This window comes from Dendrobates tinctorius, unplaced genomic scaffold (genome assembly GCF_039654945.1).
Source record: "Dendrobates tinctorius isolate UK_male_01 unplaced genomic scaffold, ASM3965494v1 ptg000180l, whole genome shotgun sequence".
Classification (NCBI taxonomy): domain Eukaryota; kingdom Metazoa; phylum Chordata; class Amphibia; order Anura; family Dendrobatidae; genus Dendrobates; species Dendrobates tinctorius.
In genome coordinates, this window is record NW_027361847.1 from 111189 (window position 1) to 255367 (window position 144179).

The 144179-nt window shown below is 47.6% G+C and overlaps 2 protein-coding genes across 2 annotated transcripts; both read left to right on the forward strand.

Annotated features, from left to right (window-relative positions):
* Positions 1-10451: 10451 nt before the first annotated feature.
* Positions 10452-118797, forward strand: LOC141054910 (uncharacterized). Its single transcript, XM_073551812.1, is given in 9 exon segments — positions 10452-10578; positions 11185-11332; positions 11651-11830; positions 13783-13906; positions 24522-24619; positions 24742-24859; positions 28595-30011; positions 47502-47516; positions 117386-118797. Coding segments are annotated over 8 exon segments (3303 nt in total). The 5' UTR covers positions 10452-10578; positions 11185-11254; the 3' UTR covers positions 118659-118797.
* On the forward strand, positions 79824-117263 carry LOC141054905 (gastrula zinc finger protein XlCGF53.1-like). The gene is made up of 8 exons (XM_073551804.1): positions 79824-79957; positions 81040-81187; positions 81506-81685; positions 82806-82929; positions 86581-86678; positions 97444-97541; positions 97663-97777; positions 117130-117263. The coding sequence occupies exons 2-7, from the start codon at positions 81110-81112 to the stop codon at positions 97688-97690; spliced, it is 606 nt and encodes a 201-aa protein (XP_073407905.1). The 5' UTR covers positions 79824-79957; positions 81040-81109; the 3' UTR covers positions 97691-97777; positions 117130-117263.
* Positions 118798-144179: the final 25382 nt, after the last annotated feature.

The following is a 144179-nucleotide window of genomic DNA, read 5'->3' on the forward strand; positions in this document are numbered from 1 at the left end:
CAAGATCTTCTCACCAGCGGAGAAAAATTACTCCATCGGCGACAGGGAGCTGCTAGCCATGAAATTGGCTTTTTCCGAGTGGAGACATCTCCTGGAGGGAGCCCGGTTTCCCTTTCAGGTATTTACGGATCATAAAAACCTGGTCTACCTTCAGACGGCCCAACGTCTGATCTCCCGTCAGGCCAGGTGGTCGCTCTTCTTCTCCCGCTTCCGCTTCACCCTGCACTACCTCTCCGGAGAGAACGTCCGTGCAGATGCTCTTTCACGCTCGGTGGTTTCAGCGGAGGAAGGAGAAGCCGAGCCTCGGTTAATTCTCCCTCCGGAGAGTTTTACGACCGTGGCTCCTATCGCTCTTGAGTCGGTACCGCCAGGCAAGACCTTGGTGCCCCCTCGGCTACGGCCGGAGGTTCTTGCCTGGGCACATTCCTCCAGGCTAGGTGGCCATTTTGGTAATAAACGGACCACCGAACTCCTGGCAAGGTCATATTGGTGGCCACATATGGCTCGAGACGTCAAGGCATACGTGCAAGCATGCGTCTCGTGTGCCCGGAACAGGCCCTCTAGACAGAGGCCGGCGGGGCTCGTTTCCCCTGCCAGTAGCGGATAGACCCTGGGAGATGGTTGGCATGGACTTTATAGTTGGCCTGCCCAAGTCCGGTGGCAGTACGGTCATCTGGGTGGTTACCGACCATTTTTCCAAAATGGTACATCTGGTGCCACTCGCGCGCCTGCCTTCCGCTCGAGGTCTGGCCGTCCTGTTCATCAAGCATGTATTCCGTTTACATGGCATGCCGGATAAAATCGTAAGTGACCGAGGTCCCCAGTTCGCGTCTCGATTTTGGAGGGAGCTCTGCAGCTTACTCAGCATCGAGCTAAATCTGTCTTCCGCCTACCATCCCGAGACGAATGGCCTAGTCGAAAGGGCCAACCAGACCTTGGTCACCTATCTACGGCATTTTGTCTCTGCCAGGTAGGATGACTGGGCATCCTTGTTACCTTGGGCTGAATTTGCCCTAAACAATGCGGTGGCCGATTCTACTGGTCAGACGCCTTTTCTCCTAAATTATGGTCAACGCCCACGCGTCCCTGTCCCAATGCCGGTCTCCTCCACTGACTCCAGGGTGGCAGACTGGGCAGTGGAGGCCCGGGACATTTGGGATCGCACTCAGGATGCTATCCGGGCATCTAAAGAAAGGATGAGGGCGTCCGCCGACACGCATCGGCGGCCCGCGCCAAGCTTCTCCCCTGGCGACATGGTATGGCTCTCCACCCGAAACATTAAACTGCGGGTCGAGTCTCCCAAGTTCGCACCGCGATACATTGGACCATTCAAGGTCCTCGAGCGACTTAGCTCGGTGGTCTACCGCCTGGCTCTTCCCCCACATTTGGCCATTTCGGACGTGTTCCATGTGTCCCTCCTCAAACCCGTTCACATGGTCCGGTTTTCTGAGTCATCTGCCGGGTCATCAGACTTGTCGTCTGATGAGTTTGAGGTTAACGCCATCGTGGGGCGCAGGTTTGTCCGTGGCAAAAAATTTTATTTGGTGGACTGGAAGGGTCATGGGCCCAAGGCTCGGACCTGGGAGCCGGTGGAAAACATTCATGCACCGCTCCTGATCGCGGCCTTTGAGCGCAGCGAGGCTCAGAGGGGGGGGGCCTAGGGGGGGGGTAATGTTAGGCGTCGGGTTCCTGGCACTGCACAGCGGGAATCCAGAGCCAGACATCCTGCGGTCTCCCATTCTCCTCCAACCGCTCAGACTCCTGCTCAGCAATCTCGGCGAGCCAGGCATTTCCTTCAGACTCGTTCTGTGAGCCTGGAAGTTGCTGCCACCTCTGGTGCAGCAATGGTAGCGCAGCCTGCTTTGCAGGGAACGGCTCCAGAGACTAAGTCCTCGTGCCGTGCTACTGGGCATGCCCGCAACTTGTCCTCTCAGTGGAGAGCAGGGGTCACATGTGCAGGTCCTATGTCGGATCTGATTGGTCCTTCCCAAGGTACTGGAAGGTCCCGGAAGCGCATGGCTATAAAAAGCCTGCATGGCGGCTCGGCCATGCGCTAGTGTAGCATAATATTCTGTGTGTGTATGGTGATGGATGTATGGACTGGTGACTGACTCATTAAGATCCCCTCCCTTGGTTAATACGAATGGTGACAGTGAGTTGGATAGTTAGTCCCAGTTTGTGGCAAGCTACACGCCACGTGCTCCACGCCTACACTAGCGTCCGTTGGCGCCCGTGTCTCGGCGCCGACGCCTGCGGCTTTACCTGCCGCTGCGCTGCACTAACCGCAGCTGCGACGCTACACGCAGGCCTCTGTGACACTAACAGGGCCCGCCTCTTTGTATTATTTTTCCCTCGCGACTCTGTGCCAGAACAGAGCCGCTCTTAGCGTTCGGGTGATGTTAACCCGAGCGCAGTACCGCACTTATTAGGTGCATCTGCCATTGTTCAGCAGCGGTCTTGTCACCTACCGCACGGTGGACCCCGGGCGGCGAACGCGCCTTCTATTACTTTATATTTGGTGCGTTCCGCCGTCCATAACACCCACATTGTCAAAATTATGAGGAATGACGACTACTGGTTGGTCAGCATCCTCGATGCACGCTATAAAGGCAAATTACAGAACAACATGCCACAGGAGAACCTACAGCTAATATTGGCTAACAAACAAGCAACTCTGGTAAATCGTTTGTTTGAGGCTTTCCCAGCACACAGCAGTGGTGCTGGTTCTACCACGAGCCATACTGGGCAACATGGAAGAGGTGTTCGTGGTGCACACAGCCGAAGTGGCGTTGGAGACGGGTTTCATGACCATGTTGTGGACTGATTCCTCAAGTACTGCTCACACGACTGGTAATACTGAATTAATTGCAACAGACAGGAGACAGCAGTTGTCAACCAACTATGGTTCAAAATTACCTCTCCTCCCATATCGATGTTCTCCCTTACAGTTCATTCCCTTTTGACTACTGGGCCTGTAAACTGGACACCTGGCCTGAATTGGCACAATATGCCTTACAGGAACTCGCTTGCCCTGCTGGTAGTGTGTTATCTGAAAGAGTCTTCAGTGCAGCTGGATCAATCCTGACAGAAAGAAGGACCCGGCTGTCGACCCAAAATGTAGGTGATCTAACCTTCATTAAAATGAACCATGCATGGGTTTCAAAGGATTTTGTACCACCTTCCCCTGATGACACATAGGTTGCCAGCAAAATGGCTCGCTTTGTCATCCTCTTCCTCCGACTTCTCCAATTCCTCCATTTGCAGCAGCTGAATGTCCAGCCTACACCTCAACATATGCCAGGTTTTCCACCTCCCTAACTGGGCTGTACCCCCCCCACAACTTTAGCCAAATAACCCCCAGTTTTCAATGCGTTACTATTATTATACAGTAAATTAAGGTTGACAAGCTTAATAATAATTGATGTCGTTGCCATTGAAATGGGCACTGTAGGTGTGTTCACTGTCCTCCACTCACTGCCGACTTTTATTCCCCATTGACTTGCATTGGGGTCGGGTTTCGGTCGGAACTCTGACTTTTTCCGATAGTCGGCCAATTTCGTTCGACTCGACTTTTGGTAAAGTCAAGTGGTCCGAAACCCGACTCGACACTCCTGGAGGCAAAGTCGCTCATCTCTACTCTTTATAGTTAACTCCTGTCCCAATATTAGCCTAGCTTAGTCAGTCATACTCCTGGGTCAGTTACTAGCTTGTAGATGTTCACGCACAATGTATGTCATGTATAATATGTATTTCTGCTGTACCCTCTACTGATTGTATGTATTATGATTGTTTACAGTTTCACCGTGCCAATATACTATCAGAGTTCAATAAAAGCACAGACTCAACCACAGTCTCGTTATTGGACCCCGGTATAGCGGTTTAGCTGTCTGTATAGCTACAATGAGTCTGCCTCATTTAGTGAGGACAGAACAGTGACAGTGAGGGTTTTTGTTGTTTCCATGGTGAGAAAAGGAACAAGAAAGCACAGAATGACAGATTTGCAAAAATACTCTGCAGTAAAAAATATGACAATAATCAGCAAGTGCTGGATAACAAATACAGGGTATTTAGTCAATACGTTTTTTGCAAAAAATGTATACCAAGCTGCTCCACCTCGTCACGGTAACCCTAAACGGAGCAGTCCCTATCTAATATATTTAAAACCTGAACATATGAACAGTGTCTAAATGGACAGGATTCAGACAGGCGCTTCTGTTGTGAGTTCATTCTCTGGTCCACCAGATGTGAGTTCTCCTTCCAGACTCCCTCTGGTGGTAACAGGAGGTAGTGAGGCTGATTTAATCAGTAGAGATCTACCACCTGATAATGAGGATGACGATTGGACCTCAGGAATCTTGGACTGGATTTAAGACATCTGACGCCCTAGTCTAGTGCTGGTGATTGCTTCTGGCTTCTCTGGTCTTGGTTTTCAGCTCTGTTCCAGCCTTCTCAAGATAAGTGCTTTTGCTAATGTTCACACTGGATTTTGTTGGTCTATTCAGTTTTTTGTGTGTTCAGCCAGCCCCGGCTGGGGCTGTGCTGAATTTCCACTCTTATTTATTTGTATTTGCCAATTTGCTTTTTAGTACCTTATTAGATTGGCCTCTTTGTGCTCTGTCTCAGAATATTTCAGAGTGCTGATAGAGTGGGAGAAGTCTAGTGACTTCAGGGTTAATGTTATCAGAAGTGTTGGACATTATTTTTGTAGGGTTTTTGGCAGATTGCAGATAGTGTCTTTCCTTTCCTATTCTTTATAGTTAGTTTGGGCCCCATCGTTTGCTCAGCCTATTTTCCTGCCTGTGTTTGTGTTTTCATCTTGTTTCACCGTCAATACATGTGTGGGGGCTGTCTATTCCTTTGGGGTCTGCTCTGGGGCAGTTAGTTTTCCCCTTTTCTTGCTTTAGGCTTATGTAGTCCTCCAGCGGTGACGAGGCGTCTAGATCATCGCAGGAACGCTCCACTGCTACTGCTAGTTGTGTGGTTAGGATCAGGGATCTGCAATCTGCATAGTTACCAACCTCTTTGGTTTTCTGGGACTTAGCTTTTTGTTGTCCTCCTCGGTGACCCATTCATAACACGCTTCCTAGTATGGGCTCATGGTCTAAGACAGCTCTTTATGTGCATGTCACACAAGAGAGGGGTGGGGTCTCACAAACCATGCTAAGCAAGGAAAAAACGGATTCAAAACACATGTGACATGCACAAATGCGAACAAGTCGGTAGGACAGTGTTCACACCACCCACTGACTAAAACACAACAAGAAAACACAGAATGACAGATTTGCAAAAATACTCTGCAGTAAAAAATATGACAATAATCAGCAAGTGCTGGATAACAAATACAGGGTATTTAGTCGATACGTTTTTTGCAAAAAAATGTATACCAAGCTGCTCCACCTCATCACGGTAACCTGTTGTGAGTTAATTCTCTGGTCCACCAGTGGTGAGTTCGCCTTCCAGACTCACTCTGGTGGTGACAGGAGGTGGTGAGGCTGATTTGGTCAGTGGAGATCTACCACCTGATGGTGATGATGACGATTGGACCTCAGGAATCTTAGATTGGATTTAAGGCTGCGACGCCCTAAGTCAGTGCTGGTGATTGCTTCAGGCTGCTCAGGTCTTGGTTTTCAGCTCTGTTCCAGCTTTCTCAAAGCTAAGTGTTTTTGCTAATGTTCACACTTGATTTTGTTGGTCTATTCAGTTTTTTGTGTGTTCAGCCAGCCCCGGCTGGGCTGTGCTGACTTTCCACTCTTGTTTATCTGTATTTGCCAATTTGCTTTTTAGTCCCTTATTAGATTGGCCTCTTTTTGCTCTGTCTCAGAATATTTCAGAGTGCTGATATAGTGGGAGAAGTCTAGTGACTTCAGGGTTAATTTTGTTATCAGAAGTGTTGGACATTATTGTGTAGGGTTTTTGGCAGATTGCAAACAGTGTCTTTCCTTTCTAGTTAGTTTGGGCCCCATCGTTTGCTCAGCCTATTTCCCTACCTGTGTTTGTGTTTTCATCTTGTTTCACCATCAATACATGTGTGGGGGCTGTCTATTCCTTTGGGGTCTGCTCTGGGGCAGTTAGTTTTCCCTTTTCTTGCTTTAGGTTTATGTAGTCCTCCTGCGGTGACGAGGCGTCTAGGAACATCATAGGAACGCTCCACTGCTACTGCTAGTTGTGTGGTTAAGATCAGGGATCTGCAAAAAGCAAATTCAGATAAATAAGAGTGGAAATTCAGCGCAGCCCCAGCCGGGGCTGGCTGACCACACAAAAAACTGAATAGACCAACAAAATCAAGTGTGAACATTAGCAGAGAAACTTAGCTTGAGATGACTGGAACAGAGCTGAAAACCAAGACCTGACAAGCCAGAGGGAATCACCAGCACCAGAGTAGGGCATCGGCTGTCTTAAATCCAGTCTGAGATTCCTGGAGTCCAATCGTCATCCTCATTATCAGGTGGCAGATCTCTAATGATTAAATCAGCCTCACTACCTCCTGTTACCACCAGAGGGAGCCTGGAAGGAGAACTCACAACTGGTGGACCGGAACATGAACTCACAACACCTCCCCCAGAGCCTCATCAGTGACAGCACCCTCCCCCCGCATCCTCATCAGTGACAGCACCCTCCCCCCACAGCCTCATCAGTGACAGCACCCTCCCCCCCACAGCCTCATCAATGACAGGACCCTCATCAATGACAGCACCCTCTCCCCCACAGCCTCATCAATGACAGCACCCTCTCCCCCACAGCCTCATCAGTGACAGCACCCTCTCCCCCACAGCCTCATCAGTGACAGCACCCTCTCCCCCACAGCCTCATCAGTGACAGCACCCTCTCCCCCACAGCCTCATCAGTGACAGCACCCTCTCCCCCACAGCCTCATCAGTGACAGCACCCTCTCCCCCACAGCCTCATCAGTGACAGCACCCTCTCCCCCACAGCCTCATCAGTGACAGCACCCTCTCCCCCACAGCCTCATCAGTGACAGCACCCTCTCCCCCACAGCCTCATCAGTGACAGCACCCTCTCCCCCACAGCCTCATCAGTGACAGCACCCTCTCCCCCACAGCCTCATCAGTGACAGCACCCTCTCCCCCACAGCCTCATCAGTGACAGCACCCTCTCCCCCACAGCCTCATCAGTGACAGCACCCTCTCCCCCACAGCCTCATCAGTGACAGCACCCTCTCCCCCACAGCCTCATCAGTGACAGCACCCTCTCCCCCACAGCCTCATCAGTGACAGCACCCTCTCCCCCACAGCCTCATCAGTGACAGCACCCTCTCCCCCACAGCCTCATCAGTGACAGCACCCTCTCCCCCACAGCCTCATCAGTGACAGCACCCTCTCCCCCACAGCCTCATCAGTGACAGCACCCTCTCCCCCACAGCCTCATCAGTGACAGCACCCTCTCCCCCACAGCCTCATCAGTGACAGCACCCACCCCCCACAGCCTCATCAATGACAGCACCCTCCCCCCACAGCCTCATCAGTGACAGCACCCTCCCCCCACAGCCTCATCAGTGACAGCACCCACCCCCCACAGCCTCATCAGTGACAGCACCCTCCCCCCACAGCCTCATCAGTGACAGCACCCTCCCCCCACAGCCTCATCAGTGACAGCACCCTCCCCCCACAGCCTCATCAGTGACAGCACCCTCCCCCCACAGCCTCATCAGTGACAGCACCCTCTCCCCCACAGCCTCATCAGTGACAGCACCCTCTCCCCCACAGCCTCATCAGTGACAGCACCCTCCCTCCACAGCCTCATCAGTGACAGCACCCTCCCTCCACAGCCTCATCAGTGACAGCACCCTCCCTCCACAGCCTCATCAGTGACAGCACCCTCCCTCCACAGCCTCATCAGTGACAGCACCCTCCCCCACAGCCTCATCAGTGACAGCACCCTCCCCCCACAGCCTCATCACTGACAGCACCCTCCCCCCACAGCCTCATCACTGACAGCACCCTCCCCCCACAGCCTCATCACTGACAGCACCCTCCCTCCACAGCCTCATCAGTGACAGCACCCCCCACACAGCCTCAGTGACAGCACCCTCTCCCCCACAGCCTCATCAGTGACAGCACCCTCCCCCCACAGCCTCATCAGTGACAGCACCCTCTCCCCCACAGCCTCATCAGTGACAGCACCCCCCACACAGCCTCATCAGTGACAGCACCCTCTCCCCCACAGCCTCATCAGTGACAGCACCCCCCACACAGCCTCATCAGTGACAGCACCCTCTCCCCCACAGCCTCATCAGTGACAGCACCCTCCCCCCACAGCCTCATCAGTGACAGCACCCTCCCCCCACAGCCTCATCACTGACAGCACCCTCCCTCCACAGCCTCATCAGTGACAGCACCCTCTCCCCCACAGCCTCATCAGTGACAGCACCCCCCACACAGCCTCATCAGTGACAGCACCCTCCCCCCACAGCCTCATCAGTGACAGCACCCCCCACACAGCCTCATCAGTGACAGCACCCTCTCCCCCACAGCCTCATCAGTGACAGCACCCTCTCCCCCACAGCCTCATCAGTGACAGCACCCTCTCCCCCACAGCCTCATCAGTGACAGCACCCTCTCCCCCACAGCCTCATCAGTGACAGCACCCTCCCCCCACAGCCTCATCAGTGACAGCACCCTCCCCCCACAGCCTCATCACTGACAGCACCCTCCCCCCACAGCCTCATCAGTGACAGCACCCTCTCCCCCACAGCCTCATCAGTGACAGCACCCTCCCCCCACAGCCTCATCAGTGACAGCACCCTCCCCCCACAGCCTCATCACTGACAGCACCCCCCACACAGCCTCATCAGTGACAGCACCCTCTCCCCCACAGCCTCATCAGTGACAGCACCCTCCCCCCACAGCCTCATCAGTGACAGCACCCTCCCCCCACAGCCTCATCACTGACAGCACCCTCCCTCCACAGCCTCATCAGTGACAGCACCCTCTCCCCCACAGCCTCATCAGTGACAGCACCCTCCCCCCACAGCCTCATCAGTGACAGCACCCCCCCCACAGCCTCATCAGTGACAGCACCCTCCCCCCACAGCCTCATCAGTGACAGCACCCTCTCCCCCACAGCCTCATCAGTGACAGCACCCTCCCCCCACAGCCTCATCAGTGACAGCACCCCCCCCACAGCCTCATCAGTGACAGCACCCTCCCTCCACAGCCTCATCAGTGACAGCACCCTCTCCCCCACAGCCTCATCAGTGACAGCACCCTCCCCCCACAGCCTCATCAGTGACAGCACCCCCCCCACAGCCTCATCAGTGACAGCACCCTCCCCCCACAGCCTCATCAGTGACAGCACCCCCCCCACAGCCTCATCAGTGACAGCACCCTCCCCCCACAGCCTCATCAGTGACAGCACCCTCCCCCCACAGCCTCATCAGTGACAGCACCCCCCCCACAGCCTCATCAGTGACAGCACCCTCCCCCCACAGCCTCATCAGTGACAGCACCCCCCCCACAGCCTCATCAGTGACAGCACCCTCCCCCACAGCCTCATCAGTGACAGCACCCCCCCCACAGCCTCATCAGTGACAGCACCCCCCCCACAGCCTCATCAGTGACAGCACCCTCCCCCCACAGCCTCATCAGTGACAGCACCCTCCCCCCACAGCCTCATCAGTGACAGCACCCCCCCCACAGCCTCATCAGTGACAGCACCCTCCCCCCACAGCCTCATCAGTGACAGCACCCCCCCCACAGCCTCATCAGTGACAGCACCCTCCCCCACAGCCTCATCAGTGACAGCACCCTCCCCCCACAGCCTCATCAGTGACAGCACCCCCCACACAGCCTCATCAGTGACAGCACCCCCCACACAGCCTCATCAGTGACAGCACCCTCCCCCACAGCCTCACGGGATTTACAGATGTGAAGAGACTCCAACTTCCTGGAAATGGCAAAATGTATTGGAAAATAGATAATGAAAACGTGAAATTCCAGAGACAGCACAGAGTCGTGTGTCAGACGCTCGTGGCCTCGCGTGTCGCTCTGCAGGTTACCACGTTCTGACTTTTTCATTCCATTTTGTGATTTCCAAGAAGCCGGAGTCTCTCCATATTGGATTTCCATTTGCTTCTGTGCCCAGAGCTCAAGGAAGCTGCGCTGCACTACACTGTACAAGGGAGGACCAGTCACCAGCAGCAACCAGTGTATGACCCACTGCCCCGTTATCAGTTCTACGCCACTGCTGAGCCCCGCCCCCTGACCACATGACGGTGACGTCACCACAGGTCCTTCACCACTTTTTTCCTCAGCCCCCCGCTGATCACATGACGGAGACGTCACACTTCTCTCCTGAGCCCCGCCCCCTGGTCACATGACGGTGACGTCACCACAGGTCCTTTGCCTCCTCTCTCCTGAGCCCCGCCCCTGGTCACATGACGGTGACGTCACCACAGGTCCTTCACCACTTTTTTCCTCAGCCCCCCCCCCCCCGCTGATCACATGACGGTGACGTCACCACAGGTCCTCCCGCGCTCAGTGCAGCCTCTCCGTCCCGGGTGTGCGCAGCTCGTGTTCTCTGGGGTCAGCCAGCAGCAGATTTCCGGTTCCCGCCATTCCGGTGAGATGACAGGAGGGTTTGTGGTGAATCTGTGAGAGGAGAGTGTGGGGGGAGATCAGAGCTGTTCCTGTGGAGGCTCCTGCTCCATGTGACTGCGGCTCCTCAGTGTTGGGGACGGGCAGCATTGTATGGGGGATGTGCAGCGTCTCCTCCTCACCTCACGGCCCCCGCTGGAGGTGGAGTTACCACGGTGACCGTCCCCCGCTGGAGGTGGAGTTACCACGGTGACCGTCCCCCGCTGGAGGTGGAGTTACCACGGTGACCGACCCCCGCTGGAGGTGTAGTTACCACGGTGACCGTCCCCCGCTGGCGGTGGAGTTACCACGGTGACCGTCCCCCGCTGGAGGTGGAGTTACCACGGTGACCGTCCCCCGCTGGAGGTGTAGTTACCACGGTGACCGTCCCCCGCTGGCGGTGTAGTTACCACGGTGACCATCCTCCGCCTACGAGGCTGATAATGAGCGGTCAGATCGGCGGAGGAGGCCGCGGTGGAGTTTTGTGGCTTTTCCTCCAGATTCTTCCTGGTAAATGTTGATATTTGGGCAGAATTTAGTGATTGTCGTTCTCTCGTCCCCTGTGATTTCCATCTTCTCCTTCATCATGAAGACGCCGGCAGGACGAGATCCCTCCAGCTGATCCAGTGCTCATCCCTCCTCCTCCTGAATGACCCCCGAGGATGGACGAGGACAGGGATGAGACCACCAGGAGATTATTCCACTGCGCCCTGGAGATCATCTCCCTGCTGAGCGGAGAGGTAACTCCTCTACATTTCTATCAGCTTTATTGTGTGATGTGACGAGTCCGACACCGGGAGGAGGAAATCCAGAATAGGAGAGAAGGATTCTCTACTGTAAGAGCAGGGATTCTGTGGAGCTCTCTGCCCGGAGGAGTTGTCATGGGGATTCCCTATAAGAGCTGTAGAGGGGCCGGGATGTCTGTCCGGAGTGTAATAATATTCCCGGTTATGGCCCCAGATTACTGGAGACGGTTATTGATCCCGGGATTTCTACTGATTGTCAGATCTGGAGTAGGGAAGGAATTCTTCTCCCTAAGTGTCTCTCTCCATCCACAGGATTACACAATAGTGAGGAAGACATCGGGGGACTGTGTGACTCCCATCATCCATCTCCAGGAGTCAGGAGGGCGGAGCCCGGGCCCCATCACAGAGCCTCCCCCGCACTCCCCGATACATGAGAGGAACAAGAAGATCCTGGAGCTCAGCAACAAGATGATCGAGCTGCTGAGCGGAGAGGTGACTGCTGGGACATTATACAGGGCAGCACTGGAGGATTCTGGGTGATGAGCGGAGAGGTGACTGCTGGGACATTATACAGGACAGCACTGGAGGATTCTGGGTGATGAGCGAGGAGGTGACTGCTGGGGCATTATACAGGAGGGCACTGGAGGATTCTGGGTGATGAGCGGAGAGGTGACTGCTGGGACATTATACAGGATGGCACTGGAGGATTCTGGGTGATGAGTGAAGAGGTGACTGCTGGGACATTATACAGGACAGCACTAGAGGATTCTGGGTGATGAGCGGAGAGGTGACGGCTGGGACATTATACAGGAAGGCACTGGAGGATTCTGGGTGATGAGCGGAGAGGTGACTGCTGGGACATTATACAGGACGGCACTGGAGGATTCTGGGTGATGAGCGGAGAGGTGACTGCTGGGACATTATACAGGAGGGCACTGGAGGATTCTGGGTGATGAAAGGAGAGGTGACTGCTGGGACATTATACAGGACGGCACTGGAGGATTCTGGGTGATGAGCGGAGAGGTGACTGCTGGGACATTATACAGGAGGGCACTGGAGGATTCTGGGTGATGAAAGGAGAGGTGACTGCTGGGACATTATACAGGAGGGCACTGGAGGATTCTGGGTGATGAGCGGAGAGGTGACTGCTGGGACATTATACAGGAGGGCACTGGAGGATTCTGGGTGATGAGTGGAGAGGTGACTGCTGGGACATTATGCAGGACGGCACTGGAGGATTCTGGGTGATGAGCGGAGAGGTGACTGCTGGGACATTATGCAGGACGGTACTGGAGGATTCTGGGTGATGAGGGGAGAGGTGACTGCTGGGACATTATACAGGACGGCACTGGAGGATTCTGGGTGATGAGTGGAGAGGTGACTGCTGGGACATTATGCAGGACGGCACTGGAGGATTCTGGGTGATGAGGGGAGAGGTGACTGCTGGGACATTATACAGTACGGTACTGGAGGATTCTGGGTGATGAGTGGAGAGGTGACTGCTGGGACATTATGCAGGACGGCACTGGAGGATTCTGGGTGATGAGCGGAGAGGTGACTGCTGGGACATTATGCAGGACGGTACTGGAGGATTCTGGGTGATGAGTGGAGAGGTGACTGCTGGGACATTATGCAGGACGGTACTGGAGGATTCTGGGTGATGAGGGGAGAGGTGACTGCTGGGACATTATACAGGACGGCACTGGAGGATTCTGGGTGATCAGCGGAGAGGTGACTGCTGGGACATTATGCAGGACGGCACTGGAGGATTCTGGGTGATGACCGGAGAGGTGACTGCTGGGACATTATACAGGAGGGCACTGGAGGATTCTGGGTGATGAGCGGAGTGGTGACAGCTGGGACATTATGCAGGACGGCACTGGAGGATTCTGGGTGATGACCGGAGAGGTGACAGCTGGGACATTATACAGGACGGCACTGGAGGATTCTGGGTGATGACCGGAGAGGTGACTGCTGGGACATTATACAGGACGGCACTGGAGGATTCTGGGTGATGAGCGGAGTGGTGACAGCTGGGACATTATGCAGGACGGCACTGGAGGATTCTGGGTGATGACCGGAGAGGTGACAGCTGGGACATTATACAGGACGGCACTGGAGGATTCTGGGTGATGACCGGAGAGGTGACTGCTGGGACATTATACAGGATGGCACTGGAGGATTCTGGGTGATGAGCGGAGTGGTGACAGCTGGGACATTATGCAGGACGGCACTGGAGGATTCTGGGTGATGACCGGAGAGGTGACAGCTGGGACATTATACAGGACGGCACTGGAGGATTCTGGGTGATGACCGGAGAGGTGACTGCTGGGACATTATACAGGATGGCACTGGAGGATTCTGGGTGATGAGCGGAGAGGTGACTGCTGGGACATTATACAGCACTGGAGGATTCTGGGTGATGACGGTGTCGTTGTTGTCAGGTTCCTATAAGGTGTCAGGACGTCGCTGTCTATCTCTCCATGGAGGAGTGGGAGTATCTAGAAGGACACCAGGATCGGTACCAGGCCGTGATGATGGAGGAGCGCCGGCCTCTTACACCACGAGGTGAGCAGCGAGGCTCCTTGTTGGCTCCGGTGGATGTGATGACGTCTCTCCGGCGTCCTCCTATAATAGATGAGTTTTCTCCAGACTTGCTCTGGTTTTCTCTACATTTTCTCCGTCTGACAACAGCTTTCATTTCCCTGATTATTTTCTTCTGATCTGTGAGTCGCGGTTTCTCCGCTGTCGTCTCGTCTTCATCAGTCTTGAGTCTTCGTTCTCTTCTTTCAGAATCTTTCTCCTTCCTTAAAGCATCGGTCACATTTTCTCTGCTGATGTCTCGTCCTTCTGTCCGTTCTCTTCTGTGAGTTCTTTCTGTCCCTAAGTCTGTTGTGGATTGTTACTCAGCAGAGTCGGGGTTAATGTACGGGTGATTTTCCCCCTAATCCGCTGTCGCTCGTCCGTCGCTTAGAATCGGTGCAGGCTCAATGTCGTCATCAGTTGTGGTTGGTGTCCGGCTCCTCCCTCTTGGCTGACACTTGTGTCACCTTCCTTGGACTCCTCCTTCATTCTCTCTTCTTCTTTGTGACAAATCACTTTCTCCGTTCTGTGCATAAAGTCCTGGATAAATATCGGCACCGGACCGTCCCTCAGACCTCGGGACACGAGTCGCTGTCCTGAAAGATGGAACGTGGTGGAGCCGATCACCCGTCAGTCTGACATGGAGGCTTTCCAGCTGTTCTCCGGCCCCGCGTCTATTCACCACTCGCTCTGCAGGCGTAGAAGCACAGAACTCTCCGTACTGGAGGGGAAGGTCAGATCACCGCGCAGGGGACTAGTGCACCCAACCACATAAAGGGAACCTGTCATGTAAAATAACATTATCCTTCAGACATGGGGTTAACCTGCAGGTTAATAATGGTTTGATCTTGCCCGTCTCCTGCACCGAGAGCCCCTCTGCCAGGAGGAAATTAACTTTACTTCCCTGGCAATGATTAGCTTCCATATCGAATAAGGAAATGGTTGCACTCAATTGCATTAAGGCATATCAAATATGAAATATATGAGGTACGAATAGCATAATGGCTTTTGTAATCTAGAAAATACATATGAGATTCTTAGCACAACATTTGGCCAAAAGATGTGAGCCCATTCACCAACGTCAAGGTGATCTCATTCAACGGGTCCCTATTCTAACTGCCTCATGTGAACTACTGGCTAATAACAAGATAAAGCCTATATTTATAGGAAGATAGAAACCAAAAAGTGATTTGATGTAATTAAAATCACAGCTTGTTGAAGGGCGGAGTGCTCAGTCATAAAGCTAACATACAAATGACAGAAAAAACTGACGCACATCTAGAACGAGTCTGAATAGGTGCATACCAAAAAACAGCTTACATATCAAATAAGGAAATGGTGATTAGCTTCCAGACATAGAAGTGCGGCCGATGCGGCTTCAGTGACCCCTCAGTATACAGTGAGCAGCAGCTGAATCTGCGCCAACACAGACTGACAGCCGACTCTAATGCTGAGCCCTAATGCTGGGTCGGCTGTCAGTCAGTGCCGGGGGCGCGGTAACTGCTGCCGCTCTCTATACACTGAGGGATGACTGTAGCTGCGCCTGCTGAAACTCTATGACTGGAAGCTGAACACTGCCGGGTGGAATAAGGTTCATTTCCTCCCGGCAGCGGGGCTCTCAGTGCTGACACTGGGCAGGTTCAAAATGCTGTTAACTTGCAGATTAACCCCGTATCTACAGGCTATTGGCATTATTATATGACAGGTTCCCTTTAAATGGCACTGTCAGGCTGTTGGCAGCAGTGAAGTGGTTAAACGTCAGCAATCTGAGCTCACTCCACAGACGCGCACCTGGCATCCTCCATGTATGAACACTAGATATCAGGAAGGGGTTAAAGAGACGTCAGAATGCACGTGACGGGGTGTTCTGGGCTCAAGGACAGCAAAATGTCAGGCAGTCCACTCTTCCTCTTCATGGGGTCTGAGCAGAACAATGTAAGTGGGATGGTGACGCAGGTGTTGGCCCTGCAGGGACATCGGGCCGCAAAATGATGGTAATAATCAGTGTAAGTCTCCAGTAAAGGGTTGTTCGTTCAGTAGAATATGTATTAGGGGGCTTTTCTGTGGAATCTGCCCAGACAATCTCTCCCTGGCTCCCCGTGTCCCTCAGTCAGCGCCCATGACCCCGGTGCCTGCTCTCTAGTGTCCTCTTATATTACACAGTGATAGGCACTAACTGCTGTGTACCGGGGGCTCCCACAACACCGTCCTCCCGAGCGCTGTCACCGTTAGCCGTACACGGGCACTTTCCTCCTTCGGATACAAAGAACTTTCCGCGCACTTTCTGCCTATTTTAGTGTTTATATCGAGGCGAGTGTTGAGATTTATCTTGATATAAAAAAGGAATAAAAATGCAGTAACTCGTCTTGTAATAGGAGGACGGCAGGTTCTCTCCTCTTAGTGTACCCAGAGGATCCTGTCCAGGAGGATGTTATGTTTGGAGGACTGGAGGAAAGGAAAAAACGCACCTTCCCTGTAAATGATAAGATAAGGGCCCTAATTGACAGGGAATGGAAAACACCAGAGATGTCGAGTGCCTTACCTTCTACATCGAAAAGGAGGTATCCATTCGATCAAAAAGACTCAGAAACCTGGGAAAAAGTTCCCAAAATTGATGGTGCCGTAGCCAAATCCTCAAAAAACGTATCTCTACCATTAGAGGACTCGTGCGTGCTGAAAGACCCGCTCGATAAAAAAGCGGATAGTTTCCTGAAACATATCTGGGAAGCATCAGCAGGTGGCTTAAAACCGGCAGTAGCTGGCACTTGTACCGCCCGTGCCCTCATGGTCTGGCTACAACAAATAGAGGACCAGATCAGGGATAAAACTCCTAGGGACGAGATACTGTCCAACCTGACACTGGTACACAGAGCAGCAGCTTTCCTGGCGGATGCCTCGGTAGATTCCGCAAGAATAACTGCTAGAGCGGCGAGCTTGTCAAATGCGGCAAGACGAGCCCTGTGGCTTAAAGGGTGTCCAGGGGATTTGCCATCGAAACATAGACTCTGTTCCATTCCGTGTGACGGACAATTCCTCTTCGGGAAAAAACTAGAGGAAATTTTGGAGCGCGCAGGGGATAGGAAGAAAAGCTTTCCCCGATTTCTGGGAGAACCCAAAAAGCAGCCTTTTCGGAGGAGACGATTTAACAGGGGTCGTCCCCCGGGGGATAGAAAAGATTGGGACTTTAAGGAAAAGAGAGGGTCAGGCAATATGTTTAAAGGGCCCTCTACTTCCTCCAAAAAATCTCCCCAATGACATCAGATCGGAGGTAGGGGGGAGACTTTCTTCCTTTCCGCTTGGGCAAATATCTCCCCCAGTACATGGGTCCTAAGTATAATCAGGGACGGTCTAAAAATAAAATTCACCCGTCCGCCCAGGCAAACCTTTATACTGACACCCTGAAGGAAAGACCAAGAACAACAACTGGCCCTTGAGACAGAAGTCTTGGGACTAGTGCAAAAACAAGTCTGTTAACCTTAACATCGGCCCGTAGAGTGAGCGACCTACAAGCTCTGTCTATTTGCCCTCCATATACGCAAGTTTTGGATGACCAAGTGGTTCTAAGACCAGACCCGGCCTACTTCCCCAAGATGGTCCAAAAGTTTCATAGGACTCAGGAGATCTCCTTGCCATCATTTTGTAGTAATCCTAGAAACCCTGGGAGCAAAAGTTCCATACTTTGGATGTTAGGAGGGCCATATTACAATATATGTCAGTAACTAGTCAGTGGAGGAAAGATCAGTCCTTGTTTGTAGCCTTTCAGGGTAGTAGAAAAAGGTACAGGGTAGCTAAGAGTACCATTGCCAGATGGATCAGGGAGGCCATTCTGCTATCCTACTCTGCAAGTGGCGCTCCGGTTCCAGAAGGCATCAAGGCTCACTCCACCAGAGCCGTGGCTACCTCCTGGGCAGAGAAGGCTGAGGTATCGATTGAGCAGATTTGTAAAGCATGCTACTTGGTCCTCACCTTCAACCTTTTTAAACACTACCAACTTGATCTGTCTTCCTCTACTAACCTTTGTTAAAAGGGTGCTACAAGCGGTGGTCCCTCCCTAAGGTGTCTTATTCTAGAAAAGTCTCATGTGTGCCGTCATGGGAGACGGGAAAACACCAAGGTTACTTACCGGTAGTCGGTTTTTCCAGAGCCCATGACGGCACCTGTATATTCCCCCCCCCTTATCACTTCTTTGGTGTGCACTATAGTTTGGGTGATTTTTTTAGTTAAATGTAATGTGATAGTTTTACCATGTGTACTAACCCGGGGGGCCTCTCATGCTCTGTAAACCAACTGATGCGAGGGAGAGGTACCGCCCTTTTATCTTCAGTAGGGTTCCTGTCCTGACTGGGGGATCCCCTCTCTCGGCTACCGGTAAGTAACCTTGGTGTTTTCTTTGTATTTTAGGTAAAAAAAAGTGTTTAATCATTTTTTTTTAATTTAGTAAGTTACAGAAAGGAAAATAGGATAATCCAAAAGTTTGGGCACTCTCAGAGATTTGTGAACTACGATAACTTTGACGAAAGTTTCAGACCTTTATTAGCCTGTTATGGTTATGGCTTCCTCACTAACATTGTTAGGAAAGGCCCAGTCATACTTTATAAAAACCTTGCCTCCTCTAACCTTGTGGCAAAAAACATCAGCAATGGCTTCTTCTAAGCAGCTGCCTAGCACTCTGAAAATGGTGGAGGCCCACAAAGCAGGACAAGGCTATAAGAAGATAGCAAAGCGTTTTCAAATTGCCCTTTCCTCGGTTAGAAATGTAATTAAGAAATATCAGTTAACATGAACAGTGGAGGTCAAGATAAGGTCTGGAAGACCAAGGAACGGCTTGTTGAAAGCTTGTAGAATTGCTAGAGAGGCAAATCAGAACCCCCTCTTGACTGCAAAAGACCTTCAGAAAGATTTAGCAGACTAGAGTTGTGGTACATTGTTCTACTGTTCAGAGACACCTGCAAAAATATGGCCTTCATGGAAGAGTCATCAGAAAACCTCTCCAGCGTCCTCACCATAAAATACAGTGTCAGAAGTATGCAAAAGAACATCTAACCAAGCCTGATGCATTTTGGAAACAAGTCCTGTGGACCGATGAGGATAAAATGGAATTCTGTGGCCACAATGACCAAAGGTATGTGTGGAGAAAAAAGGCACAGAATTCCAGGAAAAGAACATCTCGCCAACCATGAAGCATGGGGATCAATCATGCTTTGGGAATGTGCTTCAGCCAATGGTACAGGGAACATTTCACAGGTAGAAGGAAGAATGGACTCAATAAAATTTCAACAAATTCTTGATGCAAACATAACACCATCTGTAAAAAAGCTGAAGGTGAAAAGAGGAAGAGGATGGCTGCTACAAATGGATGATGGTCCTAAATACGCGTCACAATCCACAATAGATTACCTCAAAAGGAGCAAGCTGAAGGTTTTACAATGGCCCTCACAGTCCCTGATCTGAGCATCATTGAAAATCTGTGGTTAGATCTCAGTATAGCAGAGGATGGAAGACGCCCCAGGAATCTCACAGAACGGGAGGAATTCTCCAAGGAAGAATGGAGGAAAATCCCTGAAACAATAACTGAGACTCTTGTCTGGCTACAAAAACCATTTACAAGCTGTGATACTTGTAAAAGGGGGCGCTACTTGGTACTAACTATGCAGGGTGCCCAAACTTTTGCACTGGCAAATTTTCCTTTTTTTTTTTTTTTTTGCCTAAAATACTAATTTCATCTCCAACTTTCTTAACTGTTCACAATAATAGTAATTTTGTCCAGGGGTGTCCAAACTTTAACCCCTTCCCGAAATGCACCGTACTCTGCGAGAGGTGCGTTCCTGCAAACAGCAATACTAGTACAGCGCATTGATCGCACGGCCTCACGCTGAGCGCCACGGCGATCAGGTGCGGGTGTCAGCTGTATGTGACAGCTGACTCCACGCAGAAATGCCCACAATCAGGGCTAACACCAGTCACGGGCGTTTAACCCCTCTCATGCCGTGGTCACTATAGAGAAGCATCGTGCAGGGAATCGGCTCCCTGCATGCATCCCTCAGGACATGTCCTGAGGGTCTCCATGGAGACCCCGGCATCAAGATGGCTGCGGGGTCCTTCTGGGTCCGGCAGGGAAATGTCTTGCGAGCGCCTGCTGACAGCAGGACCTGAGACGCCTCCTTCACTGCCTGTCAGATCGCTGCTGATCTGTTACTAAGCACAGTGTCAGCTCAGCGATCACACATTATATAGTGATGAGTAAAGATATTTTTTTTTTTTTAAATTTCCTAAATAAAGAAAATATTTATATTTCCAATAAATACACTTATTTATGTAAATAAAAAACAATAAAAGTACACATATTTGGTATCGCCGCATCCATAACAACCCGCTCTATAATACTATCCTACTTGTTAACCCCACCAGTGAACACCGTAAAAAAAGAGGCAAAAAGCAATGCTTTATCATCATACCACCGAATAAAATGTGCAATAAAACGCGATCAAAAAGACGTATGTAAATAAAAATGGTACCACTGAAAACGTCATCTTATCCCGCAAAAAACAAGCCCGCAGTACAGCTCCATCAGCAGAAAAATAAAAAAATTATAGCTCTTATAATAAAGCTATGTAAAAATAATTATATTTTTCTATAAAATGGTTTTTGTTATGTAAAAGCGCCAGAACATAAAAAGAGATATAAATGCGGTATCGCTGTAATCCTACTGATCCTAAGAATAAAGCTGCCATACTAATTTTACCACATGCGGAACAGTATAAAAAAATAAAGCAATTAATTGCTGGTTTTTGTTCATTCTGTCTTCCGAAAATTGGAATAGAATGCAATCAAAAAATGTCATGTGCCCGAAACTGGTACCAAAAAAAAGTCAGCTCGTCCCACAAAAACACAAGCCCTCACATGACTCTGTCAGCCGAAAGATGAAAAAATTATAGCTCTCAAAATATGGTGATGCAAAAACTAGTTTTCGCAATAAATATCTTTTAGTGTGTGACAGCAGCCAAACATAAAAACCCGATATAAATCTGGTATCTCTATAATCGCACCGACCCGAAGAATAAAGTCATCTAATCACTTATACCGCACAAGGAACAAAAAATAAAGAAAACTAGTTCTTCACATGCTGTTGATTTTTTTTAAATTCTGCCTCCCTGTTTTACCACGTCAAAGTGACAGGGCGGGTACGCCCTTACTTACATAACGCTCACTAATATACAAATTAGGCACACTGAATACAGTTTTATGGTAAAACAATAATGTAACAATTTATTAAGATTACATCAGGATAATGCTAAATTAGGGAATGGCAGATACAATATTACCCTGTTTTGTTAATTCATTTCATGTGAATTATAGTACATAGAGAAATAAGCATCAATACATTACCAAGTATTGTAACATCACTTCTCCACTGGAAGGACCACAGGGTCAGCGAGAAGAAAATACTCTGGTCTTCTCATCACAGATTACCTTCTGGAATGTCCCTACCTTGCTGACACAGGGTCCCCTTTTTATACACAGCTCCCACATCCTCCTCTATCACATCTGTGCAGTATGTTTAGGCTGAATCATCAGTATCTTGCCATTGCGCAATAGGTTGTTTGTAACTGATTACAACCCAAGATGTGTTTGCCACTGGCATGTCTCTTAACAATAGCACAATGCTTGAAGGATGTTTGCTACTGATTACAACCCAAGATCTGCTTGCCATTGGCATGTCCTCTAACAATCAAGGTTGTCTGTCACTGTTCAAAGTTCAACATATGCTGCTTGTTACAAAGTTAACTCTTCATGATCATAGCATAACGCTCTAAGATGGGCAGCATGACTTCCATAATCACCTATTCTGAAGACTGGATACCTATCGTAACCCAGGCACACACTCATACTTGTCTCATTTGTATCACAATCGGTCCTTGATTATTGATGTCATGCGTGACCATTGCTACATGAGATCACCAAAACATTTTGGTCTCCCTTGTCTTCGAGCATCATACAATTATTGAACACAAGACTTCCTTGTTCAAGCAGCATAAATATTCATCTGTACAGTTGTTATTTTCCCTATTGTCTTTGTAATTTTTCCCAGCACATGTGTAAGAATACACCACACAACTCTTACTCGTATATATATTAGAATACCACACAGAATTAGTTGGAAAGCTCCTTGTAGAATTCCCATCAACCACCCCCCAATTCCTTTAACCCAATTGGCAGGGTATAGAAAAGAGAAAGTATTCAGTATCACTGTTTGACAAAGCAAATATCACAGTGGTCACTTGTGTGCAAATCAGGATAGCTTCAAACACCACAGAAAAATTAACCTTGTCTTACGGTATTAACACAGAGCAAACACTTTGTGGCTCAGTATCAAAGTTCAGCATCAATGATATTACACTGTAGTATATTGCAATATATAGTTTTGGACTCAAACAACCATCTTTCATATTTGCAATACATTCCACCCTTTGTCTAGTGACCACACTATATCAAAGCATATAAACAATATATTACTATATGTAGGCTATAAGATATCCATATTTTCATTAGCACCACACTCCCAAAGATCGCAGTAAGGCTCGGCGCACATTTATCCTGCGCTCTGCACTGAGCGCTTACACCGAGGTTTCTGTGTAAATCTCTGAAGTATGTGATTCAAATAGAACCCCCAGCGGAAGATTGCCTATAACGAGGCAGATGGAGGCACTGTGGATGCCAGAGGACCGGTGATCCGGTGGTGTCCGTCTTTTTAGGATTGTATAAAAGGCCACAGTTTTGTGCACTTCTGAAAAGGACATCGCTGAACAGCCAGACGGAGTCCAGAGTAAATCTACCTCATTATATTGAATGGATCCCTCGGGGTTTCATCTGAATCACGTCACTCAGATATTTAGATGTAAACCCCAAAGTAAGTGCTCAGCGTAAAGCACCGGATAAATGTGATCCCAAAAGTTATGTAAAATGTTCCCAATAAAAACATCAACTCAATCCACAGAAAAGGAAGTCTCTACTCAGGTCTGTCAGTTGTTAAAGGAAATATAGGGGCTTCCACCTTACTGGTAGCACAAAGGATCTGGAAAAGCTAAATGGCTTCACGCTCCCCTAAAGAAATTCTGCAAATTCCAAATCCGAATGCCCCCCTCCCTTCTGAATCCCAGTGTGCCTAAACAACATTTAGCGCCCACATGTTTGGCATTTCTGTAGTGAAGAGAACCCACCTGATTTACAGGTACGTGTCTCCAGAAGCACAGGCCGGGCATAATGTACTGGTCACTACAATGTACTGGCCACTACAACAATTTTCACTCAGAAACATCCACTGCTGCTTGTTTCTGGAAAACACCCATGGAGTCAAAATCGTCACTACATCTGTAGATAAATTCCCAAAGGGTTATAATTTCTAAAATGTGGTCACTTGAGGGGGGTTTCCACTGTTTAGGCACATCAGGGGATCACCAAACATGACATAGCAACTGCGAATTATGCCATTAAATTTTACATTCAAAAAGTGGAATGGCGCTCCTTCCCTTCTGAGCACTGCCGTGTGCCCAAAAAGAAGATTTCCCCCACATATGGGATATCTGCATGCTCAGGAGAAAATTGCACAACAAAATGCATGGTCCATTTTTTCCTGTTACCCTTGTGAAAGTAAAAAAAATTAGGTCTACATGAAAATTTTTGTGAAAGAAAAGTAAATGTTATTTTTCCACATTCCAAAAATTCCTGTGAAGAACCTGAGGGGTTAATAAACTTCTTGAATGTGGTTTTGAGTACCTTCAGGGGTGCAGTTTTTAGAATGGGGTCATTTTTGGGTATTTTCTGTCATAGGCCCCTCAAAGTCGCTTCAAATGTGATGTGGTCCCTAAAAAAAATGGTTTTGCAAATTTTGTTGAAAAATCTCTGGTCAACTTTTAACCTTATAACTACCTAACAAAAAAAATGTTTCATAAACTGTGGTGATGCAAAGTAGACATGTGGGAAATGATATTTATTAACTAGGGCAGCACGGTGGCTCAGTGGTTAGCGCTGCAGCCTTGCAGTGCTGGGGTCCTGGGTTCAAATCCCACCAAGGACAACATCTGCAAGGAGTTTGTATGTTCTCCCCGTGTTTGCGTGGGTTTCCTCCGGGCACTCCGGTTTCCTCCCACACTACAAAGACATACTGATAGGGAATTTAGATTGTGAGCCCCATTGGGGACAGTGATGAAAATGTGTGCAAACTGTAAAGCGCTGCGGAATATGTTAGCGCTATATAAAAATATTATTATTATTATTTTGTGCGATATGACTTTGATTTAAGGGCATAAAAATTTAAGTTTGAAAATTGCAAAATTTTCAACATTTTTGCCAAATCTCCGTTTTTTTAACAAATAAGTGCAAGTCATATCAAATAAATTTTACCACTATCATAAAGTACAATATGTCACAAGAAAACATTCTCAGAATCAGCGGGATCCGTTGAAGCGTTCTAGAGTTATGACCTCATAAAATGACTGTGGTCAGAATTTGTAAAAATTAGCCTGGTCAGGAAGATGAAAACAGGCTTCAGGGTGAAGGGGTTAACATGCCGCTGTATTCCATCACTGTGTGTTTCCTACAGATGAACTCGTGGAAAGAAATCCATCAGAGAGATGTCCCCGTCCTCTCTATCCCCAGGACTCTCCAGAGGAGAATCACAACATCCTGGAGGATCATCAGGTAGACGGCGCTGAGCCCTGTACCAGATCTGTATGTGGGGGGACATTTCTGAGCGAGGTCATAGGTGTCACAGATTTTGGTGGTTTCTTGTAATGTGCTGATTGTTACATCTGATATATCAGGAGGAAGATTCGACTAAGAATAAAGTGAAGGATGAGACAGAAGAAGAAGCGATGACGAGGGGGGATCAGTCGTGTGTGAGTGACGGGAAGGAGGAGATTCTGGTAGATGTTTCCACAGGTATGTTATAATATCTAGTCTGTAATAATGATTGGCGTTTGACAATGATGACCGGTGTGTGATATCGTGTGAAGTCTCCAGTGCAGTGAAGCTTTATTCACTGCTCACTACAGAAGTGTCCGGTGATGGCGCGACTGCTCCTGTACAGAGTCTGGAGGTGCACCGATGAATAACGGGGCCGCCTTCACACCTCTTTTGAATGATTTAGGAAGCACATATTTAATTTTTCTAATTATACATTTTTAATATTCCATCCTTTACTTTAATATTTTTCTTATATAAGTCCCATGCTGCCATATAAATGTCTGAGCTTGTGATTCAGACAGAACCTCTGGCAGAAGATTCACTATAATAAGGAAGATGGAGGCACTGTGGACGCACTCAGTCCAATGGTTCAGCAGTGAGCGTCTTTTTAAGCGTGCATAAAAGGGCGATCGACCACAGTTTTGTGCAGCACTGAAAAGGAGGACACCACTGAACAGAGGCCAGACAGAGTCCAGAGTAACTGCTGCCTCATTATAGGGAATGGATCCCTCGGAAATGTTACCTGAATCACGTATTTTGTAGATTTAGGTGGAAACCTTGATGTAAGTGCTCAGCATGGAGCACAGGATAAATGTGATCCAAAATGTTGTTTACCCCAAAATGCCTCCTATAAAAGCTTCTAGTCAACCCAGAGAAAAAAAGTCCCCACTAAGGTTCCTCATTTGTTAACAGAAATGTAGGAGGTGTCTACATTACTGATAGCACAAAGGCTTTGAAAAAGTGACGTGGCTAACAACAAAGAAATCCACCAAAATACGAGCTCCCAAATCCAAATACACCCTCCTCAAGAGCCCCACAGTGTTCCTAAACCGCAGCTGGGGTCCATACATTTAACATTAATGTATCGAGGAGCCCAACTTCATTTACAGGGTACGTGTCTGCAGAAGCACGAGCTGAGCATATTGTTCAGGGCACTACAATGTACTGGGCGCTACAATGTATGGGACACTGCAATGTATGGGACACTGCAATGTATGGGGCGCTACAATGTACTGGATGCTGCAATGTGCTGGATGCTACAGTGTACGGGACACTATAATGTATGGAGCACTATGTACTGGGCGCTACAATGTACTGGGCGCTACAGTGTACAGGCACTACAACATACCAGGCTCTACGATATATCCGGGCACTATAATGACATTTTTGCATGTTCACTTAACAACATCCATTGCTGCTCGTTTCTGGAAAACACACATGGAGTCAAAGTCATCACTACATCTGTAGATAAATTCTCAAGTGGTGTAATTCCCGAAATGTGATCACTTGAGGGGGGATTCTGCTCTTCTGCTACTTAGGGGCTCTGTATATGGAGTCCGCAAACTATTCTATGAAAATGTGTTCTCCAGGAGTCAAATAGCGCTTCTTCCCTCCTGAGCCTCGCCATGTAGCTGAGCAGTACTGTACAGACACATATGGGGTATTGCCACGTTCAGCAGAAATTGTGTAATAATTGATGTGGTCAACTTTACCCATTTCCTCCTGTGAAAATGTAAAATCTGGGGCTAAAATAACATTATAGTGGTAAAAATGTAATTTTTTTTCTTCACCGTTCATTGGTATAACATTTTGTGAAACACGTGGAGTCAATTTTCTCGCTGCACCTCTGGATGATTTCTTTGTGAAAATTATACATTTTCACAGTCCAATGTCTTAAAATTTTGTGAAGTACCTGTGGCTTCAAAATGCTCACCATACCTTTACATAAATTTCTTGATGGGTGTAGTTTCCAAATTTGTGTCAGTTGTGGGCGTTTCCACTGTTTAGGCACATCAGGGACTCTCCCACACAACATGGCGTCCGCTATCTATTTTTGCCGATTTTTCTCTCCAAAAGTCAAATTGCGCTCCTTCCTTTCCAATCCCTGCCATGCACCAAAAAAGTAGTTTTCCCCCACATATGGGGTATTGGCATACTCAGGGGAAAGTGCACAACAAATTATGGGGTCCATTTTCTCCTGTTATTCTTGTGAAAATGCAAAATTTGGGGCTAAATAATATTTTTGTAGGAAAAAGTAAAATTTTATTTTTTCCTTCCACGTTGCTTTAGTTTCTGTGAAGCACCTGAAGGGTTAATAAACTTCTTGAATGTGGTTGTGAGCACCTTGAGGGGTGCAGCTTTTAAAATTGAGTCACTTTTAGAGATTTTCTGTCGCATAGGCCCCTCAAAGTCACTTCAAATTTGTTGTATTCCCTAAAAAAAAATTGGTTTTGTACACTTTATTGTAAAAATGAGAAATTGCTGATAAAATTTTACGCCTTGTAACTTCTTCACAAAAAAATATGCTTTAACCCCTTAATGACCAGAGGTATTTTTGGTTTTGCATTTTCATTTTTTTGCTCCCCATCTTCCCAGAGCCATAACTTTTATTTTTTGGTCAAAATGGCCATGTGAGGGCTTGTTTTTTGCGGGACAAGTTGTACTTGTGATCAACACCGTTGCTTTTACCATATTGTCTACTGGATAACAGGAAAAAAATTCCAAAATGAAAAATAAAAAACTTGCGCCATTTTCCGATACCCGTAGCGTCTCCAATTTTCGTGATCTCGGGTTGGGTGAGGGCTTATTTTTTGCGTGCCGAGCTGATGTTTTCAAACAGCTGACATGTGCCGGAGAAGATGAGGGCTCAACGCCGGAGCCCACATCAAAGGGAGGGTGTACGACATTGGCGTACTATTACGCCCGATGCCGGAAAGGAGTTAAAAATGATGCTGATGTAAAGTAGACAAGTGGTAAATGTCATTTATTACTTATCTGGTATAAAGACACAGAAATTCAAAGTTTGCAAACTGCAAAACACTCACATTTTTTTTGTCAAATTTTTGATATTTCCATAAATAAACGCAAATGACCAAAATTTACCACTGACATGAAGTAAAATGTCACAAAAAACAGCCTTCTTAGAATCACTGGGATGTGTGGAAGCTCCAGAGTTATTACCTCTTAAAGTGACGCTGGTCAGAACTCTAAAATGAGGCTTGGCCATTAATGTACAAAGTGGCTTGGTCCTTAAGGGGTTATTGTGCCTTCAGTGCTGTTGCAGGCTTCTAAGGGTTCCTATCATGCCCTTAGGCCAGTGTTTCTCAACTCCAGTCCTCAAGACCCACCAACAGGTCAAGTTTTCATGATTTCATCATTATTACATAGGTGATGGAATTAATGCTTGAGCAGGTGATGAAATTATGACCTGTGCAATACTAAGGAAATCCTGAACACTCGCCCTGTTGGTGGGTCTGAAGTTAGGCAAACTGAGGACCTGATTTACAGTGGCTGGAGCTGGACTGCTCCTGGATGTACGGCCACTTTTGTGATTAGTCAATCTCATTTGCATACGGTACTGAAATATTAAAGCTCCATTTTCAATTGCGTGGACACTTATCTACACTAAGGGCATGATAGGAAACTTGAGAGAGTGAAATGGCACTGGTGGTACATTAGTGGGGTAATGACCGGTTTCCTTTAAGAACTGTGTATTGCTGTGTAGTCTCTGCCACCCCTGACTTGGGCCAATGTCACCAGTTTATAAGTGTTATTCATTTTACCCGTTGTCATGTTAATGTTATGGCATGTAGTTGTCTTCCTTATTACCGGTACTTACGAGGGTTTTCATTGTGAGCTCCATAAAAAAAATGAGAAATCCCGTTTGTGTTGTCGAAAAAATCACATCCAATCTATCTTTCATCCTTATAGGAAATCCTTGTGAGAATAACTGGTTATCACTAAACTGTAAAGAAGATATCGGGAAGCAGTCTAATGGAGAAAACCTCATTACCCTTCATGGACCTCCTGGACTTCACAGCACTTCACTTTCTTATACTCCTCCTAATCATGAGGAACCCTCTCCTGAGCAATCTCACATTGTTACCACAATTCCAGGTGACAAAGTGGATACAAGATTTCAGTGTGACAAGCAACTTACTACAAGCTCAGATTTGGTAGCACAAAGAAAACGCAAAGGAAAAAAGACATACTGCTGTTCAGAATGTGGGAAATGCTTTACAAATAAATCAAAATTTGTTAGACATGGGAGAATTCACACAGGAGAGAAGCCATTTTCATGTTCAGAATGTGGGAAATGCTTTACATATAAATCAAGATTTGTTAGACATGAGAGAATTCACACAGGAGAAAAACCATTTTCATGTTCAGAATGTGGGAAGGCCTTCACAGATAACTGGAGTCTTATTAAACATCAGAGAATTCATACAGGAGAGAAGCCGTATTCATGTTCAGAATGTGGGAAAAGTTTTTTATATAAATCATGTCTTGCTACACATGAGACATTTCACACTGGAGAAAAGCCATTTTCATGTTTAAAATGTGGGAAGGCATTCTCACAAAAATGCCATCTTATTAAACATCAGAAAACTCATACAAGGGAGAAGCCATATTCATGTTCAGAATGTAGGAAATGCTTTACAGATAAAGGAAATCTTATTAGACATCAGAGAATTCATACAGGAGAGAAGCCGTATTCATGTTCAGAATGTGGGAAATGCTTTATAAATAAATCACAATTTGTTAAACATGAGAGAATTCACACAGGAGAAAAACCATTTTCATGTTCGGAATGTGGGAAGGCCTTCTCACAAAAATCGAATCTTTTTACACATCAGAAAATTCATACAGGAGAGAAGCCATATTCATGTTCAAAATGTAGGATGTCTTTCACAGATAAATGTAATCTTATTAGACATCAGAGAATCCACACAGGAGAGAAGCCATATTCATGTTTGGAATGTGGGAAATCTTTCACAGATAACGGGAAACTTATTACACATCAGAGAATTCACACAAGAGAGAAGCTGTATTCATGTTCACTATGTGGGAAGTCGTTCGCAGTTAAAAGGAATCTAATTATACATCAGAGAATTCACACAGGAGAGAAGCCATATTCCTGTTCAGAATGTGGGAAATGCTTTACACAGAGAGGGAGTCTTATTATACACCAGAGAATTCACACAGGAGAGAAGCCATATTCCTGTTCAGAATGTGGGAAATGCTTTACAGAGAAAGGGAGTCTTATTATACACCAGAGAATTCACACAGGAGAGAAGCCGTATTCATGTTAAATCTGTGAGAAATGCTTCACAAAAAATCAAGTCTTGTGAGCCACGAGAGAAGTCACACAGAGAAGCAGGCTAATAGAATATAACATGTATTCTTTATATCTTTCCAAAGAATAACGTCAAATATTATTGTATATTTACAAATACATGTACAATGAGCTGTCAAAAGTTATAACTGTTACAAATATAAAACCAATAAAATGATTTTAAAAAGAAAAGAAGCATGTTCAGAATGGTGGAAATCTTTGATACATAAATCATATCTTGTAAAACAGGAGAGAAGGCATGCAGGAAAGAAACTGATTATGTTCTGTGTTTTATAAATGTTAATAAACATTGCTCAGCATAAATGAGTACACCCCCTTTGTTCGGTAAGATTTTTATTAATATCTCACTAAACACAAGTACAATTTCTAAAATGTTGCCAACACTTCATGGAACTTTTATTGTAATCAAAACATATAAAATAGGTTAATATAACTTTCATTTCCAAATCTTTTAGGGTTACACAAATTAGTTGATAAAAAAAAAATGAGTACACCCCACATCAAAAGCTACTTCATCTATCATTTTGTATGTCTTCCTTGATTTTTTAATGACAGCACCAAGTCTTCTAGGCCTTGTTACATAAGTTGGTTACATAATACATCATCTATCTTCTTTCTCTTTTTCAATAACGAGCGCTCTTAGCGCCTGGATGAAAAGTGATGGCAACTTGTCTCTTCAGAATTCACCATAGGAATTCATGTCCTGACCTAATCCTCGGCCTATATACCTAGGGATTAATCACTGAGCTGTATATGTACCCATTATATTTCTATACTGTTACTTCTTATATTTGATCGTAATGTGTAAAAATAAAATGTAAGTTTTTTTTAGCATATTTGACTCTGGTTCTCCTTGTAAATCTGATTATCCAGATCTATTGCAATATATGTTTGTAAGATATTGGTGATAATGTTAGATAGAGGTGTAGTAATTATTGGATATGTTGTTTTGCTTTTTCTCGGTGCTTCATCCAGGGACTCTGATTGGGGCATAACTGCTCTTTTTTCCCCCTCTTTTTACTTCCTCCATTGGTATCGGTTTGCATGTTCTCCGCTCTGCTCCCGTCTATGTCCCGGCGTCTGAGTACTGCTCTGTGCATGTCTGGGATCCTTGGCAACGCATCCTCGCTCCCGTACATGCGCATTTGCAGCTTGATGGCTGTGGGTGGATGAGGGGAGCGCTGCGATCTGCGCTGACAGTCCGATCCCATTAGTTGGCCAATAGCCACGAGATTGGGATTGCGGCATTATAAGGTCCTGCAGGCACTTTCTATAGTCACTTCCCCTTGAGAAACCTAAGGCCTGTTTCATACATCCGTCTGTGACCATCAGTCAAAATCCGCCGTTTTGCAAAAAAAGGATCCACCATTTTGCTTGGCGGATCCGTTTTTTTCTCCATTGAGTTGCATTACCGGCGGATCTTGACGGATGGCCATCCGTTGGATCCGTTTTTTTGTGGATCCGCCAAATTTTTGGCGTCCGCCGACATGCCCGGACGGACCATGTAACTTTTTTTGTGCTGCAGGATCTGCATTTTATAGTGCGCGTGCCCGGAGGAATGAAGTCAGCCGGAAATTTAACCCTGAAATCATTTCTGGCGGCTGCAAAAATTCTCTCTCTCTTTCCTTTTTCCCGGGCTACAGTTCCTTTAAAATTCTTCCTCCATCGGATCCGTTAAAAAAAAAACGGTCCGGTGGCATCCATTCACATCAGTACAACAACGGATCCGCTTTCCGCCATTTTGGCAGATTTAAACTGACCCAAAAAACTGATGTGTGAAACAGGCCTAAGAGACAAGTGAAACACGCATTGGGGATGCTTTTTTTCCTGGGACTATCTATCAGAATGGGAAAAGGTCTGGCAATAATTGGCCGCATTTGAACATTTGGCATTATGGTGTTGTATGGAGATATAATTGCCACAGTGATATATGTGCAGTGGGGAAAAAAGTAGTCAGCCACCAATTGTGCAAGTTCTCCCACTTAAAAAGATGAGAGGCCTGTAATTGACATCATAGGTAGACCACAACTATGAGAGTCACAATGAGAAAGCAAATCCAGAAAATCACCTTGTCTGATGTGGCAAGATTTATTTTGCAAATTCTGGTGGAAAATATGTATTTGGTCATTAACAAAAGTTCATCTCAAGATTTTGTTATATACAGTTGTGGCCAAAAGTATTGACACCCCTGCAATTCTGTCAGATAATACTCAGTTTCTTCCTGAAAATGATTGCAAACACAAATTCTTTGGTCTTATTATCTTCATTTAATTTGTCTTAAATGAAAAAACACAAAAGAGGATGAAGCAAAAAGCAAAACATTGATCATTTCACACAAAACTCCAAAAATGGGCCAGACAAAAGTATTGGCACCCTCAGCTTAATACTTGGTTGCACAACCTTTAGCCAAAATAACTGCGACCAACCGCTTCCGGTAACCATCAATGAGTTTCTTACAATGCTCTGCTGGAATTTTAGACCATTCTTTGGCAAACTGCTCCAGGTCCCTGATATTTGAAGGGTGCCTTCTCCAAACTGCCATTTTTAAATCTCTCCACAGGTGTTCTATGGGATTCAGGTCTGGACTCATTGCTGGCCACCTTAGAAGTCTCCAGTGCTTTCTCTCAAACCATTTTCTAGTGCTTTTTGAAGTGTGTTTTGGGTCATTGTCCTGCTGGAAGACCCATGACCTCTGAGGGAGACCCAGCTTTCTCACACTGGGCCCTACATTATGCTGCAAAATTTGTTGGTAGTCTTCAGACTTCATAATGCCATGCACACGGTCAAGCAGTCCAGTGCCAGAGGCAGCAAAGCAACCCCAAAACATCAGGGAACCTCCGCCATGTTTGACTGTAGGGACCGTGTTCTTTTCTTTGAATGCCTTTTTTTCTCCTGTAAACTCTATGTTGATGCCTTTGCCCCAAAAGCTCTACTTTTGTCTCATCTGACCAGAGAACATTCTTCCAAAATGTTTTAGGCTTTTTCAGGTAAGTTTTGGCAAACTCCAGCCTGGCTGGGGTCTTCCTGGGTCTCCTACCATATAGTCCCTTTTCATTCAGACGCCGACGGATAGTACGGGTTGACACTGTTGTACCCTCGGACTGCAGGGCAGTTTGAACTTGTTTGGATGTTAGACGAGGTTCTTTATCCAACATCCGCACAATCTTGCATTGATATCTCTTGTCAATTTTTCTTTTCCGTCCACATCTAGGGAGGTTAGCCACAGTGCCATGGGCTTTAAACTTCTTGATGACACTGTGCATGGTAGACACAGGAACATTCAGGTCTTTGGAGATGGACTTGTAGCCTTGAGATTGCTCATGCTTCCTCACAATTTGGTTTCTCAAGTCCTCAGACAGTTCTTCAGTCTTCCTTCTTTTCTCCATGCTCAATGTGGTACACACAAGGACACAGGACAGAGGTTGAGTCAACTTTAATCCATGTCAACTGGCTGCAAGTGTGATTTAGTTATTGCCAACACCTGTTAGGTGTTACAGGTGCTGTTAATTACACAAATTAGAGAAGCATCACATGATTTTTTGAACAGTGCCAATACTTTTGTCCACCCTCTTTATGTTTGGTGTGGAATTATATCCAATTTGGCTTTAGGACAATTCTTTTCGTTTTTTCATTTAAGACAATGAAGATAATAATACCAAAGAATTTGTGTTTGCAATCATTTTCAGGAAGAAACTGAGTATTATCTGACAGAATTGCAGGGGTGTCAATACTTTTGGCCACAACTGTATCCTTTGTTGGCAATGACAGAGGTCAAACATTTTTTGTTAGTCTTCACAAGGTTGGCCCATTCCTCCAGATCTCCTCTAGAGCACTGATGTTTTGGGCCTGTCGCTGGGCAGCACGGACGTTCAAATCTCTCCAAAGTTTTTCTATGGGGTTGAGATCTGGAGACTGGCAAGGCCACTCCAGGACTTTCATATGCTTCTTATGAAGCCACTTCTTCGTTGCCCTGGTGGTCTGCTTGGGATCATTATCATGCTACAAGACCCATCCACATTTAATTATTATTATTATTTACATAGCGCCATTAATTCCATGGTGCTGTACATGAGAAGGGGGGTTACATATAAAGTTATAGACATCGTTAACAGTAAACAAATTTACAATGACAGACCGGTACAGAGGTGAGAGGACCCTGTCCTTGCGGACTTGCATTCTACGGGATAGTGTGGAAGAGACAAAAAGTCGGGTGTTATGAACTGGTCACCCAGGAGGATGGCAGGAATAGGGTAGGCCACCAGGAAACCAGAAAGGTTGGTAACTGAGCGGATGGCAGACCCCTAATCCAAATGACACAACTAGCAGTAGCCGTGGAGCGTATCTACGATGCACTAGATGCCTCGGCACAGCCGGAGAACTAACTAAGCCTAAAGCAAGAAAGGTGAACTCTAAACTGCCCCGGAGTAGAACCCCAAAGGAATAGACAGCCCCCAAACATATATTGTCGGTGAGACAAGATGAGGCACAAACGCAGGCAGAAAATAGACTGAGCAAATGATGGGGCCCAAAATGTGTAGACAGGATAGGACAGGAAAGACACTGTCTGCAATCACGCAAAAACCCTAAAAAATCCAACACGTCTGATGTACAAAAAACACTGAGGTCTCACGACCTCTCCCCCACTGTATCAGCATTCTGGTGTGAACTGGTAGCAAAACAAAAGAGATAAATATAACGGGACTGAACAAACTGACACAAGCTGTAACATATGGAGTGGGGTCCAGCGCTGCCCCAGCAGGGAACACGCTGAACCCTCAAAACAAAGCAGAAAGCAGAAAAAGGCAAAACCCAGATCAGATGCAAAGGATTAGCAAAAGAATCGTTTAACTGAAAAATGCAGGATCAGGCAGAAGACAGCAGGCCTCAAAATGCAGAGAGAACAACAAATCACCAGCAGCCATTGAGGGAAGCCTGCTCACCTATATGCTCCCAATCAGTAACCCCTGACCTCCAATCATCATCGTCAGGTGGCAGACTTTCATCAACCCGGCCAGCTCCACTACCCACAGTAACCATCAGAGGGAGCCTCGACTCAGAAGTCAGATTAAGAGAATTCACAACAGTAACCCCCCTGAGGAGGGGTCACCGAAACCTCATCCACGCCACCAGGCCGATCAGGATGGGCCCGGTGAAAAGCACAAGCCAATCTCTTGGCATGAATGTCAGAAGCAGAGACCCAAGAATTTTCCTCCTGGCCATAACCTTTCCACTTGACCAAGTACTGAAGTCTCCATCTAGCCAGACGAGAATCCAATATCTTCTCTACCTCATACTCCAAATTACCCTTAACCAGTACAGGGTCAGGGGGTGCCGACATGGGAACTACTGGCTCCACAAACCTTTTCAACAAAGATTTATAAAAACGTTATGAATCTTAAACATAACTGCAAGAGCCTAACGGAAAGAAATGGAGTTAAGGATTTCCAAAATCTTATAAGGTCCAATGAAACTTGGCTTGAATTTTGGAGACACAACCTTCATAGGAATATTTTTTGAGGACAACCAAACCATATCACCCACTTTAAACCGGGGACCAATGGTCCTATGCCGGTTGGAAAACCGTTGGGCCTTGTTCTGAGAGTGGGACAACTTATCCACTTTTTGGTCCCAAATCTGTTGCATTCACTTTACCACACAATCCACAAAGTGGTAGAACTAGCCCTATTTAGTGCGAATTCGGCCAAGGGTAAAAATGAGACCCAGTCATCTTGATCAGCAGATATGAAACATCTCAAATAGGATTCCAAAGTCTGGTTTGTTCTCTGTCTGCCCATTGGTCTGAGGATGAAACGCAGAGGAGAAAGATGACTGAATTCCCAGTTTGGAACAAAAAGCTCTCCAAAATCTGGAAGCAAACTGGACTCCTCTGTCCAACACAATTTTCTCAGGAACCACCTGTTGTAAAAACAAGGGCACCAACTCGGAAGAAGATGGCAGTTTTGGGAGTGGTACAAGATGGACCATCTTAGAAAATCTATCACAGATCACCCAGATAACAGTCATTCTCTGAGAGACAGTGAGATCAGAAATAAAATCCATTGAGATATGAGTCCATGGCCACCTGGGCACCGGCAGGGGCATCAACAAACCACTAGAATGAGAACAGGGCTTGGACTGAGAACAAGTCCCACAGGACTGCACAAAATTCCTAACATCCCGAGATAAGGCAGGCCACCAAAAAGACCGACTCACCAAATCTCTGGTACCAAAAATACCTGGATGACCAGCTAGCACGGAGAAAAGAATTTCAGACATTACTCTTCTCCTCCACTGGTCAGGGACATACAATTTTCCCATAGGGCATCGTTCAGATTTGTCCTCCTGAAATTCCTCCAGGGCACGTCTCAAATCAGGAGAGATGGTGGAAAGAACTACACCCTCATTTAGAATGGTAGTAGGTTCAGTCACATCAAGAGAATCCGCAAAGAAACTCCTAGAAAGGGCGTCCGCCTTTAACATTCTTAGTGCCCGGAAGAAAGGAGACCACAAAATTAAAACGCGTGAAAAACATGGTCCACCTAGCCTGTCTAGGATTCAAGCGCCTGGCCATTTCAAGATAAATCAAATTCTTTTGGTCGGTGAGGACCACAACTTGATGTCTAGCTGCCTCCAACCAATGTCTCCACTCTTCAAATGCCCACTTCATGGCCAACAATTCCCAATTCCCCACTTCATAATTACGTTCAGATGGGGAAAATTTTCGAGAAAAGAAGGCACAGGGATTCATCTTAGAGGTTACCGGATCCTGCACCAATCTCAGAAGCATCTATTTCCACCTGAAATGGGAGTGAAACATCAGGTTGCCGTAGAACCGGAGCAGAAGTGAATCTCCGCTTAAGCTCCTGAAATGCCGAGACAGCCTCTGGAGACAAATTCACCACATCAGCGCCCTTTTTGGTCAAATCCGTCAGTCGTTTAACAATACCAGAAAAATTACTTATAAATTTACAGTAGAAATTAGCAAAACCTAAAAACTTCTGGCAAGCCTTCAGAGAAGTGGGCTGAACCAATCATAAATGGCCTGTACCTTGGCCGGGTCCATTTCAATAGCAGACGGGGACAAAATGAATACCAAAAACAAAATCCTCTGTACACCAAAGAGATATTTCGATCAATTAACATACAGAGTATTTCCCCTCAAAATCCGGAACACAGTCCGGACATGTTCCACATGAGAATCCCAATCACTGGAAAAGATCAAAATATCATCCAGATAAATGATCAAAAACTTATCCACAACGTCCCGGAAAATATCGTTCATAATAGATTGGAAGACAGAAGGGGCATTAGTGAGCCCAAAACGCATCACCAGGTACTCAAAATGTCCCTCCGGAGTATTAAACGCCATCTTCCATTCATCCCCGTGCTTGATGCGAATAAGATTATACGCCCCCTTGAGGTCAAGTTTGGTAAACCAACAAGCACTTTCAACTCTGGAAAATAAATCAGAAATCAGGGGTAACGGGTACTGATATTTAACAGTGATTTTGTTAAGGGAACGATAGTCAATACATGGCCTTAATGAGCCGTTTTTCTTGGCCACAAAAATAAAAACAGCACCTAAAGGTGAAGAGGATGGTCTGATATGACCCTTCTCCAACGACTCCTTGATATAAGATTGCATAGCATCATGTTAAGGTACCGATAAGTTGAAAAGCCGACCCTTGGGAAATTTACACCCGGGCATTAACTCAATTGCGCAGTCGTAACTCCTGTGAGGAGGCAAAGACGCGGACTTACTCTCACTAAATACATCAGAAAGATCAGCCAAATAGTCAGGAACATCTTGAGACTGGAGAGAGGTGGAGAAAACAGGAGTGTCACTAAGAACACATTGACAATCCCAACTCACCACAGACACAGATTTCCAAAGCAGAACAGGATTATGGGTTTGCAACCAAGGAAAACTCAGTACAATAATATCATGAAAATTGTGCAACACCAAAAATTTACAATTCTCTTGATGGTCCGGGGTGACCCGCATTATTACCTGGGTCCAAAGCTGGGGTTTATTCTCCGCCAAAGGGGTATCATCAATACCCCTCAAGAGGGAATAGGGGTCCGCAGGGGGACCATGGGGAAACCACAATGTTTGGCAAAGTCAAGATCTTTCAGATTCAAGGCTGCTCCTGAATCAACAAAGGCCTTAGCAGAAAATGTAGACAAGGAGCAGATCAAGGTAACTGCCAACAGGAACTTAGGCTATACACTGCCCACTGCAAATGAGTGAGCAAAACTTTTTTCTCGTTTAGGGCTGACAGAAATAACATGAGAGGCGTCCCCACAAAAGAAGCATAACTTATTACGCCTTCTCAACTCTTGACGTTGCGCCCTAGACAAAACCCTATCACATTGCATGGGTTCAGAAGTTTGTTCAAAAGGCAGCACCGCCTCTTGCGTACTTTTACGTTCACATAAACGTCGATCAATTTGAATGGCTAATGACATGGAGTCGTTAAGACCAGAGGGGACATGAAATCCCACCATAACATCTTTTACAGTTTCTGGCAGACCTTTCCGAAAGAGAGCTGCTAGGGCATCGTCATTCCATTTAGTTAGGACCGCCCACTTTCGGAACGTCTGTCAATATAACTCCGCAGCATCCTGACCCTGGTTCAATGCCAATATGGTTTTCTCATCTTGATCAATAGCATTAGGTTCATCATACAACAACCCCAGGACCTGAAAAAACGCATCTACATTAGCCAGAATAGGATCTCCAGGTATCAAAGAAAAAGCCCAATCCTGGGGATCGTCGCGCAGCTGTCATGATCCAAGTGGGATCTGACAGATAGATGTACAAGTAACCCTTTTTTTTCCTTGAGCTGTGTGCTCGGAGTTGGTTTTGCCCCCGGTGGCCATTAGGGTCATTGCACTGTGGTGGTTTCAGTTCTAGTTTTGCCCCCGGTGGCCGTTAGGGTCATTGCACTCTGGTTACTTTGGTTTAGTGCACGTGATTATAAAACAAATGTGATTGCTCAATAAAGGTGTGTCAATTGTGCTCACTCACGGTTGGTGATATTTCTCAGTTGCAACCAAGCCGTGGTGGAGGATGGAGCTGATGGAGAGTCCAGGGCAGCTCAGTCAGAGTCCTGGAGTGGCAGCTATGGTGTCAGCGAGGAGTGCTTGCATAGCTTGGTGGAGTGGTAGCTATGGTGTCAGTGAGGAGTTCTTGCAAAGCTTGGTGGAGTGGCAGCTATGGTGTAAAGCCACACTCAGAGGCTGGACTCGGTTGCTGAAAGCTACACTCAGATGCTGGACTCGGTTGCTGGAAAGCTACACTCAGGTGCTGGACTCTGTTGCTAGACAGCTGCACTTAGGTGCTGGACTCTGTGGCTCCAAGGAGGCACTCAGGTATTGGACCCGGTCAGAGGAAAAGGTGCCCTCAGGTGTTGCACCAGGTCGGAGGAAAAGATGCACTCAGGCGTTGGACTCTGTTGCTGGGAGCATTAGAAACAGAGCAAAGCTAAGTGGTGTTTCCCTGTTTTGTCACTTTCCTCAATGTGTGTTTAGTGCAGTGGTGGGATTAGTTTCCGCACCGTCCACTTCACTAGTAAGGGACTTGTGCAAGGCGAGTCAGGGTTTTTAGGTATATTGATCGGCGCCCGGTGCGGAACTGGCCTAGGGAACGTTAGGAGTGTAGAGACACTGACTCAGGGGAGTGCAGGAGGTCTCCACGTCCCCGTTCACTACCGCAGGGCCACCATTGTAATTGTTTCCCTGGTGTTCCCCTTTATTGTTTAAATTCGCCTTACTGGAGGTGGTGTATCCAGACATACGTGTACTACTGAAATTCGCCTGCTGGAGGTGGTGTATCCAGGGTCACGCGTGTCATATAAATTCGCCCTGCTGGAGGCGGTGTGTAACATGAGCGGGGCCCAGCGCTGCCCCCAGCAGAGAGTATGCTGAACCCTAGCAACAAAGCAGAAAGCAAAAAAAAGGCAAAACCAAATTAGATGCAAAGAATTAGCAAAAGAATCACTTGACTGAACCATGCAGATCAGGCAGGAGACAGAAGAATTCCAAATGTACAAGGAGAAAATCACCAGCAACTACCAAGGGCAGCCTGCTCAATTACATGCTCCCAGCCAGTAATCCCAGGTTCCCAATTATCGTCGGCAGGTGGGAAACCTCCATCAACCTGGTCAGCTCCATTACTCCCAGTAACCACCAGAGGGAGCAGGGGGAGCTTCGGCTCAGAAGTCTGAGCAAGGGAATTCACAACAGGTTTGCAACCAAGGAAAACCCAGTACAATAATATCATGTAAATTGTGCAGCACCAAAAATTTACAATTCTCTTGGTGGTCTGGGGCGATCCGCATTATCACCTGGGTCCAAAACTGGGGTTTATTCTCTGCCAAAGGAGTAGCATCAATACCCCTCAAAGGAATAGGGGTCCGCAGGGGCACCATGGGAAAACCACAATGTTTGGCAAAGTCAAAATCCTTCAAATTCAAAATTGCTCCTGAATCAACAAAAGCCTTAGCAGAAATTGTAGACAAGTATCAGATCAAGGTAATCGCCAAAAGAAACTTAGGCTGTACACTACCCACCACGAATGAGTGAGCAAAACGTTTTTATCATTTAGGACAGACAGAAATATTATGAGAGGCGTCCCCACAAAAGAAGCATAACTTATTACGCCTTCTAAAATCTTGACGTTGCGCCCTAGACAAAACCCTATCATATTGCATGGGTTCAGATGTTTGTTTGAAAGGCAGCACCGCCTCTCGTGCAGTTTTACGTTCACGTAAACGTCGATCAATTTGAATGGCTAATGACAGAGTCGTTAAGACAAGAGGGGACAGGAAATCCCACCATAACATCTTTTACGGTTTCTGCCAGACCTTTCCGAAAGATGCAAGGGCATCGTCATTCCATTTAGTTAGGACCGCCCACGTTCGGAATCTTTGACAATATAACTCTGCAGCATCCTGACCCTGGTTAAATGGCAATAAGCCAGCTTGATCAATAGCATTAGGTTCATCATACAACAACCCCAGGGCTTGAAAAAACGTGTCCACATTAGCCAGAATAGGATCTCCAGGTGTCAGAGAAAAAGCCCAATCCTGGGGATCGCCGCGCAGCAGGGAGATGGCAATTTTAACCTGCTGCACCAAGCTCCCCGATGAGTTAGGTTTCAAAGCAAGAAATAGTTTACAACTCCCTGCTATAGATGCTTCATTGTTGTTGTCACTATGCTTCACTATTGGTATCAATCTGACAATCAATCTGCTTCATCCTGAGGTATGTCCCCTGGCTGCAATCCCTTCAGCACCCATCTCTCCTGAACCCCAATCACTCCTGTATCTATCTGCTATCAATGATATATCTGCCCTCCTGTTTTTTTGTTTACTTCTAATTAATCCCCTCCTGTGTGTGTAACCAGTCTCCTTGCTGCTCCTCCCTCCTGATCACACCTGGGCCTGTTTGATGTGCATTTGAGCAATTATAAATTCTTAGAGATTGGTCTGCCTAGACCCTGGTCTGCCATTGCAAGGATGCCATTATAAGGATAAATATTGAAATATGCCAGAAATGAGCCAGAATTGATCAGAAGGTACGTCAAAACTCTGTTTAAAATACCACATTTCTTTCTGTCAGCTCCACACTTACTCTTACCATGCTGAAATATGGTCTAATGGTTTTGCCTCCATTACGCCTGACTCTCCTTCGCTATCCACAGACCCCAGCACCCTCTAACTAAGTAATAATCTCTCCTTCCCTCTTGCCCCCCCATCTGACCGCCTCCGCTGACCTGCTCCTCAACTTCAGATCGCTCCTAATAACACACAAAACACGTCTCCCACACTCCTCTCACCTGCTCTGCCTCTCTCTGCTTCTCCTCACTGCTGGCGACATATTTCCCAATCCTGGACCCCCACAGCTCACACCTCCCATTATTACCCCCTTCTATCACTCCCAATCCAAAAAAAGCACCCAAAATCTTTCCAACCTCAAACCCGTGCATTTGACGCCCACCACCCTGCTCCCTCTCTCTGTATCACTCTGGAATGCCCGCTCCATCTGCAATAAACTCCATGTGATTCACGACCTCTTTACCTCTCGCAATTTTTTCTTCCTTGGCCTCACTGAAACATGGCTGACACCCTCCAACACCGCCTCCCCTGCTGCGGTATGCTATGGCGGCCTCCACTTCACCCACACTCCTCGCCCTGGCAACAGACATGGTGGAGGAGTGGGCCTTCTCCTTTCTTCCAACTGCACCTTCAACCCAATCCCACCTCTACCCTCCCTTATCCTCCCCTCTTTTGAAGTCCACTCTGTCCGCATCTACTCTCCCTCTAACCTCCAAGTGGCTGTCATACACCGACCGCCAGGCCTCACCACTGCCTTTATTGACCAATTCTCCACCTGGCTCCTCCACCTTCTCTCTGCTGACATTCGCACCATCATCATGGGTGACTTCAACATCCCCATTGACACCCAACAGTCAGCAGCCGCAAAACTTCTGTCGCTCACTTCTTCCTTTGGACTTACTCAGTGGTCCTCCTCAGCCACCCACACAGACGGACACACATTAGACCTTGTCTTCACCCGCCTCTGCTCTCTTTCTAACTTCACAACCTCCCCTCTCCCTCTATCTGACCACCATCTACTCACTTTCTCATCCCTGTCCTCACCTGTCACCCATGTCCAGAAACACGCGCACCCCCGCAGAAACCTTGCACATCTAGACTCTCGAATGCTCTCTGACTATCCTACCACTGTCCTCCATATCTTCAATCCACGACACAGACACTGCCACTAATTTCTACAATGCCACTCTTGCATCAGCCATCGACTCGGTCGCTCCTGTCATGCATAACAGAGTTCGACGAATCAATAGATAACCCTGGCACAATAACACCACTAAAAAACTTCTGCAAGCATCCAGAATTGCTGAACGGCGCTGGAAGAAAACGCATTCCCAAGACGACTTCACTGCATTCAAACAAGCAACAATCGCATTCAAATCAGTTCTCACCTCTGCTAAACAGGCCTACTTTACGTCCCTTGTATCTTCCTTATTCCACAACCCCAAACAGTTGTTCAATACTTTTAACTCCCTCCTCCACCCACCAATGCCCCATCCAACTTCCCTTATCTCTGCTGAGGACTTCGCCATGCACTTCAAAAACAAGATAGACCAAACACGGCAAGTCTTTATTATTCAACCACCACAACCCTTTTGTATACCAGACCAATGCCCAAACCCCATAACCTCCTTATCCAACATCACTGAAGGGGAGCTTGCTCATCTTCTCTCCAAATCACACCTCACCACTTGTGCACTTGACCCCATCCCACCTCCTCCTGAACCTCGCCACCACTCTTATCCCATCTTTAACCCACCTCTTCAACCTATCACTAACTTCCTGTACCTTCCCTTCTGCTTTCAAACATGCTACAATCATGCCTATCCTCAAAAAGCCAACCCTCGACCCAACCGCTATGTCCAGCTATCGCCCAATATCGCTGCTCACATTCGCTTCCAAACTCCTGGGGCAGCACGTCCACGCTGAACTTTCCTCCCATCTCTCATCTAACCTGCTCTTTGACAATCTACAATCTGGTTTCCGCCCCATCACTCCACTGAGACAGACCTGACCAAAATTACTAACGACCTACTTACAGCCAAAGCAAACGGACAATACTCTATACTCCTCCTACAAGACCTGTCCTCTGCCTTCGACACAGTTGACCACTGCCTCCTACTGCAGATCCTCTCTTCCTTTGGCATCAAAGACCTTGCCCTATCCTGGATCTCCTCATACCTCTCCAACCACACATTCAGCGTCTCCCACTCCCACACTACCTCCTCATCCCACCCTCTCTCTGTTGGAGTCCCCCAAGGCTCTGTTCTAGGACCCCTACTCATCTCAATCTATATACTTGGTCTGGGGCAACTCATAAAGTCCCACGGATTCCAGTACCATCTTTATGCCGATGACACTCAGATCTACCTCTCTGGCTCAGACGTCACCTCTCTGCTGTCCAGAATCCCAGATTGTCTATCAGCCATATCCTCCTTCTTCTCCTCCCGCTTCCTCAAACTGAATGTGGACAAATCTGAACTGATCATCTTTCCCCCATTTCACAGATGCTCCTTACCTGACCTAACTCTAACAATTGACGACATCATGCTTTCCCCAGTACCGGAGGTCCGCTGCCTCGGAGAAACCCTTGACTCTGCCCTGTCCTTCAAACCGCACATCCAAGCTCTCTCCACCTCCTGCCGCCTCCAGCTTAAAAATATTTCCAGAATCCGTCCCTTCCTCAACCCTCACTCTACTAAAATACTTGTGCATGCCCTCATCATCTCCCGTCTCAACTACTGCAACATCCTTTTCTGTGGCCTCCCTGTTAACACCCTCGCACCTCTCCAGTCCATCTTTAACTCTGCTACCTGACTAATTCATCTCTCTCCTCTCTACTCCTCCGCTTCTCCCCTCTGCAAATCACTTCACTGGCTTCCATTCCCTCAGTGTATCCAATTCAAATGACTAATACTGACCTACAAGGCTATCTATAACCTGTCTCCCCCATATGTCTCTGATCTAATCTCCCGATACCTTCCCTCACGTAATCTCCGGTCCTCCCAAGACCTCCTTCTCTCCTCCACACTTATTCGCTCCTCACCCAACCACCTCCAAGACTTCTCCCGAATAGCCCCCACCCTCTGGAATTCTTTGCCCCAACACGTCCGGCTATCAACCACACTCGGATCCTTCAGACGGAACCTGAAAACCCATCTGTTCAGGAAAGCCTACAGCCTGCAATGATACCCGCTGCCCCCTCACCACTACTGGAGCTACCGCCTCACCATCACTGGAGCTGCTGCAACCCCCCAACCTACTGTCTCCTTCCCCACCATCCTGTAGAATGTAAGCCCGAAAGGGCTGGGTCCTCTCTCCCCTCTATATCAGTCTGTGATTGTTAGTTTGTTTACTGTAAGTGATATCTGTAATTTGTATGAAACCCCTTCTCTTGTACAGCACCATGGAATCAATGGCGCTATATAAATAAATATTAATAATTATTATTATTCTTAAAATTCAAAAATTTTGACCGATCCCCCGAAAACACATCAGGAGTAGGAATCTTTGGTTCTACAGCAGATGATTGAGCGTGATAGGCAAAAATTCCCAGCACTTCAGCAGCGAGCTGCTCAACATGATCGGACAATTGCTTAGTCTCCATGAAAGAAAAAATCCTACGGCCCCAGAGAAAAAGAGGAAAAAATTTATAAAAAATTCTGACACTTTTTTTTTTTTTTTTTACAATTCTTTCCTTCTTTTGAGTACCCTAGAGTTTACAGTTTAGGCTGGTGATTCTGTTATGAACTGGTCACCGAGGAGGATAGCAGGAATAGGCTAGGCCACCAGGAAACCAGAAAGGTTGGTAACTGAGTGGATTGCAGACCCGCTAATCCTAACGACACAACTAGCAGTAGCCATGGAGCATACCTACGATGCCCTAGATGCCTCGGCACAGCCACAGAGCTAACTAAGCCTAGAGCAAGAAAGGTAAAATCTAAACTGCCCCAGAGTAGAGCCCCAAAGGAATAGACAGCCCCCAAACATATATTGTCAGTGAGACAAGATGAAAACACAAACACAGGCAGAAAATAGACTGAGCAAATGATGGGGTCCAAACTGTCTAGACAGGATAGGACAGGAAAGACACTGTCTGCAATCACGCAAAAACCCTAAAAAATCCAACACGTCTGATGTACAAAAAACACTGAGGTCTCACTACTTCTCCCCCACTATATCAGCATTCTGGTGTGAACTGGTAGCAAAGCAAAAGAGACCAATATAACAGGGGACTGAACAAACTGACACAAGCTGTAACATATGGAGCGGGGTCCAGCGCTGTCCCAGCAGGGAGCACGCTGAATCCTCAAAGCAAAGCAGAAAAAGGCAAAACCAGATCAGATGCAAAGGATTAGCAAAAGAATCACTTAACTGAAAAATGCAGGATCAGGCAGAAGACAGCAGGCCTCAAAATGCAGAGAGAAAAACAAATCACCAGCAGCCATTGATGGAAGCCTGCTCACCTATATGCTCCCAATCAGTAACCCCTGACCTCCAATCATCATCATCAGGTGGCAGACTTTCATCAACCCGGCCAACTCCACTACCCACAGTAACCACCAGAGGGAGTCCCGAAGTCAGATTAAGAGAATTCACAAAAGTCGGGGGTTCAGCAGCTCTGGTGGTGATGAGGCAGCAGCTCTGGTGGTGATGAGGCGGCAGCTCGGGCAGTGGTGAGGCAGCAGAATGGTTATTGCAGGCTGTAAGCTTTCCTGAAAAGATGGGTTTTCAGGTTCCATTTGAAGGATTCGAGGGTGGTGGATAATCAGACGTGTTGAGGCATGGAATTCCAAAGGATGGGGGATATTCAGGACAAATCTTGGAGGCGGTTGTGTGAGGAACCAAAAGTGTGGAGGAGAGTAGGTCTTGGGAGGATCGAAGACTACGTGAGGGAAGATATTGGGAGATTAGTTCAGAGATATAGAGGGGACAGGTTGTGGATGGCTTTGTAGGTTAGTAGTTTGAACTGGATTCGTTGGGGAATTGAGAGCCAGTGGAGGAATTTGCAGAGGGGAAAGACAGCTGCTGTGAAGAGAAATTAATATTTACTGCGCTAGCTATACATATTCATTTCTCTTATCGCACGCACAGTTGCAGCTGCCGGCTTCCAGCAACTATAAAAAAAAGCAATCACGTGTCCTGAGTGAGTGGAGCAAGGTAAACATTCATTACCTTCATGAGTGGGAACACGTGCTCGCTTGGCCGCAGGAGCTGCTGGAAACCGGAACAGGATGCAGCAGGGGCACACAGGGAAGGTAAGTAGGATTTTTTTTTGCTTTTCTCATGGGGTACCATGCATACAATGATAGGGATGAGGAACCATGCAATACCAGGACAGGGATGAGGAGCCATGCAGACACGGACTTCAATGGGGAGCCATGCATACCAAGGCAGGGATGAGGAGCCAAGCAGACAAAGACGGGGATAAGGAGCCATGCATACAAAGATAGGCATGAGGCGACAATGCATACAAGGAAAGGGATGAGGGGACAATGCATACCTGGCTTATACTCGCGTCAATACGTTTTCCCAGTTTTTCGTGGCCAAATTAGGTGGCTCGGCTTATACGAGGGTTGACTTTTACACAAGCATATACGGTATGTTTTATAAATGATGCTGATGTAAAGTAGACATGTGGAAAATGTTATTTCTTAACTATTTTTGGTGGTATAACTATCTGGATTAAGGGAACAAAAAAGTAAAAGTTTGAAAACTGCAAATACTCAAATTTTTTGTCAAATTTTTGATATTTTTATAAATAAACGCAATTAATAATGACCAAAATTTACCACTAATATGAAGTACAATATGTCACAAAAAAACAGTCTTAGAATTGGTGTGATGTATGGAAGCTCCAGAGTTATTGCCACATAAAGTGACAGTGGTCAGAATGGTAAAATGAGGCTTGGCCATTTACTTACATAATGTGCAAAGTGGCTTAATCCTGAAGGGGTTAATGTGCCTCCAGTGCTAAGGTTTCCTATCCTGCCCTTAGGCATACTGAGGACATGATTACAGTGGCTGGAGCTGGACTGCTCCTGGATGTAGGGTCACCTTTGTGATTAGTCAATCTCATTTGTATATGGTACTGAAATATTAATATTCCATTTTTATTTGCATGGACACTTTTCTACATTAAGGACATAATAGGAAGCTTGCTATGAGAGTGAATGGCAATGGTGGTACATTAAAGGGGTAAATGACTGGTTCCTTTAAGAACTGTCTATTTGCTGTCTAATCTGTGCCACCTGTCACGACTCTGTTGTCGGTTGTCCCTGGACCAGAGACTCCTTCCCTGTCCCTAAACATAGGGGGCGTCCTAGCTCACCCTGTTCCCCGGATTACTGTGAAGACACTGGGGCCACGTACCTAGCCTTAGCTCCTGTACCCGCCCTCGGTCTGTGCCCTTCTCCCCTCTTCCCTGGGTGGGGGTAGTAGTGTACCATAATACAATAACAAGAGTAACATGGTAATACGAACAAGGGTAAAGGAAAACACCAAACAAACAAATATACTCACACAAACAGAGAAATGCACAAGGGAGTGGAGGATGGGAATACCAAAGTAATAAAAATAATAATAATAATTTTTATTTATATAGCGCAAACATATTCCGCAGCACTTTACAATTAAGCGGGGACATGTACAGACAATAAATTCAATACAAGTTAAGACAATTTAAACAGTGACATTAGGAGTGAGGTCCCTGCTCACAAGCTTACAATCTACAAGGAGATGGGGGGGGCACAGTAGGTGAGAAGCACTTGTTAATTCAGGTCTGGCAATTATAATAAATAGGGATTTTCATATAAAGCTGCATGATCCGGTCATCAGCCCGTGTGTTTAAGTGCAATAGTCAAGTATCAAGTGCAGTTATCGTGTGCATGGAGAGTGTGGAGACAGATGAATAGTAGGGTGCAGATTCAGAATAATATTTGGAGGGAGGGAACAGGGCAAAGTTAGTTTACTGAGTAGTTGATGTGGTAGGCTTGTTTGAAGAGATGGGTTTTCAAAGCGCGCTTGAATAGGTCGGGGCTAGGTATCAGTCTGATCGTCTGGGGGAGTGCATTCCAGAGAGCTGGAGCAGCACGAGAGAAGTCTTGGAGACGGAGGTGCGAGGTTCGGATTACGGGGGATGTTAGTCTTAGGTCATTTGTAGAACGGAGGGCACGTGTAGGGCGATATACAGAGATGAGAGAGGAGATATAAGGCGGTGCAGAACAGTGGAGAGCTTTGTGGGTGAGAGAGATGAGATTATACTGGACCCTGTAGCGAATAGGTAGCCAGTGTAATGACTGGCACAAGATGGAGGCATCGGTTATGCGGCTGGACAGAAATATGACCCTGGCTGCCGCATTCAAGATGGATTGGAGAGGAGAACGTTTGGTGAGAGGGAGACCGATCAGAAGGGAGTTGCAGTAGTCCAGACGAGAATGAATAAGAGCGACAGTAAGAGTCTTAGCAGTTTCAAAGGTGAGAAAAGGTCGGATTCTGGAGATGTTTTTAAGATGCAGGTGACAAGAGCGACTGAGTGATCGGATATAGGGAGTAAAGGAAAGTTGGGTGTCGAATATGACCCCTTGTGCAAATTGTCTCTTCAGAGAGGAAGAGGACTAGAACTCTAGTGCCACCTATTGGAGGTAGCAATCCTAAAAGTCAATGTTGACCCTTTAACGAGCCTTCTTACATGACTTAGGATAAAAGCCAAGACAGAATCTCCATTTGCAGACACTGTGTTTCGGGGTACTGCCCCTCGTCGGTGCAAAGTGGGAGATCTGGTTTGGCTGTCAGAGAGGCGTCTGACCGATATCCAAGTAGTATCATTTCTCCTTATGGAGAATGACATGCTAAGCATGTTGAGGTGAGGAGACTTATAGCCGCAATGCTCCTCTGGGAAATATGCTAATTATGCAAATTGTCTCTTCAGAGAGGAAGAGGACTATGACCCCAAGACAGCGGGCATGCTGCTTGGGAGTTATTATGGTTGAACCCTCCAGGTTTATTTCGATGCTAGGTAGAGTGAGGTTGGAAGAGGGGAGAAACACAAGAAGTTCAGTTTTGGAGAGATTTAGTTTCAGATAGAGGGAGGACATGATGTTAGAGACAGCCGACAGACAATCCTTGGTATTTTGAATTAGGGTAGGGGTGATGTCAGGGGAAGAAGTGTATAATTGGGTTTCATCAGCATACAGATGATACTGGAACCCAAATCTGCTGATTGTTTGTCCAATGGGGCAGTGTATAGAGAGAAGAGTAGGGGGCCAAGGACTGAGCTCTGCGGGACCCCGATAGTAAGGGGACGAGGAGAGGAAGAGGAGCCGGCAAAAAATACAGTGAAGGAGTAGTCAGAGAGGTAGGAGGAGAACCAGAAGAGGGCTGTGTCCTTGAGGCCTATAGAGCGGAGCATAGTGAGGAGGAGCTGGTGATCCACAGTGTCAAATGCAGCAGAGAGATCCAGGAGAATCAGCAGGGAGCAATGACCTTTCGATTTGGCTGTTATTAGATCATTAGAGACTTTAGTGAGGGCAGTTTCAGTGGAGTTTAAATAGCAGAAGCTAGATTGTAAGGGGTCGAGTAGAGAGTTATCCGAGAGATAGCGGATTAGACAGGAGTGGACCAAGCGTTCCAGGAGTTTAGAGATGAAGGGAAGATTAGAGACAGGTCTGTAGTTAGCAGTGCAGTTCTGGTCCAGGGAAGGCTTTTTAAGTAAAGGTATTATGATGGCATGTTTAAATGAGGAGGGAAATATACCTGAAGAAAGAGAGAGGTTAAATATTTTAGTCAGGTGAGTGGTGACCACTGGTGAGAGAGACTGCAGGAGATGTGAAGGAATGGGGTCACTGTTGCAGGTTGTAGGCCGAGCAGAAGCGAGGAGCTTGGAAACTTCTTCTTCTGAAACAGGCTCAAAGATATCTAGTGAGCTTGAGGTGCGGCAGGGAAGGGGATCCAGGCACTGAGGAGATTGGGCTGAGATTTCCTTATGGATGTCGTTGATTTTTTCTAGGAAATAAGTGGCCTGATCCTCACCACTGAGGTTGGTGATGGGGTCCTGTACTTTAGGTTTTAGGAGGGAGTTTAAGGTTTCAAAAAGTCATATTGGGTTGTTGGATAGTGAGGTGATGAGGGGGGTGAAGTAAGATTGTTTGGCCAGATGAAGGGCAGAGTTATAGGTTTTGAGCATGAACTTATAGTGAAGTCTTTTGCTAAGAGAGATTTTCTCCACTGCCGCTCTGCACACCTTGAGCAGCGCTGAAGAAAGTGTGTTTCTTCAGCGCTGCTCAAGTAGGAGAAGAAAGGGAATTATCACACACTGAAAACCTAGCAACAGTCACAGATAAATCCACCAAACGCCTTCTCCAGTAACAACCACCAACAACCTCCAACCATGCAGCATAAGCTATCTCCTCTGACAGTGAGTGTTAGCCTGGGCCCAAATTATTATTATTTTCTAATCAGGCAGGAATAGGTGAAATCAGATGCTGTGGTCTTTTGGCTCCTCCTTGTTATGGTAAACCCTTGAAACCTCCCCTGACTTGTGCCATTGTCAGCAGTTTATAAGTGTTATTCACTTTACCCATGATTGTGCTAACATGTGGGAGAAAACTACTGTATGGACACACGTCAGGACTTGGAAGGGAAGTAGTGACGTTTTGGAATGCAGACTTTGATGGAATGATCTGCGGGTGTCATGTTGCCTTTGGAGAGCCCCTGATAAGCCTAAACAGTGGAAACCCCCCACAAGTGACCCCATTTTGGAAACTAGACCCCCTAAGGAACTTATCTAGATGTGTGTTGAGCACTTTGAACCCCCCAGTGCTTCACAGAAGTTTATAACGCCCAGGCGTGAAAATAAAAAAATCATATTTTTTCCACAAACATGATCTTTTAGTCCCCAATTTTTTTATTTTCCCAAGGGTAACAGGAGAAATTGTACCCTAAAAGTTGTTTTCCAATTTGTCCTGAGTATGCTGATACCCCATATGTGGGAGAAAACTACTGTATGGGGATACGTCGGGGCTCGGAAGGGAAGTAGTGACGTTTTGGAATGCAGACTTTGATGGAATGGTCTGCGGTTGCCATGTCGCGTTTGGATAGCCTCTGATGTGCCTAAACTGTTGAAACTCCCCACAAGTGACCCCATTTTGGAAACTAGACCCCCCACGGAACTTATCTAGATGTGTGGTGAGCACTTTGAACCCCCAAGTGCTTCACAGAAGTTTATAAAGCCCGGGCGTGAAAATAAAAAAATCATATTTTTTTCCACAAAAATGATATTTTTGCCCCCAATTTTTTATTTTCCTAAAGGTAACTGTGATGACAAAAGCACCCTGTGCCACCAATACGTGACGATCCCACCACTGGCACGGGTATGTCAGCGGACGTAGGGATGCGACGCACTGCCAGCACACGGCTATCACAGGCACAGTGGGGGCTTATCTTAGTTATCCCACCACCGGCACCATGTGACAAAAATATACAAAATATACAGCAAGCTAATCTCGCTCTAACATTTTACCGCAGGGGGGTTATTTTGGATGCCCCACCACTGCTAACAACCTTCCAACAACTGCGGGGATTTATGGATATCCCTCTTTATCAGTTCCACTTTGGAACTCGCAGTTCTCCGGTGCCCACCTTACCCTCAGGTCAGTCAGGGAACTGCACCTAGGATATTTAGTCGCAGGATGGGCTGCTTGTTGTGCACGGGCAATTAGACTACTGCAGTAAGGGAATTATCAATGCGTTGGCCTCAGCAACTCATTCAGCAATATAAGACCCTTCCGTACTGCCAACTAGCCTAACCAACCACACACACCACGCTGCCACCAGCCACGATTCACTTAATCAAACAATTAATTAAGAGGGTCCGTGGCAAACCCCCAAATTAGTAGCGATTATCTAAAAAAGCACATAGTTTGGTTTCTTAGAGCATGGAGACAAACTGATAATTTTATCATTTATTCACAAAAAGGTGGGCAGTGATTACACAAATAAAAGTCATTACAAAGTTGAGACAGTAAATATGTACATTGTGAATATAAAAATAACATGGATGAAAAGACAGAAATTACACTTACAGTTGCTTATGGTTCTTTAGGCAATCCCATGTGGCAAGGGGGATGGGCAGCAGCCAGACATCCCAAGACATCGGGTGTTAGGGCTGGCGGAACGCACCAAATTATAAAATAATAGTAGGTGCGTTCGCAGCCTGGGGTCCACCGAGCAGAGGTGGTACACTGCTGCTAAGTAATGGCGGAAAGATTAAGCGGTGTGAAACCAGTCACACGTGGGTTACATCACCCAATGTGAACAGGGGCGAACTCTTTTAATGCACAGAGCCGCACAACCGCTGAACGTAGATGCCGGAGCCTGTTAAGCTCACAGAGCCCGGCCAAAAGAGCACACAGTGTATGGCCACAGAACTCTACCCCAAGGACACGGGGTTAGAGTCCTTTTAGACCCACTGAACGTGCGGCGTCACTGCCGCGAACGCCACTATAGATGCTGGCTATGGAGCACATGCACTGAGGCGTGCCGAGTCCCTGGTGAGGACTGATGCCTGACTCAACCTCTGTCCTACCTATGCCTAAGTCTGGGTGCTAGCAGGCTAGGCTGCACAACACATGCGTACCAAGGGTAGGGGTTTCTTAATGAGTCATTCACCAGAGACATTCATGCGTGCATACATCACTCACTCCACGTAGTCTGTAAATAAGGTCTTATCCTAGCTCATGGCCGAGCGGCCATGCGAACCTTTTATAGCCGCGAGCGTCCGGGACCTTCCTGACTTCTCGGATGGGCCAATCTGAACAGGAGCAGGACCTGAGCATGTGACCTTCGATCTCCAATGGGAGATCACTCCACGGGCATACTCAGTGGCCCGACATGGGGATTTAGTCCCTGGAGAATCTCGCTGCTGAGCAGCATGTATTGTCATAGCTGCGCCAGAGGTGGCAGCAGCAAGCAAACCCACGGAGCTGGTCTGGGCAGAGCGCCTGGACCGACGAGTTTGCTGAGCAACCTCCTCTGCGGCCGGAGAGGAATGGGAGACTGCTGGAAGTAAGGCTCGGGATTCTCGCTGTGCAGCGACAGAAATCCGACACCTAACATTACCCCCCCTCCTAGGGCCCCCTCCCCTCTGAGCCTCGCTGTGCTCAATCTCCGCAATGAGAAGAGGAGCATGGATGTTCTCCACTGGCTCCCAGGCCTGAGCCTCTGGACCATGACCCTTGAAAACCACCAAATAAAACTTTTTGCCCCACATCACCTTGCATCCCACGATGGCATTGACCTCAAACTCGTCCGAAGACAAGTCTGATGTCCTGGCAGATGACTCGGAGAACCGGGACAAGTGAACAGCCTTAAGGAGGAACACGTGGAATGTATCAGAGATAGCCAAGTGTGGTGGAAGGGCCAGACGGTAGACCACAGAGCTGATCTGCTCAAGGACCTTGAAGGGGCCAATGTAGCGCAGACTTTACCCGCAGCCTGATGTTTCGGACGGAGAGCCACACCAAGTCGCCAGGGGCAAAAGTCGGAGCAGGGCGCTGGTGTGCATCAGCGGAGGTCCTCATTTTCTCCTTGGAAGCCCGGATAGCATCCTGGGTGCGATCCCAAATGTCGCATGCCTCCACCGCCACCCTGGAGTCGGTGGATGACACGGGCATGGGCACAGGGATGCGCGGATGCTGACCATAATTTAGGAGGAATGGGGTCTGACCGGTGGAGTCGGCCACAGCATTGTTCAAAGCGAACTCTGCCCATGGCAGCAAGGATGCCCAGTCGTCCTGCCTGGCCGAGACAAAATGTCGAAGATATGTGATCAGGGTCTGGTTGGCTCTCTCTACCAACCCGTTCGTCTCAGGATGATAGGCAGAGGAGAGATTCAGCTCAATGCTGAGCAGGGAACAAAGCTCTCTCCAAAACCGGGACGCAAACTGAGGACCCCGGTCACTGACAATCTTGTCCGGCATGCCATGCAGGCAGAAAACGTGCTTAATGAACAACACTGCCAGGCCCCGCGCAGAAGGTTACTGGGAGAGAGGTACCAAGTGCACCATCTTAGAGAAATGGTCGGTGACAACCCAAATGACCGTGCTGCCACTGGACTTGGGTAGCCCCACCACAAAGTCCATACCGACCATCTCCCAGGGCCTGTCCGCTACCGGCAGAGGAAAAAGAAGCCCAGCAGGCCGCTGCTGAGAGGACCTATTCTGGGTGCAAGAGATGCACGCCTGAATATAATCCCTGACGTCACGGGCCATATTCGGCCACCAGTACGTCCTCGCCAAAAGCTCAGAGGTCCGTTTTGTCCCGAAATGTCCACCCACCCTGGACGAATGAGCCCAAAAGAGGACCTCCGATCGCAGATGAGCAGGGACAAATGTCTTGCCCGGAGGTACTGTCTCAAGGGCAACCGGAGCCACAGTCCTCAGGCTCTCGGATGGGACAATCAGCCGAGGCTCCTCCTCTTCTTCCGATGACACCACGGAGCGGGAGAGAGCATCGGCCCAGACGTTCTTCCCCCCGGAGAGAAAATGGAGGGTGAAGTGGAACCGGGAAAAGAACAAAGACCATCTGGCCTGGCGAGAGTTTAGCCGCTGGGCTGTTTGCAAATAGACCAAGTTTTTGTGGTCGGTGAACACCTGGAAAGGGTGGCGAGCCCCCTCCAGGAGGTGTCTCCACTCCGAGAAAGCCAACTTCATCGCTAGCAACTCCCTGTCCCCGATGGTATAATTCCTCTCCGCCGGTGTGAAGGTCTTGGAGAAAAAGAAGCATGGGTGCTTCCGACCTTGCGTGTCCTTCTGAAACAGGACCGCTCCAGCACCGACGGAAGAGGCATCCACTTCCAGAATGAAGGGCTTATCTACATCGGGGCGATGTAGAATGGGAGCACTAGCGAAATGGGACTTAATGGAGGAGAAGGCCTTGGAGACCGGTTCTGACCACAACTTGGGATTTGCACCCTTCTTGGTGAGGGCTACCAAGGGTGCTACCAAAGTCGAGAAGCGGGGGATGAATTGGCGATAATAATTTATGAACCCCATAAAGCGCTGCACCGCTTTGAGAGAATGAGGTTCCTGCCAATCCATCACCGCCTGTAGCTTGGCAGGATCCATGGCCAATCCCCGGGCGGAGATGATATAGCCCAGGAAAGGCAAGGACTCCTGCTCAAACACACACTTCTCCAACTTGGCATAGAGGGAGTTTGCCCGCAGGCGATCGAAAACTCTGCAAACATCTCTCCGGTGGGAGTCAATATCTAGAGAGTAGATGAGAATATCATCCAGATAGACTACAACCGAGGTGGTAAGCATATCCCGGAAGATATCGCTCACAAAGTCTTGGAAGACGGCCGGGGCATTACAGAGGCCGAAGGGCATCACCAGGTATTCATAGTGCCCATCCCTGGTGTTAAATGCCGTCTTCCACTCGTCCCCATCACGGATGCGAATCAGGTTTTAAGCCCCCCGCAGATCAAGTTTGGAAAACACCCTCGCTCCCCGTAGCCTATCAAACAGCTCTGATATCAGGGGCAGAGGATACTTATTCTTAACGGTGATGGCGTTTGTTACGGCTGTTGCAAGTTCGAGAGAGGACAGAAAAGGTACCCGAAAGTGGACCCTCTGGGTCACGGCTCCAGAGCCCCCGAGGGCGAGTGCCCAGGTGAAGACCGCCCCCTATACAGGGAGCGTTAGGGACAGACCCCAGGGGATAGAGCTGCGACAGCCGGAACCAAAGGGGCGACTGGGCAAAATAGACGGGTAAGGAGGCACAGAAGTATCCGTAGAGTTAGACACCGAGACACAAAGGGACCTGGCGAGGCACCGGACAGGAGAACCAGGGAAAACAAGGGCTGGAGGCTGCAATTGGAGAAGGAGCACAATGAGGTATAAGGCAAAAGAGAAGCGGACAACAGAATGATGCAGAGTGGGAAAAGATGGAGGCAGGGAATGGACAGGGGAGCTCAAGGAGTACGGGAGGCAAGGGACCCTGAGCACAGAGGGCAAAGGCAGAGGCTGCACAGACAGAAACGCAGGAGAGGGGGCCTGAGGACACAGCGAAAGCTGCGTGGAGCAGGGTCACCGTATTAGATAATCAGGCGTCTTACCTGTCCCGACGCCAGGCATATGTAGCGGTGGGCGCCGCCATGTTGGGGGCGGGGCCAGCGCATCACGCTACCCAGGAGGCAGTGGGCCGGAAGTAAGGCTGTGAGGAAGTGCCCGACACCGCGGGAGCCGGAGGCTGGGCGCCGGGACGCGCTGCAGGGCAGAAGCGCGCCGGGTGGAGCGCGCCGAGAGGTGAGGGGCCGTGACAGCGTTAAGACCCCTGTAATCAATGCAAGGACGTAGTTCCCCACTCTTCTTCTGGATGAAGAAGAATCCCGCCCCCGCTGGTGACACTGACTTCCTAATGAATCCTCTTGCCAGATTCTCCCTGATGTATTGAGACATGGCCTCTGTCTCGGGGAGAGATAGGGGATAGACTCGACCCCGGGGAGGCTCAGCACCAGGCAAGAGGTCAATAGGACAGTCATAGGGGCGATGCGGTGGAAGGGTCTCCGCTGCCTTTTTGGAGAACACATCCGCATACTGTCGATAGTGTTTGGGGAGCGAGGAGAGATCAGCGGGAACCTCGGTGGAGGCAACCTGAACGCACTCCCTCAGACATCTACCCTCACATGATTTACTCCACCCAATAATCCTCCCTGAGGACCACTCTATATGGGGGGAGTGGTACCGCAGCCAGGGGACCCCTAGAAGTATCTGGTCAATACCCTCGGGCATGACGAGGAGGGATATCATCTCCTGATGAGATGGAGCCACTGAGAGTAACAAGGGGACGGTCTGGTGGTTTATCTGTGAGGGTAGAGTGGCGCCGTTCACCACTCTGACGATGACTGGTGTAGACATCATAACCATAGGTATAGCGTGCTGTTGAGCGAAGGCTGACGACATAAAATTGCCCTCTGCCCCGGAATCCACGCAAACCTCCACCGCCAGAGTGGAAGAATCAAACTCAAGTGTCCCCTTAAAGGACAGCTTGGAGCAAAACGTCGCTGATTCTAGTGCGCCGCCTCCTACGGCCACTAGGCGCGAGCGTTCTCCCAGCTGCTGTGGGTACCGGTTGGCAAGGTGACCGGACTGCTGGCAAACATGACAGCTCACAGGAGCTTGAGCGGACCGGTGCCTGGATCCCTCACGGGAAGCCCCCTGACGCTCGGACGCCCGATCGGAAGATTCCAGAGGTTTAGTAAAACTAGGTGCCAACCTAAACCTCTGCTTACACTGGTCCCGCTCCAACCTTCGCTCGGCGAAGCGAAGATCTATACGGGTGGAGACAGTGATAAGCTCCTCCAGTGTAGCCGGAATCTCCCGGGTGGCCAGAGCGTCCTTCACATGGCCAGCCAAACCTCTCCAGAATGCCGGAATGAGGACTTTATCTGGCCACTCTAACTCTGAGGCCAGCGTCCGGAACTGGATGGCAAAGTGGCTGACCATGGACGAGCCCTGTGACAATGCCAGCAGCCGGAGCGCGGTGTCATGGGTGACTCGTGGTCCCAGGAAGACCTGCTTCAGAGTGTCCAAGAACCGCGAGGCACTCTGCACCACTTGATCACCACGCTCCCACAGCGGTGTGGCCCACTCCAAAGCCCTGCCTGACAAGAGGGAAATAATAAATCCCACTTTAGGCCGCTCAGAGGGGAATCGTTCGGCCAGCAGCTCCAGCTGTATAGAGCACTGGCTTATGAAACCCCTACAAGAAGCACTATCACCCGAGAACTTCTCGGGCAGCGGGAGGCGGGACAAAGTCGGGGCAGGGATGGCTGTGGTCACACGGGAGACAGCCTCTGTGGCTGCCTGGACAGCAACCGCAGTAACATCCGCAACTGAGGCTGAACACTCGAGAGCCGCCAACCTGCCCTGCAGCTGCCGGATGTACTGCAGCAATCGCTGTTCATCCGTCATTACTAGCCAGACCCGGGCGCTAGGATAATGTTTGGGCTGGCGGAACGCACCAAATTATAAAATAATAGTGGGTGCGTTCGCAGCCCGGGGTCCACCGTGCAGAGGTGGTACACTGCTGCTAAGTAATGGCGGAAGGATTAAGCGGTGTGAAACCAGTCACACGTGGGTTACGTCACCCAATGTGAACAGGGGCGAACTCTGTTAATGCAAAGAGCTGCATAACCGCTGAACGTAGATGCCGGAGCCTGTTAAGCTCACAGAGCCCGGCCAAAAGAGCGCACAGTGTACGGCCACAGAACTCTACCCCAAGGACACGGGGTAAGAGTCCTTCTAGGCCCACTGAACGTGCGGCGTCACTGCTGCGAACGCCGCTATGGAGCACGTGCACTGAGGCGTGCCGAGTCCCTGGTGAGGACTGATGCCTGACTCAACCTCTGTCCTACCTACGCCTAAGCCTGGGCACTAGCAGGCTAGGCTGCACAACACATGCATACCAAGGGTAGGGGTTTCTTAATGAGTCATTCACCAGAAACATTCATGCGTGCATACATCACTCACTCCACATAGTCTGTAAATACAGTCTTATCCTAGCGCATGGCCGAGCGGCCATGCAAACCTTTTATAGCCGCGAGCATCTGGGACCTTCCTGGCTTCTCGGATGGGCCAATCCGAACAGGAGCAGGACCTGAGCACGTGACCTTCGATCTCCAATGGGAGATCACTCCATGGGCATGCTCAGTGGCCCGATATGGGGACTTATTCCCTGGAGAATCTCGCCTCCTGAGCAGCATGTATTGTCACAGCTGCGCCAGAGGTGGCAGCAGCAAGCAAACCCATGGAGCTGGTCTGCGCAGAGCGCCTGCACTGACGAGTTTGCTGAGCAAGCTCCTCTGTGGCTGGAGAGGAATGGGAGACCGCTGGAAGTAAGGCTCGGGATTCTCGCTGTGCAGCGACAGAAATCCAACGCCTAACATCGGGTAGGTCTTTCTAGCATGGCAGCTTTAACTGAATGAATTTTGGGAGGGTATACCTTATTCCTTTGGGTTTGTTACCTCACGAAAGGGGCGGTTTGGTGAGATTCAACCCCCCTACTCTCTAAGTTGCAATTTATCTAAAAACTTATAATAACCATATCTTAACGAGGGAAGCTCGTATAAACACACATATGGTATCATTGGTTGTAGTTTATCGAACCCAATAAGACAACATCAAACATGCCGTAATTAAGACACTCCATATCTCAGTTTCTGGAGGGGTTAGAGCCATGAAAATTAGAGGTTAGAAAGCTGGTTTCGTGCCCTTCACAGAAATGTAATTATTATATCTCTGGCACGAGCGAAGTGCATGCTGAAGCTTCTTTTAATATTTCCTATACCTGTATTCAAGCCACATGTTTGAGAACAAAAGACATCCTTTCACTTAGCTGTGCAGGGAGGGGGAGGAAAAAGCTACGAGAGATAATATCTGGTGTCCTGTTACCAGCAGGCAGAGAGCTGTAAGTGAATAAGGAGGGGGGATGCTGCAGCTACGTAACAAGGAAATTTTCTCACCAGAGTGAAATGGGAGATTCCAGAATGTTCCAGAAACATCATACTTTACTTAACATTACAGTAACAGGAGAAATTGGACCCCAAAAGTTGTTTTGCAATTTGTCCTGAGTAGGCTGATACTCCATATGTGGGGGTAAACCACTGTTTGGGCGCATGGCAGAGCTTGGAAGGGAAGGAGCACCATTTGACTTTTCAATGTAGAATTGGCTGAAATTGAGATCAGACGCCATGTTGCGTTTGGAGAGCACCTAATGTGCGCAAATAGTGGAAACCCCCCAATTCTAACTCCAACCCTAACCCCAACACACCCCTAACCCTAATCTCAGCCCTAACCCTAATGGTAAAAAGGAAATAAATACATTTTTTGAATTTTATTATTTTTCCCTAACTAAGGGGGTGATATCGGGGGGTTTGATTTACTATTTATGGCGGTTTTTATGTTTGGCGGCTGTCGCACGCTAAAAGACACTTTTTATTGTAAAAATAGTTTTTGCATCACCACATTTTGAGAGCTATAATTTTTCCATATTTGACCCACCGAGTCATGTGAGGTCTTATTTTTTGCGGGACGAGTTGACATTTTTATTGGTACCATTTTTGGGCATGTGACATTTTTTGATCATTTTTTATTCCGATTTTTGGGAAGCAGAATGAACAAAAACCAGCATTTCAAGAATTTCTTTTGGGGGGGTGCGTTTACACCGTTCCGCGTGCGGTAAAATTGATAAAGCCGTTTTTATTCTTCGGGTCAGTACGATTACAGCGATACCTCATTTATGTATTTTTTTTATGTTTTGGCGCTTTTATGCAATGAAAACAATTCTATATAAAAAAATAATTATTTTTGCATCGCTTTATTCTGCGAGCTATAACTTTTTTTGCTGATGACGCTGTGTGGCGGCTCGTTTTTTGCGGGACAAGAAGATGTTTTCAGCGGTACCATGGTTATTTATATCCATCTTTTTGATCGCGTGTTATTGCACTTTTTGTTCGGCGTTATGATAATAAAGCATTACTTTTTGCTTTGTTTTTTTATTTTTATTTTTTAAGTGGTTCGCTAAAGGGGTTAACTAGTAGGACAGTTTTATAAGGCGGGTCGTTACAGACGTGGCGATACCTAATATGTGTACTTTTATTGTTGTATTTTTTTATTTCCAAAAATTAATTTATTAGGGAATATTTTTTTTTAAATTTATTTAGCGATTTTTTATAAATTATTATAACACTTTTTTTTTTTTTAACTTTATTACATTGTGCCAGGGGGGACATCACTGTCATGTGACAGATCGCTGGTGCTTTGCAGGCATGAGGAAGCTGGCTCCCTGCAGGCCCCCGAAGGTCCCCGCCGCCATTTTGGATCCGGGAACTTGCAGGGAAGGAGGCCCCAGAGCCCCCTCCCTGCCGATGCTTCCCTTAACCTCCAGTACACTGCGATCGTGTTTGATCGCAGTGTGCCAGGGGTTAACGTGTCAGGGGCGGTCCGTGACCGCCCCTGACACATAGTGCTGGGTGTCAGCTGTGAAAATCAGCAGCTGACACCCGGTCGCGATCAGCAGCACTCACTCTGTGAGCGCCGCTGATCGCTATGTCGCAGGGGCGTAACTACCGGGGTGGCAGCCGAAGCGGTTGCTTTGGGGCCCGGCCCGGCTCCGATCGGCGCTACCCGGTAGTGCAATTTAATTACCCCAATCACCGGTTCGCGGCCCAGCACTGGGCCGTTGCAGTGCTCTTGCCGGTCCGCGGTCACAAGGGGAGCCAGCGGCTGTGTAGCAGCTGATACTCACCCTGCATAGCGGTCCCTGTTGGCGCGGCAGCTTCATCCAGATTCCAGCGCTGAGCTGTCAAGTGTACAGCTCATTTAAGGCCATATTCATTCACCTTAATGAGCGGTAGCACGTGACAGCTCCACACAGGAAGAAGCTGAAGCGCCGCGAGATGCAGGGAGGGAAGTTCAGCGACGTGAGGGTAAGTATGATGGGGGAGGATGAGCGGAGCCATATATACAAGGGAGGGAGAGTGGGAGCGGAGCCATATATACAAGGGAGGCCGGGAGAGTGGCAGCAGAGCCATATATACATGGGAGGGAGAGTGGGAGCGGAGCCATGTATACAAGGGAGGGAGAATGGAAGCAGAGCCATATATACTGTACATGGGAGGGAGAGTGGGAGCAGAGCCATATATACAGGGGAGGGAGAGTGGGAGCGGAGCCGTATATACAAGGGAGAGAGAGTGGGAGCGGAGCCGTATATACATGGGAGGGAGAGTGGGAGCAGAGCCATATATACAAGGGAGGGAGAGTGGGATCGGAGCCATGTATACAAGGGAGGGAGAATGGAAGCAGAACCATATATACATGGGAGGGAGAGTGGGAGCAGAACCATATATACAGGGGAGGGAGAGTGGGAGCGGAGCCATGTATACAAGGGAGGGAGAATGGAAGCAGAACCATATATACATGGGAGGGAGAGTGGGAGCGGAGCCATATATACAAGGGAGGGAGAGTGGGATCGGAGCCATGTATACAAGGGAGGGAGAATGGAAGCAGAGCCATATATACAAGGGAGGGAGATTGGGAGTGGAGCCATATATACAAGGGAGGCCGGGAGAGTGGAAGCAGAGCCATATATACAAGGAAGGGAGAGTAGGAGCGGAGCCATATACAGTTGTGGCCAAAAGTATTGACACCCCTGCAATTCTGTCAGATAATACTCAGTTTCTTCCTGAAAATGATTGCAAACACAAATTCTTTGGTATTGTCTTCCTTTTACATAGTTACATAGTTATTAAGGTTGAAGGGAGACTTTAAGTCCATCTAGTTCAACCCATATCCTATCCTAACTTGCCCTAACATGTTGATCCAGAGGAAGGCAAAAAAAACCCATGTGGCAACAAGTAAGCTTCACATTGGGGAAAAAAATTCCTTCCTGACTCCACATACGGCAATCAGACTTGCTCCCTGGATCAACGCAATATTAAATGAAAAAACACAAAAAGAATTGTCCTAAAGCCAAATTGGATATAATTCCACACCAAACATAAAAAAGAGGGTGGACAAAAGTATTGGCACTGTTGGAAAAATCATGTGATGCTTCTCTAATTTGTGCAATGAACAGCACCTGTAACTTACCTGTGGCACCTAACAGGTGTTGGCAATCACTAAATCACACTTGCAGCCAGTTGACATGGATTAAAGTTGACTCAACCTCTGTCCTGTGTCCTTGTGTGTACCACATTGAGCATGGAGAAAAGAAAGAAGAGCAAAGAACTGTCTGAGGACTTGAGAAACCAAATTGTGAGGAAGCATGAGCAATCTCAAGGCTACAAGTCCATCTCCAAAGACCTGAATGTTCCTGTGTCTACCGTGCACAGTGTCATCAAGAAGTTTAAAGCCCATGGCACTGTGGCTAACCTCCCTAGATGTGGACGGAAAAGAAAAATTGACAAGAGATTTCAACGCAAGATTGTGTGGATGTTGGATAAACAACCTCGACTAACATCCAAACAAGTTCAAGCTGCCCTGCAGTCCGAGGGTACAACAGTGTCAACCCGTACTATCCGTCGGCGTCTGAATGAAAAGGGACTGTACGGTAGGAGACCCAGGAAGACCCCACTTCTTACCCCGAGACATAAAAAAGCCAGGCTGGAGTTTGCCAAAACTTACCTGAAAAAGCATAAAACATTTTGGAAGAATGTTCTCTGGTCAGATGAGACAAAAGTAGAGCTTTTTGGGCAAAGGCATCAACATAGAGTTTACAGGAGAAAAAAAGAGGCATTCAAAGAAAAGAACACGGTCCCTACAGTCAAACATGGCGGAGGTTCCCTGATGTTTTGGGGTTGCTTTGCTGCCTCTGGCACTGGACTGCTTGACCGTGTGCCTGGCATTATGAAGTCTGAAGACTACCAACAAATTTTGCAGCATAATGTAGGGCCCAGTGTGAGAAAGCTGGGTCTCCCTCAAAGGTCATGGGTCTTCCAGCAGGACAATGACCCAAAACACACTTCAAAAAGCACTAGAAAATGGTTTGAGAGAAAGCACTGGAGGCTTCTAAGGTGGCCAGCAATGAGTCCAGACCTGAATCCCATAGAACACCTGTGGAGAGATCTAAAAATGGCAGTTTGGAGAAGGCACCCTTCAAATATCAGGGACCTGGAGCAGTTTGCCAAAGAAGAATGGTCTAAAATTCCAGCAGAGCATTGTAAGAAACTCATTGATGGTTACCGGAAGCGGTTGGTCGCAGTTATTTTGGCTAAAGTTTGTGCAACCAAGTATTAGGCTGAGGGTGCCAATACTTTTGTCTGGCCCATTTTTGGAGTTTTGTGTGAAATGATCAATGTTTTGCTTTTTGCTTCATTCTCTTTTGTGTTTTATCATTTAAGACAAATGAAATGAAGATAATAATACCAAAGAATTTGTGTTTGCAATCATTTTCAGGAAGAAACTGAGTATTATCTGACAGAATTGCAGGGGTGTCAATACTTTTAGCCACAACTGTATGTACATCAAATATTAAGCCTCAATTTATAAATACGGAAAAGCCTTCAACCTTTCATAGATCTATGAGATGATCTGTGGCAATCCTTGGGTCCACTTTATCGGGTCCCTTATAATTATCCTGTATTGTATCTAATACCATTAATAAGTTTGAGTGTAGAATATTAGATATCATGCTAGCATTCATGTGATGCCACTTAAAGGAGGAGGGTGATACCCCTATGTTGCAATATCGTTGGGGAATATAGATTTCTGTACATTGTCCTTTGTCCTATTTTTAATTTCTGCCCCCAAAAAGATAATTATAATAAAACTGTGGAGGCCTTTTTCGGACAAGAGCTGGGATGATGATATAAAAAATGTGTCTTTAAAGAGATGTACAAGAATTTTTATGAAGAATAAGTGCATAATCTATATTCTGCTGATATGGCATGTCTGGGGTTAATCGCACCGGAATAATATGTGGTTTTTCCTATGGATTTCTATCATTGGCATATACACTCCCACCATGGCAGCGGACTCTGGGGCAATAGACATGATTTGGTGATAATGCTCTATGTCTATATTTGTGGCCATTGTGCCCGGATGGTATCCATAAATAACTTATTTCTATGGAATCTGATAGGGTCAGTGAGGGACAGCCGACGCGGAGCGGGGGCACCAATAAAAATCAGGGTGACAAAGCTCAGCTGGTAGCGGTAGGGACTGGAACAGGTAGGGAATCAGGCAGAACATTTCCCTCCTCCTCCTCTTTCCATACAATAATGCTGGTTCTGTGGTTCCGGGCTGTAGCCTCTCTATTAACTATTGGTGGCATGTGAGGATTGTGATCTATTTTTTGAACTATGATTGACCAAATATTTATCTTTGTTGGATTGGTCCCTTTGTCCTCATCCTGATAGTATCAGACAGGGTGAGTAGGGACAGCCACCGTGGAGCGGGAGCGCCCCCCTCCGCGGACAGGCAGGGACCAGTATAGCGCCTATTAGGGACACGTAGGCCATTGTCCCCCTGTCCTGTCTTGTTCTCCAATACGTCCATTTGTTTGGAGTCTTTTTTTGGTCAGCACCAAGTAGCTTGGTTTGTGTTTTTTTTGTGGTTTTTAATAATAAAGTATAGACATTTTAAAATTAGTTTTTGTTTATGAGCCGGTATATACAACTAATTTTCTTTGAAATCTATTTTTGATGAGTCTCCATGGTATTTACTTATTTCAGGGCACTATTGATATTGATGTGATATATGGTATATTTTTTTTTTACCTCCCCAAAAGTCTTTTTTGCCTTCGTGCACCACTTCTTCTGTTATTCTATAATGCTGTATATCTGCCCTGGTCCGACGTGAAAGAGAAGAAAAACAAGTTTTATTATACTCATCCGGGGGCGGTCCAGTCCGATGGATGTCGCAGGTCTGGGTCCTTCATCTGCCATAATAATAATAATAATCTTTATTTATATAGCGCCAACATATTCCGCAGCGCTTTACAGTCCAACAGTTTCAAAACACAAGTCATAAGTAACAACGTTAACAATACAATAATTAAAGCAAAATAAGACGAAATAAGCCGCCCCTGCTCGTGAGAGCGTACAATCTACAATGAGGTGGGGGAGATACAAAGTACAGGTGTGTATTTACAATTGTGTATCTTTTTGCAATGACGTCACCAGTCAGACGGGAAGGGGTCAATGGCGCAGACGTCACCAGTCAGACGGGAAGGGGTCAATGGCGCAGACGTCACCGATCAGACAGGAAGGGATCAATGGCGCAGACATCACCGGTCAGACGGGAAGGGGTCAATGGCGCAGACGTCACCGGACAGACGGGAGGGGGTCAATGGCACAGACGTCACCGGTCAGACGGGAAGGGGGGGTCAATGGCGCAGACGTCACCGGTCAGACGGGAAGGGGTCAATGGCGCAGACGTCACCAGTCAGATGGGAAGGGGGGGTCAATGGCGCAGACGTCACCGGTCAGACGGGAAGGGGTCAATGGCGCAGACGTCACCGGACAGACGGGAGGGGGTCAATGGCGCAGAGGTCACCGTTCAGACGGGAAGGGGGGTCAATGGCGCAGACGGGAAGGGGTCAATGGCGTAGACGTCACCCGACAGATGGGAGGGGGTCAATGGCGCAGACGTCACCGGTCAGACGGGAAGGGGTCAATGGCGTAGACGTCACCCGACAGAGGGGAGGGGATCAATGGCGCAGACGTCACCGGTCAGTCGGGAAGGGGTCAATGGCGCAGACTTCACCGGTCAGACGGGAAGGGGTCAATGGCGCAGACGTCACCGGACAGATGGGAGGGGTTCAATGGCGCAGACGTCACCGGTCAGACGGGAAGGGGTTAATGGCGTAGACATCACCCGACAGATGGGAGGGGGTCAATGGCGCAGACGTCACCGGTCAGACGGGAAGGGGTTAATGGCGCAGACGTCACCGGTCAGATGGGAAGGTTCTTTACTCTCTTCTATATTTTATGTATTTGGGTAAAATTCGTTTTTCCTGATTTATAAATCTCATATCATTATCATTATTATAATAACAGAGCGCAACCGACAGTCACTGTAACAGAGCGCAACCCACAGTCACGGTAACAGAGCGCAACCGCCAGTCACGGTAACAGAGCGCAACCGACAGTCACTGTAACAGAGCACAACCGACAGTCACTGTAACAGAGCACAACCCACAGTCACGGTAACAGAGCGCAACCCACAGTCACGGTAACAGAGCGCAACCGACAGTCACGGTAACAGAGCACAACCGACAGTCACTGTAACAGAGCACAACCGACAGTCACGGTAACAGAGCGCAACCCACAGTCACGGTAACAGAGCGCAACCGACAGTCACTGTAACAGAGCACAACCGACAGTCACTGTAACAGAGCACAACCGACAGTCACGGTAACAGAGCGCAACCCACAGTCACTGTAACAGAGCACAACCCACAGTCACTGTAACAGAGCACAACCCACAGTCACTGTAACAGAGCACAACCGACAGTCACTGTAACAGAGCACAACCCACAGTCACTGTAACAGAGCACAACCGACAGTCACTGTAACAGAGCACAACCCACAGTCACTGTAACAGAGCACAACCCACAGTCACTGTAACAGAGCGCAACCCACAGTCACGGTAACAGAGCGCAACCGACAGTCACTGTAACAGAGCACAACCGACAGTCACTGTAACAGAGCACAACCCACAGTCACTGTAACAGAGCGCAACCCACAGTCACGGTAACAGAGCGCAACCCACAGTCACTGTAACAGAGCGCAACCCACAGTCACGGTAACAGAGCGCAACCGACAGTCACTGTAACAGAGCACAACCCACAGTCACTGTAACAGAGCACAACCCACAGTCACTGTAACAGAGCACAACCCACAGTCACTGTAACAGAGCGCAACCCACAGTCACGGTAACAGAGCGCAACCGACAGTCACTGTAACAGAGCACAACCGACAGTCACTGTAACAGAGCACAACCCACAGTCACTGTAACAGAGCGCAACCCACAGTCACGGTAACAGAGCGCAACCCACAGTCACTGTAACAGAGCACAACCGACAGTCACTGTAACAGAGCACAACCGACAGTCACGGTAACAGAGCGCAACCCACAGTCACTGTAACAGAGCGCAACCCACAGTCACGGTAACAGAGCGCAACCGACAGTCACTGTAACAGAGCACAACCGACAGTCACTGTAACAGAGCACAACCCACAGTCACTGTAACAGAGCACAACCGACAGTCACTGTAACAGAGCACAACCGACAGTCACGGTAACAGAGCGCAACCCACAGTCACGGTAACAGAGCGCAACCCACAGTCACGGTAACAGAGCGCAACCCACAGTCACGGTAACAGAGCGCAACCCACAGTCACTGTAACAGAGCACAACCGACAGTCACTGTAACAGAGCACAACCGACAGTCACTGTAACAGAGCACAACCGACAGTCACGGTAACAGAGCGCAACCCACAGTCACGGTAACAGAGCGCAACCCACAGTCACGGTAACAGAGCGCAACCCACAGTCACTGTAACAGCGCAACCCACAGTCACGGTAACAGAGCGCAACCGACAGTCACTGTAACAGAGCACAACCCACAGTCACTGTAACAGAGCACAACCCACAGTCACTGTAACAGAGCACAACCGACAGTCACTGTAACAGAGCACAACCGACAGTCACTGTAACAGAGCGCAACCCACAGTCACTGTAACAGAGCGCAACCCACAGTCACGGTAACAGAGCGCAACCCACAGTCACTGTAACAGAGCACAACCGACAGTCACTGTAACAGAGCACAACCGACAGTCACGGTAACAGAGCGCAACCCACAGTCACGGTAACAGAGCGCAACCCACAGTCACCATAACAGAGCGCAACCGACAGTCATCATTATATAGAGCACAGAAGTGACATAAACTATTACAGGAATGTCCGGGGTCACCAGAGAACATTTCTGGTGTAATTTTTGCCACTTTTGTGATGTAGATTCTGGTGATTCTGTCGGCTTCGCTCCGTCACTGGCCGAGACTTGTGCACAAACAGGAAAATTTGAATTCTATCAAAACTGACCAATCAGAGCTCTGTGTAATGTTTTATATTGCGAATAGCGGTAATAAAAAAAAAAACTTTATTAATTAATACAAAAACCATGCACAAAGTGTCTGCTGCTCGCTCTCTCTAACCCTTTGTTAGGCTTCTTTCAGCCGTCAGTGTGTCAGGTACGTGTGGTGACAGTTTTTACATGTCCCGGAGACACTGACACACGTCATCCCATTCAAGTGAATGGTTCTGTGCACTGTGGTGTAGTGACCACTGTGTCCGCTAGGGGGCGCTGTGTGGGTGTCCTAGGACAGTGGTCCCCAACCTTTTTTGCACCAGGGACCGGCTTGAACCAAGACCATTCTTCCATGGCCCGGCAGGGCGGGGATGGAGGTGTGACAGGGGCGGGGCTTTGGTCATAAGGGGGCGGGGCTATGGACGCGGTTGTAGTTTAGCAGTGCATACTTATCATTTAATTATAACATTTTTAATATGACTCAACTCACCATAGGTTTTGAATGAGTGGGAGCACCTGGCTTGTTTCTCTGTTTCAGTGGGAGCACCGGGCTACTTCTACTGATGACCGTCACTGCTAATGATGACTGGAACCTACAAGGAAATGGAGCATTGAGCACTTAAGAAAAATTGTACTGGAGTACTGTACATGCTGATTATTTTCTAATCATCAGAAAATGTATGTGTGGTCCCCCCCGTCCTGTGTGGCTCCCCCTGTTGTATGCATGGCTCCCCTGTCCCATCCTGTATACATGGCTCCGCTCCCACTCTCCCTCCCTTGTATATATGGCTCCGCTCCCACTCTCCTTCCCTTGTATATATGGCTCCGCTACCACTCTCCCGGCCTCCCTTGTATATATGGCTCCGCTCCCACCCTCCCTCCCCTGTATATATGGCTCCGCTCCCACTCTCCCGGCCTCCCTTGTATATATGGCTCCGCTCCCACTCTCCCTCCCTTGTATATATGGCTCTGCTGCCACTCTCCCGGCCTCCCTTGTATATATGGATCCGCTCCCACCCTCCCGGCCTCCCCTGTATATATGGCTCCGCTCCCAGTCTCCCGGCCTCCCCTGTATATATGGCTCCGCTCCCACTCTCCCGGCCTCCCTTGTATATATGGCTCCGCTCCCACTCTCCCTCCCTTGTATATATGGCTCTGCTGCCACTCTCCCGGCCTCCCTTGTATATATGGCTCCGCTCCCACTCTCCCGGCCTCCCCTGTATATATGGCTCCGCTCCCAGTCTCCCGGCCTCCCCTGTATATATGGCTCCGCTCCCAGTCTCCCGGCCTCCCCTGTATATATGGCTCCGCTCCCAGTCTCCCGGCCTCCCCTGTATATATGGCTCCGCTCCCACTCTCCCGGCCTCCCCTGTATATATGGCTCCGCTCCCAGTCTCCCGGCCTCCCCTGTATACATGGCTCCGCTCCCACTCTCCCGGCCTACCTTGTATACATGGCTCCGCTCCCACTCTCCCTCCCTTGTATATATGGCTCCGCTCCCACTCTCCCGGCCTCCCTTGTATATATGGATCCGCTCCCACCCTCCCTCCCCTGTATATATGGCTCCGCTCCCAGTCTCCCGGCCTCCCCTGTATATATGGCTCCGCTTCCAGTTTCCCGGCCTCCCCTGTATATATGGCTCCGTTCCCAGTCTCCCGGCCTCCCCTGTATATATGGCTCCGCTCCCAGTCTCCCAGCCTCCCCTGTATATATGGCTCCGCTCCCAGCCTCCCCTGTATATATGGCTCCGCTCCCAGTCTCCCTTGTATATATGGCTCCGCTCCCAGTCTCCCGGCCTCCCTTGTATATATGGCTCCACTCCAAGTCTCCCGGCCTCCCCTGTATATATGGCTCCGCTCCCAGTCTCCCGGCGTCCACTGTATATATGGCTCCGCTCCCAGTCTCCCGGCCTCCCCTGTATATATGGTTCCGCTCCCAGTCTCCCAGCCTCCCTTGTATATATGGCTCCGCTCCTAGTCTCCCAGCCTCCCTTGTATATATGGCTCCGCTCCCACTCTCCCTCCCTTGTATATATGGCTCCACTCGGCTCCCCCATCCTCCCCCATCATACTTACCCTCACATCACTGACCTTCCTTCCCGTCGCTGAACTTCCCTCCCTGCATCTCGCGGCGCTTCAGCTCCTGTGCGGAGCGGTCACGTGCTACCGCTCATTAAGGTCCATGAATATGGACGCTGTTAAGATTGAGTCACCGTAGGAGGCAGACACAAAAGTAGCAGCTACGTCCAGAAAACCAGAGAAGTTGGCAACTATCAGACTGCAGACCCCTGAACCTAACAACACAACTAGCAGTAGCCGTGGGGGGTTCCTACGATGCCCTAGACCCCTCGATCACAGCCGGAGAGATAAATAGCCTAAAGACAGAAAAGGAAATCTAAACTGCCCCAGAGCAGACCCCAAAGTAAAAGGCAGCCCCCAACATATAATGACGGTGAAGCAAGATGAAAAAACACTCACACAGATAGAAAGATAGGCTGAGCAAACAATGGGGCCCAAGCTATCTAAACAGAACAGGAAAGGAAGGTTGCTGTCTGCAATCTGCCAAAACCCTATCAAAGACATAAGCCAACAAGCTGATATTGAAAAAGACCCTGAAGCAGCTAGGCTTCAAAAACTAAATCAGCACTCAGGTATTTTCAGAAGACAGAGCTAAAGGAATTCAGCACACCCCAGCAGGGAATGGCAGAAATCCAGAAAAACAAAGCAAAACAAAGTCAAAGCACAAATGCAAAAGGCCGAGCAGAAAACTTAGCTTTAGAAGAGCAGGAATTCAGACTGGTCTCCAAGGATCCCACAGAGAAATCACCCGCAGGGCAGAAGGGCGTCGGCAGCCTTATATCCAGTCAGTAACTCCACTCAGCCAGTCATCATCAGGCTCAGGTGTTTGATAATCAGGCTCACTACCTTTCTTTACCAGAAGAGGGAGTTCCTCGGGCCCCAGTAGTGAAGGGGAAAATGAACTCACAACAGGACGCCACGCCTATGGGAGAGGAGTGGGGTCCATATTCATGACCTTAAATGAGCGGTACACTTGACCGCTCAGTGCTGGATGAAGCCGCCGCGGGATGCAGGGTGAGTATCAGCTGCTGCACCGCCGCTGGCTCCCCTTCTGTCTGCGGACCGGCAAGGGCACTGCAACGGCCCGGTGCTGGGCCGCGGACCGGTGGTTGGGGACCCCTGTCCTAGGAGAGAGGATGAATTGCAGAATCCTGAATGACCGTTATGTATCTCAAGGTGGGTGGCCTTGAGATGGAGACTTATGTGTGTGTTGATCAGAAGTGATAATGCTGAGGTGATGTTTCAACGTGTCCAGGAGAAGTCTCCAGGTAGCTGGGGAGACGGGTGGCCCAGTTACCTACAAACCCACCCAGGGGGTGTGGTTAAGAACGCTATTGTAAAGTGTGTATGAGTGGTTGAAGGACCTGTGATGAGGTCATAGCCGTGTGACCCTATGGGCGTGGCTACGGACCATATAAGGTAGCCAGGGTAGGTCACATGGAGGGTATATAGGGACCTGGTTGGTCCGTTTTGGAAGGTCCCATCTGAGAGAGACGGGGTTGCCTTCTGACAGCAAGTGAACGATGTGTTGAATGGCAGCACGTGCCTGGTAATTCCCTGGAGGGAATGGACGTCTGCAGCGTGGTGAAGGAGACATGAGTGAACCCTGACGGGTGAGATAACTGAGGGTGAAGAGCCTGTGTATGCATAACCTGTGTGACCACAGGGATTACAGAGCTGAACTCTGTCATGGACGCTATGCTGAATCTATGAAGTTTATGTTACTGCTGTGGGTTTATGATGCCTAATAAACCGCATGGACTATGATTGTTTTATGGAAAACCCGTGCCGGATCTGGTTTTGTGGCTGCTAAGCGATTATCCCCTACTTGAATGACAGCGCTACCTTACAATTGGTGGAGAATGCTATGGGCAATGTTGTAGCCTTGTTGCTAGGAGCAACGGAAGAGGACTGCAAAATTTGGTTGCTAAGGGCAACAGTTTCCAAAAACGTATGTTGCAGTGCTGGCAACGCTGAGCCAGGAGGGCTGACGGTCTGGAAACCCGTGTGATATCCTGACTGGAGTCAGTGGAAAAGACTTATAGGACACCTCTGCGGTAGAGGGGTCCGAGAACCTGCGCGGCCAGCAGGTGACGGCCGTAAAAGCCATGTTGTACTGACCGGGGTCAGTGAGAAAGAGACTGGTGATTGCTATAGGGTGCGTCTGTGGAGAAGAAGTATCTGAGGACCTGTGTGGCCGACACAGGTAACGGACAGGTGTTCATGTTGCACTGACCGGGGTCAGTGAGAGACTGTGTACCTGGAGGGTTCAGTGAGCAAGGTCCTGGAGGGTCAGTGTTGGGAGGTTCTGGGAGAAGAAATGGATCCCTGGAGCATGTGGTATGACCTTGGACCTGGTGAGGCGTAAGTGTTGGGCAGTCTCAAGAGGAGACGGATGTCCTGAATAGCACCCGCCAAGCCCCTGGACCTGGTGAGGCCGGTGTGTTGGGAGACTCTGGGAGGAGGGTCGGCTCCCTGAATAGCACCCGGTGCACCCTGTGTGTTGGACGGTCTCAGGCGGAGACGGAACGTCCTGAATAGCACACAGACAGGACACGTGAGTTTTGTGTGGTGTGTTTTTTTTTCTTTTCTCAACTTAGCCTGCGGTGGCTCAGTGGTAGGCAAGAAGGTGACAAGCGGCTTGCTGTAACTCGGCGGGGTTACGAAGGTGACAAGCGGCTTCCTGTAACTCGGCGGGGTTACGAAGGTCACACCAGCAGCTGTGTGTGAGCAGCAGATGGAGGTGTCGGAGATCGGTGACAGCAGGAGCTGTGGTTGTGCCAGCAAGGACGTGTGGTATTGTAAAAGAGACATAAACTGTGTTGCGTGAACTGTGGTCTAAGGAGACTTGTAGAGAGGACATGGGGAAATCCCGAAAGGGGGCGGTGACCCAAACCAGGGTGGTAACCCAAAAGGAGGTGGAGTCCCAGATGGGGGCCCAAATCGGGGTGGTAGCCCAAAAGGGGGTGGAGTCCCAGAGGGGGGCGGTGACCCAAATCGGGGTGGTCCAGAAAGGGGCCGGTGTGTCAAGAGGAACAGCAATGTTCGTGTATGTTGTTTTCTGAATGTGGAATATTCTTTCCAGATAATGACGGGCCAGAGGTGTGTACCGTAATGCTGCACCGAGAAGGAGTCTTGGGTCGGCTGGACTCAAAGTGTTAGGTGGCTCTGACAGGATCTCCTCTCACTTTCTGTCTGACCGAGAGAATTGTCCATGTTCGCTGTAAACATGGGGTCACGGTGAACTATACGGTAGACAGAGTGATGTTTGAGGGGCCCATAGGTGGTGAGTGCCAAGGGGGCGGGATACCACGGGACTTAGTCTATGCCTTGGAGAGGGGCCGGGACTTTGTCATGTTTGATGACATATGGCAGGAGGTTGGAGACGTTTCTTCTGTTGGGCTAACAGATATTGAGACGTGACTATTCCTGATGTGGACAGGTCAGAGGTAGATGTGACCGGGCAAAGGGGTATGTCTGCCCAACGAACGGATCTGACATTTCGTGACAGGACTGATGGTGACCTAATTGATAAGACGGCTGAAGTATTCACACGGTTAATGGGTAACTGGAAGGATTACTCGACAGGCGGTGGTGACTCAGACTCAGGGGTGACTGTGGCTCTGAGAAAGAGAGCACAGAATAGAAGGGCTAGAAAAGGAAGTCTCTGAGCTCAGAGGTCACCTGTCAACGTGGCAAAATGTGAACAAGATGCTTAGGGAAGAGATGGAAGAACATGTCAAACGAGAGAGTCCTGAGACAACTGGCCGAGAACAGGGTCAAGGAGTTTGAGAAAGAAGTCTTGGAGCTCAAAGAAACTGTAAGAGATTTTCTGCGGGAGCAAAGAGCTGAAGAAGACAGTCACCCGGTCGGGTCAACTGTAGTGAGGGAAGTGTCTGTGGTAAAGCCAGAGCCTCCTGGCCAGGAAGAGAACAAGACCACGACCTTCAAATCTGTGATCGAGGTACCCGAAGACATGCAAGAAGCCTGTGCTGAGGAAGGTGTCCATGAGGCTTTTAAAGAGGCGTTCAAGGCGTGTAAGGTGCACTGGGCACCTGAGACTCGGCAGTTGGTGATAATATCAGCCAGGGAAGAAACAGCAAACCGGGTAGCTGTCCTGAAAGAGATGCATTTGCAATGTCTCCACGCCAAACAGCTGGTTAGGCGGAGTAATATGAAAGCTGCTCAACGCCTAGAGTTAGCAAGGGAGGCTATGGATCGGCTGGGTTTGCGGAAAGATGTGATTCCGGTACCCAAAGGTCTGATTGGGAAAATGATTGGAAGACTCGGGAAGGTAATGCAAGACCTTGTGAATATCTCCAGTGTGGTGAGGGTGAGGATCCCTCCTGATGATGAAGACCAGGTATCCAGTAAAGAGGCCATGGTGCCCATCATGGTGGCTGGCTCCGTGGAAAGCCTGAGAGACTTTCGGATGCTCTTGGAGTATCGAGTGGGGTACCGGCAAGAGATTGAGCAATTGAGGCTGGACCGTCGGCGAATCAATAAAGAGGTATGGAACACCAGGTGGCGGCCGCCTTCGACCCAACATGTAAGGACCCGAAGGGTTCCTCCAAGAAGTGACATGGCAAATGGCCGAAGAATGTCAGCAAGTGGTAGTTCGTCTGGCAGGACGAAGCTCAGAGATCGTAGTTCCTGTGAAACACTGAATGAGTCACACTCAGGCCAGACAATAGGCTTAACTAAGACTTATGACCGTACCAACCGGGGGAGCTGGTCGGGGAACGGAACAGACAAAGAGAGCCATGTGATGACTAAACAGTGTCTGATGATGCAGACAGACCATGATTGGAGGGTCAAAGACAACGACCGGTATTATGACCGCTGGGGGCGGGGGAGGCCTAACGTAGAGATGAGGCCGTATGACGGACGGAGACGGATCTCTCGACCTGTGGGGCAAGGTGTAATGAGTGCCCGGTCTTGAGATCCTGGTGTAATGTGTGTTCAACCCCACAAGTTTGAATTAAGGGGGGAGGTATGTGGTGTAGCGACTACTGTGTCCACTAGGGGGCGCTGTGTGGATGTCCTAGGAGAGAGGATGAATGGCAGAATCCTGAATGACCGTTATGTATCTCAAGGTGAGTGGCCTTGAGATGGAGACTTATGTGTGCGTTGATCAGCGGTGATACTGCTGAGGTGCTGTTTCAGTGTGTCAGGGAGAAGTCTCCAGGTAGCTGGGGAGACGGGCGGACCCAGTTACCTACAAACCCACCCAGGGGGTGTGTTTAAAAACGCTATTGTAAAGTGTATGAGTGGTTGAAGGACCTGTGATGAGGTCATAGCCATGTGACCCGGTGGGCCTGGCTACAGACCATATAAAGTTGCCAGGGTAGGTCACATGGAGGGTATTCAGGAACCTGGTTGGTCTGTTTTGGAAGGTCCTGTCAGAGAGAGACGGGGCTGCCTTCTGACAGCAAGTGAACGCTGTGTTGAATGGCAGAACGTAACTGGTAATTCCCTGGAGGGAATGGACGTCTGCAGCGTGGTGAAGGAACCATGAGTGAACCCTGACGGGTGAGATAACTGAGGGTGAAGAGCCTGTGTATGCATAACCTGTGTGACCACAGGGATTGCAGAGCTGAACTCTGTCATGGACGCTATGCTGAATCTATGAAGTTTATGTTACTGCTGTGGGTTTATGATGCCTAATAAACCGCATGGACTATGATTGTTTTATGGAAAACCCGTGCCGGATCTGGTTTTGTGGCTGCTAAGCGAGTATCCCCTACTTGAATAACAGCGCTACCTTACAGCACGTCAGCGTGTTTCCATGGACTGTGTGTCCAAGGGCAAAATACGCTGACCATGGCCATTTCTTAACTGCAATGGCTCTCATCATTCTCCTCTGCTCTCCTGGCAGTAACGGCGAGCAGGGAAGAATGATGAGATTTATATTCAACTGATAACGGTGAGAGCAGGCAGCGGCTGGTGGGACTACTCCCATCAGTCTCCTCCTGCTGTGGCTGATAACAGTGAGAGCAGGCGGCAGCTGGTGGGACAACTACTCCCATCAGTCTCCTCCTGCTGTGGCTGATAACAGTGAGAGCAGGCGGTGGCTGGTGGGACAACTACTCCCATCAGTCTACATCTGTTGTGGTTGATAATAGTGAGAGCAGTCAGCGGCTGGTGGGACAACTACTTACATCAGTCTACACCTGCTGTGGCTGATAACAGTGAGAACAGGTGGCAGCTGATGGGACAACTACTCCCATCAGTCCACATCTGATGTGGCTGATAACAGTGAGAGCAGGCAGCAGCTGGTGGGACAACTACTCCCATCAGTCCACTTCTGCTGTGGCTGATAACAGTGAGAGCAGGCAGCGGCTGGTGGGACAACTACTCCCATCAGTCTACAGTCTACACCCACTGTGGCTGATAACAGTGAGAGCAGGCAGCGGCTGGTGGGACAACTACACCCATCAGTCTACACCTACTGTGGCTGATAACAGTGAGAGCAGGCAGCGGCTGGTGGGACAACTACTCCCATCAGTCTACACCTGCTGTGGCTGATAACAGTGAGAGCAGGTGGCGGCTGGTGGGACAACTACTCCCATCAGTCTCCTCCTACTGTGGCTGATAACAGTGAGAGCAGGTGGCGGCTGGTGGGACAACTACTCCCATCAGTCTCCTCCTGCTGTGGCTGATAACAGTGAGAGCAGGCAGCGGCTGGTGGGACAACTACTCCCATCAGTCTACACCTGCTGTGGCTGATAAGTGAGACAGGCAGCGGCTGGTGGGACAACTACTCACATCAGTCTACACCTACTGTGGCTGATAACAGTGAGAGCAGGCAGCGGCTGGTGGGACAACTACTCCCATCAGTCTCCTCCTGCTGTGGCTGATAACAGTGAGAGCAGGCAGCGGCTGGTGGGACAACTACTCCCATCAGTCTCCTCCTGCTGAGGCTGATAACAGTGAGAGCAGGTGGCGGCTGGTGGGACAACTACTCCCATGAGTCTACACCTGCTGTGGCTGATAACAGTGAGAGCAGACAGCAGCTGGTGGGACAACTACTCCAATCAGTCTACACCTACTGTGGCTGATAACAGTGAGAGAAGGTGGCGGCTGGTGGGACAACTACTCCCATGAGTCTACACCTGCTGTGGCTGATAACAGTGAGAGCAGACAGCGGCTGGTGGGACAACTACTCCCATCAGTCTACACCTGCTGTGGCTGATAACAGTGAGAGCAGGTGGCAGCTGATGGGACAACTACTCCCATCAGTCTCCTCCTGCTGTGGCTGATAACAGTGAGAGCAGGCAGCGGCTGGTGGGACGACTACTCCCATCAGTCTACACCTACTGTGGCTGATAACAGAGCAGGCGGCAGCTGGTGTGCGAGGGCAGTCACAACTCTGGAGGGAAGTGAATAGGAGTCTCCTGCGCTGCTGCTTCCCATGCTGGATCTATTGAGAGGTCCAGAAGGAATCACATGAGAGTGGAAGAGGAACCCGTGGTTGGAACAAGTGCTGCCGAGTGAAGCAGAATTCCACTAGCTCTATTAAAAAGTTTTTTTATCACATACCATCGCTAATGGAATTCTGCTCCACGCCGCAGCTCTTGTTGCAACCACAGGTTCTTCCACTTTCATGTGCGTAGCCCTAAAGGGACTCTGCACAGAATGACTGTCCAAACCAAGCACAAGCGCTCAATGCAGCAGCCTTTGTGCAGCCAAACATTTTAGCGCACCTTCCCACCTACTTGTTTTGCCATCTATCTCCGACCTTCTCTGGTTCTATAAAAGCAGAGCTGTCAATCAAAATAGAGGGAGGGCGGAGATACAGAAAAAAAACAAGTCGACGGGAAGGAGCACTTAAACTAAATTTTCAGCCCCAATCCCGCACTGTCGGCACTCACGGTCCCGGGGTTGTGATGCGGGGTTGTGACACGTGATGCCCGGCGCCCAATCAGCACTGGCGTCTCTGACTCCGCCTTTGGACAAACTGAACATGAAGAGGGAGTCAGGGATCAGCTGCAGCCGGACTGCCTCTTCATGTTCAGTTTGTCTGAAGGCGGAGTCAGAGACGCCAGTGCTGATTGGGCGCCGGGCATCACGTGTCACAACCCCGCATCACAACCCCGGGACCGTGAGTGCCGACAGCGCGGGATTGGGGCTGAAAATTTAGTTTAAGTGCTCCTTCCCGTCGACTTGTTTTTTTTCTGTATCTCCGCCCTCCCTCTATTATAGGGGAACACGCAGGTGACGGCTCCATATGTGTGACCCCAGAAAATAACACGAAAAAGCGAGAAATTAATCTGTATGAGGAGCTCAGCACAGCCCGGTCCTGTCAGAGCTCAGCTGTGTGCGGGGGAGGAGGAGCCAACACCACAGCACCTCCCACCTACACTCCCGGAGCGTCACCACACCTCTCCTGAGCCCCGCCCCCTGGTCACATGACGGTGACGTCACCACAGGTCCTTCACCACTTCTCTCCTGAGCCCCGACCCCTGGTCACATGACGGTGACGTCACCACAGCTCCTTCACCACTTCTCTCCTGAGCCCCGACCCCTGGTCACATGACGGTGACGTCACCACAGGTCCTCCCGCGCTCAGTGCAGCCGCTCCGTCCCGGGTGTGCGCAGCTCGTGTTCTCTGGGGTCAGCCAGCAGCAGATTTCCGGTTCCCGCCATTCCGGTGAGATGACAGGAGGGTTTGTGGTGAATCTGTGAGAGGAGAGTGTGGGGGGAGATCAGAGCTGTTCCTGTGGAGGCTCCTGCTCCATGTGACTGCGGCTCCTCAGTGTTGGGGACGGGCAGCATTGTATGGGGGATGTGCAGCGTCTCCTCCTCACCTCACGGCCCCCGCTGGAGGTGGAGTTACCACGGTGACCGTCCCCCGCTGGAGGTGTAGTTACCACGGTGACCGTCCACCACTGGAGGTGTAGTTACCACGGAGACCGTCCTCCGCTGGAGGTGTAGTTACCACGGTGACCGTCCTCCGCTGGAGGTGTAGTTACCACGGTGACCGTCTTCCGCTGGAGGTGTAGTTACCACGGTGACCGTCTTCCGCTGGAGGTGTAGTTACCACGGTGACCGTCTTCCGCTGGAGATGTAGATACCACGGTGACCGTCTTCCGCTGGAGATGTAGATACCACGGTGACCGTCTTCCGCTGGAGATGTAGATACCACGGTGACCGTCTTCCGCTGGAGATGTAGTTACCACGGTGACCGTCCCCCCACTGGAGGTGTAGTTACCACGGTGACCTTCCCACGCTGGAGGTGTAGTTACCACGGTGACCGTCTTCTGCTGGAGGTGTAATTACCACGGTAACGTCCCCCACTGGAGGTGTAGTTACCATGGTGACCGTCCCCCGCTGGAGGTGTAGTTACCACGGTGACCGTCCCCCGCTGGAGGTGTAGTTACCACGGTGACCTTCCCACGCTGTAGGGGTAGTTACCACAGTGACCGTCCTCCGCTGGAGGTGTAGTTACTACGGTGACCGTCTTTCGCTGGAGGTGTAGTTACTACGGTGACCGTCCGCCGTTGGACGTGTAGTTACCATGGTGACCGTCTCCTGCTGGTGGTGTAGTTACCACGGTGACCGTCCTCCGCCTGCGAGGCTGATAATGAGCGGTCAGATCGGCGGAGGAGGCCGGGGTGGAGTTTTGTGGCTTTTCCTCCAGATTCTTCCTGATAAATGTTGATATTTGGGCAGAATTTAGTGATTGTCGTTCTCTCGCCCCCTGTGATTTTCATCTTCTCCTTCATCATGAAGCCGCCGGCAGGACGAGATCCCTTCAGCTGATCCAGTGCTCATCCCTCCTCCTCCTGAATGACCCCCGAGGATGGACGAGGACAGGGATGAGACCACCAGGAGATTATTCCACTGCGCCCTGGAGATCATCTCCCTGCTGAGCGGAGAGGTAACTCCTCTACATTTCTATCAGCTTTATTGTGTGATGTGACGAGTCCGACACCGGGAAGAGGAAATCCAGAATAGGAGAGAAGGATTCTCTACTGTGAGAGCAGGGATTCTGTGGAGCTCTCTGCCCGGAGGAGTTGTCATGGGGATTCCCTATAAGAGCTGTAGAGGGGCCGGGATGTCTGTCCGGAGTGTAATAATATTCCCGGTTATGGCCCCAGATTACTGGAGACGGTTATTGATCCCGGGATTTCTACTGATTGTCAGATCTGGAGTCGGGAAGAAATTCTTCTCCCTAAGTGTCTCTCTCCATCCACAGGATTACACAATAGTGAGGAAGACACCGGGGGACTGTGTGACTCCCATCATCCATCTCCAGGAGTCAGGAGGGCGGAGCCCGGGCCCCATCACAGAGCCTCCCCCGCACTCCCCGATACATGAGAGGAACAAGAAGATCCTGGAGCTCAGCAACAAGATGATCGAGCTGCTGAGCGGAGAGGTGACTGCTGGGACATTATACAGGACAGCACTGGAGGATTCTGGGTGATGAGCGGAGAGGTGACTGCTGGGACATTATACAGCACTGGAGGATTCTGGGTGATGAGCGGAGAGGTGACTGCTGGGATATTATACAGGAGGGCACTGGAGGATTCTGGGTGATGAGCGGAGAGGTGACTGCTGGGACATTATACAGGAGGGCACTGGAGGATTCTGGGTGATGAGCGGAGAGGTGACTGCTGGGACATTATACAGGTCGGCACTGGAGGATTCTGGGTGATGAGCGGAGAGGTGACTGCTGGGACATTATACAGGACGGCACTGGAGGATTCTGGGTGATGAGCGGAGAGGTGACAGCTGGGACATTATGCAGGACGGCACTGGAGGATTCTGGGTGATGAGCGGAGAGGTGACTGCTGGGACATTATACAGGACGGCACTAGAGGATTCTGGGTGATGAGCGGAGAGGTGACTGCTGGGACATTATACAGGACGCACTGGAGGATTCTGGGTGATGAGCGGAGAGGTGACTGCTGGGACATTATACAGGACGGCACTGGAGGATTCTGGGTGATGAGCGGAGAGGTGACTGCTGGGACATTATACAGGACGGCACTGGAGGATTCTGGGTGATGAGCGGAGAAGTGACTGCTGGGAAATTATACAGGACAGCACTGGAGGATCCTGGGTGATGAGCGGAGAGGTGACTGCTGGCATATTATACAGGACGGCACTGGGGGATTCTGGGTGATGAGCGGAGAGGTGACTGCTGGGACATTATACAGGACGGCACTGGAGGATTCTGGGTGATGAGCGGAGAGGTGACTGCTGGGACATTATACAGGACGGCACTGGAGGATTCTGGGTGATGAGCGGAGAGGTGACTGCTGGGACATTATACAGGACGGCACTGGAGGATTCTGGGTGATGAGAGGAGAGGTGACTGCTGGGACATTATACAGGACGGCACTGGAGGATTCTGGGTGATGAGCGGAGAGGTGACTGCTGGGACATTATACAGCACTGGAGGATTCTGGGTGATGAGCGGAGAGGTGACTGCTGGGACATTATACAGGACAGCACTGGAGGATTCTGGGTGGTGACGGTGTCGTTGTTGTCAGGTTCCTATAAGGTGTCAGGACGTCGCTGTCTATCTCTCCATGGAGGAGTGGGAGTATCTAGAAGGACACCAGGATCGGTACCAGGCCGTGATGATGGAGGAGCTCCGGCCTCTTACACCACGAGGTGAGCAGTGAGGCTCCTTGTTGTCTCCGGTGGATGTGATGACGTCTCTCCGGCGTCCTCCTATAATAGATGAGTTTTCTCCAGACTTGCTCTGGTTTTCTCTACATTTTCTCCGTCTGACAACAGCTTTCATTTCCCTGATTATTTTCTTCTGATCTGTGAGTCGCGGTTTCTCCGCTGTCGTCTCGTCTTCATCAGTCTTGAGTCTTCGTTCTCTTCTTTCAGAATCTTTCTCCTTCCTTAGAGCATCGGTCACATTTTGTCTGCAGATGTCTCGTCCTTCTCTCCGTTCTCTCCTGTGAGTTCTTTCGGTCTCTATGTCTGTCGTGGATTGTTACTCAGCAGAGTCGGGGTTAATTTACTGATGATTTTCCCCCTAATCCGCTGTTGCTCGTCCGTCCCTCCAGAATCGGTGCAGGCTCAATGTCGTCATCAGTCGTGGTCGGCGTCCGGCTCCTCCCTCTTGGCTGACACTTGTGTCACCTTCCTTGGACTCCTCCTTCATTCTCTCTCTTCTTCTTTGTGACAAATCACTTTCTCCGTTCTGTGCACAAAGTCCTGGATAAATATCGGCCCCGGACCGTCCCTCAGACCTCGGGACACGAGTCGCTGTCCTGACATAAGGATGGAACGTGGTGGAGCCGATCACCCGTCAGTCTGACATGGAGGCTTTCCAGCCTTTCTCCGGCCCCGTGTCTATTCACCACTCGCTTGTAGAAGCACAGAACTTTCTGTACTGGAGGAGAAGGTCACATCACCGTGCAGGGGACTAGGGCACCCAACCACATAAAGGGAACCTGTCATGTAAAATAACAATAACCTTTAGACATGGGGTTAACCTGCAGATTAATAATGTTTTGATCTTGCCCGGCTCCTCCCCAGCAGCGATCGGCTTCCAGCCATAGAGGTGCGGCTTCAGTAACTCCTCAGTATACTGTGATCAGCGGCTGAGTCCATGCCCCGACACTGACTGACAGTCGGCTTCAATACTGAGCGCTAATGCTGAGCCGGCTGTCAGTCAGTGCTGGGGGCGCGGTAACTGCTGCCGCTCTTTATACACTGAGCGGTCACTGTAGCGGCATTAGGTGAAACTGTATGACTGGAAGCTGAACACTGCCAGGTGGAATGAGGTAAATTTCCTCCCGGCAGCGGGACTCTCAGTGCTGACACCGGGCAGGTTCAAAATGCTATTAACTTGCAGATTAACCCCGTATCTACAGGCTATTACCATTATTATATGACAGGTTCCCTATAAATGGCACTGTCAGTCTGTCGGCAGCATTGAAGTGGTTAAACGTCAGCAGTCTGAGCTCACTCCACAGTCGCGCACCTGGCATTCTCCATGTATGAACACTAGACATCAGGAAGGAGTTAAAGAGACGTCAGAATGCTCGGGACGGGTTGTTCTAGCCTCAAGGGCTCAACGACCACAAAATATCAGGGGGTCCGCTCTTCCTCTTCATGGGGTCTGAGCAGAGCAATGTAAGTGGGATGGTGACGCAGGTGTTGGCCTGCAGGGACATCGGGCCGCACAATGATGGTAATAATCAGTGTAAGTCTCCCGTAAAGGGTTGTTCGTTCAGTAGATTATGTATTATGGGGCTTTTCTGTGGAATCTGACCAGACAATCTCTCCTTGGCTCCCCGTGTACATCAGTCAGCGCCCATGACCCCGGTGCCTGCTCTCTAGTGTCCTCTTATATTACACATCGATAGGCACTAACCGCTGTGTACCGGGGGCTCCCACAACACCATCCTCCCGAGCGCTGTGACCATTACACATACACGTGCAAAGTCCTCCTTCAGATACATAGAACTTTCCGCGCGCTTTCTGCCTATTTTAGTGTTTTATATCGAGGCGAATGTTGAGATTTATCTCTATATTTAAAACAGAATAAAAACGCAGTAACTTGTCTTTTAATAGGAGGACGTCAGGTTCTCTTCTCTTAGTGATCCCTGAGGATCCTGTCCAGGAGGGAGGCCGTGTCCTCATGGTGACCTCATGAGCTCTCAGGAAATATGTCCCAGACTTCAATGTCCACTTCCAGAGCTTGTGCTGCCCCTCTCCCATTGCGTTTCTGCAGTGCTGGCACAGCTCACCCTGATCCCCGTCACATAGCTGCAGTTCCCCTGCCTATGTGTAATTCTATCCCACCCTTTCCCCCCTCCCTCGGGAATGTGGCTTTTGACCAGGTAAATCATTTTGCCTTAGCACATGGCTTTGAGATTTCCTTTGTCTATTAAAACTCAAATTTACTAACACAGAATAGTCATAGTGGCGGGACAAATATATTTCCAGAATCTTCATAATGGAAACTACACACAGCAACGTTTGGTGACTTCTGCACCCACCAGAAGCCGAGTAAAGGGTATATGCTTCCCAATAACACATATATATAAGATGTTTGGTATCAAAAGAAAGGTAATGTCGTAATAAGAAATAGGATACCTCTGTCGTCACTTTGTGAGCCTCACAGCCAGAGTTTTGGCACTTATAATTTTTTTTCGTAACTTTAAAAAGGGGAGTACACTCCCTAGCTCCCCCCCCACCAGTGAGGTCAGCAATGAAAAGGTATAAGGCTGTATCAGTCTGTTATTCAGACCTAGGGAGACAGCGATCTACCATCCGTGCTGTGGACTGAATCTTTGTCCTGTGGAACTCCCCTCCCCCAGTTCCACATGGCGTGCCAGTGACTGAGATGTGTAAGTTTCATATTTTAATCCAATTTACTTTAATTGTCTGTATATACTGTATCTTGTCTCTTTTTTAACATCTTTTTCTGATTTTGTAAACATTGCCTATATTTTCTGGAGTAAATATATAAATTTACTTGCTTCGTTTATCCTTGCTCTATAAACATACCTCCACGACCTCCGCGCTAATTACACTACCATGTGTGTTGGCTCCTGACCCGATATTGATTTTAAGTTCCAAACGAGATGCTGGTGGCATCAAAGGGTTGTGTATTTTGGAGTGCCCAATAACCAGTACATGGCAAGGCAGCCTTTCTGATGGCTACTTATCCTGGATGCAGTTCACGGACTAACCTAAGGGCTAGGGGGACGTCAGAGAGCTGCAAGTTCCAAAAACGGAATTGAAGTGGAAACAAAAGTTGTAGTTGGTTATATGACACAAGACCAATAATAAAGTTGTGGCAAATAATAAATCCCTGACAACTGGGGCATCCACACACCCCCTGTTACTGACACTCTCAAAAAACAATCCCTGGTAAATGGTAACCGTCCTTCCCCCAGTCTCCATAACGGTGAATTAGGAGAGAAGAAACCTCTGGTTAGAAATGTGGAGCTTTCTCCAGCTCCTCTGTGGTTCCATCCCTGGTGGAGGGAAACTTGGAGATGTTGTGTTTCTTAGTGCGGCTCCTCCATCTGACTGACGAGGGTCTTCTCTGTCCCTCTCCTCAGGGTCCTCATCCTCTGGGTGCAGAGCAGAGAGCATTAGGCTTTGGCCTCGCTGATTATCACTTCATACTTGGGTCCACAATGTGCTGGGACCTCGGTACCGGTGGTGAGGACCACAACAGTGTAATTTAGTCCCTGATCCGTAAACCTAGAATTACCGGTTCTGAGAGACGTGTCTCATATATAGACAGATACACGGCAGGTCATGTATTCAGTCTGTGTGTCTTCCCAGATGGATCCAGGAGGAGAAATCCACCAGAGAGATGTCCCCGTCCTCTGTATCCCCATGACTGTCCAGAGGAGAATCACAACATCCCGAAGGATCATCAGGTAGATGACACTGAAGCCCCCACAACATCTAACCATGGAGTGATGGGACCTGAGCTCATCTTCCATTTTACTTTTTAGGGTGAAGATCTGATTGATATTAAGGTTGAGGTTATACATGGAGCACAAGAGGCGACCGCAATATGGGCCGATCAGCAGGGTGAGGAGGGGAGACTCATGTCTGTTCTGTGGTCACCTACTATTACTCCCATTATCTTATCACATGACACAATCTATAGTGGTATGTAAAAGTTTGGGCACCCTGATCAAAATTGCTGTTGTGAACAGTTAAGCAAGTTGAAAATGAAATGATCTCTTAAAGGCTTAAAGTTAAAGATGACACATTTTCTTTGTATTTTAGGTTAAAAAAATGTTAAATCATTTTTTTTAAATTTAAAAAATTACAGAAAGGAAAATAGGACAATTTAAAAGTTTGGGCACCCTCAGAGATTTGTGAACTTCGATAACTTTGACGAAGGTTTCAGACCTTTATTAGCCTGTTACTGTTATGGCTTCCTCACAATCATCATTAGGAAAGGCCCAGTCATGCTTTATAAAAACCTTGCCTCCTATAACCTTGTGGCAAAAAACATCAGCCATGGCTTCTTCTAAGCAGCTGCCTAGCACTCTGAAAATGGTGGAGGCCCACAAAGCAGGACAAGGCTATAAGAAGATAGCAAAGCGTTTTCAAGTTGCCCTTTCCTCAGTTAGAAATGTAATTAAGGAATATCAGATAACAGGAACTTTGGAGGTCAAGATAAGGTCTGGAAGACCAAGCAACATCTTAGTGAAAGCTGCTTTTAGAATTGCTTGAGAGGCAAATCAGAACTCCTTCTTGACTGCAAAAGACCTTCAGAAAGATTTAGCAGACTCGAGTTGTGGTACATTGTTCTACTGTTCAGAGACACCTGCAAAAATATGGCCTTCATGGAAGAGTCATTAAAAGAAAACCTCTCCAGCTTCGTCACCATAAAATTCAGCATCAGAAGTCTGCAAAAGAACATCTAACCAAGCCTGATGCATTTTGGAAACAAGTCCTGTGGACCGATGAGGATAAAATAGAACTCTGTGGCCACAATGATCAAAGGTATGTGTGGAGAAAAAAGGAACAGAATTCCAGGAAAAGAAAATCTCGCCAACCATTAAGCATGGGGATCATTCATGCTTTGGGGATGTGCTTCAGCCAATGGTACAGGGAACATTTCACAGGTACAGGGAAGAATGGACTCAATAAAATTTCAACAAATTCTTGATGCAAACATAACACATCTGTAAAAAAGCTGAAGGTGAAAAGAGGAAGAGGATGGCTTCTACAAATGGATGATGGTCCTAAACACGTCACAATCCACAATAGACGACCTCAAAAGGCGCAAGCTGAAGGTTTTACAATGACCCTCACAGTCCCTGATCTGAGCATCACTGAAAATCTGTGGTTAGACATCAATATAGCAGAGGATGGAAGACGCCCCAGGAATCTCACAGGACTGGAGGAAGAATCCAAGGAAGAATGGAGGAAAATCCCTCACACAAGAATTGAGACTCTTGTCTGGCTACAAAAACCATTTACAAGCTGTGATACTTGTAAAAGGAGGCGCTACTTGGTACTAACTATGCAGGGTGCCCAAACTTTTGCATTGGCACATTTTCCTTTTTTTTGCCTAAAATACTAATTTCATATTCAACTTTCTTAACTGTTCACAATAATAGTAATTTTGTCCAGGGGTGTCCAAACTTTAACCCCTTCCCGACATGCGCCGTTGTTACACCCACAGGGCGTGAAGATGTATAGTGGACCCACTAGACCACTGATGGTGCAGTGGTAGCTGTATACCCGATACACAAGAGACAGGAGAAGAGCATCAAATAAACTAAAGATGTTTATTAAATAAAGCAAACAAATGGACAAGGTGCCTGAGGGAAGAACCCTCTGGACCACGACACAGAACCACGTAGTGGAGCACCGGGCAAGGTGTACCCCTATACAGGGGCTCCCCCGTCGCAACACCAGATGACCTTAATGCCGCGATGCCCGGACCAGAGGGACGACCCATACAGACCGTATAGATGAGGTGGTGAGAGTCCTGGAAGGTCTGAGTAAACACAGAAAGGCTGATCTAGCCTGAGATGGTCACTGGATGATTCCTAGAGGAGAGCCTTGGTCAGTCTGGGGTAGGAACCGGAGTGTCCAGAGGGATCCAGGAGCGGGTACTGCCAGCAGAGGATTCTGAGGAGACAGAGATATTAGAATATTGCAATGGCATTCAGAACGCAGAGCAAAGCAGAGTGTGGCCTGAGTGGGAGACAGCGATCCCACAGAATGAACACATTGTTCAGGCAACGCCCTCTTGAGGGAGGATGCCTTTTATGCACAGAGCATCACAGCACAGACAGCCCTAATAGACAACAGGTGCCCTGCTGTTTTAAGTATGTGCAGGAAGCGGGGCGCGCCTCCTAACAGCATAACCAGGAGACCTGCCAAGAGGATGCAAGTTCTTAGCAGAGAAAGGAGCCGCAGATTGTCTGGAGCCACGGACAGGGTGAGTAGTAGCAGTGGAGCTGCGAGATAGGCGCCGGTCTCCCTGCGCAGCAGAGACCGTGCCTGCGGCTGAGGGCATGACAGTACCCTCCCCCTTACGAAGGAAGACCGGAGAGCGGAGTGAAATGTCCCATCTTGGAGAACCGGTCGTCAACAACAACCCAGATTACTCTACAACCGGATGATGCTGGCAGATCCGTGATGAAGTCCATGGCAATGTGTTGCCAGGGAGCAGACGGAACCGGGAGCGGAAGGAGGCGACCGGCTGGCAGTTTCTTGGGTGTGTTATTACGAGCACAGGCGGGACAGCCTGCAACGAAGCCCAGAACATCTTGGCGCAAGGTAGACCACCAGTAGTATCGAGATATTAGCTGTAACGTCTTCTTTTGACCGGCGTGTCCGGCCAGCTTAGAAGAATGACCCCAGCGTAGAACTCTCCTCTTGTCTCTTTCAATTACAAGAGTCTTACCGGGCGGGATCTGCGACAGACTGACTGGAGCCACCGTGATCATCTTGGATGGTTCAATGATATGCTGAGGCTCCTCTTCAAGGTCGTCTGAGGCTGTGTGCACACGCTGCGGATTTTGCTGCGGTTCCGCAGCGGTTTTGGCCTCTGCGGACCCGCAGCAGTTTTTGCTGCTGTGTACAGTACCATGATTCCCTATGGGAATCAAAAACCGCAATGCAGACGGTGCGGAATTTTCCGCGCGGATTATCTGCGGTTTTCAATCCGCAGAAAGAATTGACATGTCAATTCTTTCTGCGGATTCTGCTGCGGTTTGCCATCTCCTCCATTGAGGAGATGAAAAACCGCAGGGCAAAACCGCAGAGCAATCCGCAGGTAAAACCGCAGGTATTTTGACCTGCGGTTTCACCTGCGGATTTTACAAAATCCGCGCGAATTAATCCGCAGCTAATCCGCAGCGTGTGCACACAGCCTGACAGTAATGACCTGGAAAGCGCATCGGCTTTGATATTCTTCTCTGCAGGGCGGAAATGGAGAGAGAAATTGAAACGAGCAAAAAATAAAGACCAACGAGCCTGGCGAGGGTTGAGTCTTTGAGCTGACTGGATGTAGGACAGGTTTTTATGATCTGTGTAAATGATGACTGGATGAACTAAGCCTTCAAGCAGATATCGCCACTCTTCTAAGGCTAACTTAATTGCCAGTAACTCTCTATCCCCAATTGAGTAGTTACGTTCGCAGGGCGAGAATGCCTTGGAAAAGAATCCACAGGTCACCATCTTACCGGTAGACAGTTTCTGCGTGAGGACCGCTCCGGCTCCAGATGACGAGGCGTCCACCTCCAGGAAAAACTGCTTGTTGATCATTGGTCTGTGAAGAGCCGGGGCAGTAGAGAAGACTTGTTTAAGGGAAGTGAAAGCCGACTCTGCCTCAGGAGTCCAATCCCTTGGTTTGGCACCTTTACAAGTCAAAGCGGTGAGTGGTCTTACCAGGGAGGAGAAGTGAGGGATAAATTGCCGATAGTAATTGGCGAATCCCAGAAACCGCTGTATGGCCTTGATTCCCTCAGGTCGGGGCCACTTAAGCACGGCGGAGACCTTCTCTGGATCCATCTCGAGACCTGTATCAGAAATGATAAAGCCAAGAAAGGGTAAAGATCTCTGTTCAAACAGACATTTTTCAAACTTCGCATAGAGGCGATTCTCTCTCAAACGTTGAAGAACGAGACGAACATTCCTCCTGTGAGATGGTAAGTCGGGAGAAAATACCAGGATGTCGTCCAGATAGACCACCACACAAACATAGAGCAGGTCACGGAATATGTCATTGACAAACTCCTGGAAGACGGCGGGCGCATTGCTTAGTCCGAAGGGCATCACCAGATATTCGTAGTGACCGTCTCGCGTGTTGAAGGCGGTTTTCCACTCATCCCCAGATCGTATCCTGATGAGGTTGTAAGCCCCACGGAGATCCAACTTGGTAAAAATCCTGGAACCTCGAAGACGATCAAAGAGCTCTGGAATTAAGGGAAGAGGGTATCTGTTCTTTACCGTTATTAAATTGAGACCACGGTAGTCTATACACGGACGAAGAGATCCATCTTTCTTCTTGACGAAGAAGAATCCAGCTCCAGCCGGAGAAGAGGACTTCTGGATAAACCCTCGAGCCAAATTCTCCTTGATGTAATCAGACATGGCTTGAGTCTCAGTGGGAGAAAGAGGGTAGATCCTACCTCGAGGCGGAGTGGATCCGGGGATTAGGTCGATGGGACAATCATAAGGCCTGTGCAGGGGAGGAGTTTCGGCCTCCTTCTTGTCAAATACATCTGCGAAGGACCAGTAGGCAGCGGGTAACCCGGGTAAGGCTGCAGGAGGACGCGGGCTTGAACCAGGCCGTACGAGTACGAGGCAGTGATTGTGACAAGACTGACCCCATCGAAGGACATCTCCTGACTGCCAATCCAGGACAGGTTCATGATGGCGCAGCCACGGAAGACCTAGTAGAAACGGTGGAGAAAGATTCGGTAACACAAAGAAGGCAATTCTCTTCTTCTGGAGTGCTCCGATTTGAAGCTCCACCTCTTCGGTTATACCAAGAATGGGATCTTTCAGGGGTCTTCCATCTACGGAGATGATGTGCCGGGACGGCTGCAAAGGAGTGATAGGGATCCCGAATTGCATGGCCACTGCTTGCTGGATGAAGTTTCCACCCGATCCAGAGTCCAGATAGGCCGTCTCGGAGAACCGCACCTTTCCGAAGATCACCTGTATGGATATAGTTAGTGGAGGTGAGGAATCATTCTCACCTAGGGAGACCTCTCTTACCTGTCCCAGGCGGAAGAGTTTCTCCGGCCTCTCCATTCCACTGCATGGACTGGGAGCAGGGCATCCACCATAACGATGCGGATTCCTAGCGGACATTTTCTCCTGCCTATTCCTCTTCACCTTAACGCGATCAAGCTCCATGAGCTCATTCTTAGAAACCGGAGCAGGACAAGGCGGAAACCGAGGTTTCGGTGAAGAAGATGCAGGACGATGAAATCGCTTCTCGAGAATCCTCTCCCTGGAGCGCTCCTGGAGACGCAGGTCAATTCGAATGGCGAGGGATATGAGATCATCCAGGGTCTCAGGTAGGTCCCTGACCGCCAATTCATCCTTGATTCTTCCGGATAATCCTCGCCGAAAGGCTCCGACCAAAGGCTCATTGGTCCACTGGAGCTCCGAAGCCAGGGTACGGAAACGGATGGCATACTGACCGACAGAGAGAGAGCCCTGTTGCAAATTGAAGAGAGACTCCATAGCAGATGTGCCACGACCTGGCTCATCGAATATCTTGCGGAAGCTGTCCAGGAATACCTGCAGATCAGACACGATGGGATCATTCCGCTCCATTAGGGGGTTGAACCAGGCTAAAGCCTCTCCCTCCAGGTGTGAGGCAAGGAAAGCCACCTTGACCATGTCAGTCGGATAATGCTGAGGCGAAAAACAAAAATGCAACAAGCATGGGTTGAGAAATCCTCTGCACAACTTGGGGTCACCATTGTAACGAGGAGGTTTGCAGAGACGAGGACTGGGTCCTGTAGAGTTCACAACCATAGGATGCAGCACTGGGGGCTGAAGGACTGAGGATGCAGCAACCGGCAGTACTTTAGTTAACTGGTCCTCCACGGAGGTCATGTAGTCCAACAAGCGGGTCTGCATCTCTAGTTGGTGAGTGAGTTCCACATGGAGCTCTGCTAGCTGGGTGGCGTTGGTGGGCTCGGCAGCCTGTAGAGTAGACAGATGGGTATCTAAAGTTTGCATAAAGGCCACTAGCTGATCCTGACTCTGTCGAAGCACAGTCAGCTCACCCTGGGCTGAGTATCGGGTATCAGCGGAGTCCATGGCCTGAACAAACTGTTAAACCACAGGGCGTGAAGATGTATAGTGGACCCACTAGACCACTGATGGTGCAGTGGTAGCTGTATACCCGATACACAAGAGACAGGAGAAGAGCATCAAATAAACTAAAGATGTTTATTAAATAAAGAAAACAAATGGACAAGGTGCCTGAGGGAAGAACCCTCTGGACCACGACACAGAACCACGTAGTGGAGCACCGGGCAAGTTGTACCCCTATACAGGGGCTCCCCCGTCGCAGCACCAGATGACCTTAATGCCGCGATGCCCGGAGCAGAGGGACGACCCATACAGACTGTATAGAGGAGGTGGTGAGAGACCTGGAATGTCTGAGTATTCACAGAAAGGCTGATCTAGCCTGAGATGGTCACTGGATGATTCCAAGAGGAAAGCCTTGGTCAGTCTGGGGTAGGAACCGGAGTGTCCAGAGGGATCCAGGAGCGGGAACTGCCAGCAGAGGATTCTGAGGAGACAGAGATATTAGAATATTGCAATGGCATTCAGAACGCAGAGCAAAGCAGAGTGTGGCCTGAGTGGGAGGCAGCGATCCCACAGAATGAACACATTGTTCAGGCAACTCCCTCTTGAGGGAGGATGCCTTTTATGCACAGAGCATCACAGCACAGACAGCCCTAATAGACAACAGGTGCCCTGCTGTTTTAAGTATGTGCAGGAAGCGGGGCGCGCCTCCTAACAGCATAACCAGGAGACCTGCCAAGAGGATGCAAGTTCTTAGCAGAGAAAGGAGCCGCAGATTGTCTGGAGCCACGGACAGGGTGAGTAGTAGCAGTGGAGCTGCGAGATAGGCGCCGGTCTCCCTGCGCGGCAGAGACCGTGCCTGCGGCTGAGGGCATGACAGCTGTACTAATACTGCTCTGCAGGAGCTGCGTTCCCGCAAACAGCAGTATTAGTACGGCGCATTGATCTTATGGCCTCGCGCTGAGCGCCACGGCGGGTGTATGTGACAGCTGACATCCCGCAGCAATGCCCACGATCGGGGCCAGCTCCTGTCACGGGCATTCAACCCCTCTGATGCCGCTGTCAGTAGTGACCGTGGCACAGAGAAGCATCGTGCAGGGAAACAGTTCCCTGCGTGCTTCCCTCAGGACATGTCCTGATGGTCTCCATGGAGACCCTGGCACCAAGATGGCCGCGGGGTCCTTCTGGGTCCGGCAGGGAAATGTCTTGCGAGCGCCTGCCGAGTGCAGGACCTGAGACGCCTCCTTCACTGCCTGTCGGATCGCTGATCTGTTACTATGCAAAGTGTCAGCTCAGCGATCACACATTATATAGTGATGAGGCAACTTAATAAAAACCAAATATATACCCATCTCACTTGTTTATTTTCACCAGGTAAACCAATATAACACAAAGAAATAAACATTTCTGACATTCAAAAACAAACAAAAAAATCAGTGACCAATATAGCCACCTTTCTTTACGATGACACTCACCTTCCTTCCATCCATAGATTCGGTCAGTTGATTGATCTGTTTACGATCAACATTGCGTGCCGCAGCCACCACAGCCTCCCAGACACTGTTCGGAGAGGTGTACTGTTTTCCCTCCCTGTAGATCTCATATTTTATGAGGGACCACAAGTTCTCTATGGGGTTCAGATAAGGTGAACAAAGGGGCATTGTCATTATTTTTTCTTCTTTTAGACCTTTACTGGCCAGCCACGCTGTGGAGTATTTGGATGCATGTGATGGAGCATTGTCCTGCATGAAAATCATGTTTTTCTTGAGCGATACCGACTTCTTCCTGTTCCACTGCTGGAAGAAGGTGTCTTCCAGAAACTGCCAGTAGGTCTGGGAGTTGAGCTTCTCTCCATCCTCAACCCGAAAAGGTCCCACAAGTTCATCTTTGATGATACCAGCCCATACCAGTACCCCACCTCCACCTTGCTGGCGTCTGAGTCGGAGTGGAGCTCTCTGCCCTTTACTGATCCAGCCTCGGGCCCATCCATCAGGCCCATCAAGAGTCACTCTCATTTCATCAGTCCATAAAATCTTAGAAAAATCAGTCTTAAGATATTTCTTGGCCCAGTCTTGACGTTTTATCTTATGTTTCTTGTTCAAAGGTGGTCGTTTTTCAGCCTTCCTTACCTTGGCCCATGTCCCTGAGTATGGCACACCTTGTGCTTTTTGATACTCCAGTAACGTTGCAGCTCTGAAATATGGCAAAACTGGTGGCAAATGGCATCTTGACGCTTGATTTTCCTCAATTCATGGGCAGTTATTTTGCGCCTTTTTTTTTATCAACACGCTTCTTGCGACCCTGTTGGATATTTGCCATGAAATGCTTAATTGTTCGGTGATCACGCTTCAAAAGTTTGGCAATTTCAAGACTGCTCCATCCCTCTGCAAGACATCGCACAATTTTTGACTTTTCAGAGTCCGTCAAATCTTTCTTCTGACCCATTTTGCCAAAGGAAAGGAAGTTGCCTAATAATTAAGCACACCTTATGTAGGGTGTTGATGTCATTAGTCCACACCCCTCCTCATTACAGAGATGCAAATCACCTGATTTACATAATTGGCAGTTGGCTTTCAAGCCTATACAGCTTGGAGTAGGACAACATGTATAAAAAGGATGATGTGATCAAAATACTCATTTGCCTAATAATTCTGCACCCAGTGTATAGCTCTCAAAATATGGTGATGCAAAAACTAGTTTTCGCAATAAAAAATATCTTTGTGTGTGACATCAGTCAAACATAAAAACCCGATATAAACATGGTATCGCTGTAATCGCACCGACCCGAAGAATAGTCGTCTAATCACTTATACCGCACGAGGAACGAAAAATAAAGAAAACTAATTCTTCACATGCTGTTGATTTTTTTCATTTTGCTTCCCAAAGATCGCAGTAAGGCTCGGCGCATATTTATCCTGCGCTCTGCACTGAGTGTTTACACCGAGGTTTCTGTGTAAACCTCTGAAGTATGTGATTCAAACAGAACACCCGGCGGAAGATTGCCTATAACGAGGCAGATGGAGACACTGTGGACGCCATAGGACCTGTGATCCAGCAGTGTCCGTCTTTTTAGGATTGCATAAAAGGCCACAGTTTTGTGCACTTCTGAAAAGGACACCGCTCAACAGAGGCCAGACGGAGTCCAGAGTAAATATGTTGCCTCATTATAGTGAATAGATCCCCCGGGAGTTTCATCTGTCACGTCCCTCAAATATTTAGATGTAAACCCGAAAGTAAGTGCTCAGCGTAGAGCGCCGGATAAATGTAATCCCAAAAGTTATGTAAAATGTTCCCAATAAAAGCTTCCACTCAATCCACAAAAATGCAAGTCTCCACTCAGGTCTGTCAGTTGTTAAAGGAAATATAGGGGCTTCCACATTACTGGTAGCACAAAGGCTCTGGAAAAGCGAAATGGCTTCACGCTCCCCAAAAGAAATTCTGCAAATTCTCCCAAATCTGAATGCCACCCTCCATTCTGAATCCCAGTGTGCCTAAACATTTAGCGCCCACATGTTTGGCATTTCTGTAGTGATGAGAACCCGCCTGTTTTACAGGTGTGTGTCTCCAGAAGCACAGGCTGGGCATAATGTACTGGTCACTACAACGTACTGGTCACTACAACGTACTGGCCACTACAACAGCAATTTGCAATTTTCACTCAGAAACATCCACTGCTGCTTGTTTCTGGAAAACACCCATGGAGTCAAAATCGTCACTATATCTATAGATAAATTCCCGAAGGGTTATAATTTCTAAAATGTGGTCACTTGAGGGGGGTTTCCACTGTTTAGGCAAATCAGGGGCTCTCCAAACGTGACATGGCGACTGCAAATCATGCCATTAAATTTTACATTCAAAAAGTGAAATGGCGCTCCTTCCCTTCTGAGCACTGCCTTGTGCCCAAACAGGAGATTTCCCCCACATATGGGGTATCCGCATGCTCAGGAGAAATTGCACAACAAAATGTATGGCCTATTTTCTCTGGTCAACTTTTAACCTTATAACTTCCTAACAAAAAAAATGTTTCCTAAACTGTGGTGATGCAAAGTAGACATGTGGGAATAGTTATTTATTAACTATTTTGTGTGATATGACTCTGATTAAGGGCATAAAAATTAAAATGTGAAAATTGCAAAACTTTCCCCAAATCTGTTTTCTTAATAAGTGCAAGTCATATCAAATAATTTATAACACTATCATAAAGTACAATATTTGACGAGAAAACATTATCAGAATCAGCGGGATCCATTGAAGTGTTCTAGAGTTATGACCTCATAAAGGGACAGTGGTCAGAATTGTAAAAATTGGCCTGGTCAGGATGGTGAAAACAGGCTTCAGGGTGAAGGGGTTAACATGCCACTGTATTCCATCACTGTGTGTTTCCTACAGATGGACTCATGGAAAGAAATCCACCAGAGAGCTGTCCCCTTCTTCTGTATCCCCAGGACTCTCCAGAGGAGAATCACACCATCCCGGAGGATCATCAGGTAGACGGTGCTGAGCCCTGTACCGGATCTGTATATGGAGGACATTTCTGATCGAGGTCATAGATGTCACAGATTTTGGTGGTTTCTTGTATTGTGCTGATTGTTACATCTGATATATCAGGAGGAAGATCCCACTAAGAATAACGTGAAGGATGAGACAGATGAAGTGATGACGAGGGGGGATCAGCCGTGTGTGAGTGACGAGAAGGAGGAGATTCCGGTAGATGTTTCCACAGGTATGTCATATTGTCTAGTCTGTAATAAGGACCGGTGTGTGATATCGTGTGAAGTCTCCAGTGCAGTGAAGCTTTAGTCACTGCTCACTACAGAATTGTCCGGTGATGGCGCGACTGCTCCTGTACAGAGTTTGGCGGTGCACCGATGAATAACAGGGCCGCCTTCACACCTCTTTTTAATAATTCAAGAAGCACATACTTAATTTTCCTAATTATACATTTTTAATATTCCATTCTTTGCTTTAATATTTTTCTTAAATGTCCCGTGCTGCCAGATAAATATCTGAGCTTGTGATTCAGACAGAACTTCTGGGGGAAGATTCCCTATAATAAGGAAGATGGAGGCTTTGTGGACGCACTCTGTCCTATGGTTCGGCAGTGACCGTCTTTTTAAGCGTGCATAAAAGAGCGATCGACCACAGTTTTGTGCAGCACTGAACAGAGGCCAGACAGAGTCCAGAGTAACTACTGCCTCATTATAGGGAATGGATTCCTCGGAAATGTCATCTGAATCACGTATTTTGTAGATTTAGATGGAAACCCTGACGTAAGTGCTCAGTGTGGAGCACAGGATAAATGTGATCCAAAATGTTGTTTACCCCAAAATGCTTCCTATAAAAGCTTCTAGTCAACCCAGAGAAAAAAAGTCCCCACTAAGGTTCCTCATTTGTTAACAGAAATGTAGGAGGTGTCCACATTACTGATAGCACAAAGGCTTTGAAAAAGTGACAAGGCTAACAACAAAAGAAATCCACCAAAATATGAGTTCCCAAATCCAAATACACCCTCCTGAAGAGCACCACAGTGTTCCTAAACCGCAGTTGGGGTCCATACATTTAACATTAATGTATTGAGAATCCCCACTTCATTTACAGTGTACATGTCCCCAGAAGGACGAGCTGAGCATATTGTTCGGGGAACTAAAATGTACGGGGCACTACAATGTACTGGGCGCTACAATGTACTGGACTCTGAAATGTACTGGACTGTCACAATCCCACCGCTGCTACCAATATGTCACAAATCCACCGCTGACACGGGTATGTCAGCGGACGGAGGGATGCGACGCACTGCCGACACACGGCTATCACAGGCACAGTGGGGGCTTATCTTAGTTGTCCCACCACTGGCACCATGTGACAAAAAAAACAGCAAGCTAGTCTTGCCCTAACAATTTATCGCAGGGGGTTATTTTGGATGCCCCACCACTGCTAACAACCTTCCACGAACTGCGAAGATTTTATGTATATCCCACTTTCTTAGTTCCACTTTGGAACTCGCAGCTCTCCGGCGCCCCCCCTTATCCTCAGATCAGTCAGGGAACTACACCTAGGATAATTAGTCATCGGACGGGCTGCTTGTTGTGCACAGGCGATTAGACCGCTGCAGTAAGGGAATTTATCAATGCTTTGGCCGCAGCCACCTATTCAGCATATAAGACCCTTCCGTACTGCCAGCTAGCCCAACCAACCGAAACACACCATGCTGCCACCAGCTCCCAATTTCTCTGCCTAAGCTATAGACTTAATAGAGGGGTTCGAAGCCAACCCAATTCAGTAGCGTAATTATCTAGAAAAAAAAAAAAAAGACGCTTAAGTTAATTTCTTAGAGCATGAAGACAGACTGATAAATTTATGATTTATTCCCCAAAAGAGGGCAGTGATTACATAGATAAAACGATTTTACAAAGTTGAGACATTAGATAGGTACATTGCAAATATAAAATAACAAGGATTAAGAGCAGAAGTTAAACTTACAGTTGCTAAATGGTCTTTAGGCAAGCCATGTGGTCGGGGGGATGGGCAGCCAGCCATACATCCCCGTTCATATGCGAACCTCTTGGCATGAAGTCTCTGGTTTGTTCAATGGAATGCCTTATGGCCTCTGCTGTGTGACATCACAGAAGGGGTTGTCTGGAGAGGTTTAGCCCCCTACTCTTGAAGTTATAATTTAAATACACAACTTATAATAACTATATATAGACGAGGAAAGCTCGTATAAACAAGCATATGGCATCATTTGTTGTAGTTCGTTCAATACAATAAAATAAGACCAAACATGCAGTAGTTATGGCACACCATTTGGGAGTAATCCATATCTCAGTTTCTGGGGGTGTTAGAACCGTGAAAATTAGGGATCAGAATACTGGGTTACGCAGAGATGTGGTTTTTATATCTCTGTCGCATATGGTTCTTGCGATATGACTTCTTTTAATACTTCACATAGCTGGATTCATGCACATGGTTTCAAACAAAGACATTCTTTCCACTCAGCTTAATTAACATCCCTTGCATGGGGAGGGGAGGGAAGAGAGAATTCCTCACTGTGAGCTCAGATTTCGCAGAGCTGCAAGCAGGCAGATAGCTGTGACAGGCTACAATATCATCTGCAGTGTAGCAATAGGAGCTTCTAGAACGTTCTGCAAAATCAGATCTTACTTAAACATTACACCTCCCCCTTTTAGAGGGCGCTAAGGAGGCCGGTCCTGTCGGCCCGCGTCCGTGCGCTCATCAGCGGGTTTGTCCTCGAAGGACATCACCTGTTTCTTGGCCCTGGGGGTGGGCCAGGACGTGATTGCGTCCACTTTCTCTGGTTCCGGACTCATGAAACCCCCGCCTACCCGGTGCCCCAGGTAGTGGACCTCGCTCATGCCCATCTGGCACTTTCCCTGCCTGGTGAAGACGCTTGAGCACCTCCTGGAGATGCTGAAGGTGTTGCTCCCAGCTGGAACTGAAGATGGCAAAGTCACCCAAGTACGCCACCGCGTACTCCTCCAGTCCCCGGAGCAGGTGGTTGACCATCCGCTGGAAAGTGGCAGGGGCATTTTTCATGCCGAAGGGCATGACTGTGGACTCGTACAGTCCAAAGGGGGTGATAAAGGTGGATTTCTCCTGCGCCTCAGGGCTCAAGGGAATCTGCCAGTATCCCCGACTCAAATCCATGATGGATATGTATTTTGCTTTTGCCAACCGCTCAAGCAGATCCTCGATCCGCGACATCGGGTGTGCATCAGAGGTTGTGATGGCGTTGAGCCTCCTGTATTCCACGCAGAACCGGGTGGTCCGATCCTTTTTAGGCACGAGAACTACAGGTGAGGCCCACGCGCTCTTGGACCGTCGAATCACCACCAGCCTTAACACCTCATCGATCTCTTGGCGCATGACCTGTTGCACCTCCTCAGAGATCCGATAAGGTGTTCGCCGTAGTGGTGCGTGATTCCACCTCATGAACCGCTAACTCCATCCTCCCAGGTCGGTTGGTGAACACGGCCCAGAAGGGTTCCAGGGTGGCCAACAACTGCGACCGCTGGGGCACGGTTAAGGAGGCACATACCTCCATGTCCTCAATGGACCCATTGGCCTTGGCTTGGGCCAGCATGTCCAGGAGGGGATCTTCCTCCCCATCCTCGGGCAGGTTGCAGACCGGTAGGACGCAAGCTTCACGTTCGTGGTGAGCTTTCAGCATATTGATGTGAAAGGCCTTGCGCCTACCCTGAGCATGGTCAAGCGTGAACACCTAGGTGACCGGGTTGAGCTGTTGGTATGGGCCTTCCCAGGCTGCCTGAAGCTTATCCGATACGGGGACCAGCACCCACACCTTTTGACCCATCGTGTAGGTCCGCTCCCGGGCGTTCTGGTCGTACCAGTGCTTCTGGTCAGCCTGAGCCTGCATCATGTTATCATGCACCAACTGCGTCAAGGTCTGCATCTTGTCACAGAAGCGCATGACATAATCCACGATGGACACTTCTGTGGGGATTGGCTCCTCTTCCCAGGATTCTCTTATCAACCCAAGGGGTCCCCGGTCTCGTCTGCAATACAGGAGCTCAAAGGACCCCGTCAAGGCCTGCGGAACTTCTCTGTAAGCTAACAGCAGGTGTGGGAGGTACCGCTCCTAGTCGCGCCCTTGGGTCTCAACCAGCATGCGGAGCATCTGTTTGAGGGTACTGTTGAAGCGTTCAAACAAACCATTGGTCTGTGGGTGATACGCACTCGATACCAGGTGCCTCACCTGCATTTTCTTACAGAGAGCCTCCATTAGGCGAGACATGAATTGGGTCCCTTGATGCGTAAGCATCTCCCTGGGAAATCCTACCCTTGAAAAGATGGTCACCAGTGCATCAGCCACCTTATCCGCCCTGGTTGAAGACAGAGCTACTGCCTCTGGGTACGTCTACCACGGTGAGAATGTCCACTGCGATTCTCTGGAAAGGCTCCTCCATCACTGGTAAAGGGATAAGGGGAGTCTTAAAGGGGTTGTCCGTGCTTTTCACATAATCTCAGTACATATCTGGGCTGCGAAGCTCCACCAAACTCCCAGCAAGCTCCAGTGACCAGCACCACCAACTGTCCACTCATTGGCTGGCAGTAAACTTCACCAGCACTCATATTTATCATCATTCCAGCATTGGAAAGAACACAGCAGTGATCCTGTATTTGTGAAATCAGCACAATACATACATACATACACCCCCCAACAATTCACTCTTTTACAGCTGCTGATTGGACAGGCTGCTCCCATCAGTATTTGTGTCATTAGAGACACAGTGCTCACACATGCACTGCACCAAATCTGCAGCTGTGTGAAGACATCAGTGACACAGAGCTGGCTCATTCACACGGCAGAGGCTTTGTCACAGAACAGATTACATCAGTGACTGCCGTCCCCTGTGCAGATTAGAAGCTGCAGACCCCCATCACTGGCCATCACACAGTCTTTTCTCACTGCTGCCAGCAGCCTGGGACAGTGAGGGAAGGAATTACTGATAATAAGTTATGTATTGTAATCATGGAGTGTCCCAGAATACAGGACGATTTTCACTCCTCACTAGTTTCCCTTTCCATAGATAACTGTTCAGTGTGTGTCTGGGGAAGGAGCAGCTGGGTGGTCTGCTCTTTGCAGTGAGGCTGCTGGAGGGGGAGGATTCGTTACTGTGTGATGTGGGCTGCTTTATGTGGACGGGGAGGGCCTGTAGCTATGGAGGGTGGGGTTGCTGCTCTAGAGGGCATGTTTGGAGTAGAGTAGGAGGTTACGACTAGTTCTCATTTCAATGCCAGAACACCCCCCCCCCCCCCCCTTGGACGTTCTGTTCAGAATATCTAGAAAACCGTGCAAACTAGTGACAGAAAGTAAATTACTTATTGTCATAATTCTGCAGCCCAGATATGTGCTGAGATTATGTGAAAAGCCCATACAACCCCTTTCAGAGCAGGCCCCGCCTTACCCACTTATTGACAGGTGTTACAGGACCGGCAGTATTGTGTTACATCTGTCCCCATGTTGGGCCAATAGAAGTGTTGAGACAGCCATGCCTTTGTTTTGCTGATCCCCAAGTGACCAGCGAGTGGAATCTCATGGGCAATTCGCAACAACTCAGTTCTGAACTCATAGGGGACGACCAGCTGTCTTTCCCTCAACCACTCCTTTTGGGATTCTCCGGGTACTGTCTCCCGGTACACCACCATCAGCATCATTCCTGGGGAAAGAATGGTTATTAGTTGCATCATTACTCACCAAGGCATTAGCAGGTAACACATTCAGTCTCTCATCATCATCATCATCATCAGGGTTAACATTACCCTTATTATCAGATTGGGGAGGGTTGTCAGGGACCTAGTAGGCAACCATCCTCCCCAAATCAGTCCCCAATAAAACATCAGTGGGCAGGTTTTTGGATACTCTCACTTCTCTCACCCCGCTCCCAGCACCCCAATCAAGAAAAACCCAGGCCACTGGCAAGGGACAACAGGTGCCTCCAATCCCGATGACAGTCAGGGTTTTCCCCTCAATATACTCTTCAGGGACGACCAGTCCAGGACGGATGAGGGTTTGTTCAGCCCCCGTGTCCTTGAGGCCTTTAGCAAAATGGGCCCCCACCTGGACGTTGTCAATCCTCCCAACCACACCTCCCACCAAAGAACAGAGGCGTTGGGCCCAGAAGCCTGAAGAATGCTGTAGATATAGTATATCTTGACTTCAGCAAAGCATTTGACAAAGTCTCTCATACAATCCTTATTGAAAAAATGACTAAGTATGGAATGGACAAGGCAACTGTTAGGTGGATTCATAACTGGCTTAGTGATCGGACCCAAAGAGTGGTCGTAAATGGCTGCACATCCAGCATCCAGTTGGAAGAATGTCTCAAGTGGGGTACCACAGGGCTCTGTCCTGGGCCCTGTATTGTTCAACATCTTTATCAATGATTTAGATGAAGGAATTGAGGGTAAACTGATTAAATTTGCTGATGACACAAAGCTAGGAGGGATAGCTAATACTAGTGAAGAGAGAGAGAGGATTCAAAAAGATATAAATAAACTGGAGAAGTGGGCAGCAACTAACAGAATGGTTTTTAACAGGGAGAAATGCAAAGTACTACATCTGGGCAATAAAAATGAAAAAAGCATATAGAGAATGGGAGGAATAGGGCTAAGTGACAGCACATGTGAAAAAGACTTGGGTATACTAATAGATCACAGACTGAATATGAGTCAACAGTGTGATGCAGCAGCAAAAAAGGCAAATGCAATTCTAGGATGTATTAACAGAAGCATACAGTCTAGATCACGTGAAGTCATTATTACCCTCTACTCCTCTTTGGTCAGACCTCATCTGGAATATTGTGTCCAGTTTTGGGCACCACTTTTTAAAAAAGACATCAACAAACTGGAGCAAGTTCAGAAAAGAGCGACCAGAATGGTGACCGGTCTGCAAACCCTGTCTTATGAGGAAAGGTTGCAGGATTTGGGAATGTTTAGTTTGCAAAAGAGAAGACTGAGAGGAGACTTAATAGCTGTCTACAAATATCTAAAGGGCTGTCACATTGTAGAAGGATCAACTTTATTCTCATTTGCACAAGGAAAGACTAGAAGCAATGGGATGAAACTAAATGGGAGGAGACACAGATTAGATATTAGAAAAAACTTTTTGACAGTTAGAGTGATCAATGAGTGGAACAAGCTGCCACGAGAAGTGGTGAGTTCTCCTTCAATGGAAGTCTTCAAACAGAGGCTGGACAGACATCTGACTGGGATGATTTAGCGAATCCTGCTTTGAGCAGGGGGTTGGACCAGATGGCCCAGGAGGTCCCTTCCAACTCTACGATTCTATGATTCTATGAAGCCTTGGCTGGGGGATTCTTCTGCCTTTCCGGACAGGTGACACTGATATGACCAGTCCGCTTGCGGTTGAAACACAGGCGACTGTCAGTAGTAGGCCTGGTTTTGGCAACAGGGACAGGGCCTCCGGAGGGACGGCTAGCTGGGGCACTGGGATTGGTTGCAGGCTTACCCCCTCTCCAGCTGGCGGTGACTGGCCTCCGTGTCTCTGGCTTCCGGTTGGCCTCATAGTTGTCGGTGATCTGCACGGCTTTGTCCGCATTCGTTGGGTCTCGGTCCAGGATGAACTGTCGGACCTCAGCTGGGCAGAGATGCAGTAGCTGGTCTTTGATCATCAGGTCCCGTAGCAGCTCAGAGGAATCAACTGACAGTCCATGGATCCACTGGTCAAAGTGGGTCCTCAGTCCTTGCACCACATCGCTATAGCTATCGTGTGGGCCATGTTGGAGGTTCTGGAACTTCTTTCAGTACACCTCAGGTGTCAGACGGTATTTGGCGATCAGGGCCTGCTTGATGGCATCATAGTCGTCAAAGTTTTCTGGCGGGAGAGAAGCAAACGCCTCCAGGGCTTTGCCCTTTAGCCCTGGGGTCAAGTACCTGGCCCATTGGTCCTTATCCAGCCAGTACTATCTGCAGGCTTTCTCAAAGGCTCGCAGAAACGTGTCCAGGTCCCTATCCTTTTCCATCACGGGAAAATGCTCTGGTTGGGGTTTTCAGACTCTGAGCGCTGTTGGGCTCACTGCTTCGGGCTGTGGGGGGTGTTCCCCCTTGCCGGAGAATCTCAAGTTCATGGGCTCTCTCGGCCTCCCGCTCGGCTCTCTGGGCTTCCCTTTTCTCAGCTTGGGCCTCCTGCCGGTATAGCTGGATCAGCCTCACCCATCCATCACGGTCTTCGGCGGGGAGTTCGTCCAAGGCCGCTTGCAGGTAGGGGTCCAGTCTGTCCGGGTTGCACGCGGGGCCAGCGCTCAGGAGTGGAGCCTCTGCTGTAGCCCCATTGTCACTTGGGCCAGCTTCTGCATCCGCTGGGCTCTGGGCGTTGTCCAGCTGTACCTGAGCCGCGATCAGTTGGCCTTGGCTCTTGTTCGTGGCATCAAGGCCCTGGTACGTGCATATTCCAGCAAGAGTTTCCTTTCTCTGCTGTATGTACCAGCGTTCTCCTTTTGCCGCCATGGTTGCCAAATAAAAGAAAAGAAAAACGAAGAGAAGGGAGGGGATACTCGCAAGTACACAAAATTATCTCAAGACTAGTAAACACACGGAGTCTGTTCTCCAAAACCTATGATGCAGGGCCCCGCAGGAACCGTGCAGGTTTTTAGTGAGAGGAATGATTGCTCAAACCAGATCACTAGTGCTCTATGATTATCCCACCGCTGCCACCAATATGTTACAATCCCACGTCTTCCACCAATATGTCACAAATCCACCGCTGACACAGGTATGTCAGCGGACGGAGGGATGCGACGCACTGCCGACACATGGCTATCACAGGCACAGTGGGGGCTTATCTTAGTTATCCCACCACTGGCACCATGTGACAAAAAACATGCTAGTCTTGCCCTAACAATTTATCGCAGGGGGGTTATTTTGGATGCCCCACCACTGCTAACAACCTTCCACGAACTGCGGGGATTTTATGTATATCCCACTTTCTCAGTTCCACTTTGGAACTCGCAGCTCTCCAGCGCCCGCCCCCCTTATCCTCAGTTCAGTCAGGGGACTATACCTAGGATAATTAGTCGCCGGACGGGCTGCTTGTGCACAGGCGATTAGACCGCTGCAGTAAGTGAATTATCAATGCTTTCGCCGCAGCCACCCATTCAGCATATAAGACCCTTCCGTACTGCCAGCTAGCCCAACCAACCGAAACACACCATGCTGCCACCAGCTCCCAATTTCTCTGCTTAAGCTATAGACTTAATAGAGGGGTTCGAAGCCAACCCTTTTATGAATGGGTCACTGAGGAGAAAAAGATTAAACAAGCTAAGTCACAGAACACCAGAGAGGTTGGTAACTATGCAGATTGCAGATCCCTGATCTTAACCACACAACTAGCAGCACAGCCGTGGAGCGTGCCTACGATGATCCTAGGCACTTCGTCAAAGCCGGAGGACTACATAAGTCTAAAGCAAGAAAAGGGGAAACTAACTGCCCCAGAGCAGACCCCAAAGGAAAGACAGCCCCAAAACATGTATTGACGGTGAAACAAGATGAAAGCAAAGCACAAACAGTGTTACGCGGGGCTTAGGTCAAAGAAGGCTGAAATACCCAGGGCCCCTGCGGAGTCCCTTCAACTAGGGAAAACCCTGTCTGACCCTCAACTCAGGGTTTTTGCTAATGGTGCAAATGCCTGAGCCTCCAATCTTTCCTTATCTCCTGCTCAGCCCTAAGCTGAACCCTCCACCCTCCACCCAGTGAGTCGTCAAACCACCAAAGCCCACACAGTAATGACAGACAGGGAGAACTTAAACCGCGCCGCATACACACAGGACAATACCGTAATGTGAACAGGGCAAAAAAAAAAAACACAAGTATAGGAAGGCGAAAAGGTAACAACGGATCATACGCCACCAGCTACGAATTTCTCTCTCCAACACCTCCTCTCCAGACTGGAACCACTTGGCATAAAACACAAGCTATAATCGGCGATGCCCATAGGCCAGCACGACTATTTAAAGCCCGTGGGCGTGACCAAACATCCCACCTGATTTCCAGCTAGATTAACCCCCAATAACCTGAGTAAAATCAAGTCGGCGCCACTGAGGCTATAGTGGACGGAGATGGAACTCCCGCTGCCTGCCGGACGCTGTGTTGTAAATAGCGTCCGACATGACACACAGGTAGGAAAATAGGCTGAGCAAACGATGGGGCCCAAACTAACGACAGAATAGGAAAGGAAAGACACTGTCTGCAATCTGCCAAAAACCCTACAAAAATAATGTCCAACACTTCTGATAGCAAAATTAACCCTGAAGTCACTAGACTTCTCCCAATATATCAGCACTCTGAAATATTCTGAGACACAGCAAAAAGAGGCCAATCTAATAAAGGACAAAAAAAGCAAATTGGCAAATACAGATAAATAAGAGTGGAAATTAAGCACAGCCCCAGCCAGGGCTGGCTGACCACACAAAAAACTGAATAGACCAACAAAATCAAGTGTGAACATTAGCAGAAAACTTAGCTTGAAATGACTGGAACAGATCTGAAGACCAAGACCTGACAAGCAGCAGGAATCACCAGCACCAGAATAGGGCGTCGGCTGTCTTAAATCCAGTCTGAGATTCCTGAGGTCCAATCGTCATCCTCATTATCAGTTGGCAGATCTCTACTGATTAAATCAGCCTCACTACCTCCAGTCACCACCAGAGAAAGCCCGGAAGTAGAACTCATAACTGGTGGACCGGAAAATGAACTCACAACAGTACCCCCCCTTGAGGAGGGGTCACCGAACCCTCATCCACGCCACCAGGCCAATCAGGATGGGCCCGGTGAAAAGCATGAACCAATCTATTGGCATGAATATCAGAGGCAGAGACCCAAGAATTATCCTCCTGGCCATAACCCTTCCATTTGACCAAATACTGGAGTCTCCGTCTAACCAAACGAGAATCCAATATTTTCTCTACCTCATATTCCACATTGCCTTCAACCAACACAGGGTCAGGAGGTGCCTCCATAGGAACCACTGGCTCAACAAACCTCTTCAACAGAGACTTGTGAAATACGTTATGGATCTTGAACGTAACTAGGAGAGCCAATCGAAAAGAAATAGGATTAAGAATCTCCAAAATCTTATAAGGTCCAATAAATCTTGCCTTAAATTTTGGAGATGCAACCTTCATAGAAATATTCTTAGACGACAACCAAACCATATCACCCACTTTAAACCGGGGACCAATGGTCCTATGCCGGTTGGAAAATCGCTGGGCCTTTTCCTGAGAGAGTGACAACTTATCCACCACTTGGTTCCCTATAGCTGCATTCTCTTAACCACAGTGTCCACACCTGGGCAGGATGAAGACTCCACTTGCCCTGAAGAGAATCGAGGATGAAACCCAAAATTACAGAAAAAGGGTGACATCAAAGTGGCAGAACTAGCTCTATTGTTCAGTGCGAATTCAGCCAAGGGCAAAAATGAGATCCAATCATCCTGATCAGCAGATTTAAAATATCTTAAATAAGACTCCAAGGTGTGGTTTGTTCTCTCAGTCTGTCCATTGGTCTGGGGATGAAACGCGGAGGAGAAAGATAACTGAATTCCCAGATTGGAATAAAAGGTTTTCCAGAATCTGGAAACAAACTGGACTCCTCTGTCGGACACAATGTTCTCAGAAATCCCATGTAACTGAACCACCTGTTGTAAAAACAAGGGCACCAACTCAGTGGAAGATGGCAACTTTGGGAGTGGTACAAGATGGACCATCTTCGAAAATCTATCACAAATCACCCAGATAAGTCATTCTCTGAGAGACAGGAACATCAGAAATAAAATCCATTGAGATATGGGTCCATGGCCTCTTGGGCACCGGCAGGGGCATCAGCAACCCACTATAACGAGAACAGGGTTTAGACCGAGAACAAGTCCCACAGGACTGTACAAAATTCCTGACGTCACGAGATAAGGCAGGCCACCAAAAAGACCGTCTCACCAAATCTCTGGTACCAAAAATACCAGGATGACCAGCCAAAGCGGAGCAATGAATTTCAGACATCACTCTTTCTCCACTGGTCAGGAACATACAATTTTCTCATAGGGCAACGCTCCGGTTTATCCTCCTGAAATTCCTCCAGGGCGCGTCTCAAATCGGGCGAAATGGCAGAAAGAACTACCCCCTCACCTAGGATGGTAGGCTCGGTCACATTAAGAGAATCGGCAAAGAAACTCCTAGAAAGGGCATTTGCCTTAACATTCTTAGTGCCCGGAAGATAAGAGACCACAAAATTAAAACGCGTGAAAAACAAGGCCCATCTAGCCTGTCTAGGATTCAAGCGTTTGGCCGACTCCACATAAATCAAATTCTTGTGATCGGTGAGATCCACAACTTGATGTCTTGCTCCCTCCAACCAATGTCTCCACTCCTCAAATGCCCATTTCATGGCCAACAACTCCCGATTCCCCACGTCATAGTTGCGTTCAGATGGGGAGAACTTTCGAGAAAAGAAGGCACAGGGATTCATCTTAGAAGTCACAGGGTCTTTTTGGGACAAAACACCTCCTGCACCAATCTCAGAAGCATCTACCTCCACCTGAAATGGAAGTGAGACGTCAAGTTGCCGTAAAACTGGAGCTGAAGTAAATCTCTGCTTAAGCTCCTGAAATGCTGAGACAGCCTCAGGAGACCAATTCAGCACCCTTCTTGGTCAGATCAGTCAGTGGTTTGACAATACCAGAAAAATTACCTATAAATTTACGATTGAAATTGGCAAAACCCAAAAACTTCTGGATGGCCTTCAAAGTAGTAGGCTGAACCCAATCATAAATTGTCTGTACCTTGGCCGGGTCCATTTCAATAGTCGATGGAGACAAGATAAATCCCAAAAATGAAATCCTCTGTACACCAAAAAGGCATTTCGATCCCTTAACAAACAGGGAATTCTCCCTCAAAATCCGGAACACAGTCCGGACGTGTTCCACATGAGAATCCCAATCGCTAGAAAAGATCAAAATATCATCCAGATAGATGATCAAAAACTTATCCACAAAGTCACGGAAAATATCATTCATAACGGACTGGAAGACAGAAGGGGCATTAGTGAGCCCAAAAGGCATCACCAGGTACTCAAAATGTCCCTCAGGAGTATGAAACGCCGTCTTCCATTCATCCCCGTGCTTGATGCGAATAAGTTTATACGCTCCCCTGAGGTCAAGCTTAGTAAACCAGCAGGCACGCTTAACTCTGGAGAATAAATCAGACATCAGAGGTAACGGGTACTGATATTTAACCGTCATCTTGTTAAGGGAACGATAATCAATACACAGTCTTAATGAACCATCTTTCTTGGCCACAAAAAAAACCCAGCACCTAAAGGCGACGAGGATGGTCTAATATGACCCTTCTCTAACGACTCCTTAATATAGGATCGCATAGCATCATGTTCGGGTACTGATAAGTTGAAAAGCCGACCCTTGGGAAATTTACACCCAGGCATCAACTCAGTGGCACAGTCATAACTCCTATGAGGAGGCAAAGACGCAGACTTACTCTCACTAAATACATCAGAAAAATCGGCTAGATAATCAGGAATATCATGGGACTGAGGAGAGGTGGAGAAAACAGGAGCGTTTCTAAGAACACACTGACAACCCCAACTCACCACAGACCCAGATTTCCAATCCAAAACTGGATTATGAGTTTGCAACCAAGGAAAACCCAGAACAATAGTATCATGCAAATTATGCAGCACCAAAAATTTACAATTTTCTTCGTGGTCTGGGGCAACTCGCATTATCACCTTGGTCCAAAACTGAGGTTTATTCTCCGCCAAAGGAGTAGCATCAATACCCCTCAAAGGAATAGGCGTCCACAGAGGCATCATGGAAAAACCACAACGCTTAGCAAAGTCCAAATCCATCAGATTCAACGCTGCTCTTGAATCCACGAAAGCCCTAGTAGAAAACGTGGACAAGGAGCAGATCAGAGTAATTGCCAAAAGGAACTTAGGCTTTACACTGCCCACAGCAAATGTGTGTGCAAAACGCCTCCCTCGTCTAGGGCAGACAAGAAATAGTATGAGAGGCGTCTCCACAGAAAAAACACAGCTTATTACGCCTTCTAAACTCCTGACGTTGCACCCTAGACAAAACCCCATCACATTGCATAGGCTCAGACGTTTGTTCAAAAGGTGGCAGCGCCTCCCGTGTAGTTTTACGTTCACATAAACGCCGATCAACTTGAATGGCTAATGACATAGAATCATCCAGACCAGAAGGAACAGGAAATCCCACCATAACATCTTTTACGGTCTCTGATAAACCCTTCCGAAAGAGAGCTGCCTTTACACCATCATTCCATGTAGTAAGGACCGCCCACTTTCGGAATTTTTGACAGTATAACTCTGCAGAATCCTGACCCTGGTTTAATACCAACAGGGTTCTCTCAGCTTGATCAACAGCATTAGGTTCATCATACAACAACCCCAAGGCTTGAAAAAATGCATCCACATTAGTCAGAATAGGATTTTCATGTGACAGAGAAAAAGCCCAATCCTGGGGATCGCCACACAGCAAGGAGATGACAATTTTAACCTGCTGCACAGAGCTCCCTTCAGAGTTAGGCTTCAAGGCAAGAAATAATTTACAATTATTCTTAAAATTCAGAAATTTAGACCGATCCCCAGAAAACACATCAGGAGTAGGGATCTTAGGTTCAGCAGCATGTGACTGAATGAGGTAGGTGGAAATTCCCCGCACTTCAGCAGCAAGTTGCTCCACACAATCAGACAATTGCTTAATCTCCATTAGAAGAAAAAAAAAAAAAAAAAAAAAGAATCCTACGGCCCCAGAAAAAAAAGAGGAAAAAATAAACAAAAAAAAATTCTGACACTTTTTTTTTTTCTTTCAATTTTAACAACTTTTTCCTGCTTTTGAGTACCCTAGAATCTGCGGTATGGCTGATGATTCTGTTATGAATGGGTCACCGAGGAGAAAAGATTAAACAAGCTAAGTCACAGAACACCAGAGAGGTTGGTAACTATGCAGATTGCAGATCCCTGATCTTAACTACACAACTAGCAGCAGCCGTGGAGCGTGCCTACGATGATCCTAGACGCTTTCTCAAAGCCGGAGGACTGCATAAGTCTAAAGCAAGAAAAGGGGAAAACTAACTGCCCAAGAGCATACTCCAAAGGAAAGACAGCCCCCACACATGTATTGATGGTGAAACAAGATGAAAGCACAAACACAGGTAGGAAAATAGGCTGAGCAAACAATGGGGCCCAAACTATCTAGACAGAATAGAAAAGGAAAGACTGTCTGCAATCTGCCAAAAACCCTACAAAAATAATGTCCAACACTTCTGATAGCAAAATTAACCCTGAAGTCACTAGACTTCTCCCACTATATCAGCACTCTGAAATTTTCTGAGACAGAGCAAAAACAGGCCAATCTAATAAAGGACAAAAAAAGCAAATTGGCAAATACAGATAAATAAGAGTGGAAATTCAGCACAGCCCCAGCCGGGGCTGGCTGACCACACAAAAAACTGAGTAGACCAACAAAATCAAGTGTGAACATTAGCAGAAAACTTAGATTGAAATGACTGGAACAGAGCTGAAGACCAAGACCTGACAAGCAGCAGGAATCACCAGCACCAGAATAGGGCGTCGGCTGTCTTAAATCCAGTCTGAGATTCCTGACGTCCAATCGTCATCCTCATTATCAGTTGGCAGATCTCTACTGATTAAATCAGTCTCACTACCTCCAGTCACCACCAGAGAAAGCCTGGAAGGAGAACTCACAACTGGTGGACCGGAAAATGAACTCACAACACAACCCAATTCAGTAGCATAATTATCTAAAAAAAAAAAAAAGGCGCTTAAGTTAGTTTCTCAGAGCATGAAGACAGACTGCTAAATTTATGATTTATTCCCCAAAAGAGGGCAGTGATTACATAGATAAACCGATTTTACAAAGTTGAGACATTAGATAGGTACATTGCAAATATAAAATAACAAGGATTAAGAGCAGAAATTAAACTTACAGTTGCTTAATGGTCTTTAGGCAAGCCATGTGGTCGGGGGATGGGCAGCCAGCCATACATCCCCGTTCATCTGCGAACCTCTTGGCATGAAGTCTCTGGCAGAACTCACTGATTTGTTCAATGGAATGCCTTATGGCCTCTGCTGTGTGACATCACAGAAGGGGTTGTCTGGAGAGGTTCAGCCCCCTACTCTTGAAGTTATAATTTAGCTACACAACTTATAATGACTATATCTAGACGAGGAAAGCTCGTATAAACAAGCATATGGTATCATTTGTTGTAGTTCGTTGAATACAATAAAACAAAACCAAACATGCAGTAGTTATGACACACCATTTGGAAGTAATCCATATCTCAGTTTCTGGGGGTGTTAGAACCGTGAAAATTTGGGATCAGAATACTGGGTTTGTGTACTACGCAGAGATGTGGTTTTTATATCCCTGTCACATATGGTTCTTGCGATATGACTTCTTTTAATACTTCACATAGCTGGATTCAAGCACATGGTTTCAAACAAAGACATTCTTTCCACTCAGCTTAATTAACATCCCTTGCATGGGGAGGGAAGAGAGAATTCCTCACTGTGAGCTCAGATTTCAGAGAGCTGCAAGCAGGCAGATAGCTGTGACATTCTACAGTATCATCTGCAGTGTAGCAATAGGAGATTCTAGAATATTCTGCAAAATCAGATCTTAAACATTACATGGACACTGCAATGTATTGGGCACTACAATGTACTGGACTCTATAATGTACTGGACACTGCAATGTATGGGGCACTACAATGTACTGGACACTGCAATGTATTGGGCACTACAATGTACTGGACACTGCAATGTCCTCTGCTCTACAATGTACTGGATGCTACAATGTACGGGGCGCTGCAATGTTTTGGGCGCTACAGTGTACTGAATGCTACAGTGTACAGGCACTACAACATACCAAGCTTGCACTGCAATATATCTGGGCACTATAATGACATATTTGCATGTTCACTTAGCAACATCCATTGCTGCTTGTTTCTAGAAAACACACATGGAGTCAAATTCATCACTACACCTGTAGATAAATTCTCAGAGTGGTGTAATTACCAAAATGGGGTCACCTGAGGGGGAATTCTGCTCTTCTGCCACTTAGGGGCTCTGTATATGGAGTCCGCAAACTATTCTATGAAAATTTGTTCTCAAAGAGTCAAATAGCGCTTCTTCCCTCCTGAGCCTCGCCATGTAGCTAAGCAGTACTGTACAGACACATATGGGGTATTGCCACGTTCAGCAGAAATTGTGTAATAATTTGTGGTCATCTTTACCCATTTCCTATTGTGAAAATGTAAAATCTGGGGCTAAAATAACATTATAGTGGTAAAATATGTAATTTTTTTTCTCCACCGTTCATTGGTATTACATTTTGTGAAACACATGTGGAGTCAATTTGCTCGCTGCACCTCTGGATGATTTCTTTGTTAAAATGATAAATTTTCACAGTCCAATGTCTTAAAATTTTGTGAAGCACCTGTGGTTTCTTTCAGAATGTTCACCATAACTACATAAATTCCTTGATGGGTGTAATTTACAAATTTTGGTCAGTTGTGAGGGTTTTCACTGTTTAGGCACATCAGGGGCTCTCCAACACAACATGGTGTCCGCTATCTATTTTAGTTGATTTTGTTCTCCAAAAGTCAAATTGCGCTCCTTCCTTTCCGAGCCCTGCCATGCGCCTAAACAGTAGTTTTCCCTCACATATGGGGTATCGGCATACTCAGGGGAAAGTACACAATGAATTGTGGTCCATTTTCTCCTGTTATCCTTGTAAAAATGCAAAATTTGGGGCTAAACAACATTTTTGTAAGAAAAAGTAAAATTTAATTTTTTCCTTCCATGTTGCTTTAATTTCTGTGAAGCACGTGATTGGTTAATAAATTTCTTGAATGTGGTTGTGAGCACGTTGAGTGATGCAGTTTGTAAAATTGAGTCACGTTTAGAGATTTTCTGTTGCATAAGTCCCTGAAAGTCACTTCAAATGTGTTGTATTCCCTAAAAAAAATTGTTTTGTAAATTTTATTGTAAAAATGAGAAATTGCTGATAAAATTTTACGCCTTGTAAATTCGCAAAAACATGCTTTAACTCCTTAATGGCCAGAGGTATTTTTGGTTTTACATTTTCATTTTTTTACTCCCCTTCCCCCTTATTTTTTGCTCAAAATGGCCATATGAGGGCTTGTTTTTTGCGGGACAAGTTGTACTTGTGATCAACACCGTTGGTTTTACCATATTGTGTACTGGATAACAGGAAAAATATTCCAGAATGAAAAATAAAAAAAATTGTGCCATTTTCCGATACCCGTAAGGTCTCCAGTTTTTGTGATCTCGGGTTGGGTGAGGACTTATTTTTTGCATGCCGAGCTGATGTTTTTGAACATCTGACATGTGCCGGAAAAGATGAGGGCTCAACGCCGGAACCCAGAGGGAGGGTGTCCGACATTGGCGTACTATTACGCCCGATGCCGGAAAAGAATTAAAAATTATACTGATGTAGACAAGTGGTAAATGTCATTTATTGCTTATCTGGTATAAAGACATAGAAATTCAAAGTTTGCAAACTGCAAAATACTCACTTTTTTTGTCAGATTTTTGATATTTCCATAAATAAATGCAAATGACCAAAATTTACAACTGACTTGAAGTACAATATGTCACAAAAAAACAGTCTTCTTACAATCACTGGGATGTGTGGAAGCTCCAGAGTTATTACCTCTTAAAGCGACGCTGGCCAGAACTGTAAAATGAGGCTTGGCCATTAACGTACAAAGTGTCTTGGTCCTTATGGGTTAATGTGCCTTCAGTGCTGTTGCAGGCTTCTAAGGTTTCCTATCATGCCCTTAGGCCAGTGTTTCTCAACTCCAGTCCTCAAGACCCACCAACAGGTCAAGTTTTCAGGATTTCATTATTATTACATAGGTGATGCAATTATTGCTTGAGTAGGTGATGAAATGATGACCTGTGCAATACTAAGGAAATCCTGAACACTCGCCCTGTTGGTGGGTCTTGCGGACTGGAGATGAGAAACACTGCCTTATGCAAACTGAGGACGTGATTACAGTGGCTGGAGCTGGACTGCTCCTGGATGTACGGCCACTTTTGTGATTAGTTGATCTCATTTGCATACGGTACTGAAATATTAAAGCTCCATTTTTAATTGCGTAGACACTTATCTACACTAAGGGCATGATAGGAAGCTTGCTATGAGAGTGAAATAGCACTGGTGGTACATTAGGGTAATTAGGTAATTCCTGATGACCGGTTTCCTTTAAGAACTGTCTATTTGCTGTGTAGTCTCTGCCACCCCTGACTTGTGCCAATGTCACCAGTTTGTAAGTGTTATCCATTTTACCTGTCATTGTGTTAATGTTATGGCATGTAGTTGTCTTCCTTATTACCGGTACTTACGAGGGTTTTCATTGTGAGCTCCATAAAAGAAAATTAGAAATCCCTTTTGTGTTGTCGAAAAAATCACATCCAATCGATCTTTCATCCTTACAGGAAATCCTTGTGAGAATAACTGGTTATCACTAAACTGTAAAGAAGATATCAGGAATCACTCTAATGGAGAAAACCTCAATACCCTTCATGGACCTCCTGGACTTCACAGCACTTCACTTTCTTTTAATCCTCCTAATCATGAGGAACCCTCTCCTGAGCAATCTCACATTGTTAACACAATTCCAGGTGACAAAGTGGATACAAGATTTCAGTGTGACAAGCAACTTACTACAAGCTCAGATTTTTTAGCACAAAGAAAACACAAAGGAAAAAAGAAATACTGCTGTTCAGAATGTGGGAAATGCTTTACAAAGAAATCACAATTTGTTATACATGAGAGAATTCACACAGGAGAAAAACCATTTTCATGTTTGGAATGTGGGAAGGCCTTCACAGATAAAGGGAAGCTGGTTATACATGAAAGAATTCACACAGGAGACAAGCCATTTTCATGTTTGGAATGTGGGAAGGCATTCTCACAAAAATGGAATCTTATTACACATCAGAAAATTCATACAGGAGAGAAGCCATACTCCTGTTCAGAATGTGGGAAATGCTTTACAGATAAATCAAGACTTATTATACATGAGAGAATTCACACAGGAGAAAAGCCATTTTCATGTTTACAATGCGTGAAGGCCTTCAATGATAAACGGCATCTTATGGCACATCAGAGAACTCACACAGGAGAGAAGCCATATTCATGTTCAGAATGTGGGAAATGTTTTTCATATAAATCATATCTTGCTACACATGAGAGAATTCACACAGGAGAAAAGCGATTTTCATGTTCGGAATGCGGGAAGTCCTTCACAGATAAAGGGAGTTTTATTAGACATCAGAAAATTCACACAGGAGAGAAGCCGTATTCATGTTCAGAATGTTGGAAGTGCTTTAAAGATAAATCATCTCTTGCGACACATGAGAGAATTCACACAGGAGAAAAGCCATTTTCATGTTTAGAATGTGGGAAAAGTTTTTTATGTAAATCATATCTTGCTGCACATGAGAGAAGTCATACAGGAGAAAAGCCATTTTCATGTTCAGAATGTGGGAAGGCCTTCTCAAAAAAATGGAATCTTATTACACATCAGAAAGTTCACACAAGAGACACTCCATACTCCTGTTCAGAATGTGGGAAATGCTTTACACATAAATCAACACTTGTTGGACATGAGAGAATTCACTCAGGAAAAAAGCCATTTTCATGTTCGCAATGCGGGAAGGCCTTCACAGATAAACGGCATCTTATGACACATCAGAGAAATCACACAGGAGAGAAGCCGTATTCATGTTCAGAATGTGGGAAATTTTTTTTATATAAATCAATGCTTGCTACACATGAGAGATTTCACACAGGAGAAAAGCCATTTTCATGTTTGGAATGTGGGAAGGCCTTCTCATTAAAAGGGAATCTTAGTAAACATCAGAAAATTCATACAGGAGAGAAGCCGTATTCATGTTCACGCTGTGAGAAATGCTTCACAAAAAAATCAAGTCTTGTGAGCCACAAGAGAAGTCACACATAGAAGCATGTTCAGAATGGTGGAAATCTTTCATGCATAAATCATATCTTGTAAAATGGGAGAAGGCATGCAGGAAAGAAACTGTAATTATGTTCTTTGTTTTATAAATGTTAATAAACATTGCTCAGCATAAATGAGTACACCCCTTTGTTCGGTAAGATTTTTATTAATATCTCACTGAACACGAGAACAATTTCTCAAATGTTGCCAACACTTCATGGAACTTTTATTGTAATCAAAACATGTAAGATAGGTTAATATAACATTCGTTACCAAATCTTTTAGGGTTACACAAATTAGTTGATAAAAAATGAGTACACCCCACATCAAAAGCTACTACATCTATCATTTTGTATGTCTTCCATGATTTTTTAATGACAGCACCAAGTCTTCTAGGCCTTGTTACATAAGTTGGTTACATAATACATCATCTATCTTCTTTCTCTTTTCAATAACGAGCGCTCTTAGCGCCTGGATGCTGGATGAAAAGTGATGGCAACTTGTCTCTTCAGAATTCATAGGTGTTTGGTGGGGTTCAGATCAGAAAACACTTGACCACTGAATCACACTTACGATGCTCTTTAAAAGTGCAACATTGGCCTTACATGTATGTTTTGAACCATTCCCATGAAGGAAAAGTGCGCGTCTGCCAAGAGCACGGAGTGATGGCAGCATATTTTTCACTATAAAGCAGAACATCTGTGAATTTATGATACCATCAATAACATGTAGACCCTGACACCAGCAGCGCTCATGTAGCCCCACATAAGGACACCACCATGTTTCACTGTAGGCACCATGCATTTTCATTGTATTCCTCACCTTTGCAATGTCATACAGTTTTGAATCCATCAGTTCCAAAAACAACCTCCAGAATCCCAGGAGTTTTCATATTTTTCAGCATGTGTCCTGGCAAATTGCAGGCTGGCTTTTTTGTACATGACTTCAGAGGAGGCTTTCTATGTAGACATCACCCATGCCTACCATTAATCTATTGAAAAAAATTATCTGCTTTCAGCTCACCTCTCAATGCTTGGAGAGCTCTATGTGTTCAGTTCTTATTTATGTGCTAATAAATAACCAGTAACCTGCGTCTTATACACATCACAGTGTCTAATGCACAGTGGAAACCCTCAGCCACAAATGGACATGTGCGATATGTCTGAATTACCCCTATGGACAATCATATGTCCACAACAGAAAGCATACGTGCCATACAAGAATGAAGTGTGCACCATCTATAATGTGTATATTATATAGAAATACTATACAGGGATGAAGAGCGTGCCATCTATAAAGTGTATATTATGTAGAATTACTATACAGGGATGAAGAGCGCGCCATCTATAATGTGTATATTATGTAGAATTACTATACAGGGATGAAGAGCGCGCCATCTATAATGTGTATATTATGTAGAAATACTATACAGGGATGAAGAGCGTGCCATCTATAATGTGTATATTATGTAGAATTAATATACAGGGATGAAGAGCGCTCCATCTATAATGTGTATATTATGTAGAATTACTATACAGGGATGAAGAGCGCGCCATCTATAATGTGTATATTATGTAGAATTAATATACAGGGATGAAGAGCGCTCCATCTATAATGTGTATATTATGTAGAATTAATATACAGGGATGAAGAGCGCTCCATCTATAATGTGTATATTATGTAGAATTACTATACAGGGATGAAGAGCGTGCCATCTATAAAGTGTATATTATGTAGAATTACTATACAGGGATGAAGAGCGTGCCATCTATAATGTGTATATTATGTAGAATTACTATACAGGGATGAAGAGCGCGCCATCTATAATGTGTATATTATGTAGAAATACTATACAGGGATGAAGAGCGCGCCATCTATAATGTTTATATTATGTAGAATTAATATACAGGGATGAAGAGCGCCCCATCTATAATGTGTATATTATGTAGAATTACTATACAGGGATGAAGAGCGCGCCATCTGTAATGTGTATTTATGTAGAATTACTATACAGGAATGAAGAGCGCGCCATCTATAATGTGTATATTATGTAGAATTACTATACAGGAATGAAGAGCGCGCCATCTATAATGTGTATATTATGTAGAATTACTATACAGGAATGAAGAGCGCGCCTTCTATAATGTGTATATTATGTAGAATTACTATACAGGGATGAAGAGCGTGCCATCTATAATGTGTATATTATGTAGAATTACTATACAGGGATGAAGAGCGCGCCATCTATAATGTGTATATTATGTAAAATTACTATACAGGGATGAATAGCGCGCCATCTATAATGTGTATATTATGTAGAATTACTATACAGGGATGAAGAGCGCGCCATCTATAATGTGTATATTATGTAGAATTACTATACAGGAATGAAGAGCGTGCCATCTATAATGTGTATATTATGTAGAATTACTATACAGGAATGAAGAGCGCGCCTTCTATAATGTGTATATTATGTAGAATTACTATACAGGAATGAAGAGCGTGCCATCTATAATGTGTATATTATGTAGAATTACTATACAGGAATGAAGAGCGCGCCATCTATAATGTGTATATTATGTAGAATTACTATACAGGGATGAAGAGCGTGCCATCTATAATGTGTATATTATGTAAAATTACTATACAGGGATGAATAGCGTGCCATCTATAATGTGTATATTATGTAGAATTACTATACAGGGATGAAGAGCGCGCCATCTATAATGTGTATATTATGTAGAATTACTATACAGGGATGAAGAGCGCGCCATCTATAATGTGTATATTATGTAGAATTACTATACAGGAATGAAGAGCGCGCCATCTATAATGTGTATATTATGTAGAATTACTATACAGGGATGAAGAGCGCGCCATCTATAATGTAATATTATTGTAGAATTACTATACAGTACAGGGATGAAGAGCGCGCCATCTATAATGTGTATATTATGTAGAATTGCTATACAGGGATGAAGAGCGCGCCATCTATAATGTGTATATTATGTAGAATCACTATACAGGAATGAAGAGCGCACCATCTATAATGTGTATATTATGTAGAATTGCTATACAGGGATGAAGAGTGCGCCATCTATAATGTGTATATTATGTAGAATCACTATACAGGGATGAAGAGTGCGCCATCTATAATGTGTATATTATGTAGAATTACTGTACAGGGATGACGAGCGTGCCATCTATAATGTGTATATGTAGAATTACTAGACCGGAATGAAGAGCGCGCCATCTATAATGTGTATATTATGTAGAATTACTATACAGGGATGAAGAGTGCGCCATCTATAATGTGTATATTATGTAGAATTACTAGACAGGAATGAAGAGCGCGCCATCTATAATGTGTATATTATGTAGAATTACTATACAGGGATGAAGATCGCGCCATCTATAATGTGTATATTATGTAGAATTACTGTACAGGGATGAAGAGCGTGCCATCTATAATGTGTATATTATGTAGAATTACTATACAGGGATGAAGATCGCGCCATCTATAATGTGTATATTATGTAGAATTACTGTACAGGGATGACGAGCTTGCCATCTATAATGTGTATATTATGTAGAATTACTAGACAGGAATGAAGAGCGCGCCATCTATAATGTGTATATTATGTAGAATTACTATACAGGGATGAAGAGTGCACCATCTATAATGTGTATATTATGTAGAATTACTAGACAGGAATGAAGAGCGCGCCATCTATAATGTGTATATTATGTAGAATTACTATACAGGGATGAAGAGCGCGCCATCTATAATGTGTATATTATGTAGAATTACTAGACAGGAATGAAGAGCGCGCCATCTATAATGTGTATATTATGTAGAATTACAATACAGGAATGAAGTGTGCACCATCTATAATGTGTATATTATGTAGAATTACTATACAGGGATGAAGAGCGCGCCATCTATAATGTGTATATTATGTAGAATTACTATACAGGGATGAGCGCGCCATCTATAATGTGTATATTATGTAGAATTACTATACAGGGATGAAGAGCGCACCATCTATAATGTGTATATTATGTAGAATTACTATACAGGTATGAAGAGCGCACCATCTATAATGTGTATATTATGTAGGATTACTATACAGGGATGAAGAGCGCACCATCTATAATGTGTATATTATGAAAAATTACTATACAGGGATGAAGAGCGCGTAATCTATAATGTGTATATTATGTAGAATTACTATTAAGGAATGAAGAGCGCGCCATCTATAATGTGTATATTATGTAGAATTACTATACAGGGATGAAGAGCGTGCCATCTATAATGTGTATATTATGTAGAATTACTATACAGGGATGAAGAGCGTGCCATCTATAATGTGTATATTATGTAGAATTACTATACAGGGATGGAGAGCGCCCCATCTATAATGTGTATATTATGTAAAATTACTAGACAGGAATGAAGAGCGCTCCAACTATAATGTGTATATTATGTAGGATTACTATACAGGGATGAAGAGCGCGCCATCTATAATGTGTATATTATGTAGGATTACTATACAGGGATGAAGAGTGCATCATCTATAATGTGTATATTATGTAGAATTACTATACAGGAATGAAGAGCGCGCCATCTATAATGTGTATATTATGTAGAATTACTATACAGGGATGAAGATCGCGCCATCTATAATGTGTATATTATGTAGAATTACTATACAGGGATGAAGAGCGCTCCATCTATAATGTGTATATTATGTAGAATTACTAGACAGGAATGAAGAGCGCGCCATCTATAATGTGTATATTATGTAGAATTACTATACAGGGATGAAGATCGCGCCATCTATAATGTGTATATTATGTAGAATCACTATACAGGAATGAAGAGCGCACCATCTATAATGTGTATATTATGTAGAATTGCTATACAGGGATGAAGAGCGCGCCATCTATAATGTGTATATTATGTAGAATTACTGTACAGGGATGACGAGCGTGCCATCTATAATGTGTATATTATGTAGAATTACTAGACAGGAATGAAGAGCGCGCCATCTATAATGTGTATATTATGTAGAATCACTATACAGGGATGAAGAGTGCGCCATCTATAATGTGTATATTATGTAGAATTACTGTACAGGGATGACGAGCGTGCCATCTATAATGTGTATATTATGTAAAATTACTAGACAGGAATGAAGAGCGCGCCATCTATAATGTGTATATTATGTAGAATTACTATACAGGGATGAAGAGTGCGCCATCTATAATGTGTATATTATGTAGAATTACTAGACAGGAATGAAGAGCGCGCCATCTATAATGTGTATATTATGTAGAATTACTATACAGGGATGAAGATCGCGCCATCTATAATGTGTATATTATGTAGAATTACTGTACAGGGATGAAGAGCGTGCCATCTATAATGTGTATATTATGTAGAATTACTATACAGGGATGAAGATCGCGCCATCTATAATGTGTATATTATGTAGAATTACTGTACAGGGATGACGAGCTTGCCATCTATAATGTGTATATTATGTAGAATTACTAGACAGGAATGAAGAGCGTGCCATCTATAATGTGTATATTATGTAGAATTACTATACAGGGATGAAGAGTGCACCATCTATAATGTGTATATTATGTAGAATTACTAGACAGGAATGAAGAGCGCGCCATCTATAATGTGTATATTATGTAGAATTACTATACAGGGATGAAGAGCGCGCCATCTATAATGTGTATATTATGTAGAATTACTATACAGGGATGAAGATCGCGCCATCTATAATGTGTATATTATGTAGAATTACTGTACAGGGATGACGAGCTTGCCATCTATAATGTGTATATTATGTAGAATTACTAGACAGGAATGAAGAGCGTGCCATCTATAATGTGTATATTATGTAGAATTACTATACAGGGATGAAGATCGCGCCATCTATAATGTGTATATTATGTAGAATTACTGTACAGGGATGACGAGCTTGCCATCTATAATGTGTATATTATGTAGAATTACTATACAGGGATGAAGAGCGTGCCATCTATAATGTGTATATTATGTAGAATTACTATACAGGGATGAAGAGTGCACCATCTATAATGTGTATATTATGTAGAATTACTAGACAGGAATGAAGAGCGCGCCATCTATAATGTGTATATTATGTAGAATTACTATACAGGGATGAAGAGCGCGCCATCTATAATGTGTATATTATGTAGAATTACTATACAGGGATGAAGAGCGCACCATCTATAATGTGTATATTATGTAGAATTACTATACAGGGATGAAGAGCGCACCATCTATAATGTGTATATTATGTAGGATTACTATACAGGGATGAAGAGCGCACCATCTATAATGTGTATATTATGTAGAATTACTATACAGGGATTGTGACGAACAGCCCACCGCCGTTCGTCCACTTACGGGCGACACTAACGGGAGTCCCGCTGCCACCAAAACGCGACGGACAGCGGACCCTGTGTCACCACTATGTCACAGTCCCACCACTGACACGGGTGTATCAGCGGACGGAGGGGCGTGACACAATGCCGGCACACGGCTATCACAGGCGCAGTGGGGCTTATCTTAGTTATCCCAACACTGGCACCATGTGACCAAAAATATCCAGCAAGCTAATCTCGCTCTACAATTTGCCGCAGGGGGAGTTTAATTTGGATGCCCCACCACTGCTATCAATCTTCCAAGTACTGCGGGGATTTGTGTATATCCCACTTTCTCAGTTCCACCTTGGAACTCGCAGCTCTCCGGCGCCCCCCTTACCCTCAGGTCAGTCAGGGAACTGCACCTAGGATAATTGGTCGCCGGACGGGCTGCCTGTTGTGAACCGGCAATTAGGCTTCTGCAGTAAGGGAATTATCAATGCTGTGGCCGCAGACCCTTATTCAGCAATATAAGACCCTTCTGTACTGCCAGCAAGCCGTAATAGCCGTACACAACGCGCTGCCACCAGTCACGGTTACTTAATTCACAGTGTTAAATTAAGAGGGTCCGTGGCAAACCCCTTGAATTAGTAGCGATTATCTATCAAAGGCGTATAGTTCGATTCTTAGAGCATGGAGACAGATCTAAATAATTTCATTTATTTTCCGAAAGAGGACAGTGATTACAGATAAAAGTTGCTATAAAATTGAGACATAAAATATGTACAGTACAGGTATAAAATAAAAGTGGAGAAAACAAAGAGATTACACTCACAGTTCCATATTGTTCCTTAGGCAGACCATGCGGCTAAGGTGGGTGGAGGCGGAGCTGCACTTCTCCGCTCATTGGGGTCCTTCTAGCACGACGACTTGAGCTGTTCTGAGCTGGTTTGCCCAGGAAATGCCTTATAGACTTTCCTATGTGACATCACAGAGAGGTGCATTCTGGGTTGATCCCACCTCTCTTATCCAAGTTATGTTTTGGCTACAAAACTTAGATTAGCTATAACTTTATGGGAGAAGCTGGTATGGACTCATCAGTGGTATCATGTTTCCCAGCGTAATGAGCCCATCAAGAAAACATCAAACATCTATGCGATATGACCGTCCATTTGGGCGCAAATCATATCTCAGGTTCTGGACATCCGAGAGTTTTGCAACAGGCACCACAGCGAAGCTGGGTCTGCTCGGATCGCAGAAATATGATTTTTATATTTCTGCTGGGTATGGTTTTCGCGGGACAATCCCTTATTGTTTTATTCAAACTCCTGGTTTCAAACAAAGAGTTTAGTTCCCGCATTTTTTTTCTCTTTCAGCTGAGAGAAGCCAAATGGTGTGAGGAAGATGGTCTAGCTAATTAACATTCCTGCTCTTCCAGAGGAAGTGGCAGGGTTGATAAAACCTGGGGGGAAGGAATTCCTATTACCGACAGTTTACAATGTCCTAGGATGGAGGATTTGTTAGCACATTGCAACAGAAAACATATCTTGCCGACATTGTACATCACACCTCCCCCCTTAAGAGGGCGCTAAGGAGGCATTACCTCTCGGTAATCTGCCATGCGCACCTCAGCGGGTTCGCCCCGGCGGGACAACCCATCGGCATTGCCGTTTTCACTGCCCTTCCTGTGTTTTACAGTAAAATCGTACTGTTGAAGGGCAAGGCTCCAGCGGAGCAATCTTCCATTGGTTCCGGACACTGTGCAACCAGCTCAGAGGGTTGTGGTCGGTTACCACCGTGAAGGCGCGCCCATACAGGTAGGGCTGCAAACGCAGTGCCCACACCATGGCCAGACACTCCTTCTCGATGGTCGAGTATGCCACTTCCCTCGGCAAAAGTTTCCGGCTCAGGTACAACACGGGGTGCTCTTGGTCCCCCGAGTCGACCTGGCTAAGCACAGCACCGAGGCCAAACTCGCTGGCGTCGGTCTGTACCAGAAACGGGCGACTGCTGTCGACTGCTCTCAACACTGGAGAGTTGCACAGGGCTGCTTTCAAAGCTTGGAAAGCAGCCTCACAGTCATCTGTCCAGTTGACTGTTTGGGGTAGCCTCTGCTTGGTGAGGTCAGTCAAGGGTTTGGCAAGGGCGCTATAGTCCTGTACGAACCGCCTATAGTACCCTGCAGTGCCCAAGAAGGACTTCACCTGTTTCTTGGTCCTGGGGGTGGGCCAGGACACGATTGCGTCCACTTTTTCTGGCTCCGGACTCATGGAACCCCCGCCTACCCGGTGCCCCAGGTAGTGGACCTTGTGCATGCCTATCTGGCACTTCCCCGGCTTGATGGTCAGGCCTGCCTGGTGAAGACGCTTGAGCACCTCCTGGAGGTGCTGAAGGTGTTCCTCCCAGGTGGAACTGAAGACGGCAATATCGTCTAAGTACGCCACCGCGTACTCCTCCAGTCCCCGAAGCAGGTGGTTGACCATCCGCTGGAAAGTGGCAGGGGCATTCTTCATGCCGAAGGGCATGACCGTGGACTCGTACAGTCCAAAGGGGGTGATAAAGGCGGATTTCTCCTGCGCCTCAGGGCTCAGGGGAATCTGCCAGTATCCCCGACTCAAATCCATGATGGATATGTAGTTGGCGTTTGTCTCATCTTCCCAGGATTCTCTTATCAACCCAAGGGGTCCCCGGACTCGCCTGCCATACAGGAGCTCGAAGGGGGAGAACCCGGTCGAGGCCTGCGGAACTTCTCTGTAAGCGAACAGCAGGTGTGGGAGGTACCGCTCCCAGTCGCGCCCTTGGGTCTCAACCAGTATGCGGAGCATCTGTTTGAGGGTACCGTTGAAACGTTCACACAAACCATTAGTCTGTGGGTGATACGGACTCGATACCAGCTGCGTCACCTGCATTTTCTCACAGAGAGCCTCCATTAGGCGAGACATGAATTGGGGCCCTTGATCGGTAAGCATCTCCCTGGGAAATCCTACTCTCGAAAAGATGGTCACCAGTGCGTCAGCCACCTTATCTGCCCTGGTTGAAGACAGAGCTACTGCCTCTGGGTACCGGGTAGCGTAGTCTACCACGGTGAGAATGTATCGCTTTCCGGAGCTGCTGGGGACGGACAGCGGTCCTACAATGTCCACCGCGATTCTCTGGAAAGGCTCCTCTATCACCGGCAAAGGAATAAGGGGAGCCTTAAGAGCAGGCCCCGCCTTACCCACTTTTTGACAGGTGGCACAGGAGCGGCAGTAGTGTGTTACATCTGTCCCCATCTTGGGCCAATAGAAGTGTTGAGACAGCCGTGCCTTTGTTTTGCTGATCCCCAAGTGTCCAGCGAGTGGAATCTCATGGGCAATCCGCAACAACTCAGTTCTGAACTGATAGGGGACGACCAGCTGTCTTTCCCTCAACCACTCCTTTTTAGGATCTCCGGGTACTGTCTCCCGGTACAACCTTCCTCGTTCCCAGAACACCCTCTCCTTATCAGACTTGGAGGTGGGCGTCTCGGCGAGACCTCTCAATTTCTCCAGGCTGGCATCTGAGTGCAGAGCAGCCTGGAACTCCATGCTGGAGGCTGCCAGAAGTGACGTCAGGGTCCCCTCTTTACTGGGACCCTCTGGAACCGGCTCTGGGTTCACCTCTGGTTCAGTCTCTCCTGTAGCAGCAGAGGGTCCAGAAGACAGTGCGTTACCTGCGATCTGGGCACTCTGACTGCGTGTGACAGCTGCTATGTATGCTGTCTCCCTGGGGATTTCTTCAGACCCACCAGCTGGTGCTGCCCTGGGCTCTACCTCCCCATCCACCCCCAACACTTCAGGAGCAGTGCTACTTATGGGCCAGTTACCTTCCTCGGTGGCACTGGTCAGCTGCATGGCATTACCTTCCTCATGGTCCCCATGCACCTCCCCATTTCCTTGAGCACCGTTGCTTACTCCTGCCAGGGGTTCCTCAGCCGTCTCACTCCGCAGAGTGACGGGGCTGAGCACTTCGGTACCTGTGGACACATCTACCGCTTCAAAGAAAGGGTTAACGGGTTCAGTCGGCACAGATACATCAACATCATCATCATCCTTCCTAGGAGAAGAATGGTTATCAGTTTGCTTTGGTACATTCACATCAGCATCAGCATCGTACCTGGGGAAAGAATGGTTGTTAGTTGCATCATTACTCATCAAGGCATTAGCAGGTAACACATTCAGTTTCCCATCATCAACATCATCAGGGTTAACGTTACCCTTATTATCAGTTTGGGGAAGGGTGTCAGGGACATAGTATGCAACCATCCTCCCCAAGTCAGTCCCCAATAAAACATCAGTGGGCAAATTTTCAGACACTCCCACCTCCCTCAACCCGCTCCCGGCACCCCAATCAAGAAAAACTCGTGCCACTGGCAAGGGACAACGGGTTCCTCCAATCCCGGTGACAGTCAAGGTTTTCCCCTCAACAAACTCTTCAGGGGCCGCCAGTCCAGGACGGATGAGGGTTCGTTCAGCCCCGGTGTCCTTGAGGCCTGTAGCAAGACGGGCCCCCACCTGAACAGGTTGAACGTTGTCGTCAGCCCTCCCAACCACACCTCCCACCAAAAGAACAGAGGCGTTGGGCCCGGGGGCCTTGGCTGGGGGGTTCTTCGGCCTATCCGGACAGGTGTAAGAGAAGTGACCAGGCCGCTTGCAGTGGTGACACAGGCGACTGTCAGTAGCCGGCCTGTTGTTGGCAACAGGGACAGGGCCTCCGGAGGGACGGCTAGCTGGGGCATTGGGGTTGGTTGCTGGCTTACCCCCTTTCCAGCTGGTGGCGACTGGCCTCCGCGTCTCGGGCTTCCGGTTGGCCTCGTGGTTGTCGGCGATCTGCGCCGCTTTGTCCGCGTTCGTTGGTTCGCGGTCCAGGATGAACTGTCGGACCTCAGCTGGGCAGAGATGCAGGAACTGGTCTTTGATCATCAGGTCCCGTAGCTGCTCAAAGGTTTCAACGGACAGTCCATGGATCCACTGGTCAAAGTGGGTCCTGAGTCCTTGCACCACATCACTGTAGCTATCATGTGGGCCACGTTGGAGGTGCCGGAACTTCTTTCGGTATACCTCAGGTGTCAGCCGGTATTTGGCGATCAGCGCATGCTTTATGGCGTCATAGTCGTCATCGGCTTCTGGCGGAAGAGAAGCAAATGCCTCCAGGGCTTTGCCTTTTAGCCCTGGGGTCAAGTACCTTGCCCATTGGTCTCTAGGCAGCTGGTACTGTCTGCAGGCTTTCTCAAAGGCTCGCAGAAATGTGTCCAAGTCCCCATCTTTTCCATCACGGGAAAATGCTCTGGCCGGGGTTTAGGAGTCTGGACGCTGCTGGGCTCACTGCTTCGGGCTGTGGGGGCATTCCCACCCCGCTGGAGTACCTCCAGTTCATGGGCCCTCTGCGCCTGGCGCTCGGCTCTCTCAGCCTCAGCTTGGCGCTCACGTTCGGCTTGGGCCTCCTGCCGATATTGCTGGATCAGCCTCACCCGCCCATCCCTGTCTTCGGCGGGGAGTGCGTCTAAGGCCATTTGCAGATAGGGGTCCACCCCGTTCTGGTTGAATGTGGGGCCAGCGCTCAGGAGTGGAGCCTCTGCTGCAGCCCCATGGCAACTTGGGCCAACTTCTGCGCTCGCTGGATTCTGGTCGTTGTCCAGCTGCACTAGAGCCGCGATCATTTGATCTTTGGTTCCGCCTGCGGCGTCTATGCCTCGGTACGTGCATAACCCAGCAAGGGTGTCCTTTTTCTGCTTCTGATACCACTCCACTGTCATCGCCGCCATGGTTGCCAAATAAAAGATAGAAAAAGAAAAACGAAGAAACGGGAGGGGGATACTTGCAAGTACACACTAATGTCTCAGGACTAGTAACCACTGAGTCTGTTCTCCAAAACCTATGATGCAGGATTCCCGCAGGAACCGTGCAGGTTTTTAGTGAGAGGAATGATTGCTCAAACCAAATCACTAATGCTCTAGGATTATCCCACCGCTCTGCCACCAATATGTGACGAACAGCCCACCGCCGTTCGTCCACTTACGGGCGACACTAACGGGAGTCCCGCTGCCACCAAAACGCGACGGACAGCGGACCCTGTGTCACCACTATGTCACAGTCCCACCACTGACACGGGTGTATCAGCGGACGGAGGGGCGTGACACAATGCCGGCACACGGCTATCACAGGCGCTGTGGGGCTTATCTTAGTTATCCCAACACTGGCACCATGTGACCAAAAATATCCAGCAAGCTAATCTCGCTCTACAATTTGCCGCAGGGGGAGTTTAATTTGGATGCCCCACCACTGCTATCAATCTTCCAAGTACTGCGGGGATTTGTGTATATCCCACTTTCTCAGTTCCACCTTGGAACTCGTAGCTCTCCGGCGCCCCCCTTACCCTCAGGTCAGTCAGGGAACTGCACCTAGGATAATTGGTCGCCGGACGGGCTGCCTGTTGTGAACCGGCAATTAGGCTTCTGCAGTAAGGGAATTATCAATGCTGTGGCCGCAGACCCTTATTCAGCAATATAAGACCCTTCTGTACTGCCAGCAAGCCGTAATAGCCGTACACAACGCGCTGCCACCAGTCACGGTTACTTAATTCACAGTGTTAAATTAAGAGGGTCCGTGGCAAACCCCTTGAATTAGTAGCGATTATCTATCAAAGGCGTATAGTTCGATTCTTAGAGCATGGAGACAGATCTAAATAATTTCATTTATTTTCCGAAAGAGGACAGTGATTACAGATAAAAGTTGCTATAAAATTGAGACATAAAATATGTACAGTACAGGTATAAAATAAAAGTGGAGAAAACAAAGAGATTACACTCACAGTTCCATATTGTTCCTTAGGCAGACCATGCGGCTAAGGTGGGTGGAGGCGGAGCTGCACTTCTCCGCTCATTGGGGTCCTTCTAGCACGACGACTTGAGCTGTTCTGAGCTGGTTTGCCCAGGAAATGCCTTATAGACTTTCCTATGTGACATCACAGAGAGGTGCATTCTGGGTTGATCCCACCTCTCTTATCCAAGTTATGTTTTGGCTACAAAACTTAGATTAGCTATAACTTTATGGGAGAAGCTGGTATGGACTCATCAGTGGTATCATGTTTCCCAGCGTAATGAGCCCATCAAGAAAACATCAAACATCTATGCGATATGACCGTCCATTTGGGCGCAAATCATATCTCAGGTTCTGGACATCCGAGAGTTTTGCAACAGGCACCACAGCGACGCTGGGTCTGCTCGGATCGCAGAAATATGATTTTTATATTTCTGCTGGGTATGGTTTTCGCGGGACAATCCCTTATTGTTTTATTCAAACTCCTGGTTTCAAACAAAGAGTTTAGTTCCCGCACTTTTTTTTCTCTTTCAGCTGAGAGAAGCCAAATGGTGTGAGGAAGATGGTCTAGCTAATTAACATTCCTGCTCTTCCAGAGGAAGTGGCAGGGTTGATAAAACCTGGGGGGAAGGAATTCCTATTACTGACAGTTTACAATGTCCTAGGATGGAGGATTTGTTAGCACATTGCAACAGAAAACATATCTTGCCGACATTGTACATCACAGGGATGAAGAGCGCGTAATCTATAATGTGTATATTATGTAGAATTACTATTAAGGAATGAAGAGCGCGCCATCTATAATGTGTATATTATGTAGAATTACTATACAGGGATGAAGAGCGTGCCATCTATAATGTGTATATTATGTAGAATTACTATACAGGGATGAAGAGCGTGCCATCTATAATGTGTATATTATGTAGAATTACTATACAGGGATGGAGAGCGCCCCATCTATAATGTGTATATTATGTAAAATTACTAGACAGGAATGAAGAGCGCTCCAACTATAATGTGTATATTATGTAGAATTACTATACAGGGATGGAGAGCGCCCCATCTATAATGTGTATATTATGTAAAATTACTAGACAGGAATGAAGAGCGCTCCAACTATAATGTGTATATTATGTAGGATTACTATACAGGGATGAAGAGCGCGCCATCTATAATGTGTATATTATGTAGGATTACTATACAGGGATGAAGAGTGCATCATCTATAATGTGTATATTATGTAGAATTACTATACAGGAATGAAGAGCGCGCCATCTATAATGTGTATATTATGTAGAATTACTATACAGGGATGAAGATCGCGCCATCTATAATGTGTATATTATGTAGAATTACTATACAGGGATGAAGAGCGCTCCATCTATAATGTGTATATTATGTAGAATTACTAGACAGGAATGAAGAGCGCGCCATCTATAATGTGTATATTATGTAGAATTACTATACAGGGATGAAGATCGCACCATCTATAATGTGTATATTATGTAGAATCACTATACAGGAATGAAGAGCGCACCATCTATAATGTGTATATTATGTAGAATTGCTATACAGGGATGAAGAGCGCGCCATCTATAATGTGTATATTATGTAGAATTGCTATATAGGGATGAAGAGCGCGCCATCTATAATGTGTATATTATGTAGAATCACTATACAGGGATGAAGAGTGCGCCATCTATAATGTGTATATTATGTAGAATTACTGTACAGGGATGACGAGCGTGCCATCTATAATGTGTATATTATGTAGAATTACTAGACAGGAATGAAGAGCGCGCCATCTATAATGTGTATATTATGTAGAATTACTAGACAGGAATGAAGAGCGCGCCATCTATAATGTGTATATTATGTAGAATTACTATACAGAGATGAAGATCGCGCCATCTATAATGTGTATATTATGTAGAATCACTATACAGGAATGAAGAGCGTGCCATCTATAATGTGTATATTATGTAGAATTACTATACAGAGATGAAGATCGCGCCATCTATAATGTGTATATTATGTAGAATTACTAGACAGGAATGAAGAGCGCGCCATCTATAATGTGTATATTATGTAGAATTACTATACAGAGATGAAGATCGCGCCATCTATAATGTGTATATTATGTAGAATCACTATACAGGAATGAAGATCGCGCCATCTATAATGTGTATATTATGTAGAATTGCTATACAGGGATGAAGAGCGCGCCATCTATAATGTGTATATTATGTAGAATTACTGTACAGGGATGAAGAGCGTGCCATCTATAATGTGTATATTATGTAGAATTACTATACAGGGATGAAGATCGCGCCATCTATAATGTGTATATTATGTAGAATTACTGTACAGGGATGACGAGCTTGCCATCTATAATGTGTATATTATGTAGAATTACTAGACAGGAATGAAGAGCGCGCCATCTATAATGTGTATATTATGTAGAATTACTATACAGGGATGAAGAGTGCACCATCTATAATGTGTATATTATGTAGAATTACTAGACAGGAATGAAGAGCGCGCCATCTATAATGTGTATATTATGTAGAATTACTATACAGGGATGAAGAGCGCGCCATCTATAATGTGTATATTATGTAGAATTACTAGACAGGAATGAAGAGCGCGCCATCTATAATGTGTATATTATGTAGAATTACTATACAGGGATGAAGAGTGCGCTATCTATAATGTGTATATTATGTAGAATTACTATACAGGGATGAAGAGCGTGCCATCTATAATGTGTATATTATGTAGAATTACTATACAGGGATAAAGAGCGCGCCATCTATAATGTGTATATTATGTAGAATTACTATACAGGAATGAAGAGCGCGCCATCTATAATGTGTATATTATGTAGAATTACAATACAGGAATGAAGTGTGCACCATCTATAATGTGTATATTATGTAGAATTACTATACAGGGATGAAGAGCGCGCCATCTATAATGTGTATATTATGTAGAATTACTATACAGGGATGAGCGCGCCATCTATAATGTGTATATTATGTAGAATTACTATACAGGGATGAAGAGCGCACCATCTATAATGTGTATATTATGTAGAATTACTATACAGGTATGAAGAGCGCACCATCTATAATGTGTATATTATGTAGGATTACTATACAGGGATGAAGAGCGCACCATCTATAATGTGTATATTATGTAGAATTACTATACAGGGATGAAGAGCGCGTAATCTATAATGTGTATATTATGTATAATTACTATTAAGGAATGAAGAGCGCGCCATCTATAATGTGTATATTATGTAGAATTACTATACAGGTATGAAGAGCGCACCATCTATAATGTGTATATTATGTAGGATTACTATACAGGGATGAAGAGCGCACCATCTATAATGTGTATATTATGTAGAATTACTATACAGGGATGAAGAGCGCGTAATCTATAATGTGTATATTATGTAGAATTACTATACAGGGATGAAGAGCGCACCATCTATAATGTGTATATTATGTAGAATTACTATACAGGGATGAAGATCGCGCCATCTATAATGTGTATATTATGTAGAATTACTATACAGGGATGAAGAGCGTGCCATCTATAATGTGTATATTATGTAGAATTACTAGACAGGAATGAAGAGCGCGCCATCTATAATGTGTATATTATGTAGAATTACTATACAGGGATGAAGATCGCGCCATCTATAATGTGTATATTATGTAGAATTACTGTACAGGGATGAAGAGCGCACCATCTATAATGTGTATATTATGTAGAATTACTATACAGGGATGAAGAGCGCGCCATCTATAATGTGTATATTATGTAGAATTACTATACAGGGATGAAGAACGCACCATCTATAATGTGTATATTATGTAGAATTACTATACAGGGATGAAGAGCGCGCCATCTATAATGTGTATATTGTGATGTACCATGTCTGCAAGATATGTTTTCTGTTGCAATGTGCTAACAAATCCTCCATCCTAGGACATTGTAAACTCTCAGTAGTAGGAATTCCTTCCCCCCAGGTTTTATCAACCCTGCCACTTCCTCTGGAAGAGCAGGAATGTTAATTAGCTAGACCATCTTCCTCACACCATTTGCCTTCTCTCCTCTTCAGAGCGGGAAAAACTTCTTTGTTTGAAACGAATAAAACTATGAGAGACTATACCATAAGAACCAAATACCCTAGAGATATGAAAATCATATTTTTGTAACCTGAGCGGTCCCAGCTTCGAGACCGCGTATGTTTCGAAGTTCTACCCTGTCCAGAACATGAGATAGGATTTGCGCCCAAATGGACGGTCATATCGCATAGATGTTTGATGTTTTCTTGATGGGCTCATTACGCTGGGAAACATGATACCACTGATGAGTCCATACCAGCTTCTCCCATAAAGTTATAGCTAATCTAAGTTTTGTAGCCAAAACATAACTTGGATAAGAGAGGTGGGATCAACCCAGAATGCACCTCTCTGTGATGTCACATAGGAAAGTCTATAAGGCATTTCCTGGGCAAACCAGCTCAGAACAGCTCAAGTCGTCGTGCTAGAAGGACCCCAATGAGCGGAGAAGTGCAGCTCCGCCTCCACCCACCTTAGCCGCATGGTCTGCCTAAGGAACAATATGGAACTGTGAGTGTAATCTCTTTGTTTTCTCCACTTTTATTTTATACCTGTACTGTACATATTTTATGTCTCAATTTTATAGCAACTTTTATCTGTAATCACTGTCCTCTTTCGGAAAATAAATGAAATTATTTAGATCTGTCTCCATGCTCTAAGAATCGAACTATACGCCTTTGATAGATAATCGCTACTAATTCAAGGGGTTTGCCACGGACCCTCTTAATTTAACACTGTGAATTAAGTAACCGTGACTGGTGGCAGCGCGTTGTGTACGGCTATTACGGCTTGCTGGCAGTCTAGAAGGGTCTTATATTGCTGAGTAAGGGGCTTCAGCCACAGCATTGATAATTCCCTTACTGCAGAAGCCTAATTGCCGGTTCACAACAGGCAGCCCGTCCGGCGACTAATTATCCTAGGTGCAGTTCCCTGACTGACCTGAGGGTAAGGGGGGCGCCGGAGAGCTGCGAGTTCCAAAGTGGAACTGAGAAAGTGGGATATACATAAATCCCCGCAGTACTTGGAAGATTGATAGCAGTGGTGGGGCATCCAAATTAAACTCCCCCTGCGGCAAATTGTAGAGCGAGATTAGCTTGCTGGATATTTTTGGTCACATGGTGCCAGTGTTGGGATAACTAAGATAAGCCCCACTGCGCCTGTGATAGCCGTGTGCCGGCATTGTGTCACGCCCCTCCGTCCGCTGATACACCCGTGTCAGTGGTGGGACTGTGACATAGTGGTGACACAGGGTCCGCTGTCCGTCGCGTTTTGGTGGCAGCGGGTCTCCCGTTAGTGTCGCCCGTAAGTGGACGAACGGCGGTGGGCTGTTCGTTGTGACGAACAGCCCACCGCCGTTCGTCCACTTACGGGCGACACTAACGGGAGTCCCGCTGCCACCAAAACGCGACGGACAGCGGACCCTGTGTCACCACTATGTCACAGTCCCACCACTGACACGGGTGTATCAGCGGACGGAGGGGCGTGACACAATGCCGGCACACGGCTATCACAGGCGCAGTGGGGCTTATCTTAGTTATCCCAACACTGGCACCATGTGACCAAAAATATCCAGCAAGCTAATCTCGCTCTACAATTTGCCGCAGGGGGAGTTTAATTTGGATGCCCCACCACTGCTATCAATCTTCCAAGTACTGCGGGGATTTATGTATATCCCACTTTCTCAGTTCCACTTTGGAACTCACAGCTCTCCGGCGCCCCCCTTACCCTCAGGTCAGTCAGGGAACTGCACCTAGGATAATTGGTCGCCGGACGGGCTGCCTGTTGTGAACCGGCAATTAGGCTTCTGCAGTAAGGGAATTATCAATGCTGTGGCTGCAGACCCTTATTCAGCAATATAAGACCCTTCTAGACTGCCAGCAAGCCGTAATAGCCGTACACAACGCGCTGCCACCAGTCACGGTTACTTAATTCACAGTGTTAAATTAAGAGGGTCCGTGGCAAACCCCTTGAATTAGTAGCGATTATCTATCAAAGGCGTATAGTTCGAGTCTTAGAGCATGGAGACAGATCTAAATAATTATTTCATTTATTTTCCGAAAGAGGACAGTGATTACAGATAAAAGTTGCTATAAAATTGAGACATAAAATATGTACAGTACAGGTATAAAATAAAAGTGGAGAAAACAAAGAGATTACACTCACAGTTCCATATTGTTCCTTAGGCAGACCATGCGGCTATGGTGGGTGGAGGCGGAGCTGCACTTCTCCGCTCATCTGGATCTTTCTAGCACGACGACTTGAGCTGTTCTGAGCTGGTTCTGCCAGGGAATGCCTTATAGACTTTCCTATGTGACATCACAGAGAGGTGCATTCTGGGTTGATCCCACCTCTCTTATCCAAGTTATGTTTTGGCTACAAAACTTAGATTAGCTATAACTTTATGGGAGAAGCTGGTATGGACTCATCAGTGGTATCATGTTTCCCAGCGTAATGAGCCCATCAAGAAAACATCAAACATCTATGCGATATGACCGTCCATTTGGGCGCAAATCATATCTCAGGTTCTGGACATCCGAGAGTTTTGCAACAGGCACCACAGCGAAGCTGGGTCTGCTCGGATCGCAGAAATATGATTTTTATATTTCTGCTGGGTATGGTTTTCGCGGGACAATCCCTTATTGTTTTATTCAAACTCCTGGTTTCAAACAAAGAGTTTAGTTCCCGCACTTTTTTTTCTCTTTCAGCTGAGAGAAGCCAAATGGTGTGAGGAAGATGGTCTAGCTAATTAACATTCCTGCTCTTCCAGAGGAAGTGGCAGGGTTGATAAAACCTGGGGGGAAAGAATTCCTATTACTGACAGTTTACAATGTCCTAGGATGGAGGATTTGTTAGCACATTGCAACAGAAAACATATCTTGCCGACATTGTACATCACACCTCCCCCCTTAAGAGGGCGCTAAGGAGGCATTACCTCTCGGTAATCTGCCATGCGCACCTCAGCGGGTTCGCCCCGGCGGGACAACCCATCGGCATTGCCGTTTTCACTGCCCTTCCTGTGTTTTACAGTAAAATCGTACTGTTGAAGGGCAAGGCTCCAGCGGAGCAATCTTCCATTGGTTCCCGACACGGTGTGCAACCAGCTCAGTGGGTTGTGGTCGGTTACCACCGTGAAGGCGCGCCCATACAGGTAGGGCTGCAAACGCTGCAGTGCCCACACCATGGCCAGACACTCCTTCTCGATGGTCGAGTATGCCACTTCCCTCGGCAAAAGTTTCCGGCTCAGGTACAACACGGGGTGCTCTTGGTCCCCCGAGTCGACCTGGCTAAGCACAGCACCGAGGCCAAACTCGCTGGCGTCGGTCTGTACCAGAAACGGGCAACTGCTGTCGACTGCTCTCAACACTGGAGAGTTGCACAGGGCTGCTTTCAAAGCTTGGAAAGCCGCCTCACAGTCATCTGTCCAGTTGACTGTTTGGGGTAGCCTCTGCTTGGTGAGGTCAGTCAAGGGTTTGGCAAGGGCGCTATAGTCCTGTACGAACCGCCTATAGTACCCTGCAGTGCCCAAGAAGGACTTCACCTGTTTCTTGGTCCTGGGGGTGGGCCAGGACACGATTGCGTCCACTTTTTCTGGCTCCGGACTCATGGAACCCCCGCCTACCCGGTGCCCCAGGTAGTGGACCTCGCGCATGCCTATCTGGCACTTCCCCGGCTTGATGGTCAGGCCTGCCTGGTGAAGACGCTTGAGCACCTCCTGGAGGTGCTGAAGGTGTTCCTCCCAGGTGGAACTGAAGACGGCAATATCGTCTAAGTACGCCACTGCGTACTCCTCCAGTCCCCGAAGCAGGTGGTTGACCATCCGCTGGAAAGTGGCAGGGGCATTCTTCATGCCGAAGGGCATGACCGTGGACTCGTACAGTCCAAAGGGGGTGATAAAGGCGGATTTCTCCTGCGCCTCAGGGCTCAGGGGAATCTGCCAGTATCCCTGACTCAAATCCATGATGGATATGTAGTTGGCGTTTGTCAACCGCTCGAGCAGATCCTCGATGCGCGGCATTGGGTGGGCATCAGAGGTTGTGATGGCGTTGAGCCCCCTGTAGTCCACGCAGAACCGGGTGGTTCGATCCTTTTTAGGCACGAGGACTACAGGTGAAGCCCACGCACCCTTTGACCGTCGAATCACTCCCAGCCTTAACATCTCATCGACCTCTTGGCGCATGACTTGTTGCACCGTTTCAGAGATCCGATAAGGTGTTCGCCGTAATGGGGCATGATTCCCGGTGTCCACCTCATGAACCGCTAACTCCGTCCTCCCAGGACGGTTGGTGAACACGGGCCGGAAGAGTTCCAGGGTGGCCATCAACTGCAACCGCTGGGACACGGTGAGCGAACCACTTATCTCCATGTCCTCAATGGACCCATTGGCCTTGGCCTGGGCCAGCATGTCCAGGAGGGAATCTTCCTCCCCATCCTCTGGCAGATTGCAGACCGGTAGGACGCAAGCTTCACGTTCGTAGTGCGCCTTCAGCATGTTGACGTGAAAGGCCTTGCGCCTACCCCGAGCATGGTCAAGCGTGACCACGTAGGTGACCGGGTTGAGCTGTTGGTGGACGACGTACGGGCCTTCCCAGGCTGCCTGAAGCTTATCCGTTGGTACAGGGACCAGCGCCCACACCTTTTGACCCACCTGGTAGGTCCGCTCCCGGGCGTTCTGGTCGTACCAGTGCTTCTGGTCAGCCTGAGCCTGCGTCATGTTGTCATGCACCAACTGCGTCAAGGTCTGCATCTTGTCACGGAAGCGCATGACATAATCCACGATGGACACTTCTGTGGGGTTTGGCTCATCTTCCCAGGATTCTCTTATCAACCCAAGGGGTCCCCGGACTCGCCTGCCATACAGGAGCTCGAAGGGGGAGAACCCGGTCGAGGCCTGCGGAACTTCTCTGTAAGCGAACAGCAGGTGTGGGAGGTAGCGCTCCCAGTCGCGCCCTTGGGTCTCAACCAGTATGCGGAGCATCTGTTTGAGGGTACCGTTGAAACGTTCACACAAACCATTAGTCTGTGGGTGATACGGACTCGATACCAGCTGCGTCACCTGCATTTTCTCACAGAGAGCCTCCATTAGGCGAGACATGAATTGGGGCCCTTGATCGGTAAGCATCTCCCTGGGAAATCCTACTCTTGAAAAGATGGTCACCAGTGCGTCAGCCACCTTATCTGCCCTGGTTAAAGACAGAGCTACTGCCTCTGGGTACCGGGTAGCGTAGTCTACCACGGTGAGAATGTATCGCTTTCCGGAGCTGCTGGGGACGGACAGCGGTCCTACAATGTCCACCGCGATTCTCTGGAAAGGCTCCTCTATCACCGGCAAAGGAATAAGGGGAGCCTTAAGAGCAGGCCCCGCCTTACCCACTTTTTGACAGGTGGCACAGGAGCGGCAGTAGTGTGTTACATCTGTCCCCATCTTGGGCCAATAGAAGTGTTGAGACAGCCGTGCCTTTGTTTTGCTGATCCCCAAGTGTCCAGCGAGTGGAATCTCATGGGCAATCCGCAACAACTCAGTTCTGAACTGATAGGGGACGACCAGCTGTCTTTCCCTCAACCACTCCTTTTTAGGATCTCCGGGTACTGTCTCCCGGTACAACCTTCCTCGTTCCCAGAACACCCTCTCCTTATCAGACTTGGAGGTGGGCGTCTCGGCGAGACCTCTCAATTTCTCCAGGCTGGCATCTGAGTGCAGAGCAGCCTGGAACTCCATGCTGGAGGCTGCCAGAAGTGACGTCAGGGTCCCCTCTTTACTGGGACCCTCTGGAACCGGCTCTGGGTTCACCTCTGGTTCAGTCTCCTGTAGCAGCAGAGGGTCCAGAAGACAGTGCGTTACCTGCGATCTGGGCACTCTGACTGCGTGTGACAGCTGCTATGTATGCTGTCTCCCTGGGGATTTCTGCAGACCCACCAGCTGGTGCTGCCCTGGGCTCTACCTCCCCATCCACCCCCAACACTTCAGGAGCAGTGCTACTTATGGGCCAGTTACCTTCCTCGGTGGCACTGGTCAGCTGCATGGCATTACCTTCCTCATGGTCCCCATGCACCTCCCCATTTCCTTGAGCACCGTTGCTTACTCCTGCCAGGGGTTCCTCAGCCGTCTCACTCCGCAGAGTGACGGGGCTGAGCACTTCGGTACCTGTGGACACATCTACCGCTTCAAAGAAAGGGTTAACGGGTTCAGTCGGCACAGATACATCAACATCATCATCATCCTTCCTAGGAGAAGAATGGTTATCAGTTTGCTTTGGTACATTCACATCAGCATCAGCATCGTACCTGGGGAAAGAATGGTTGTTAGTTGCATCATTACTCATCAAGGCATTAGCAGGTAACACATTCAGTTTCCCATCATCAACATCATCAGGGTTAACGTTACCCTTATTATCAGTTTGGGGAAGGGTGTCAGGGACATAGTATGCAACCATCCTCCCCAAGTCAGTCCCCAATAAAACATCAGTGGGCAAATTTTCAGACACTCCCACCTCCCTCAACCCGCTCCCGGCACCCCAGTCAAGAAAAACTCGTGCCACTGGCAAGGGACAACGGGTGCCTCCAATCCCGGTGACAGTCAGGGTTTTCCCCTCAACAAACTCTTCAGGGCCCGCCAGTCCAGGACGGATGAGGGTTCGTTCAGCCCCGGTGTCCTTGAGGCCTGTAGCAAGACGGGCCCCCACCTGAACAGGTTGAACGTTGTCGTCAGCCCTCCCAACCACACCTCCCACCAAAAGAACAGAGGCATTGGGCCCGGGGGCCTTGGCTGGGGGTTTCTTCGGCCTGTTCGGACAGGTGTAAAAGAAGTGACCAGGCCGCTGGCAGTGGTGACACAGGCGACTGTCAGTAGCCGGCCTGTTGTTGGCAACAGGGACAGGGCCTCCGGAGGGACGGCTAGCTGGGGCATTGGGGTTGGTTGCTGGCTTACCCCCTTTCCAGCTGGTGGCGACTGGCCTCCGCGTCTCGGGCTTCCGGTTGGCCTCGTGGTTGTCGGCGATCTGCGCCGCTTTGTCCGCGTTCGTTGGTTCGCGGTCCAGGATGAACTGTCGGACCTCAGCTGGGCAGAGATGCAGGAACTGGTCTTTGATCATCAGGTCCCGTAGCTGCTCAAAGGTTTCAACGGACAGTCCATGGATCCACTGGTCAAAGTGGGTCCTGAGTCCTTGCACCACATCACTGTAGCTATCGTGTGGGCCACGTTGGAGGTGTCGGAACTTCTTTCGGTATACCTCAGGTGTCAGCCGGTATTTGGCGATCAGCGCCTGCTTTATGGCGTCATAGTCATCATCGGCTTCTGGCGGAAGAGAAGCAAATGCCTCCAGGGCTTTGCCTTTTAGCCCTGGGGTCAAGTACCTTGCCCATTGGTCTCTAGGCAGCTGGTACTGTCGACAGGCTCTCTCAAAGGCTCGCAGAAATGTGTCCAAGTCCCCGTCCTTTTCCATCACGGGAAAATGCTCTGGCCGGGGTTTAGGAGTCTGGACGCTGCTGGGCTCACGGCTTCGGGCTGTGAGGGCATTCCCACCCCGCTGGAGTACCTCCAGTTCATGGGCCCTCTGCGCCTGGCGCTCGGCTCTCTCAGCCTCAGCTTGGCGCTCAGCTCTCTCCGCCTGGCGCTCGGCTCGCTGCTCTGCTCTCTCTCGAGCTTGCTGGATCAGCCTCACCCGCCCATCACTGTCTTCGGCGGGGAGTTCGTCCAAGGCCATTTGCAGATAGGGGTCCACCCCGTTCTGGTTGAATGTGGGGCCAGCGCTCAGGAGCGGAGCCTCTGCTGCAGCCCCATTGCAACTTGGGCCAACTTCTGCGCTCGCTGGATTCTGGTCGTTGTCCAGCTGCACTAGAGCCGCGATCATTTGAGCTCTGTTTTTGTTCGTGGCGTCAAGGCCTTGGTACGTGCATAACGCAGCAAGAACTTCCTTTGTCTGCCGGATGTACCAAGGTTCTCCTTTTGCCGCCATGGTTGCCAAATAAAAGAGAAAAAGAAAAACGAAGAAACGGGAGGGGGATACTTGCAAGTACACACTAATGTCTCAGGACTAGTAACCACTGAGTCTGTTCTCCAAAACCTATGATGCAGGATTCCCGCAGGAACCGTGCAGGTTTTTAGTGAGAGGAATGATTGCTCAAACCAAATCACTAATGCTCTA

Bases quoted from the DNA above. Each gene is read 5' to 3' on its own strand.
- LOC141054905 (XM_073551804.1), top strand. From the start codon at position 81,110: ATGGACGAGGACAGGGATGAGACCACCAGGAGATTATTCCACTGCGCC. The intron at 81,188-81,505 runs GTAACTCCTCTA...CTCCATCCACAG, and splicing joins TCTCCCTGCTGAGCGGAGAG to GATTACACAATAGTGAGGAA. The intron at 97,542-97,662 runs GTAGACGGTGCT...CTGATATATCAG, and splicing joins CCATCCCGGAGGATCATCAG to GAGGAAGATCCCACTAAGAA.